A 141,894-nucleotide genomic window follows, 5' to 3' on the forward strand; every position below is an offset into this window, starting at 1 on the left:
CAGCACCCAGGGTAGGCAGCTCACAAGCTCCCATGGAATCCTAAAGCCTCTTCTATCCCAGGTGCACATACCTGCAGTCAGGGTTTTGTTTTGTTTAAGATTTATTTTTGTACATGTTTACGGTTCATAAGAAGAGTTAAGTTATTTTTTTAAAAAGACTCAGATTTCAATGTCTATGTCCGATGTGTTTATATACTAGAAAGAGAACAAAAATCCCTGAGAAACAAAGCTGGGGAAGAAGAAAAAAAAAATCCTTCCATGGGTGCTTTTGTGTGACTTTTGTGTGGAACGATTCAATGACTCTAAGTTCTGTTTCTACAAATTAAACTCTGCAACATCTTAATGAAAACCAGGACGACATCAGTTTCTGGTAAGTCTGCTTAACTCTAGGCTCAACTGACAGGCAAGGACTGAATGAACCAGCAGCACAATTATCTGGACACCTGTGAGTCAGGACAGGAGCGGGACCAGGATGGTAGATGTAACAGGAAGAGCCCTGACAACTGTCTCTACATAGAAGTACATTGTATTAGCAGGAAAACCAAAATGAAACCCTGCCTAGCAAAGTAGACAAACAAAGGATAAACATAAGTACTTTAAATATTTAGGGCATCTTTTAGGTGAACACTCATGTGACACTGGAAAGCATCAACAGGAAAGGGAAGCCCTGTCTCTAGAGAAGCTGTTATGGTATGATAATGGAATTTGGCCCCTTTAAAAATCAACAAATGAGTCGCACAATTGGGTGAGACTCTCTCATTAGGCTTTCCGCTGGAGCACTAATGTTGTTCTTGAAGACTTTGGGCCTTCTGCTTCAATACTTTGTTTTGCTTTGTTTTGTTTTGTTTTGTTTGATGACAACAATTTGAAAAAAAACCAACAAGATAAAATTTGGAATGTAACATGCAATGTCATAATTTAGTTGAGGAATAAAATATGCTAAAGGAACCAACTTGCTTTCACTAAAAAGAACTCAAAAGACCTCTTTAAGAACTACACTTGGACTACATACTCTACACACCACACCGTGTCACCCGATTAACAAACAGGATCCACCTGCCATGCCTAAACCAGAACTAGAGTTCACATCTTAAATGCTAGGGCTTCTGAAAGATGAAATGTAAAAAAAAAAAAAAAAAGAATAATTAGAAGCAGGCCCCATGATTTTCCCTCATTTCCTTTAGCTCCTGGAAACTGTCCCCAGCAAGAACCCGTGATTTACTGGTAATGTCAACATTCTGGAAAATTAGGTAATTAATAATTAAACACTGTGCAGGTCAACACGTAAAAAGAGATCAGAGTCACAAATCACAATGCAGCAGGATGAAAATTAAGTTCACAGACAGAAACTCCTAAAATTGTGAGTCTAGAACTACCACAGGACAGGAATCCATCCGATGATGCACCAGAACCCACCGACCTCAAGCTCTGACCTTCACCCAAAATGACCTCCCTCTGGTTCCAAAAACGAGTACACAATCTTAATGCACCCGACAGAAAACCACAATCATGGTTTTCCTTCATTTCCTCTGAGAATATGGGGGAAAGTTTCTCTCCCAAAAAAACTCTGCATTTCCAAATTCAATCAACCGGTTAACTTGGCAGCAACCCTAGACTAATTGCACAGCTCAGAAACAACCCTCTTTCCTATGCCTGTCAATTGCACTAGCTGAAGGCAAATCTGCATCACTGACTCCCCTGCTGCGTGGGACCGAATCCAGGGAAGGTTAGCGACCTAGGAACTTCATACCCACCTGTCCGTGATAGTAGACTGTGTGCCACTCATTGGGGCCCTTGGCGAGAGGTCTTCTTTTTATCCAACTTGCATTTTACAGTAACACCTCCACACCCCACCCCCAGTGCTCTGGGATCAGGCCCAATTTCGGCAGGGACACAAAAGTCCAACTCAAAACTCCATTCAGTCATCTAGAACATCCGATTGCAAGGGGTCAAGGAAAGGGGATGCGGGCTGAAGCAAAACAAGTTATCTCCCCAAACAAACCGATCAAGTCGGCCACAGGGCGAGCTCAAGAACTAAGAACGATCCTCAGCAAGGCACGGAGAGAAAACTTCGTCACAGAGGGAAGTCGCGAGCTGTAGGAACCGGGATCCCTCCGGAGCTGGGGCAGGATCGGCTCAGGGACGGGCGTCGGCTTCGGTGCCGAGTCGGCGGGGCCCGGCCCTCGGGTCCCCGCTCTATCTGGGGCTGCGGGCCACTCGTGGCCGCAGCCTCCGCCGCGTCTCACGCCGTCCCGCGCCGGGCTCGCGCCGCCCCATGTCCCCGGGCCGAGGGCCCTGAGCTGCTCCGCGCCGCCCCCACCCGGCTCCGGCCGCCGCGCTGACAGGGACCCTGTCTCAGCGCCCGGGGCAGCTCCCCATCCCTCGGAGGCCCCCGCGCTTCTTCCGCAGTGGCACGGCGGCTCCTCCCCGACGCTCTGGTAGGCGGCGGCTCCCGCGAGGAGCGGGAGGTCTCGGCCCGGCCCGGAAGCCCGGCCCCCGAGCAGCGGCGGCGGCGGTGGAGGCTCGGTGCGCAGGGCCGTTCGCCCGGTCTCAGGGGCACTCGCGGGAGCGCGCCCAGAGTGGAGGGGGCCGCCGGCGGTGACGAGCCTTGCGACCGCTGCGGGCGGGCGCGCGCGCGGGTTCCGGTTCCGGTTCTGTCCCCTCGGCCCGGCGCGACTGGAGCGCGCCGAGCCGTCCCCTCCCCCGCCGACTTTTTTGGGCCCTTCTCCCTGGGACTTCGGGAAGCCGCTTCACCCGGGATCCCTCCGCTTCCTGGACTCTCAAAACTTGAGCGGATACTTCCGCGCAGTGCTTTCGCGGGGGGGGGGGGGGGGGGGATAGAGGGAAGCGAAAAAGTAGTTCTGTGTGGCGAAACGGACACTGCTGCCTTTTTGGTCCTCGAATGCCCTCGAGGTGCAGCCCACAGTGTACATTCCACCCGGGACAGCAGAGGAGCCATTCCACAGTCTCGAGGAGTTCACGTTTAGAGGGTCTTCGGAACTCCCGGGCTGGAAACTTTTATTCTTTAAGAGAATGTATTCGTTCCCGGTGTCAAATGCTTTTGATGATTGCGTGCGAGCCCAGGTCCACGGGCCCTGGACAGTGTTAGGCAAACCTGCGCGCGCACACACACACACACAGGTTTTGGGGTGGGCCACTCACCTGGGGCACCTGCTGGCCTAGCCCCGCAGCACGGAGGGGTAAGGGGTGGGGGGGATGGCCAGAAGAGGCTGTGGAGAAAGGATCTGGGCCCACACTTGAGCCAGGAGTTCCTGATATAAATATTGCTTTTAGGCTGTTTTGCCTTGGCAAAATGAACTGTATTGTTTGCCAAATTGAGAACGCATGGTGCTTTCCACAGCAAGTTAATAAGCTTGTTGTGAAAAGAGATGGAAGAAGTAATACATCTGTCCGGTGAACAGCACAGCACTAGAGATCCCTTTGAAGAGTTCCCAAATGTTTTCTGGTTTCTCTTTCGATGGGGTAGAGACATTCAGCTAACCATGTAGTTTTATGATTGAATAAATCTGTCCCTGAGGAAATGAAGTACCACGACACAATATAGTTCTCCAGTTCTGCCTGTAAACATCAAGTGACTATTCCTTTTATACAATTATCTTCAGTCTCTTCTGAGCTTCAATCCGTGTAGGTGGGAAGAGACTTCGGCCATTTTGTGGAAATCAAATCTAATAAACAGTGGGTGTGGAAAGGAAACAATTACCTCTTAATAATGCTGTTTCTAAGTCATTCCACAACAGTTCGCGAAACGATCGGATCATCACCCCTGAATAGATGCATGAGCTCAAGGTGACGTTAGAATAGGGGGCAAGGGGGGAAAGATAAACAGAAGCCTGAAATGACTCTCTCGCTAGAATTTTTTTTAAGTTCGGGGCACAGCCAGCTAATTTTGTAATGTTTATTTTTGGAAAGAATAGAAGCAGATTGGAGTTCCAAGCCACTTTCCTAACGATCAGACCTGGACACGTTGCCATCTGCTGGTAAATCCCAACATGGCAATTTTAGCCTGAAGACTCCACTTGTTTCGACCTATCGTTGGAAAGAGTTCCAAAAATCCATATAATATAAACGAAATGTGAACCTTCTCCCCAAGCTTACTCGAGTTTTCTTAAGTGTGCTGTCCTCTTCTCCCTTGTCCTAATAATGTCACAATGCAAGTATCAAGCGAATGGGGGGGTCTGATGACTCATCAAATCATGAATTTTAAAAATAAGTTCCCGTCTTCCTTTCCAGCCTGCCTCAATGCTCGAGCTTCAGGGGTGAGACAAACTGGGAACACTTCCTAGTTCACCTTCTCTTCCTTGCATACAAAACCTTTTGGCAAGCTGTTTTCAACATCTTTCCAAATTTAACAGCCCCAACGTTCTAGCTGTGAGCAAAGAAGGCATTTTGCTGTGGGAAAGCTTTCAGAAGATGGTCAGCAGAGGATTGAATAACTACTGTTTCAATAGTGAAAATCTCTAATCACTCACAAGGCTCTGATTTTATTTTTTAATATCCTGATAAAAGGCTCATTATAACTTCACCACTAAGAGTCTACCTATGGAATGCCTTCAGTAGAGCCAAGCAAACCAAGGTCCCTTCCCTAGGTCACACATAACCCTTTATCTAGGAAAGTGGCACCAGTGACCCAATCCCTGGACATGCAGTTTCCAATGGGACACATTTAGGCAAACTATTTTCTGCGCTGATTGTGTGCTGATTGCTATCTTCCACATACAAAGTAGGAATGATTAATGCTAACGAGCAGATTACTGTCACCACGAAGTATGAATAGATGTCAACATTTCTACAAGCCAGGGGCTTTTCTCCCTTGGCAAAACCGCAACAAAGATACGAAGGCAGACTCTGGGTTTATAGAAAGTTATTTTATTTTTATAAAAGTTAGTACAAATCGTATTGAAATATAAATCCTTCTTGAGCAATATCAGGGATGATTACACAGTAATTCAAATGCAAATAAGTGTCCCCTTTTGTGTCTGGGGACACATCGCACACTAGTCTGCCCTTCATTTACCTGGGTTGTAAAAACAGGCAACCTCTTAACTGCTGAGTCATCTTCACGAGGTTTTTAATCTCTGAATTTCCTCATAGTTACTAGTTAGACCATCAAGAAGAGCTGAAATGAGGAATTCCTCCCCACTTACTCGTTCAGGTGCCTTGTTATCAAAAAATAAATAAATAAAAACCTTCAGGCATTTGCTTGAGTTTGCCTCAAACAGAAAGATCTACAGTCCTTTCCTTCTGAGGAGGGAGGGAGAAAGGAACCAGCATGAATTAGATTAAGCCTGCTCCCTTGTCTGGTCTGGAGCAGGTTACACGGGGCCAAAATACAAAAGCCAGTTTTGTTTTGTTTTTTTCTTTATCCCTGTGTGCCAAGCCACTCTTATTGACTCTGTTTTTGCTGAAGTCAGCATTCCCCAGTTTCCAGTTCTGCCCACAGTTTTGATGGAAAGGAACACACCACCACCACCAGGGATTGGGAATTTAGCTCAGTGGTAGAGTGCTTTGCTTGGGTTCGGTCCTCAGCTCTGGAAAAAAAAAAAAAAAAGACTTCTCAAAGGAACACACCAACATATCTATGACACAAATCAGAGAAAAGGAAGCATGGTGTTATCTATCCAGAAAACAAAAATGAAAGCCCAACAGCTAAAAGATACCTCTCTAGCTACTGTTAAAGGACCTTTCCATTTGCAAGAATGTCTATGTTTTCAACTTCCCTTGTGACTGGTTTTTGTAGGTAATACTGCTCACTGGGTTAGTGTCCCCAGTGACTATAGAATGGGTTGACATTTCTCTCTGACCTTGCTTCTTCAGTAGCACCATCTCCTGTACCTGAATTAACCAGTCACCATTGATCTAAATAATATAGGAACGATAACAAATACACAAACAGATAATACTTTTTTTTTCCCCATTAAAGCCCTACATTGGAGCCAGGCATGGTGGCACAGGATTGTAATCCTAGCCCTGAGGAAGCTTAACTGGAAGAATAGAGTTCAAGGCCAGCCTGAACTATACAAGCAAGACGGTGTCTCAGGAGAAGGGAAAAGGTGATTTAAAAGGGAGGGAGGACCTAAAACAAAGAAAAAGAAAGAAAAGAGGGAGGTAGAGGAAGAAGGAAGGAAGGGAAGAAGGGAGGAAGGGAGGGAGGGAGGAAGGAAGGAAGGAAGGAAGGAAGGAAGGAAGGAAGGAAGGAAGGAAGGAAGGAACCTGAGGCTATCACATACATTAAAATCTTTGGTTCTAGTTTGCAGTATGTACCAGGAGCTGAAACCTGAACTCCATCTCAAGTACAGTGGAATCCACATGGTAAATCCCCGTGGAATTTAGCCATGGCCTCTCATGCCTAGCAGATTAATTCACAAAAGCCCTGAGAACTGGCATACTCTTCCTGGTCGGGCAGAACCCGTACAACTGGACCAAGTAAATCTAAATCTACCCACATCTCACTCATCTTGCATCTGAAGCACTAGCTCTACAGTTTCTGTGCACACAGAGTTAACACAGGAACCCTGAGCTGCTATCCTTGCAAAGGCCTGCTTGTAACGTTGGTGAGGGCTCCCATCAGAAACTGTTAAGATTGCCTCACTGTTCCTAAACAGTTTCTGAAACACTATGGCTTATGCCAAATGACCGCTTTGGGGAATCTTGAATGTTGCCTCATGCTACTTAGAAGCACATGACCTACTGCCATCAAAGTTTGGGACACCAAGTGTTTGATGACTTTCATGTGTGTTGTTGTGAATCACTCCTGTATATCCAAGCAAGAGACTAGAAGCGAGTGCTTAGATCCCATGAGCTTTGACAAAGGTTCTTTTCCCTTTGCTGAGTCTTCTCCGTATCCTTTCATCATTGCAGATGAAAGCCCCGAGTCTTCTTGATGAATCATGGAAGCCAAGGGTGTCCTTGGTAACCTCTGACACAGTCAGTGAAGGGAGACGCAGTGAGAAGTTCCTGCCATTGCTAGCTTCACTCCCTCCTCTCTGTCCCTCTTGGCATAACAGCTCCCATTCACAGATACTTGAATGCCTGACCCATGCCCCTTCCTGAGAGTCCCTCCCTTTACATGAGATGAACATACTTAAAATGTCTCGTGGAAATCAGGAGTAAGTGTGGGGAAGGAGTTATTTCCAAAAGAACAAGAAACAGCACTGATTTGACTCAAGTTCTTTTCAGAGCTGTCTGAATATCAAGGTCTCCAATGAACATGGGGACCCAAAAAACAAGTGACAGTGGTCATCACTAAACAGTTCTGCCCACTTGTCAATCATCACTGAGGGTGTACAAGTGCCACTACAGGAGAAGGTGTTTCAAGACTGCATATGCTTAGCCTGGAAACTGACTGAAGTCATAACCATACCTTTAGCCCTTTTTTGAAACCTAAGTGCTCGCTTTCTAAGCCCTATAAGCTCAGCTCTGTTTCTGACCCTGGTCCTATGACCAATTCAATCCAATCCACTGACTGGGAACAAGCCTTGACTAGTGTGTCTTGAGATGCCCATTGTGTCTTAGCTGCCGCTCCTCATTCCGTCTGCTTCTCCACGCATGGTACTTCTTGATGCTTTTCTTCCACGCAAAGCGCCAGATGCTAACCATGAAGCACCAAGACACAGCATACATTGCCACACCCCCAACCTTCACAAACCACTTGGGGGTGGGTGAGACCATTTCGCAGAAAAGGAGATGAGCGCCCACACCAATCCTCACACCAGTGAACAGAGCCACAAAGAGGAAGTCCACCACATCCCCCGTGAAACTGTGGTAGTGGCCAGTTTCCCGGAGAAACCATCGCATCTGGAGCAGCGGGTTGGTGATCTCACTTCCAAAGAGTACAGCATTGACTTCTGTGCCTGACTCCCCAAGTGCTAGGGCCATGATGATCCCCAGGATGCTCAGTGTGTGATGAGCCAGCATCAGGGGACCCTCGGACTGGAAATAGATGCACCAGCCCAAGTCGAAGATGAAGTAGCCCAAGGTAAGACACAGAACATGAACTTGGAGAGGTGTGTTCGGTGAGCCTGAAACAGATCAAGACAGAAGACAACATGGCTGGGAACTGGGCCACCTGCATAGGGGTCCTCTGCCACTGTCTCTCAAATCTTTCTGAACCACTAAAGAACCCAAAAGCAGTGACAGACTTGGGCTTTTTAAAAATGGTAACATAGAACAAAACCTAAAATCTAGCCTTATGATCTCAGCACTTGGGTGGTGGAGGAAGGATCAGGACAAGGCCAGTTTGGGCTACACAGGGAGTCAGGGCCAGTCTGAGTTATAAGAGACCCCTTCTCCAAAAGACAAAGAAACAAACTTAGCATCTAAAATGGTGGCCTTTCTTGTTTTGCTTTTATTTTTGCTTTTTGAGATGGAGTCTTCCTGTTACTTAGGGCTGGCCTGGAACATTTAACAGTCTCCCTGGCTCATCCCCCCAAGGCTGTGGATTACAGACAGGCTCTACAGAGTAAACTCAATGCAAGCCTGGGCAGTAAGACCCAGTCTCAGAAGACCATCAGGTAAAGTAATAAAATAGTAATGAAACCTCAAAGACTTCAATGAATGATTTGATTGTCCAACCACAGTATCCTTCCAATGGAAGAACATAAAATACTTACTTTGTTATTTCAGTGACTATTCTAACTCCCTCCTTTTTAACCAGTTATGGGTCTGTTTCCAGACCCTTGGGCCACTCTGTCATACACGTCATATTCATTTATCAACCTAGAGAATTAGGTTATTGGACGGACACTGGCAGCTCTAACCCATCCTGAAAGTAGACTCCAGAGAGAACTTCCAAAGTAGAGTGTCCTCCTGTCCAAGAACATGCAGTACAAAGACCCGACATATTTGAAATCACTAAGAACACTCAAATAAAAGATAAAACTTAAGAATTTATTTCATTTCATTTTGATAGATTACAAATTTGAGGCCAGCTTGGGTAATAAAACAAGAACCTGTCTTAAAGGGGGAAAAAAATCAACAAAGTTGTACAAGCCTATGATCTGAGCTGCTCAGCAGGCTGAAGCAGGATTGTAAATTCAAGGCCAGCTTTGACTACAGAGTGGGTAACCAGGCCAGCCTAGTCAATTTAGTAAGACCCTCTCAAAAAACAAACAGCCAACCAAACATATAGATTGACAGATTAAAAAAAGAAGAAAGAAAGAAACAAAGAAACAAAGAAAGAAAAAAAGCAAGCAAGCAGAGAAGATCAGGTTCACAGCCCAGTCAGTGATAGAACATTTGCCTAACATGTTCATAGCCCTACATTCAATCCCCAGTAACAAAAACAGGCAAGAAAAGCAAAGAACTCCAGCAGCACAAAAGGGTTATGAAAAGCAGGACCTGAACCTACACAATCTCAAAGTTGACAATGAAGACTGCAGTACAAATTATTAGAATGGGAATTATTCTTTAACGTAACACAAATTTATCTTTTTTCAAGCCCCTAAATCATAAAACTCTTAGGAAATATCTCTAATGCCCCTTCTACCTACCTGGGTGGGTAAAAGGCCAAGGGCCATCGATGAAGCCTATATAAGCAGACAGACCTATGGAGAGGACTCCGTGGGTGAAGGTCACCAGCCGACAGCTCCACTCACAGCTTCGGTGCTTGTTCAGGCAGCAGAAAGATGTATAGAGTGAGAGCCAGCCACCCAGGCTGCACAGCACCTGCACACACAGACCTACTGCCATCCTATGACAGAGAGAACAAAACCAAGAGAACAAAGAATGTACCCCAAGAAACCAGAAGCGGCTCATTTTGTGCACATGCCCCAGTTGCTACTATAAAACAATATGAAGACAGGCTACTGAAACACTTCACTACATTCGAACCCAAGACTTTTCTATGTAAGTGTGGCTACTTCATTTATAACTCCAAGCCCAGTAGAGATTCGATGTTGGCACCTGATGAAAGCTGTGACCTGGAAACCAGCAACTCTCTTCTGAATCTTTAAGGGAACTCTATACTCAACTAAGGATGACCAAATATCTATCAATAATAACCTTTCAGAGATCACCTACTTCAGACAGTGATACACAGTCTATGAAGCCCATGTATCTGGTAATGTGGTCACACTTCACGTGTCCCATTGCTAGCCAGGCATAGTGGTATGTGCCTATAATCCCAGCTACTCAGGAGGCTGAGTTGAGAGGATGTAAAATTTAAAGTCAGTGTAGCCCACATAGCAGGTTCAAGACCACCAGCCTGGGCTTCTTACAGAATGAATGAGAAAGGTCTTGGGGTACAGCTCAGTGGTAGAGCACCTGCCTTTCACATGTGACACCTTAGGTCCAATCCCCACGATCTCTCTCTCTCTCTCTCTCTCTCTCTCTCTCTCTCTCTCTCTCTCACACACACACACACACACACACGCACACGCACACGCACAGGCACAGGGGAGTGAAGAAAGCTCAGTTGGGAAACTTGAGAACCAGAGTTCCAGCTCCAAATCCGTGTTAAAAAGCCAAGCCCAGCAGTGCATGCTAGAAACCCCAGTGCTGGGGAGATAGAGACGGATGAGTTCCTGTTGAGAAACTCTATCTCAAAAAAGCAAGGTAGACAGGGGCTGAGGAATACCACCAAAGGTTGACCTCTGGCCTCCGTGTGTGTGTGTGTGTGTGTGTGTGTGTGTGTGTGTGTGTGTGTGTAGCTGTGTGTGTGTGTAAACACACACTCACACACAAAGGCAAAGCTCTCATTTATAAATAAATAAATATCACTTTGGTTTCTGCTAGAAGTCACATGACACCAGACATTTTAATGTGGTTAAGCTGAAACTAAATTTGGCTGAGGTCTGGATTTGGGTCGTAGGTTTATCAGTCAAAATCAAAACTTGAGGCAAATGTAAACAGAGAGCCAAGCAAAGACTCCAGACATCTTGGAAGGCATCCCAACTCTATTATTTATCAACAAGGAAGCAAAAGGATTTTTAAGTAAACGTTGAGATACAAAAATATCCTTAAGGCATTTATTCAGTTAAAAGTGAAGCAAAGTGGCTGGCAAATGCCAGTAATCCCAGCACTGGAGCTGCAGAGGCAGGAGGATCACCTAGAGGAGCAGAGCAGCCTGGTCAACACAGAGAGTTCCAGGCCTGATAGGGCTACACAGTAGCCCTTGTTTCAAAATGATAGATAGCCAGGTAGATAACTGGTAAAGGCAGAAAACTTACATTGTAGAATTTTTGCTGATACATTTAAACAATAATCAACACTGAGTTTCTTTAGACATGCAGAAGAGACTCCAAAAAGGACCAATATGTCCTTGTTAATATACATTATTTAGCTCCTCTGTTGAAAGTACAAATAAGAAAAGAAATCTCAAACACGTCCAGGACGCTTCTCATCTCTGCAGGAATTATCTGCATGGCTGCACTTAACCGCTCACCCTTTTCTGACAAATGCAGACCAACACCCCTCAATACACAAGCCACTCCCAGGAATGTTATCCAGAGAGGGCTTGGGCAAAGGGCAAGTTTTTTCCAGCTTTCATGAGAAATCAGGTACCTATTCAAGAAAACAGTATCAGAAACCTGTAAGTGGGGAAATCTTTTTAACCTGAAGAATGTGTTTAAACTAGAACTAGGGAACAGGGGAAAAAAGGTCAGTTCGGTTCTAAGACACATTTTCTGAAACTTCTAGGCCAATCTTCAGAGTAAGCCAGACATACAAAGTACCCGAGTGAAAAGCGCTGTCCCTCTTACTTCCTTTCAAAGGCCAGGGTCACTGGCCAGTAAGGCGGATCAGCTGATTGGGACTCGGCGATTAGTATTTTTAGAGTCCTCTTCTCTGAATCCTAATTCCCTGGCCCAAGAGAGAAAACAGTAGCCCATTTACAAACACTCCAACAAAAAAAACAGGCATTTGTAAACGGCAGACACAGCTCTGTGACCTTGAGCCTTCGTGTCTGGTGTGGGGTCTGGGAGGTTCCCAGGCCCTCGAAGCTCCGTAACCGGGCTCCCCCATCCCAGAGAGCCGCGGCCCTGGGCGGGCGTCTGGCTCCGGGCCTCGGGAGAGCTGCAGCCGGGGGCTCCGAGCCAGCAGCAAGGTCGCATCCCGGAGGGTGGCGGGGGAGTGCCCAACTCCTCGACCACGCCCGACTTCTAACCCGGAACGTCCCATCCTGAACCGTTATCTAGGTATCCAGACGGGTGCCCAAAGCTTGGCGTAGAGAGGCCCCGGCGTCCCGGGGGCAGAGGAACCCACGCGCACCTGGCCGCCCGCCCGCTCCTTCCCCGCCTGCGCCAAGGGCAGACCAGTGTCCATCCCTCCGGCGAACGCTGTTACCTGGCGGAGCGCACCGGGAAGCCTCCGGCGCCCGGGCGCCCACAACCCAGGGCTCGGATCACGGCGACAGGAAGCTGTAGAGGGAGGGGGGAGACGAGTCTGTGACGGCGGCGGAGGAGGAGCCGGGGGTCTAGGGGCACCTGCTGGCTGGGAGGACAGAGCGCAGAATGGATGCTGGGCCATGGAAGGAAGCGGGATGGAAGGTCCTCCTTTGGATAGGGAAGAGAAGGATGATCTGCTGCGCTTGTTTGTTGTCTGTTTAAATCATTTGTAGGGCTATCTATGTAGAGAGTGTAGCTTTTTAGTGGTGGAACGTTAGTCTAAGGCATAAGGCCCTGGATTCAACCCCTGGTACTCTATCTCGATAAATCCTGATCTTCTCTGCAGTCTGTGAGATGGAACAGGCTCTTCACTAAGCATGTACTGCGCACCTACTAAGACCGTCTTTGATCTCCCACTTAAATCTCAATAGTGAAACAAGCACACTGAGTGTCAGAAAAGTACTTAGGCCTGGGAATTACGTTGATCTCTTTTTAGCACTGTCCTTAACTAGGCGTAAACATAAGGTTTAAAAGTAAGGGGTTGGAAAGATGGCGCAACAATTAAGAGCCTTGGCTGCTCTTACACGTGTCCTGAACCCATGCACACAACTGTCTTTAACGCTAGCTCTGAAGATCCGACGCCCTCTTCTAGACTCTAGCGACACCACACCCATGTGTGCACATACTTGCAGACCCACACATACACTTTTTTAAAGTTAATTCTGCTTAGTATGCAGCTGGGCAAGTTAAGTCTATGCCTACTTCCTCATCCACAGAATGGGGCGTGAAATACCTCTCTCATAGATTATTATCAAAATTCGAAAAGGTTACATTAATAAGTGCGTAGAACAATAAGCACGTGGAAGTCCATATAAATATCATCTATTATCTTTATTTAATTTTAAAATATTTCCCCCAATACTGGGATTAAACCAGAGACCCCTGGCAGGCTAGACAAATGCTCTACCACTAAGCAGTATTCCCAGGTCTTTATTTTACTTTTGGACAAATTGTTGATTCTCTCTCCGTCTGAGGACAGTGAGTTTGAAGTATGAGCATAATGTTGTGGTATATGCCTGTAATCTCAGCATCTGGGAGGCTGAGGTAGGATAATTGTAGATTAGAGGCTAGCCTGCATACTTTGTCTCAAAATTAAAACACATACAACCGGAGGTGGGGCTCAACTACAATAATGAGGTGGGTGATATGGGGAGCTTGTTGATCAAGGCTGACAATGATGGGGTGCTAAGGAGCCCAGAAGTGAAGCTCTTTAGAAGAGATGTGTTTAGACAATATGTAAGAGCCGGGCGTGGTGGCGCACACCTTTAATCCCAGAACTCAGGAGGCAGGCGGATTTCTGAGTTCGAGGCCAGCCTGGTCTCTATAGTGAGTTCCAGGACAGCCAGGGCTATACAGAGAAACCGTCTGGGGGGGGGGGGGGGGACTGCCAGGTGGTGGTGGAGCATGCCTTTAATCCCAGCACTTGGGAGGCAGAGGCAGGTGGATTTCTGAGTTCGAGGCCAGCCTGGTCTACCAAGTGAGTTCCAGGACAGCCAGGACAGCCAGAGAAACCCTGTTTCAAAAGGAAAAAAAAAAAAAAAAAGACAATGTGTAAGAACTGTAAATGTTCTCATTTTGGTCATTTATTGCGCTAACCCTTCAAAGGTAAGGATGACACTGTTTTCGCCTGCTTCCCTAGAACCTAGTATGGTAGCAGTATAGTGAAGGTTTGTTGGTGGAATTAATGAAGGAGGAACTCAGTTGGGAAGGTTTACACCTGTAACCGCAGCACTCAGGAGGTGGAAGCAGGAAGATTAGAAACTCAATGGCATTCTCCGCTACATAGCAAATTCAAACCATTCTGGGCTACAGGAAACCTCTCTCAAAAGGAAGAGAAACCAAAATTAATAGAAAAAAAATGCATTTGAAGCAGCACAGGTGACTTCCAAAGCACTATTGGAAGGTGATTTCAAAACGCCCGTGTACAGACTGCATCTTAAATAATGTGATTGGTAGGTCTGATGTGGGACAGGAAAAGTGTGTTTTAAAATCTGCCTGGGTTCATTCAGAGGATTAGTCACACTTAAGAGCCAGAGAATCTCAGCTGTCTTAATGGCAGTGTCAGGTATCTGGCCCAGGTTATCTCCTTCAGTGGCTAAGAGGAAGCCTGCAGTGTTCTGAGCAAGACAATCATATTGCTATGCTCTCCCAGTTTTCACAGTTCAGTGTGTGGTCTGGGACCAGAGGAAGATCACCAACAAAATCAACATCTCCCAGCTGTCTGCCAAACACACACAACCCCAGAACCTAACCCTGGATGTACTTTGAAATCTGCATTTTTTTAACAGTGATTCTCTGGCAGTGCTGAACATTGAACCTAGGGCTTGGACATACTAGGTGTGCCACTGAGCCACTATAGCCAAGCCTTGGGCAGTGATTCACGATCCCTCAAAATAGAACTATTTATAAATTGCTTTTTAAATAAATACCAGTGTCAAACACCCCAAAACAAGAAAATCCAAACGTCAGTGTGGACATCAATTGCTGGTAGCTCCCCAGGTGATTCTGGTTGGCTCCTAAAGTCAAGCACAGGTGCTCTGGAGGCATTCAGCTAAAATCAGTTAAAATCAGCGTGAGGGTGATTGGAGAAGACCTGTTAGAAGCATCCTGAGACAGGCCAGATAGCAGTGAGAGCCAAGACACAGAAGGACTGTAAGCAGCCCCAACTCTTTGTTTGGTTTTGCTTCAAAATTTTGTTTTCATTCCAGTCTGTTGAGCTGGGACTTTCTTCTTGCTGCCCCTGTGTTCCACAAAAGAATGGACTATCAAGGACTTAAGGAGTCTACAGGTTCCAGTCTGGAAGGTGTCTTTTCTTCTAAGAACAATGGACCTTTATGCAAAAGTGCTGGGGTTCTGAAATTATTTGAAGCTTCATTATTTGAAATGAAAAGGTACTGATTTGTCTTTTTAAAAGATTTCTTATGTTTACGCGGGTGTTTTGCCTGCAGGTATTTCTGTCCACTGCGTTCATTCCTTCAAAAAGCAGAGGGTGGAGTCAGGTCCTCTGGAACTGGAGTTACAGATAGTTCTGAGATGACATGTGGTATTAGAAATCAAACCTGGGGGCTGGAGAGATGGCTCAGCAGTGAAGAGCACTGACTGCTCTTCTGGAGGTCCTGAGTTCAAATCCCAGCAACCACATGGTGACTCACAACCATCTGTAACAGGGATCTGATGCCCTCTTCTTGTGTGTCTGAAGATAGTGACAGTGTACTCATATACATGAAATAAATAAATAAGAAAGAAAGAAAGAAAGAAAGAAAGAAAGAAACCAAACCAGGGTCCTCTACAAGAGCAGCCAGTGTTCTTAACCTACTGAGCCATCTCTCCAGCCCCCTAAAGTATGTTAATTTGTCTTTAGTCTACCTCTGCTCTTCCACCCTTAGGATAAACAGAGGACAGAGCTTTCCACTAAGATCATCACAAAGACAATAATGACTACAGATGACATTTGTAAAATGTTGTCATACTGCACAAGTTGTTGCAAGTCCTTTGACTATGATCGTTTATGTAAACTAGAGTCTACCTTACAGTCCCAATTTACAGTTGAGAAATTAAGGCACAAAGCTGTCCAAAGATTCCCAAGGTAACACACTTGGTAGAAAGGAGTTGGGCATGAACACAAACATGATGAGAGGGGATGTGCTGAAATATGGTACCTGGAGTCAGTGTGGTAGCACAGGAGTATCAGAAGTTCAAGGCCATTCTCAACTACACAGTGAGTTATTTCCAGCCTTAGACCAGCTGGACCAATTCATAAGATACAGTGTTTTTATTGTACATAGAAAGTTCTCTTGGGCTGGAGAGATGGCTCAGTGGCTAAGAGCACCGACAGCTTTTCCAGAGGTCCTGAGTTCAATTCCCATTAACCACATGATGGCTCATAACCATCTGTAATAGGATCAAGTGCCCTCTTCTGGTGTGTCTGAAGACAGTGACAGCATATTCACATACATATGATAAATAGAACTTAAGAAAGAAAGAAAGAAAGAAAGAAAGAAAGAAAGGAAGGAAGGAAGGAAGAAAGAAAGTTCTCTGATCTTATCCAGACCTCATCTCAAACAATCAAAAAGCAGCATTAATGACAACCATCAATACAAGAGAAAAAAAAGGAAGTCATCTCTGCTTGACTATTGCTCCCCACAGGTGTGTACTACATTTCTACATTCACAGTCACTTTCTCAGTGAAGGGCTTCCTAAACTGTCACACACACACATACACACGCACACATCTCCAGCCCCTGTTTATGTATTTTCTAACTGATGAAATTATATTTACAGCAAAGAATTGTCCTAAAATAAGTTTTTTTTTCTACCAGAAATGCTTGACTTATATACAATATATCAAATGCAGGGTGTCTTGTAAGAGTTTCTGCTGAAAGGGGGTTTTGAGTAAATAAGTTTACAGTTTCCTAGTTTAGATTCCTTGTGTGAAACAGTATTTGAGACAAGGTCTAACTCAAGCCCTTTGAGCTCACTATTATAGCCAAGACTGGCTTTGAACTCCTGAGTCCCATTGCTTCAGTCTCCCGAGTGCCATGATCACAGGCAAGTGCTGCCATGCCTGGCTTTAAAACTCTTACTCTATTATGTGCATGTATCAGTGATAGTCATTAGAGCCAGCAGAGAATAGAACAGTCCAGGGCAACAGAGGCATCCCAGAGCTATGCCAGAGTGTCCATGTCAGAGGTCATGTCAGAGTAGGCCATCTAAAGGCAAGACTCTTCTGTAAATGAACAGGCAGGCAAGCAGGCAAGGAGGCAGACAGACAGACAGACAGATAGTATGAAATGATGAGCACTCCCAATCTTTTCCTCCTTTCTTTGCACTTCCACCCTGGCTGATATTGCTCTTAGGTGCTGTCTCTTAGATGTTCCTAGATGAAACAGCTACACACACACACACACACACACAATCCCACCTTCCATTAAACTTCTTTGGAATTATGAATTTTTACAGAATCCTGCAGCTATGAATGCCAAGCCCATGCCCACCCGCAAGTTTGCTTCTGCTCAGCAAATGGGCAGTGAGTTAGGGCTAGACAAAGCTAGCTCTAACTCACAGTAATCCACCTATCTTTGACTCCCAAGTGCACCACCACGACTGTTTATTATTTTATACAAAATATGGACCAATGGGTGAAAGCCAGAGTTTTGGATGGTACAGGAAATGGTTTTCAATACCTACCAGGGCAGGATGCCAAGGGCAGGAAAGGGTCAGCTCTGACCTGTCAGCAGCATGCATGATGTACAGTGATAGGCACGGATATTTTTGTATTGGCAGTGTGTACTTTCATTAGACATTTACATCTCTGCTGAGAACCCTTCTGCTGTCTCTCTGCTGCCCCCAACATGCACTAGCCTGGAACTCCTAGGCTCAACCAACCTTCCTACCTCAGCCTCATGTATGATTGGTTGTCTGGTTGGTTGGTTGGTTTGCTTTGGTTTTTTGAGACACTGTTTCTTTGTCTGGATGTCCTAGAACTAGCTCTGAAGACCAGGATGGCCTGGAACTCGCAGAGATCAACCTGATTTTGCTTCCCAAGCACTGGGATTAAAGGCATTCACCACTACTGCCTGGCTCTGCTCATCTCTTTTCTTTCTAAAGTAACCACTATTAACAGGACACCCCACCCCCACCCCCTCCCATATTATGGCACAGAAGTCTAAGTATAAGCTGCATCCAACTGCCAACAACAGTAGACTCCTGGTGATTTGTGTGTGGGTTTCCCATGGGGGTGTTATTATTTGCAATAAATGTTTGATCCTATGATGGCTATTGATTTGCAAATTGATTGGATTTTGAGACATCCGGAGACACTGGCAAGGCACACCACTGTCTGTGGTAATGTTTCCAGACGATGTCATGAGGGCTGAGACCTAAGACATGAAATAATCTGATAGAATCATAAAGCGATGGCATTAGTAGGGGTTGGTGCTATACAAGGGAGGAAGGTCTTTGAGGCTATCTAGGTGTCTCTCCATCCTGCAAATCCTTTGTAGTTTCCTCTCTGCGGATGTTGAGAGTTTCCTCACTCTGACTTGCCCTTCCAGCTGTGATAGGCACCTTGGAACCATAAGCTAAAAGAAATCTTTCCTGCCTCAAGTTCTGTCAGGCATTTTGTTCACAGCTATGTGAAAGTAACACAAACCTGGACCCCCGTTTCTCCTCACCAGCAGCTATAGCTGTTTCTTTCCCCAACTAGTTTACTTTTTTTTTTTTTTCCAAGACAGGGTTTCTCTGTATAGTCCTGGCTGTCCTGGAACTCACTTTGTGGACCAGGCTGGCCTCGAACTCAGAAATCCACCTGCCTCTGCCTCCCAAGTGCTGGGATTAAAGGCGTGCGCCACCACACCCGGCTTAGTTTACTTTTTTAATTAAGCTGGGTGACTGGTGGTGGTAGCTTCCAGGACTGTGATTCTAGCATTTAAGAGGCTGAGGCAGGAGGATTGCAATGAGTTTAAGGTCAACTTGGCTAAATAATGAACTTGAGAACAACCTGGGATACAGAGTGAGACCCTACCTCAAACAACAACAAAAATCCTATCACCAACAAAAATTAACCTAGCAAAAAGCTCAACAATAGCTTCCCTACCCTTCAACTGTCTTGCTGTCTTGCCCCCTCAAGCCGATATATACATGGCTTTCCATGAAATTGTCCTTTGTTAAGCAGCTTTTGATTTCCATTGTAAAACATGACAGCAGAATAGTCAATATTTGGGATATGTGAGATAGATTAGCCTTGGCATCTTCAAGTGACATGACCTGAAATATTCACCACACTTCCCTCCTATAAAATGAGGAACCATCTTTCACCTACTCACTTCCCAAAGCAGGTCTGTCCCACAGGGTAGGAATGTGGAATTATTTGGGGCCATCCCGAGAACCCACTTCATGCCCCAAATGGAACTATTTCCCATCCATTCCCACCTTCACATCCTCCACTCCCCACCCCCCACACAAAGGCATAAAACACTCTTCTGAACATCTCTTATTAACAGTGGAATACTTTATGTTATTGCTGTACAAATATATTTAGAAACAGAGAGATTCCTTTGAGTCTCAACAGTTTCCTGGATATTCAGTCTTTAGGGGGAAAAAAAGGTACCATTTCTAGTATGGCTTTCATGTGACAGCTTTACACACAGATCCACAGAAGGAGACTCCACATATAAGGTCCCCCCCAAGTCAACAGAACCCCAGCTCATGGGGGAACCCTGTGGGGTATTACACACTTTGGTATCCCCCTTCCTTTTCTAATGGAAGATAAAATAATATAGAAACATCTTCAAAGTTCACACCTGAGTTAAACATCTTGCTGGAAATGACACATTAAGGAAAGGTCATGGTGCAGAATAGGAAAGGACTATGTACAAGAATGCAGCCATCACTTTTCTGTGGCCAGGAGAAAGGAGAGGGGACAGGACAAGGAGACTCACAGGGAGCAGAGAAAAGACAAGTGTCCTGGAACTTGGGTACATGTGGGTAACAGAGGAGTACCTGTGGATGGAGCGACATGGCCAGAGGGTAGCTCAGCCATTTGTAGAGAGGAAGGGACTTTGTAGGACCCAAGAACAGACAGATTTGGTTGTAGAAAAGGGAGTAAGGATTGAAAGAAAATTGGGCAAAAATGCAGATTCCATGGGAAAACTGTGCTAATTTAACAAGATAAGGCTTTGGTGGAGACGTGAGATTTCAGTCTTTCCATAGAATTTGGGATCTGTTCGGGATTGTGGCTGAGGTCAGAGTCAAAGCCATAATCTACCCCTCTTGCAGTTTGGCACACCGAGCAAAAGGCTGTCCCAGAAGCCCATGGGTAAGCTGAAAACTACCAATGGCAAAATGCCCTTTCTCCAAGAGGAGAAGCCACCAGGAGAGCATGGAGGGGGCCCCAAGGCAGGTGAGCACAGTAAACTCCCAGCGAGGTGACGAAGAGCCCAAGGCAAGAGTATGGCCTTTGGTCACAGTTAGGTTCTCCGGAAGCTCTGGATCCAGGAGAAGGCAAGACTATGGGTTTGCTCTTCAGCAGTGGCCATTGCTCCCATTCTTCTCAAAGTGTCTCTCCATATGTGGAAGGCACGACTCTCTTCCTCCTCTCAGGAACCAGGGGCCAGGTGGAAAGGGAGGAAGTTTTTGGTCTCAATGGAGGTAGGTAGGATGATTCCAACGGTACCATGATCTGGAAGGAAGAGAAAACCAGGCCAGACTGAGTTACAAACCTGACAGAAAGGAACAGGGAGATCACAGCTAAACAGGCAGGCAGGGAGATCCTTAATGGGTGAGGGAGACATCCTGGAAGAGAGTAATGGATACACAACCTTGTGAACTTTATGGTGTAGGAATCATATTTTCAATATGAAACTACTGAAATTATTTGGGTCTCTTCACCCCCAGAAATTCTGACTTTCTAGTTATCAAACATCTAGATAATAGAAGCTAGATGTCTTGCTGAACTGACTGGATTTGGACAAGTGGATTCATCTCAAGTGCATAATCTATCACTCAACTTGGTTTGTTTGTGTGTTTAAAAAAGTCTCACAGATCCAATGGTGGCACATACCTTGAATCTCAATACTTGGGAGGCAGAGGCAGGCAGATCTCTGAGTTAAGACCAGCCTGTTCTACAGAGTGAGTTTCAGGATAGCCAGGGCTACACAGAGAAACCCTGTCTCAGAAAATAACAGCAACAAAACAAAACAGACAGTGTGATGGTTTGTATATGCCCAGCCCAGGGAGTGGCACTATTAGAAGGTGTGGCCCTGTTGGAAGTGTGGCCTTGTTGGAGTAGGTGTATCACTGTGGGTGTGAGCTTTAAAACCCTCATCCTAGCTGCCTGAAAGTGAGTATTCTGCTAGCAGCCTTCAGATAAAGATGTAGCACTCTCGGCTCCTCCTGCACCAATGCCTGCCTGGATGCTGCCATGTTCCTGCCTTGATGATAATGGACCTTTGAGCCTGAAAACCAGCCCCAATTAAATATTGTGCTTATAAGAGTTGCCTTGGTCATGGTATCTGTTCACAGCAATAAAATCCTAAGACAGACAGCGTCTCATTATGTTTAAAGCAGGCTGCCTCCAAATTCATGGTCTTCCTGCCTCAGACTGCTTATATACTGGGATTACAAGTATGTACCACAATGACCAAATTTCTTTTTTTTAAAACAATGTATGTGTGTGCATCTGTGTGGCTGTTAGACTAGGTTTGGGCCCCCTTAGACTCATGTGTTTGAATACTTGGTTCATAGAGAGTGGCACTATTAGGAAATTTAGCCTTGTTAGAGTAGGTGTGGCCTTTGGAAGAAGCGTATTACTGTAGGACTGGGCTTTGAGCCCTCATACACGTTCAAACTATGCCCAGTGTGGTGCACAGTGTCTCTTTGCTGCCTTGGGTTGAAGATATAGAACTCTCAGCTCCTTCTCCAGCCCCATGCCTGCCTGGACGCTGCCGTGTTTCCCACCATTGATGATAATGAACTAAACCTCTGGAACTGTATGTAAGCCAGCCCCAGTGAAATGTTTTCCTTTATAAGCCTTGGTCTCTTCAAAGCAAAAAAAACCTTAAGATAATCTGTGTGCACACATATGGAGGCCAGAGGACAACCTTGGGTGTGATCTTTAAGGCATGCTGCCCACTTTATTGGAGACAGGCTCTCTCAGTGGCCAGGAACTCAGAGGCTTCTTGGCTGGCTCCTACCCCAGCACTGACACTGGGATCGCAAGCACACGGCCACACCTGGCTGTAGTGCTGGTGTTTAGACTCAGCCTTCATGCTTACAAGGCACCCACTTTGCCAACTGGACTGTGTGCCCAGCCCCCACACCTCTGCCTTCTTCTGCACCTGAGAAGGTTCTCATGGCATCACTTCTAAGGACACTTTTTCCAGTAGTCACCTAGGGAGCTAAGGCCCGTTATACCTGAAGACTCCCAGGTATAACTGGGAGACAGGACTTGACAGCACTACTTTGTCTCCCTGTTCCAGCCACACCTGAAGGCCAGAGTTGGTCAACTCCTGAGCTCCAGACTCAGGTCAGAATGTCCTGTGACCTGAGTTCCTGGTAGGGAGTGCTCCTGAGCCCAGCGAAGGACCTGATCATTTCTCACGTGAGCATTTGGAAATTTCCACCATCGAAGTGAGGATGGAAATTTTGGCTTTGTTGACATCAGCCCTTGCCAGGACTGCTCACTGGCTACAGCTTCTTTTTAAATCCTTGATCCCTGGGGGATGCAGTCCAGTCTCCCTCCTCCATCCATCTCCACTGCTACCCCACTTTCTGTTTCCAGTTCTCGCCTGTGGCACTGGCCCAGCTCCCCACATGCCCCTGAGCCTGCCAGATGCTTCCTCGCTGCCCTCTCCTTACCCCGAGGAGTTAAAGCTGGAGGAGGAGGAGGAGTTCATTGCTGCTTTGGAGTTATTTTGAGATGCTGTGGGGCTGCTGGCATGGAGTCCTGAGCCAGGAGACGAAGGCCTGCTGTTGTTCCCAGGGGAACAAGATGACGTTACTAAGGACAAAGAGAGACAAAAACAAGGCCAAAATAATGCTGCTGGGTCTGGGGACCTTCATGACACAGCCCTTCCAACACATGATTTCCTGATGGAATCCCCAAAGGGCATGCCACCCCCACCCATCTGCCCACCTTCCACCAAGGCCCACCCATCAGCCCATCCTTGGTGGGGCTCTCATTTCAAGTGCTCTCTGCAGCCCAGGCACTCAGAGTAGTGTGGCTGGTTCTGGCAGTCCAAGACTTGCCAAATGCAGAGGACAGATGCCAAAAATCATCCTACTGTGAGACACACCCTGGGCGGGAGGGGAAAAGACTATGAAGCTTAGGAAAGGAAGAGGCATGGGAGAAAGCTAACCTGAGAACAGAGGGACCTGCCAGAACCTCGCATTCTCTGACTACACAAAGAAAAGACATGTGGTTCCCTTCAAGGGGACCCAAGCCCCCTCTGGGCCTGCCCTGGCCCACCCCAAAGCTCATTTTTATCCTCTGTAAAATGCTGGCTTTGGATTAAGTAGATATTCCTTGACCTGAGAACCCCAACATGTGTTTCATGGATAGAGTGCCATATATTTTACTTGTCAATCTAAGATTTAAAAAAAAAAAAATAGGAGGGGGGCATATTGAGATGCACCCCACCATTTGAGGCAACTACTGGTGATTCTACAGAATAGCTGGGCATATGGCCACTTCACCAAGCTCTTTGAAACACTACAGGTGCTTATGGAAAAGTAGACCCCTGGAAACGTGTTTGAAAACCCAACTTCTGGGGCTGGAGAGATGGCTCAGTGGTGAAGAGCACTGACTGCTCTTCTGAAGGTCCTGAGTTCAACCACATGGTGGCTCAAAAACACCCATAATGAGATCTGATACCCTCTTCTGGTGGGTCTGAAGACAGCTACAGTGTACTTATTTATAATAATAAATAAACCTTTGGGCCAGAGCAAGTGAGGCTGACTGGAGTGAGCAGAGGTCCTAAATTCAATTCCCAGCAATCACATGAAACCTCACAACCATCTATCTGTAAAGCTACAATACTCATATACATAAAAATAAATATTTTTTAAAGATTCAGACACACACCAGAAGAGTGCATCGGACCCCATTACAGATGGTTGTGAGTTACCATGTGGTTGCTGGGAATTGAATTCAGAGCCCTGTTCTTTTCTATTCTGATTTCTAATGTCTTTTGAGATACACCGAGGGATTGCTGATTTAGGTTGAGTGACTTTGTTTCCTTTGAGACAGGGTTTCTCTAGGTAGCTCTGGCTGTCTTGGAACTCACTTTGTGTACCAGGCTGGCCTTGAACACCCACCTCTGTCTCCCAAGGGCTGGGATTAAAAGAGTGTCCACCACTCCCTGGTCCTTTCAGTTTTAATATGTTATTTAGATTAATTGTGGTGTCTGGAAACCTTATTTGAAAGCTCACCTGTTCCCGGCATGGTGCTGTGGACAGGAGGGACTGAGAGGGAGCCCAGAGACCCTGAGGGAGAGACCTGAAAAAACAAGAGAGGCTTGTGAGTGTCTGTGCGACACCTTGCTTCTTCTCTCAGGACACTGGGTTAAAGGCTGCAGAGAGCAGTCTGTCTTCCTTGATGACCTCCTACTCCAAAATTTTCACCTTGTACTTCATAGTACGATGTACCAGACCCACACTACTCCCTCTTCTGCTAAGGGCCCTGGCAAAGTTTCTCTGGTACTGCCAGGCTGAAGGCTTGCCCAGGTGCCCTGGTGGTAAGAGGAGCAAGCCTATGAGGCCCTTGTTCTCACAGATGCTGCTGGCTGCCTGCTCCATTTCCACTTTCAACACTTGGGAGACTGAGGCAGGGGATGGCTGTGAGTTCTGAGTCAGCTACTGCTGACTACCCTGTCTGAGGGAGGGGGGCGGAGGGAGGCAAAGAGGGGGAGAGGAGGGAGGAGAGGGAAGAAAAGAGGAAGGGGGGAGGCAGACAGGCAGGCAGGCAAGAGAGTTAAAGTGCTTGACTCTCAAGCCTGAGGGCCAGAGATCAAATGTCCAACACCCATGTAAAAGCTAGGTACAACAGTTATAGCCTGTAATCCCATGCTGGGAAGACAAAGACAAGAGGATCCAGTGTGGCTAAACCAGGGAGCACCAGGCTCAGGGAAGGAACCTATCTCAAAAAAAAAAAAAAAAAAACAGATGAAAAGCAATTGAAGAAGATATCCAACAACTCACACACACACATGTACACACACACACATGTACACACACACACACACACACACACACACACACACACACACACACACACACACACGGGAGATGCACAAAGTTTAATCTCCCTGTTTAGGAACCTACCCCTCACTATGATTATCCAAAACAGCCTAGCACAAGAATAACAAGGAACAGACAGACAGAGGTGTGAGACCTGGCTCTGCCATTCACCATCTGCGTGACTATGAGTAAGTTATCAACCCCAGGGAGGCTTGGTTCTCTCATCTGTGAAACAGCAGCCGCACCTCCCCGATATTTCTTTTAATTAAGATTTAATGAGATAATGTCTATAAAGCTTTCAACCCGGCAGCTGGCAAAGAGCACCAGCTTGTTCAATGCCGGCTCCCTCACTCCCGCGATGGACTCCTGCTTATCTCTAGATGTTCTTTTAGCTCCACTTTCGAGCCTAGTTTTGACCTTTCTCATGTTGCCCAGGAAGCTCCGAGCAGCATCTTCATAGGACACGGATGTAGAGACTCTACTTAGGGAGCTGCCATCTGCTAAGGTCCTCCCCTCCTCTGGAATAGCCCCTCCAACCGGATGTAGCACGTTCTCGGTTCCTAACTAATCAGTGACCCTCCTCCAGCTTCCACTAACCTTTTACCATGCGCTTGCTCAGTGGGCAAGGCTATGAGGCATGAGTGGGGCAGTTTGGGAGGAGCAGTAGAGTGGTGAGAGATGCTATCAGTCACCTCCTCTCCTCCCCTCCCAGATGCCACACCCAAGAAATTGGTTGTTTTCAAATAGATAATAAGGTAGGCAGTCACTGTCATTAGCTCCTTCCATTTCCAGGTAAAGACAGGCTATGCATATGTAAGCATGCATATGGAGGGTCACTTCCTTTAAACAAGATTTTCCTTTTTTTTTACATGAGGTAGCAAATGGTGCCAACCTGATCTGTGCAATCGTGTGTTGCCTGTGTGCTGCTGTGACAGAGCCTATTTTCTTATCAATGTTAAGCCGGTGTTATGCCACTGAGCTACGTACATCTCCCAAATCACTTTAAAACTTTGTTCATTTTTTTAAAAGTTTTTATTTTTTTTTATTTTTTTATTTTTTTTTATTTTTTTATTTTTTTTTTGGTTTTTCGAGACAGGGTTTCTCTGTAAATCCGCCTGCCTCTGCCTCCCGAGTGCTGGGATTAAAGGCGTGCGCCACCACGCCCGGCTAAAAAGTTTTTATTTTTAATCATGTGTATATGTGCGTGTGGGGGAGGGGAGGAGTGTGCATGTGACTACAACACCCATGGAGGCCAGAAGAGGGCACTGGATCCTCTGCAGCAGATAGCTGGGAGCAGAAGTGGGTGTTAGAAACTGAACCCAGGCCCTCTGGAAAAGCAGTATGAGCTCTAACCACTGAGCCATCTCTCCAGTGCCGGCCCTTATTATTTTTTCTAACGTAACTATCTTGGGATTGCTTTGTATCAGAAACAAAGGACACCAGTTTTTATTCCATCATAAGGATGGGAGCTGGAGAGATGGCTCAGCGGTTAAGAGCAGTGTCTGCTCTTCCAGAGATCATAAGTTCAATTCCCAGAAATCACCTGGTAGCTCAGAACCAGTCTATACTGGAATCTGATGTCCTCTTCGGGCATGCAGGTGTACATGCAGATACAGCACTTACATACATACATACATAAATGTTTTTTTTTTTTTTTAAGCTGGTTTTAAAAAAAAAGATATGAGAAAAAAGACAGGATCAGAAGATCTCACCCTCTTGTGATATCTAGTATGGAACTTTGTCTTCCAGACATGATGTGGTCATTTTTATGTTGAAATTCTTTGTTCTTTTCCAAAACGATTTATTTAGATTTCTGTGTACGGGTATTTTGCTTGCATGTATGTCTGCGCACCATGTGAATACCTGGTGCCTGCAGAGGCCAGAAGACAGCATAGGACGCCCTGGACAGTTTTAAGCTGCTATGTGGGTACTGGGGATCAAACCCAGATTTCCCTGGAAGCCAGCCAGCCAGTGCTGTTAACTGCTAAGCCCACCTCCGAAACCCCAGCCTGGGGCTAACAGCACGGCTGTTCCTTCTGCCTCTAGAACTCCTCTTGCTAACTCACCACGTCCTTCAAGCAAATCACGGGCTCCGCACTTGTGGCGGTCATGTTGACCTGAGTGCCTTTTATCTGCATCACCATGATGCTCATGTGCGCCTCCTGCCCAGCTCTCACACATGCTTGGTTCCACTTCCATGCCTTCTCAGGCTCTTCCTCCTCGGCTTCTTGCTTCCCATTGGCTGATGTCACCCAGCTTTGGAAGAGGCCCTTTCTCTTTCTTCACCCCATACAAATTCTGTAATGGAGCTTCTCCTCACTCAGGACTTCAACTGCCACCCATGTGCTTGTGACACCCCCAATCCATGTCTCTGTCCCGGCTTCTCTCCTGACCTCAGTATCCACCGTTCCAAGTCTCTAGGGGCAGTCCCACTTAGGTATCCTGCAGGCCTACATCATGATGATGTGAAGAAGTGAAGTATCCCTTTGCCCACTCCAAAACCAGCTGATCCTGTTTGCTCGGTCCACACATACGGCTACCATCTACCCAACCAGCCCAGCCTGAACACTGAGTCATCACAGGGATTCTCCCTCCATCACTCTCCCCGCGCTGAGCGGGCTTTCAGTTTACTAACCAAGGCCTCTCGTTTATAGTTTCATTCGTCTGTTTCTGAGACAGTCTCGTGGAGCTCAAATTGACCCATTATTTTCTAAGTCACTGAGGATAATCCTCCTGTTCCACCTCCCGAGTGGAGTGCCGAGACTATACCGTGGGGCTGAGGATGGAACCCAGGGCCTCAGGAGTAGTAGGCGAGCAGCACTCTACCATCAGTACACCCATAATAACCCTTGTTTATCTCTTGACTTTCTCCTCTATCACCCACCCAACCATCAGCCCAGTCTCACTTTACGACATTCCTCTGCATGGAACCACCTGCAGTTCTGTGAATGTGCTGCATACCCCCTCCCCCACCTCGCTGTCTTCACATCTCCCCTGGAGACAGCTCCACCCTACCCTCACCTGCCTCTGGCAGACTCAATTCAGGCATTAATGACCTCCTTGGGGGAGTCTTCTTAGCCACCCTCCCCAAGGTGTGTCAGCTGCTGCTCCTAAGTTGCTTAGAGACCCTATTGTTTACCCTTTGTTTACTTGTGTTGTGTCCTTTGTGAGACACAGAGGTCCTCCAGGGCTGGAAATAAAGGGTATTTATCCTTCTCTCTCCAGTGCTTGACAGAAACACCACCGTGAAGCTGGCCTGTGGCCGTTTGTGGGGGGATAGCAACAGTGCAGTGTTTTTTAAGTCACTGCTATGTCCTACCTGGCCTGCAGCCACCCTGGAATGCTAGACTAGAGGGCACCATTCTCTTCAACTCTTCTTCCACAACTATTCCTAAAGATGGAGACCGCCACATCGCTAATCAGGTCCCAGCTCTTTCTGGGTGGGACAGACACTTTCAAATACCTAAACTTCCATGTCTCCCTAGAACCCCAAGATATTTCCACTCGGCCTTGGCATTTCTCTGGAACACCAGAGGCTAAGATTTAACCCTAACTAGGCACTGCCTCTTGGGTGCACATCTAACATCTTGGCTGTCCTGTAACTCACCACATCCACCAGGCCAGTCTGGAACTCACAGAGATCAGCCTGCCTCTGCCTCCTGAGAGCTGGGATTAAAGATGTGTACCACTATGTCCAGTTCAATGGTTTTTTATAAAAGGGTAGTGCTGTAATATGCACGGTGGCTCGTGCTTATAATTCTAGTTCTCAGGTAGCTTGGCTGGTAAGTGTGCTTGCCTAGCATGCTGAAAGTCCTGGGTTCCATACCTAACACGAGAGAAACCATATGTAGTTTCTATATACCAGACTATAAACCTGGGGGGGGGGTAGAGGTCATTCTTGGCTATATATATAGTGAACTCAAGGCTAGCCTGGTCTACACAGGACCCTGTACCATAAAACAAACAAAACAAAATCAACAAAGCCACCTAGAAAAGAAATATGACAGTGCCTTCCTGCCTGCTCTCCTGCTTTTTGAATCTCAGCCTTCAGCACATCTTGTTGGCTTCACAGCTGAGGGATATACAGATCCAGCCACTTTACTCATATCACCATGGCTACCACCTCCAAGCCTCCTCTACTCTCAGCCTGATGGCTGTCTCCTGGCCAGTCTTCTGCTACCCACGTTATTCTCCGCCCAGCAGCCCATATCCCTGCACAGACTTATGCATCTAGGTTTCTCCAATACCTTCCTATTCCAGTCATTGAAGTCCTGGGTCCTCTCATTGAATTCCAATACCCTGGGGAATCTGCTCCTTGCTACTTCTCTGAAGTCACCCGCTTTTTGCCCCCTTTGCACAGACTTCCTTGCTGGTCCCTCCAGCTTGACTATCCTTCCCCTAGAGAGACCCATATTTGACCCCCATATGAAATTTAGACTTTTCATTCAAATGCCACCTAATCAAACAGGCTATCTCTAGTCTTGCTGTTAAAAAGGCACAAGTATCCCAGTCAAAATTGTGCACCTTTATGCATGTTTATAAAAATTACATTTTATTATTTTACATATATGTGTGGTTATGGGAGTGCCACGATAGCATGTTTGAAGGTAACATTACAACTTTTGGGAACTGATCCTCTCCTTCCACTGTGGGGATTCCAGAGATGGAAAATGGGTCATCAGGTTGGACAGCAAGGACCTTTATCGGCTACGCTATCTCAACAGCCCCCTTCCACCCATATTTAATCTTCTCTGTATTATGTATTTTTACATGTTGTATCCATCTGTTGATTCATGTACAGAGTCTCTCCTACCCAGGAACCACCCCTCTCTAGGATGGAAGACTCTCGGCCTCCAGGTACAGGTCCACCGAGTGTTTGACAGTCAGCCTGGCTCCAAGCCACTTACCAGCCGGGAGTTGTAGATGGGTGGTTTGACAGGGGTGGCCACAGGGCAGTTGATTCTCTTCTCCTTTTGGCGTCGATTGCAGAACCAGACTCTCACCACCTCCTTCTCCATCGACAACTGCTCCGCAATCATGGAGATCTCTTCCGAGCTGGGTTTCGGGTTCTTTAGGGGGAAAGAGGTAGGGTGTGGTCAGGAGACAGAAACAGGCTCAGGAATTGGAGGTGAGGGTCAGATGATCCAAACACAAAGGATTGAATATATGGGGTCAAGGGCCTTAGAATCAGACCAAAGGTGGAACACTGACTTTATCCGATGTGTACTGAGTGTCCTTAAAAATCCCCTTTACCTCTGCACCTCAGTCTTTCATATACGGAATGAGACAACTGGCCTAGCACATCAGAATATGGTAAGGGTTACAAGAGAAGGCATGTGTGTACCACCAAGCACAGGGCTGGTGCAAGAGAGAGGATACAAAAGATAGGTCTCTTCCTGTACTCCTTCCCTTGGGAGTACTTCCGCTGCATGGCCTCCACAGGTGAATTATGAAGGGCAGCTGGACTCCTTGGGAAAAATGCATCCCTCACAATCCTTCCTCATGTCTCCCTTCACATCTCTTAGAAAAAACAAGGAGGCTGGAACTCTCAGGTCTACCACGTCCCGTGGGGAGAGCTGCAGGCAATATGATGTCATCACTCTGTCCTTCTGACCTGCCACCCAGTCTGTGTCTTGAGCCCCTTTCCCTCAGCCCGGCATCCTTTTTTAACTGTACTAAGGAACCTAGAAAGATGGAAAACTCAACGCTAGTCATCCTGCTGGCAGGATGCAGCCATGGAATGGCGTTCCTGAGCCGGACTCGTTGGTGGACCTGCTCCAGGGCAGCCACTCTAGCAACCAGGACCTCCAAGGCTGGCTTGAGGATTTTTCGGTATCCAGGGAGGCTCTAGGGACTGCTCCCTGAGAGATCTCTATAGAGTCACCTGGAGCTCCACGAGGCTCACAGCTTGCATATACTCCCTCAAGGATATGTTTTTACTATTCTCGGGAGTGTTTGTTCAGAATCTATGGCTAGAAGATGTCATTTAGAACCTAGAAAGATTTGAAAACTTTTAATTAAAAAAAAAAAAGACACAAATGCCTGTTTTAAAAATAACTGTGGGGCTGGTGAGATGGCTCAGTGGGTAAGAGCACCCGACTGCTCTTCCGAAGGTCAGGAGTTCAAATCCCAGCAACCACATGGTGGCTCACAACCATCCATAATGAAATCTGACTCCCTCTTCTGGAGTGTCTGAAGACAGCTACTACAGTGTACTTACATATAATAAATAAATAAATCTTTAAAAAAAATAATAAAAATAACTGTAAGAAATAGAACATTTTCATTGGTGAGAGGTTAAAAAAACATAGTGCAGTGTGGCCACCAGTGTGGAAACGTGTGAGGAAAAAGGAAGAGAGGCAAATGCTTTCAGAAGGCACGGTAAATTGGGGGGTGGGGGTGGGGGGCAACCACCTATAGCTCTAACACTTGGGGATGAACTCAGGAGGAGGGCTATGAGCTTGAGGCTAACCTGGGCTACCTAGTGGGTTATATATAGGTTGGATGGGGTAAACTCCAGTGTGAGACTGTATCTTTAAACAGCAAAGGCAAACAAGACATAGACAGATAGATAGACAGACAAGAGGCCAAACAAAACAAAAGCCGATGGTTTGTTTTTCCTTTTTTCCTTCTCTCCCTGTGTTTTTCCACATTGTTGACAATGAGCATTTATTACATTATTTTTTTAAGTTGAAACCCTTTTTTAAAAACTTAGGGGGCGGCAAGATGGCTCAGTGGGTAAGAGCACACTGACTGCTCTTCCGAAGGTCCTGAATGCAAATCCTAGCAACCATAATGGTGGCTTACAACCACCCGTAATGAATCTGACATCCTCTTCTGGTGCATCTGAAGACAGCTACAGTGTACTCATTTATAATAATAAATAAAATCTTTGGGCCAGAGTGAGCAGGGTTGACCAGAGCAAGCAGAGGTCCTAAATCCAACACCCAACAACGACATGAAGGCTCACAACCATCTGTACAGCTACAGTGTACTCATATACATAAAATAAATTTTAAAAAATCATTAAAAAAATTAAAATAAAATTAAAAAAAAATTAGGACTGGAGAGATGGCTCAGCGGTTAAGAGCATTGACTGCTCTTCCAAAGATCCTGAGTTCAAATCCCAGCAACCACATGGTGGCTCACAACCATCCTAAGTGAGACCTTCTGATGTGTCTGAAGACAGCTACAGTGTGCTTACATATAATAATAAATAAATCTTTTAAAAAAATGAATGTATATGTGTTTAGGAGTAGGGTCATACACCATGGCGAAGGTGTGTGGAGATCAGAGGAACCTGATTCCTTGAGGGACCTGGTTCTCTCCTTCCACAGTGTGGATCCCAGGGATTGAATGTGGGTCATCAGTCTTGGTTACAAACACCTTTCCCCCTCACTAAAGCATCTTGCAAGCCCTTTATACTTTTAAATTGAAAAGTAAAATTTGCTTCAAAAAAGACAGAGACTTATTTAATGCTCTGGCTTTCTCCCATTACCTTAAATATATAGACCCCACCACACACCCCCACACACACACCCACACACCCCCCCCCACACACACACACACTGGAATGCTGTGTTCCATTCTTGAATCTTGCAATGAGAGGGACCATGAGCCTCAAATAAATGTCAGGAAGAGGAACTTTGGGAGGTCAGCATTTCTGGGCTCCCAGAGAAGAAGGTGACTTGGCTCCTTCCCAGGCAGGTGGGGGATGGGAGGGTTGTGCTTAGGGTCTTGCACTGAGCGCAGCTTCCTGCACAGGTGGGACCTGCTCACCCACCCATGTCAGGCCCACCCACCCGTCCCCACCCAAGGATGCTGCTCACATCTTGAAATCGCTTCTCCAAAGTCAGGCGTATGTTGGTCTCGATGCTGGTCCGTTTCTTCCTCTTCCTGCCAAACACTTCGCTGAGAGTGGGGTAGGAGCTGGGTGTGCTCGCTGAAGGGTCTGACGGGGAGGACTCTGGAGAGAGGAGCAAATGAAGCTCAGAGATGGAGATGGAGGTCTAGCCTGCCATTGTAAACCTGAGATTTATTAGTCCTTCCACGCATCCTGCCCTGACCCCAGCAGATAATCCAGAACAGACCGGGTGATGGTTTATATTTGCTTGATCCAGGGAATGGCACTATTAGGAGGTGTGGCCTTGTTGGAGTAGTTGTGTCACTGTGGGCATGGGCTTAAGACTCTCATCCTAGCTGCCTGGAAGTCAATCTTCTACTAGCAGCCCTCAGATAAAGATGTAGAACTCTCAGCTCTGCCTGCACCGTGCCTGCCTGGATGCTGCCATGCTCCCATCTTGATGATGATGGATGGAACCTCTAAGCCTGTAAGCCAGCCCCAATTAAATGTTGTCCTTATAAGAGTTGTTTGGTCATGGTGTCTGTTCACAGCAGTAAAACCCTAACTAAGACAGACCATATCCTGTTTCTCCAGGATGCTCTGGGCAAATGTCCCCGAGGGCACAGAGACTCTAGGTGTTCGAAGTCATGGTTCAGGGATGCCCGAACATCAGTGGCCCATGTGGGCGTAAGGGACTCAAGCAGGACTATGAGTCACACCACATGACCTATTTTAGAAGATGTGCCCATTTGTGAGTACTGAGTGAAATGGGTTTTCTCTGGCACTTAGGAACCTATACTAGCTCTGAGGCCATTTGTCCATGAGTATAAAGTGGGAGCCAAGGCTGCAAGGTAGGGGAGAACCTGTACTAAGAATACTGTAAAACCCTTCGCCAAAGACTCTAGGAACTTCCAATCAGTTCTTCCATTTGGATGTCCCAGTAAAAGTTGACTCCTGGGCAGTATGTTGAGGAGGGGGGTGACTCCCATGTACTCCTCTGAGTGAGGGGACTTACTTGAAGAGAACCATCCTGGCTACCCTCCTACCTTTACCAGTAGAATAGTAATCAATAACGCACACCTCCACTTAACAGAACCTGGCCCCGGAGAGAGGCCTGTTCCTTCCCTCTCCACATGGGCTAGACGTCTCAAGCAGGGACTAGCCTGCACCACCCACTTCCCTGGGCACACTTGACAATGTGTGGAGTCAACTGGGGAGATGAGGCATGCGCTATGGTCAATGCCTAGGTAGAGAGCCAGACCACTCACCTCCAGTGCCCTGTCCAGCCCCCAAAGACAAACAATTTTATTTGGTCCATATGTCAGAAGCCCCACCCCTACTTTTTCTGCTGCTGTGTTCTCCATTCACTGTTCCGAATCCTCCACCCCTTGGCTTCTGGCCCTGACCCCCTGGTAGGCCTGGATCCTGACAGAATCTACCTCCTGATCACCCTTCCTCCTGACAGGCTTGTCTGGCCAGTCCTGATCATGGCAATTGCCTGTACTCTGACACCTGCTCCAGAATAGCCAAATAAAGACCTGAGGCTGGGCCTGGGATTTCTTGCCTCAGTGGGACCCTGCAGGGCCCTCTTCCTGGTCTCCTGACTGAGGCTGATCCCATACAATTTGAGTAAGTAAATCGAATCTTGCCTCTAAACAGTCATCTTGAAATAGAAGTTAACTCTAGGGTAGGGAATAGACTAGACTAGACTAGACTAGACTAGACTAGACTAGACTAGACTAGACTAGACTAGAATAGGATAGAAGGCAAACTGTCCTGGCCATAGATGAGCCATATCTGCCAAAGGGCCCCCTCGGTTATAAAAATGACATTTTCATCTCTGTTTGCCAGTCTCCTAAGTCTCATTTCTTGGTTCGTGCCAGGCTGAAGAGGAGAAGTGATCCTATCTCTTACCTTGCTCAAGCCCATCACGCACAAACCCCCTAGAATGTCCCCTGTGGAATCTCCTGGGCCCCATTCTGTGCTTACTTCTCATTTCCCTGCTGCCCACCTGCATCATTCAGCCACTTCTCCAGCAGCGGCTTGAGTTTGCACATGTTCTTGAAGCTCAGGTTGAGGGCCTCAAATCGCGAGATGGTAGTCTGGCTGAAGTCATTGCCATACAGCTTTCCCATCGCCAGTCCCACATCTCCCTGGGGGAGGAGTCGAGAGGGAGGGAGGTGAGGGACAGATGTCCTTTTCTTGCCCGCATCCTCCACCATCCTAAAGCTACCACACAGTCAGAGCCCTGAGCATCTGCGCACAGCCTTGCATCTTCCCAGATCTTTTTCCTCTAGGACACAAGACCAGCTTATTTCTCCCTTGCTCTCGGCTGGGCCATGCCATTTCCTGGTCCTTATCTCGATCTCCCCAAGCAATGCCCTTGCTTTCCTTCCCACTAGCAACTCGTGCTCTATTCACAGGGAACAGGATGCAGTGTCAGGATGCTCCTGAAACCCACACTTGGGAAGACACAGCCTCTATCACACAACCCGGTTCTTCCAACTCCGGATCCCAGAGCAAACCTGTGTGAAGCCTAGCTTAATGCGTCTCTGCTTGAAGGTCTTGGCGAACTTCTCCAGCTCCTCCAGGTCAGTGGGCTCATCATTCCCTCCGGGGCCAGGCAGATGCTTGGGCCCTGGCAGGTGTTGAGGAGCGTCCAGGTGGGGCTCTAAAGAGGATCCTGACAGCCCAGGGCGCCCAACTGCCTGATAAGGAACACACACTATGGTAAGCTACAAAGACTCAACAGGACACACTGACGTGTCCACAGTTGTTACTGAAAGATTCACTTAGAAGGTGACAGGGCCTTGGGTTCACTGAGCCCTGTTGTTGCAGATGGGTGGGGATAGAGATTAGCATTTCTATGACCTGGAACAAAAACTGGGTACACAGAAAGAAGCAGGACAAGGAGGTGGGTCACTTTGGCTTTTGGTCTGTGACTCACTGACCCAGAGAAGGTGACTTCCTCTAGTCAGCTTTCCACCATAAAAGGAACTGGCAGGGTTGTTTACTGTGAGATCTGAGATCTCAGCTTGGGACAAATCTCAGCATGGGACAAGGGAAAGGTCATTTTGCTTGGCCTGTTCTTTTCCATAGAACAGAGTGATGGAGCACACAGAACAGTCACAGACTGAAGACAACAGGGGACATCTGGAAATCCAAGACATTAGTTATGAGTGTCACTTTACTGTTCTCTTTACTGAGGATGCCATCGTTGATTTTATGTATCTTGTTTTGTTTTGTTTTGTTTTGTTTTGTTTTGTTTTGTTTTGTTTTGTTTTGTTTTGTTTCAAGACAGGGTTTCTCTGTATAGCCTGGCTGTCCGGGAACTCACTTTGTAGACCAGGCTGACCTCGAACTCAGAAATCTGCCTGCCTCTGCTTCCCGAGTGCTGGGACTCTTACTTGTTTATGTGCATGGGTGCTTTCGCCTGCAGGTGTATAAGTGCACCAAGGTGTGTTCTTGGAGATCAGAAAAGGGAGTGTGACCCCTTAGAACTGGAGTTAGAGGTGTTTGTGAGCCACCCCATTAATCCTGCAAGTCACCAGGAAAACCAACTACACTATTCTGGGCCCAATTCAAAGCAAGCATTTATTGAATATTAAATACTGACCAAGTGATGGACTTAGATGACTCCCCGGAATTTCCCAGCTAGAATTGCCTCAAGCATGTTCAGCAGCTTATGGAAACAAACCTTTAGGCCACCTGTACTTTCTTTCCCATGAGGCTTTGTTATTTCTCAAGAACTACAGTTCCCAGCACCCCAGGAAGTTACCTGGTTCCTGGGCAGGTGAGGCTCACAGGTTAATTTTGGGTATTACACACCATTTGGATTCTGGAAACTGAACCTAGGTCCTCTTCAAGAATAGCAAGTGCTCTTAACACCTGAGCCATCTCTCCAGCTCCTTGAGATATCAATTATTCTACAAAGAAGAGGTGCAGTTCAGATCTTGGGGGCCAGGTACTGTGGTCCAGCACAGAGACTGCTCATTGCCTTTGAGGACAGTGGGTGTAAATCCTCTTGTCTCTTCTTTTTTGCTTAGAGAAAGTTAAATCCCTCTTCTGTTCTGGCTTACCAGAGACTGGCATCTTCGTGAAGAAGAGGATAAGGAGTCAGACTCAAGTTAAGAAGAGCTTGCCCCGTGGTTTTTAGAAGAGGACTCTCCTAGATCAGAATGGCTAGAAACATCACAGATGAGCCCTGCTTTGCAGGAAATGAGGGTCAGGGGTGGGGGATGGAGGGAGGCAGCCCAAACAGGTCCTCGGAGCAAAGTTTTAGGAGCCCCTAAACATTCCTTGTCATAAATTCACCTGCTATTTCATTTGACAAACTCATTGAACAGCACAGTTGCCTCCTCTTCCAACAACTGCCTAATTATATCAGTTTGACGTCCCAGAGTTCCTTCATATATCCGTCTTTGTTCTTGCTTCTGTGACTGTTGGTCAGCCCCGACGAGGACCTTTCTACTTATATATGCATAGACAAGGTCTCTTTGTGTTCCCCAAGCTGGTTTTCTTTTTTTTTTTTTTTTTTTTTTTTTTTTTTGATTATTTATTTATTTATGTATTTATTTATTATATGTAAGTACACTGTAGCTGTCTTCAGACAGCACCAGAAGAGGGCATCAGGTCTCATTATGGGTGGTTGTGAGCCACCATGTGGTTGCTGGGATTTGAACTTCGGACCTTCGGAAGAGCAGTCGGGTGCTCTTACCCACTGAGCCATCTCACCAGCCCCCCAAGCTGGTTTTCAACAAGCAGGTCTCATGCCTTAGCCTCTCTGGGAGCCAGGACTACAGACAAACCATAGCACCCTGAGAAGAAGGATCCTAATCACCTTCTAAACGGCTCTTCTGACAGTCTCTTTATGCTCTAATACTAGATGCCAGCGCTGGCCCTGAGTATGCTCTAGAACCTCATAGTCATAGACTGGGGTCATAGAACGATGCCATGCTTGGGGCACAGCCAGAAGGAAGAAAAGTGCATTCTCTAGCTTAGCTGCCCCCATTTCTATGAACCACTAGGTGGCGCTCCCCCTCTAGCTATCTTCTATGGACATTAGGCCTGAAAAACAGCCAGGGTTCTCCAGTGAGCCTTGGGGATTTTAGCCCAGAGAAAGAATATTAAAGTCTATGTGGTCATTTCTGGCCATCCCTTGTAGAAACAAATCATGCATCTATATGTGCAGGCAACTTGACAGGGGATCCCTGGCAAGAAACAGACTTTTATTTCCCAATTGATAATAGGTGTTCTGTGTATGATCCACATCAGGTCTGCAGAGGGCCCTCCTGCTAGATCTCAGCCTGCTTGCCCCCCAACCCCCCCCCCCCCCATTGCAGGATGTGGTCAGCTGAAGTGGTCCTAAGGTGAGGTACTGGCTTTGACACCCTGCCTTCCTTGGGACTTGAGAGAATCTGGGTAGAGCTGGGGAATATCCGCATCCCTGAGTAACTGGCTAAATCCTGAGAGAGGTAAAACCAGGGATTGTAGCTGCTGGCAGGCAGCTGGCCAGCTTGGGAGCTCCATTCTAGTGATAGGGAAAACTACCTCCTTAGGGATAGTTTGAGGTTTTCCCAGGTACTAACAGGGAGAACCCCCACAATGGGTGTCCTACTAAGGAGGGAAGACTGAGGAGTTGAAGTTTGCCCAGGGCTGAGACAATCTGAGAAGAATCAGGAGAGGTGGAGGGTAGCAGTTACCTGGGAGGCAAGGCCAGGCCCTGTCTGTGGGAGGAGTAGAGTGCTTTGTTGCTGTGGAAAGGAGAGAAGATTCGGCTGCAGACCTGAGTGACAGGGGCGGGACAAAGGGACAAAGGAACAAACAAACAAACAAAACAAAATCCAGGCCATTTGAAAGACGAGCTGAACATTAAAACCATGCTAACTGCCCCCTCCTCCTGCTAATCTAATCAGGTCCCATAACCCACCCTAAGCCTGCTTGAAAAGCCCTGTGGGCACTGCTAGCAATTGCCACATACTGGTGGAGGCCAACCAGATTCAGGGATAAACAGCTGTAAACAGCAGTCCCCAAACCTGTCCTGCCTGCCTGCCTGCCTGCCTGCCTGCCTGCCTGCCTGCCGATAGCCATAGCCGATAGCTGCAAAGGCATAGTAGGGTCAACTCACTCTCCCTGAGATCTGATTAGCAGGGTGAGAAACCCTGAGGGAAGAGGACACAGGAATGACTACAGGGCCCCAGGGGGAGCCGGGTGTTTGAATCTGCCTGCAAGGGAAAACAGCCGGGATGTTTAGGCCAGCCAGATCTGTAAGGACAGAGCAAGCAGATGGTACCATATTGCCGGGAAGGGTACTAGGTCATTGGTCAGAGGCTCCTGGAGACCAAGTCATTAAACTCATGGGAGGCAGGAGAGAGCAAGAGGAAGGCCAGATGCTGGGGCCTTCAAACCCCCTTGGGCAGTGCGGACTCATCTACAGGCTGCCTTGCCTAGGGTCTTCCCTCTCCTTTTGTCTTCAGGAAAAGTGCCAAGAGAAGGCCCTGCCTGTCTGGTGGCTGTGGTGTGTAGCTTCTGTCTTCTGGTGGCCAGAGTCAGCATTTCTCACTCATAGCAGGAGGGAACCACCTCCCTACCCCCACCCCGGATTACCAAAGCTGACAATAGGGGCAGATCTCAGACACTCAGCGTAAACAAGTTCCTTGGGATATCTGCCCTGCCCAGGCAGTTCTGGATAACTAATGTACCCCATTGCTAAAGTCAGCCCTTCCGCTCTTTAGTCTCCAAAGGTCAAAAAGGTAAGAGAGGTCTTGGGGGAGCCCTGGGCTGGGAACAAAAGGCTTGAGTAGTAATTTAGCTCACACTGCATTCTGGGATGTGCAGGGGACTTGTCACACGAACGGGACCAGGCGGCCATCAATGGCCTTGTAGTGTGCAGCTTTACATTTTTATTTTCATAGAAGGAAACGTAAACTTGCAGAACTTATGTAAATTTTCTACAGAAGTGCACCTAGTAATTTAGGGGAAAAAAAAAAGTTTCTCTGACTTCACATTTTAACCTGTTTTGTTGTCCCTTCTATTGCATTATGTGCCTATGCCCATGGGTTCTGGGCCTGGGTCGTGCTCACACCACACACACACACACACACAGAAACAAGCTGAACTAATGCTTATCTTTTCTTTCCTAGCCCAGCAGCACACATTCTAGTGCTATTCCCAGAGACCCCACTAGCTAAGGACAGGGCCTGTGTCTCAGGCAGGTGCTCAGAGTTGGGTGTAAGCTACCTGGATTTTCAAATACTCCTCTCGAGTATAAGCTATCCAGAGCTTGTACTTCCAAGAGCATCTTCAGCCCCGCTTGGCATAAGTGGGTGGAAAGGCAAGCAAAGCAGAGCAGTGTGATAATCTCAGAGCATTCTAGAACATTCTAGTAGGTCACCAGCATGCAGTAAGGCTATCTATAGCACAAGTGTGCTCTGAGGGACAAGTCAGGAAAACAACTCAACAGACTCGCGGGCGTGTTAAGCAATGATACCTGGTGTTAGTAATACTCAGATCTGTTTGCTCAGGGTTTCCTGCCAAAGACAACCTGAACCTATTTCTATAGCCTGTGGGAGGCACTACTGTTCCATCCGGACAGAATCAAAGCCAAGCCAATGGGAGGGAAAAGGCTCAAAGCAAGCAGACTTCCAAAGAATCCGACTCATCCATCGGACTCATTTCCCAGGGAGCTTCGACTTCCTCGTGTTACCTCCACCCATGTCCCCACCATTCCGAACCTTTAGACTCAGATTCTATGAAAATGTAGTTCCAGCAAGAGCCTGGGCAGGAAGGAGAAACAGGAACACTGAATGGTCTGGAGGGGCCCCACAGGGACCCCTCCCTATGTCTCAGGCACAGAAACTGGTCTTTTTCAGATAGAATTTCTATACATAGCCCAGGCTGACTTTGAACTTGCTCCTCCTGCCTCCGCCTACAAGTGTGCTAGGTTTAAAGATGGCACTGTGCCTGGTTTTGTGTAATGCCGGGAATCAAACCCAGGGCTTTCCACAGGCTAGGCAAGCTTCCTATCAGCTGAGAGCTATTCCCAGCCCCTAGCTGGTTTTCATACCAGAGGGGTGAGTAGTATCTGTGACACCCTCATGCCCAGTAAGAAACAACAGCTTTTTCTAGACTCTGGTAATGACTGTACAAAGCCCAGGGTGCTTACCTTGCTGCCCAGGTGGGGTCTGAGAAAGCAGGAACTGGGATACAGACTGCAAGTGGCCAGGGACCAGCACAAGCTGCTGGAGTGGATGGAGAGAAGCCATGTCCTACATGTGGGGAAATGCACAGATGTTATACCGTCTACAACTGGAGGGCCTGAAGCCTGCTGGGCTACGACTCTATAGTCCCTGGGGCTGCAAACTCTGGAGGTTGTGGGCAGTATCCTTGCTTCATGTTGCTGGGTGTTTTCGACCATCCATTTCCTTAAACTATCCTGTCACTTGAGTATGCTAAAAGCCACTCTTCAGTTATTTCCTGTACCTGAATCTTTCTAGAAGGTACTAGGGGATGGGGCAAACTATCAGTTATTTTTAAAAAACTATTTATTTATTTCATGTATGTGAGTACACTATCGCTGTCTTCAGATGCACCAGAAGAGGAAGAGGGCATCAGATCCCCATTACAGATGGTTGTAAGCCATCATTTGGTTGCTGGGATTTGAACTCAGGACCTCTGGAAGAGCAGTCAGTGCTCTTAGCAATCTCTCCAGCCCGCTATCAGTTATTTTTGTTGTTTTGTTTGAGACGTTCTCACTCCATAGCCATGAGAGTTGCAGGCCTTGGATTTATAGTAATCCCTTCTGCTTGGGCTTCAGGACGACTGGGATTACAGGCATGCTCCTCCGTGCCTGGCTCTGTGGTTTTGTTTTGAGACACAGTTTCTTATTATGTAACCTAGAGTTTGCTCTGTAGAGCAGGCTGGCCTCGGGTTCACAGAGATCCACCTGCCTCTGCCTCCTGAGTTCTAGGATCAAAGGCATGCGCTGCCACCAAGCTCTATCCCAGGCTTACATTTTAATACAATCCATCCCTCCGAACCTCTCTCACCTGCTCAAGACAGAGAAACGACAATCCCAGCATCTGGAGGCTCCAGACCCCACAGACCGGGGCCCTGTGCACATACAGTTGACAAACCTCATGGAATGAGGGAGGTGAAGGGGTCACTACATATGTTGCTTTCAAGTATGGTTGGGAACGTAGATCTTTCTCTCCTAGGTGGCCCACAAGATCTCCTTGGAGGCTTTCATCCTAATGGTCCAGGTGACCACTGCTCTCCCAACACCAGTCTCCATTTCAGTTTAGTTTTATCATATACTCTTTAAAGGACACAGAGAAGGCCACTGTCTGTCCCTGAAGGCCCACAGCATAGCTATTGGAAGCTTTTGTTTTTTTCAAGACTGGCTTTTGTTCCTGAAAAAGCAGTGATATGTCCTTTGTCTCTCACCAGACTTCATTTCTACAAGGACTGCTTTTGGAACCCCACATACATAACCCTGGGCCTCCTTTGTTTGCAATGGGGGATCTTTGGATGGATTCACAGCGTGTGCCAAGAGGAGAAGCCCAGGATTTTGTAGAAGAGCTGGACTGAGCTCATCAGCCCAGTACACACCAGGGGTCAATGGACCAGGCTGGCACCTACCCCAGACATTTGGTTTCCAGGCATCATGGTAGGTCCTTGGCTCAGGTGACATGGCCTGTGGGAAAGGGTCTGCTGTAGAGAGTCACCCAGATCCTCCGTCTTAATCTGCAAGTAGAGGGGTAGGGAGAGGGTGAGTTCTGGGCCTCCTGAGGCAGATAGAAGCAGAACGGTGAAGAACAAAGTGGGAGATGAGCGGCAAGTCTGGAGAGAAAGTGGAGCCAAGCATTCCCCGGGCTGAAGGGATGGCTGGGTTCTAAGAGGTCTCTATAGGACCGGTCTGCAAGACAGAGCCATCTACCAGCACCAACACCTTTCTTGGGCTGTGCTAGCACGCACTTGGAATTCACTTGGAATGAGAAAACCAGAATAGCATAGTGACTTTTAAAAATAAAGAAAACTGCCGGGCAGTGGTGGTGCACACCTTTAATCCCAGCACTTGGGAGGCAGAGGCAGGTGGATTTCTGAGTTCAAGGCCAGCCTGGTCTACAAAGTGAGTTCCAGGACAGCCAGGGCTATACAGAGAAACCCTGTCTCGAAAAAACACAAAAAAAGAAAAAAGAAAAAAAAGAAAGAAAGGAAGGAAGGAAGGAAGAAGGAAAGGAAAGGAAAGGAAAGGAAAGGAAAGGAAAGGAAAGGAAAGGAAAGGAAAGGAAAGGAAAGGAAAGGAAAGGAAAGGAAAGGAAAGGAAAGGAAAGGAAAGGAAAGGAAAGGAAAGGAAAGAGAAAAAAATAAAGAAAACTTAGGCTTGCTCATACTTTTGCTATGATGACCTTTAGCAAGTAAAGCTCTTGCCACCAAGCCTGATGACCTGACCTCCATATGTGTGCTACAACACATGTCTACACACACACACACACACACACACACACATGAATGAATGAATGAATGAATGAATGAAGAGAAATAAGTATAATTTTAAATTCTGTAATGAGAAAGCTGAGCCAGGAACTCCAGTATATTCTTGTGATGTCAGTGCTTAGGAGGCTGAGACCAGAGGACTGCTATAAGTTCAAGGCCAGCCTGGGATGCATGGTGAGTTTCAGGGCTAGTGAAAATTCATGCCTTAGGAAGATATCACAAAAGTCTGTCCTCTCCTTATAAAGCCACAATGACAAAATCTGAATCCACCAAAGTATGCTCCGGGGAAACAGTGGGTTTAACGACAGGCTTCCTTATGGAGCAGGTGCAGGGGCACGGGCACATACAGGAGCATGGGGGACCTCAGAGCAGCCATCCTAGAGTCTTCTTTCAGCATCGATGATGGCTTTCCCATGGCTGCATAGAATACCCACTCCAGTTAATATCTGTGGTACACACACACACACACACACACACACACACACAGAGATCAGAATCACATACGACTGGCGGGAAGGAACAGAGAGGATGCTATGAACCTCAGATAAGCCTCTGACAGCCCTCCTCATCCTCCCAGGTGGGGATTTCATCAGTCAACAGGCCTGATCTGGTGGCTGCGGGTGGGGTGGGGGGATCTCTTACAAACAGTCTCAGCTGCTCTGATGACAATAATGGCTATTGTGATTGAAGGATAGCTTGGAGGATAACATGACCCTGTCACAAACAAACAAAAGCAAAGCATACAAAAACCCAAACCACTGAAAATACTCTTCAGTGGCTAGTCTGATCAGGGTGACCATGCACTCTGATCACAGCCATTGGGAAGGTGAGGTAGGGGGATCATATCTGAACTCAGCCTGGGCTGCACACAAAACCAACCAACCAACCAACCAGACGAAAGAACGCTTACTAGGATAAATGTTTGTAGATCCTTTGCTTTTCTACTACACTGGGCTATCAGAATTTCCTTTCTGAGGTGACTGTGTGTCTAAATAGTATCTTTAAAACTCTCTAAATGTATGGATTGCCATCAAGGAAGCTTGCCAGCCTGGAAACTGCCTGTCAGGGGACTCTGTCCATTCATCTCTTTCTCTGTCCATTCATCTCTTTTGTCTACCTTCTTAGCGCTAAGCTACATCTGCTGAAGCCCTCTGGGTCAGCATGATTTTGGCGACAGGGTGGCAGTCTCTCTACAAGCAGAGGAATGCCTTCCTTACAAGAGCCTGAGGGACCCTTGGTGGTTTCCAGTTCTTCCATCTCTACCACCCTTTCACGAAGCACACAAGAACCGCCCACTTCTGGGTTTCCCAGGAATACCTAGGGAAGACAAGAAGTGCTGCCTGTGCCCATCCCTCTCCTATGCCAGAACAACTGTTCTTTCACAAAAACTTAGGAAGTCCACAGGGAGGGGAGCCAAGTGACTTTGAAAGCATACAATATATCAAGGAATACAGTGTCCACACCACCCCTTAAGAAAGACTTTGGGGGCTGGAGAGATGGCTCAGCAGTTAAGAGCACTGGCTGCTCTTCCAGAGGTCCTGAGTTCAAATCCCAGAAACCACGTAGTGGCTCACAACCATCTGTAATGGGATCTGATGCCCTCTTCTGGTGTGTCTGAAGACAGCTAAAGTGTACTCATATAAATAAATAAATAAATAAATAAATAAATAAATAAATAAGAGAGAGAGAGAGAGAGAGAGAGAGAGACTTTGGTGGGACCTTCTGAAATAGACCAGCTGATGAGCTGAGGGCTGGTTGTTTTCTGAACCATGAAGACTCTGGCATAAACCATTGTCTTGGTCTATACAGGGAATATCACTGGTAACTTGGAATCCTTCCTGTTTGGTATTTGCCTGACCCAAGCAAAAGAGTTGAGAGTATGAGCTAGACAAGGTGGTGCATGCTGCTGCTAGAGGACCAGGCAGGAAGGAAGGTCTCCAGTATATGGACTGCCTGGGCCACATTGGGGAGACCTGCTCCCCAAAAACAAACCACAAAGCTAGATAAACAAACAAACAAGCAAACTGAGATTAACATCTGAACCTGTGCTGAATCCCTGTGGAAAATGAACGTTGATCACCAGGGAAGGGATTCTCATTGGCGAAAGGAAGGAGCTAAATAGTGGGAACCTGAAGAATATTAATTGATTAAAAGACAACAATGGGGTTGGAGGGATAAGTCATTGATTAGCAGCATTTGCTGTTCTTCCTGATAACCAGGACCCACATCAGGTGGCTCACAACAGCCTGCAACTCCAGCTACAGGGGACTCAATGCCTTCCTCTGACCTACAAGATCTGATGAGGCAGTTAGGAAAACACAGGACAGTGAGCAAGGCGGACCCCGTTTCTCATCCTAACTCAGTCTCTAACTTTCCATGTGATTTTGATGGATAGGCCACCTGTTAGGTGTTCTTATGTGGTTCTTATCCCTCTGGCTCTAAAGCAGAAAAAGCCAACTCTAGTCGCATGCACAGATGGTAGATGTGGTAGGCCAGTGACTACCAAGAGATTCCCCCAGAGAAGCCATGGACAGATGGATTGGTAAGAGGCTGGCTTTCCCAGCATACTTTGCAAGTCACTGCCCACACACAGAGAGATCATTCTAGAAGCTTGAAGCAAAACGAAGTAAGGAAAAGAAATGGTAGCACTAATGGTAACAGAGAGAACTCTAAGAATTCAAAAGACACAGCAGATGGGTTGGTCTCTAGAGTTCCCTCCCTAGGCCCCCTTAGCTCTGCCCATCTGTCTCAGGAATGCTGATACCTGGCTTCAGTCCACAACCCTTAGAGTCTAAACAACCTAGATTCCACTGAGACACTTGTTAGCAGGTTTTAAAAAACTAGATAATCAATGGCTTCCTCTTCCAAAACCACCTCCACCAAAACAAATCTGCTCCAAAAGCCATTTTGACCATCTTTCTGCCATACCTCTGGGTTCTTGGCTTTCTGCTCTTTTTCTGCCCTCAGGCATCCCCATCCTAGAGAGGCTCAGGGAGGCAGGAGGGAAGGAGAGGGACAGAGGAGAGCATGCGAACATGGAGGTTGGGGAGAAATCACACTGGTAGAACCATCCCAAGCAGCCTGGCATAGTTCCAGCTCCAAGGCAAGTGTTGGGTTCCTTTCCAGGCTCATTATGCTCCACGGAGAGAGATAAGGGGGTGTAGCTATGACAGAGCTCGGAAGCATGCGCTCTGCCTCCAACCTGGGTGCTATCTGTTAGGATCGCTGCCAGGTCTTCCTGCCGTGCTGAAGTTCAGAAACCAGTACCACCATAAAAGAAAATGCACCCTTTCATCTGCCTCAAAGATCGATGCCCCGACACTCTTCTGGAGGGGGCCACACCCACCCCCCCCAGTTCAGCAAATGGAATGCCTGATAGTAGAGACCTCCTTAAGGTGCAGGCTGGAGCGTCTTGGTAACTTATGTTTCTCTTCGGAGATTAATTTGTCTCGTTTTCCACTCATCAGTCTTTTTATTCATTCATTTTCTCACAATTCCCTTCCCCCTCCCCCAACCCCTTGGGTAAGAAGTGCTGAGAGTAACCCCCAAAGAAGGCAGCCTGAACAAAGAAAAAGACGCAGGAGGCCAGGTGATGGTGTGCAAGACTTTAGTCCCAGTAGGGAGGCAGAGACAGTCATGACGGCCTGGTCTCCAGGAGAGCCAGGGCTACACTGAGAAACCCTGTCCTGAAAAACAAACAAAGAAACAAACAAAAACAGGAACACTTCTTCCAGAGCCTCAGCTTGTGGGCCAAGATGTCCCTTGGTTTAAAAAAACAAAAACAAGCATTGCAGGGCACAGGAAGAAGGTGCACTCCAATGTACTGCCTCCAGCGTGGTTTTTGGGACACTCTCAGGTGCTGAGAAAGCTACGAAATTAAGAAATAAAGCCCTCACTAATCCAAAAAAAAAAAAAAAAAAAAAATCCCTTTTCACAGCTGTCGAGTGGAAAAGGCTGGAACCTTTCCAAGCAACTGGGTGTTGGCTGTGGGTCTGCGAGATGAGATAGAGAAACCTGTGCCGGGTCCCGTTGACTTCTGAGAACCGCAGGCAAATTGGACGAAAACCCAGTTTCCCCCTCATACTTGTGAAAACATAACTGAACCCACAGCCTGCTTAGCACCGTGAAGATGGTCTTCAAGGCCTTGTTGACAGTTCCTGTCACCTGAGTGGAAAGGCCTCTCTCTGCGCTCAAGCTGGGATGGCTAATCGCCGGGGACAGGGGCCATAGTACGCACTTGCCCTGGTGCAGGCACAGAACATCTCATCTACCTAGCAGATGGTTTGATGGTGTAGGCTCTCCTCCACCCACGGCTCTGTGCAAAGATATTGTAATGAGTCTTGGGCAGTGACCAGAGAGGTAAAGAGCTATTGTGAGTGATTATCTTTTCTAATCCAAGTGAACTCCCTGACTTTACTATTTTGGAAGGCAGTAGTCTTTTTCTAGAAGGTGCCCTCCTAAGGAGCTAGAAGCCCCTTCCTGCCCTCATTGGTGTCTTCCTTGGCCTGGAGAACGTGGAGACTTCTCACCCACAGAAACCAGGAGAGCTTCAGATGTGGATACAAAGATACAAAGCCAGACACCCCCAAATCTCAAGGCCGTGCTCGCTTGACCCTGCTTATCACCCCTTCTATTAGAAAACATTAGAAATAGAAACATCCCAGAAGTAGTAGATCAGGAGAGATGGGCAAAGTGGTGCTTGTGCCTTGTGCCTCCTCCTCAGTTGGACAGGTGCATGGTGGGGCTGGGGTCCTTCTCTTTAGCTCCTCGACACAGGACACAGTCACATGACCCTCTCTGGGGGGGAAAACAGTCCAGCACTAATGACTCCATCACTGGCGAGGAGAAGGATCAAAGCTGTTGTTCTGGTTGCATAACTCGTTTGTGGAAAGTGTTTCATAAAACATTTCACAAGAAGGCGCGTTTCAAAGCAGAACAACTCCCAACCTGCCTTCAATTACAGGCAAGGTGGTGCTTCTCTCTCTCTCTCTCTCTCTCTCTCTCTCTCTCTCTCTCTCTCTCTCTTTCTCTCCTCCTCCTATGTTTCTCCTGAGCAGTGAGGCAGAGTTCTATAGCTTATCTATTAAGAGCTGGCAAAGGTGCATCTCAAGAAAACAATCTAAAAATATATTCCAAGTAAAGGCATAGGGCAGGCAGGTAACACATCTCCAGTGAATAGGGTTTAAAGCACCCCATTCAGGTGGGTTGAGGTTGAGCTTTAGTAACCCCTCTATTTTTTTTTTTTTTTATGTTACTGGGACTGAACCACAAACACTCCATGAAAATGTTCTAGCATGAACCATACCCTCAACAAGGCTGATTCTACTGGGAAGACCTTTTCACTCCAGAGTTCCTGGCTTCTCCCTCAGAATCTAAGTCTCCTGTCCACTTAGACACCTCCGGGAAGTACATGCAGAAACAGCCTTATCCAGTCCTTGGTCTCACCTACAACAGACTGGCTTGATCGCGCCGCTTCTTCTCTTGTGCAAATGGGGGTCAACTATCTGAGAAAATCAAGCTTCTACACAACAAAGCAATGGACAAGTGTGGTCAATGATTCTTCATTTCTGTTTTTGATTGCTGTTTGAAGTCAGTGTCTCACATATCCCCAGGATGACCTCAAACTAGGTAGGTAATGGAGGATGGCTTTGAATTTCTGATTCTCCTACTTGTGCCTCCTAAGTGCTGGAGTTGCAAGTGTGGACCACCTTGTCAAATGTATGTGGTGGCCGGGCAGTGGTGGCGCACGCCTTTAATCCCAGCACTTGGGAGGCAGAGGCAGGCGGATTTCTGAGTTCGAGGCCAGCCTGGTCTACAGAGTGAGTTCCAGGACAGCCAGGGCTACACAGAGAAACCCTGTCTTGAAAAATCAAAAAAACAAAAACCACACAAATATATGTGGTGTTCGGGATGGCACTCAGGGATTCCTGACTGCTAAGCAAACACTCTATCAACCAAGTGAGAGCCTCATCCTCTGCCCTAGAACCTCGGATGAACAGATGTGGCATCCCATGTTCTACCCCCCTCCCCTCTCCCATCCTCCATCACCATCATCATCATCACCACCACCACCAAGTAGCTTTCGGATAGGAGACTCTGGTGTTTCCTGATTGTCCTGCCTGCATCTCCTCAAGAAAGGCAAGAGACTTTTCTTTCATGTTCCTGAATCTTTGGCAGCAGGACACAGGAAGGACCCTGCAGTGCTGGTGCTAAACGGAATGGGGGCTGTGCCCTCAGAGAAGCCCTGTTCTAGCTGGTGTTTCTTGTGGTCCAGGACATGGACAACTGTGAGCAGGGTGCTGCTGTATAGCCAACTGGGACACCACTGTCGGAAACTGTATCCATGGATGCTGTCCCTGGTTTTCTGATCCTCTTTTCGCTAGTGTCTCCTGGTTCTCTTAGTATAGATAGACCCTGATAGACCAGAGGGCAGTGGCTGCTCCACATCTTTAGTCAAGGAGAAGTACCACAGGGGGCTTTTGGAAGTCTCTGGAGTCTAGAGGGCTGTTTGCCCCTAGATGAGGCAAGAGGTGAGCTGGCGGGAATAGATGAACACAATACTATGAGAACTATTTCTTAGCTCCGTGGGACTTCCTAGGAGAGTCAGTGTAGAGAGTGCAGCATGTCGTCACGGTGCCCAGGCTGCTTATCATGGAAGGAATTCGCTGTTCCAATCAGAACTGGGAAGATGGGAAACAAGTGCAGTGACCACTCCTGGCTGGGCTTCCAGCATCTACTACTAAGTTCTTCCTCTCAATCTTCCTTCTCCCTTTTAAGACAAGATCTCTTTATGTAGATCAGGCTAACCTGGAATTTGAAGCAATTGTCCTGCCGAGGCCTTCCAGGTGCATAAGCAACCACAAGCAGCTTTTTGCTTTCATTTTTCTTCTCTTCTTCTCTCCTTTGCTCCCTTCCTTCCTCTTGATACAGGGTCTCATTATGTAGCTCAGGCTACCTCTAACTCAGTCCTGCTGCCTCAGTCTCTGCAGTGCTAGGATTACAGGTGTAAACCACCTCCAGCCTCCATGTTTATTCAGACCAAGATTATTCCTCCATAAAAGAAGGGAAAGATGCTAGATGTAAACTACTTAAGAAGTTTATCACATGTAAAAGAGAGCAAGAGTAGGCTTGCAAGGGTGTTTTCGTTATTACTGGACCCATTTAACAAATGAAAAGACTGAGGCTTGGTGCCCTTAAAAAACTTGTTTAAAGTCACATCGCAGGCAGATAATGGCGTTGCAACTTCAGCCCAAGCCTGTCTGACTCCGAAGCCCTTCTCCATAATCCTGACTCACTGTGTGTGATGGAGTCACTGGGTCACAGACTCTTTAAGACATAGGGGTGCAGTGTACCAGGTGCATGGAGGGTATTTGGGAAGTATGGCTTCTCTTCCTTCTTCATCAGAGCTGGAAGGACAAGCTGGAAGGACAAGCTGGAAGGACAAGCTGGAAGGGTTTACTTTACAGATAGAACTCCAGACAGTAGAAGTGACCTGCTATGAGAAGTGCTCTGTGGCTCTGCTGCCTATATTTCTGCCATTCATACTGCTGCCTCACTTGGCTCCAATAATAACTGAAAGGAGCCTGACTCAGCTCTGTTGCCCTGCTGAGATTTAGCATCAAGAAAAGACCCGACTGAGTTCTGGATTAGAACTCAGGGTGAGGTTCAGCACAGATGAGAGGACGAGCGGTCTGCATCCTTGACTCTCGTATACACATTTAAGCTTTTGGAGCATAGTATTTATTTTTCCCTCTTGCATTATGAGGAGGAAATGAAGAAGGAGGAGGGGGGAGATGAAGAAGAAGAAGGAGAAGGAGGAGGAAGAGGAGGAGGAGGAGGAGGAAGAGGAGGAGGAGGAGGAGGAGGAGGAGAAGGAGAAGGAGAAGGAGAAGGAGAAGGAGAAGGAGAAGGAGAAGGAGAAGGAGAAGGAGAAGGAGAAGAAGAAGAAGAAGAAGAAGAAGAAGAAGAAGAAGAAGAAGAAGAAGAAGAAGAAGAAGAAGAAGAAGAGAGAGTTGCTCAGACCGGCCACCTCTTCATCTTACTGTGGATCTGTGGATGTTGCTAGCTGGGGTGGGGTGGGGTGGATAGGGTGAGGTGGGTTCCATATGAAATTGATGGGGGTGGGGTCAGGTATCCTGCCTTCTGGGTACATGCATGTGAGCAGCACCAATGTATGAATATGAAGCACTCCACAGGATAGCTATCTCTGCTGGGGAAAGACAGACAATATTTTTCAAGCACCTTGAAGACTAATAGCATTTTCAAGAATAAACAAAAGAAGTTTAACAAGGAGTCTCATCAAAAACAATTAATGAGAAAAGTAAGTTTAATTTTCTCAAAATTGTTTGTTTAGTGTGTGTGTGTGTGTGTGTGTGTGTGTGTGTACGAGCATGCATGTGCAGGCATGCACACGTGCTAGTTAGTATCATGGAGTGCGTTTGTCAGAAAGCAGCTTACAGGAGTTGGTTCTCTCTTCTCACCACATGGGATCCAGGAGTTAAACTCAGCTCATCACTCTCAACAGCAATGCCCTTACCTCTGAAACCATCTTCTCATATGTTTACAGCTTTGGTAACTAAAGCTCAGAGAGCATAGACAACATGCCCAATGTCACACAGCTAGGCAGGGCACAGTCACACTGACCGCTTGGACCCTTCACCTCCACACCACCCTCCCCATCCTTTCTCTGTACTACGCGGTGAGCTGCTCCATCATATTTCCCCTGCACAGTCTTGGGAGCCTTGAACCACCATAGGTATATGTGGCTGCGTTACGAAAGTGAAAGCCAAGCGAGGGGGTTCTGTGTCCACAGTCCATCTGGGAGACCACTATCACAAGTTCCAAGGTAACCCGGCTTGAGCGGTAAAAGTCTGTTTCAAAATAAGTTCCAAAAAAATCTGAATGGGATTTTCTCTGGTATTTTGTAGTAACTTCAAAGCTTGTCCTAAAAAAAGTCAGAGCACTGAATGAAATAAGTGGCTTTTCCTGGGTGATTTTCATCCTTTAGAATAGCCCTATAGTAAAGGTGAGGGTCTTGTCTTCCATTTGAGGTTAGGTCTCACTATGTAGTCCCTGCTGGCCTCAAATTCATGACTGCCTCATTTTCCCAAGTTCTGGGTTAACAGGCTTGTACCACCATACCCAGACTTCTCTGATAATGCCTGTGGCATCAAAATAAAGTGTGATGTCGCCAGGTCTGCTCCAGTAGCAGTGCAGCAGGGTGGTCTTCCATGGGACAGGAGTATAACACAGAGCAGCCCTGCTCCATCAGGGGCCCTTCCTGGTACAATTTAATTCACACATCTATAAAGCACTTACTGTATGCTAACAGGAACACAGATGCACAGGGAACTCTGAGATTAGTCAGCCGGAAAGTCAATGACCACAATCAAAAATAGGTCCGGAGTCACTTGGAAAGGGCGGCAGCTCAGGGAGGAAGACAGCTTGACAAAAGGGAAGGAAGGAAACTGGGTGTGGTGGTTGTACACCTGCGATCCCAGCACTAGAGGCAGAGGTCAGATGGAGGAGAGTTTGAGGCCAGCCTCAGCTACATAGTGAGATATTAGCACATCCCTCTCCCCCTAATAAGATATAAAGGAAGAGAAGAAGAAAAGAAGTGATGGAGGGAAAGAAGAAAAGGAGGAAGGGAAAGAGAAGGAATGAAGGAAGCAGGAGAGAAGAAATGGGGGGAGGGGCAGGAGCATGGAATGGGAGATGAGACAGGGGTGGCTTTCAGAAACTCCTTCGTAGCCCTGAAGTATAAAAGGGGTTAATAAGCCGAGATGTCAAGAAGGACTTTGAGGGAGTGGAAGCAGCTGGCCTAGAGTAAGGGGAAAATGGGTGCTCCTTGCCATCCCATTCAGGTGCCTTATGGGCTGGAAGCGGGTAGGGGCCCCATTGAAGACTGGTGGTGTGTGAACAAGCTCATGCTGGACTCTGAAAGAGAGCATGCATACAGGAAGGAAGGTGAGGCAGCAGATGGGTCTGAGGAGCGCATAGGTGTCCGAACAGGCAGCTGGTACCCTGCTCCTTATTGCACAGGTCTAGGGTAAGACCCACTGGGGTCTGGAAAAGGCCAAGCAGCAGGCACAAATGGAAGAGACAGGACAGCGAGTAGCAAGTCTTTAATGTATTTGTGATGTAAATGGGTCGAAGCACAGCTCAGACCGCAGAGTGCTTGCCCGGCATGCACAAAAGTTCTAGGTCCAGTCCTGGCACTAAGCATGTGGACAAGTAGTGTGTGTAGATAATGCACACACTCGCAGACACATTTAAAGCAACAACTGCCACCTTGTCCCTCCACATCCGGGGTCCATCACCTCCCAGCAGCCAACATCTGAGGCATGACCTGCAGACCTGCTTGTATGTTTCCACCAAGTTCCACAGTTTATACCACACCCTCAAATCTTATCATATCTGCTGCCTTTCAATATCTTCCAAGGAGACGGAAAAGGCTGCCAGGGATTGATTCTGACTTTACCGTTGAGCGAACAACATTCAGGAGGGGGAGGGATTTGCCCAAAATATGAGGCTGCTGACTAGCAGGAAGGCTGTGTTCATCATCTGACTTAGAAATCAGCCACCTTGTAGATGTCCAGGCTTTTCCAGGGAAATCTTCCTTAACAAGGGGACTTTTCAAAGTTACTGAAATTTATCCCTTGAAGCCCCAAAAGCCTGGTTCAGTCTGGGAGCGATTTATTGGTTTCTGTTTGAATAGAGATCTTGCTAAGAGAAATTATACACATTCCCACATTCCCTTGAAGAGCACCTGAAAGCTAATTTAGCTAATGACTCAGAGTCATAATTCCAACTCATTTGGAAAGCAAGCACCCCCTCAGGGGTACTGAGGGCTCCGGTCAGTATTGGCCAATGTGCCATGTAGCCAGACACTGCCTGTTCCCTGCAGCTTGGATCTCGGTTTTTTCTGGGACCTTTGCTTCTTTCCTCTTAACTATGTTTTTCTCTAATATTGTTTGTATGTTTGCTTCTAGCATCTCCCTCTTCCAGCTGTTATTTTTGCCAAGGGCTGAAAACACGGAAACATTCACTTCAAACCAGATTGGCTATTAACAGTTCAGAGACAAGGAGCTCACGATGAAGCTAAGGCTGGTCTCCAACTCAAGATCTCCCTATTTTTGTCTCACTAATTCTGAGATTACAGACAGATGCTCCCCCACACACCTGGGCTTTATCACTGTGTATACAACTGTGTATAAGTTTGAGATTCTTAGAAGCACCTAGCCTGGGGTTCTATTCCGTCACTGCTCTCGCCTGTGTGTTGAGTGACATGACTACTTACGTTCCCCCTTGGGTACTGGGTCTCTCTCTGGCCTGGAGCTTTCCAGGTGGGCTAACCCTGGAAATCTTCCTTCCTCCCCTTCCTCAGGAGGGGGATCACAAGTGCATGCCATACACCTCGCTTTTTCTTGTTGGGGTTTTGTTTTGTTTTGTTTTGTGTTTCTTTTTTCATGTGTCCTGGGGAATCAAATGGAAGTTTTCATACTCGGTAAGCAAATGCTTAACTGGCAAAGCTATTACCTAAGCCCACCACTGACAAGCTTTGTTTTGTTTTGTTTTGTTTTGTGTTTCGAGACAGGGTTTCTCTGTATAGCCCTGGCTGTCCTGGAGCTCACTTTGTAGACCAGGCTAGCCTCAAACTCAGAAATCTGCCTGTCTCTGCCTCCCGAGTGCGTGTGCCACCAAGCCCGGCTCCACCACTGACATTTTAAGTTAAATCCCCCAAGGCTGGCTGGACTCCAAGACTAGTGCCCTTAGTCTCAACACTCCGGAAGCAGAGGCAGGCAGATCTCTGTGAGTATGATCCAGCCAGGTCTACGAAGCAAGTTCCAGGATAGCCAGGGTTGTAACACAAAGAAACCCTCTCTCAGAACAACAACAGTAAATTTCTCCAAGGCTGTGGAACAGCCACCCAACTCCTTACCAAAAAGCGAATGAACACGAGTCAGCAAACACTCTCTCCAGAGCACGCAGGTTGAGTGAGTATCTTTTCTACAAAATGCTTGGGACTAGATTCAGAACCTTTTCAGACTTGGAATATTTGCATATAAATAATGAGATGTTCTCAGGAGTGGGATCCAAGTTTCATTATAACATCCGTTTGTTTTATATATACTTTATACACACAGACTGAAGACAATCTGATATGTCTTAGTGCACCTGTGAGGTGTCTGTAAGCAATCATATAAGGTCAAGTGTGGAACCTCCCATTTACAGGCGACAATATGACACTCAAAAAGGAACTCTGTCTTGAAGCATTTTGAATTTCTTAGGGCTAAAGTGGCAACAAGGTCAACGCCCCTGTCCTCAGTAGATTCACAGAGCTGCCTGTGCTGGCATGGGGGCTTTCTTCTCCCTGCCTTTCATCCTGTGCCTAGAAGAAATCCTCAACTTCCTTTCTGGCCTAGAATGTATGATAATCCTTCTGTCTCTATCTCCTGAGCACTAAGCTTACAGATGTAAGGTACCACACCCAACAAGATACCCAACTTGCATATTAGTTTTTTTGTTTGTTTATGAAGGGAGATAATCTGGGCCTTTTCCTCAAGGGTTAGGGCTATGAGTCTATAAAACCTATTCTACCTAAATCTATTGCCACAAAAACTGTATACATGTAGATTGGGTTGCACACTGCCTACACAGGTGACCCATCTTCATTACAAATGACTTCCCAAATAGTCATGGAATGGGTATCTAAGTACTTTCTTAATCCTTCTTACTCTGCCCCAAGGATTCAACTAAGAGCTTCTTGCATGCTAGGCAAGTGTTCTACCACTGGGCTACATTTCCAGTCCCTAAATACTTTCAATGATTCTCAAATACAAGAAACCAGATCTCGGAGGCTAAGTGATTTCTCCAAGCCTAGAAAGTGGCAGGACCAGAATTTGAATCTGCATTTATGAGATCACACTTATGAGATTGCATGACTCAAAATTCATGCCATGTCAGTCATCCTATGTAGGGGGTCCCATGTGAGGAAACAGATAGATATTGGAGGTCAGGAGAGAGTTGTCAAGATTAACAATGGGTGGATAAACTGAGTGTGGGGGTGGTGGCACATGCTTGTAATCCCAGCCCTTGGAAAGCCAAGCAAGGAGCAATGCTGTAAGTTGGAGGCACAGTGACTATCAGGCCAGTCATGGCTAAACAGCGAGATCCTCTCTCAAAACTAAAACCAAAGCTTAATGGGTCACTGCCACCCAAGATGGTATCCAGTGACACTCAACGAATGTTCATAGTTTTGTGGTTGATGATAAAACAAGGATACACTGAAGCCATATCAAGATCCAATAGTGTTTTGCACAAAGACATTCAGACAAAGAAAATGTGAAAGCTTGAACACACTTAGGATGGAAAGAAATTAACCACTAGACACCATACAGAAGCAGACATTGATGCCCTTTATTTAGATTATGGAGATTAACTGTCCATATTAAGACAATAGTTTGTAGTTAAATAAGATAACTGAGAGGCAGTAGCTGACTTTAATGGATGTCATATTAATGATTCAATCTGATTAACACAAGAGATGCTGCGGGGTCCAGGATATATGAGGAAATACTAAGGCAGGTAAATGTCTGTGAGTTTGAGGCCAGCCTGGTTTATATAGCAAATTCCAAGCCAACCACAGTGAGACCCTGTCTCATAAACAAACAAACAAACAAACAAACAATATTTATAAGAGGCTATGGTAACCACAGAGTTGCTGAATCAAGAGATTCTGAGTGGTTCAGGTGATTCTTCAAGGACAGAGCCTGCTGCTGGCTTGTTATGGACAGAAACCTTACCTCTTGGTAAAAAGGGTCTGAATGAGTCACTAGGCTGATGGGTGATCAGCGGTCACAGTGCGCTCTGACCTCGCTGGGCCTCCTCTGAGCACACTGTTTTTTGTTTTTTGTTTAAATATTTATTTATTTATTTTTATTATATGTAAGTACACTGTAGCTGTCTTCAGACACTCCAGGAGTCAGATCTCATTACAGATGGTTGTGAGCCACCATGTGGTTGCTGGGATTTGAACTTCGGACCTTCGGAAGAGCAGTCGGGTGCTCTTACCCACTGAGCCATCTCACCAGCCCTGAGCACACTGTTTTATACGCTGTGGATGACAGACTTCAGGAACAACTGGCGAATAAAGCCTATGTACATGAAGACAGCTAGACATGAAGGAGGCCAGAGAAGTTCAAACCTCAACTCTGCATGGTTACCAAAAAAATGAAACAAACTCTTTGTGGAGGTTGACTTAACAATTATTAATAGGGGAAACAGAAAAGGTAAAATTATATTAGAACAATTAGAATATTACATAGTCATTAACAAAAGTCACAACTCAACTACAGATTGGTAAGAAACAATCTATCAGTCATATTTTTAAATTTAAAAGGAAAGGCACAAAAGAACACAGACCTTGTCATTTTTTACATAAATATTTTTAAGTGCCAAAAAAAAAAAAAAAACCCGCATTTTCCTTTCAACTGCATTAAGAGAGAAAGTCTCCTAAATGCTCAGCGCACTGGTCAGAGGAATGACTGCCAGCATTCAGCTCAGGACTAAATTCTCTTTCTCTCATGGGAAAGGACATGATGCTCTAGGGAAGGCGGCAGGAAGCAGGATTCATGGAATGGATTGCAGAATTCAGGGTGTTTGTACAGGAAGGATATGGGGTGTTGATTCCTCAAATACTGATGAGCTAGCTACCCACTGGGTTCCAGGCCAGCCTGGTCTACAGAGTTAGTTCCAAGACTGCCAGGGTACCCAGAGAAACCCTGTCTCAAAGAACACCAAAGGAAGGAAGGAAGGAAGGAAGGAAGGAAGGAAGGAAGGAAGGAAGGAAGGAAGGAAGAGACCCACTTCGTCCTGTAGCATTGATATTTGCTGCCTTTTTTATGCAGTGAGCTGAAAATACCTAGAATTGCTGCGGCAGAGACACAGTTGATGTGGTTCTGTGTGTTGAGCTAGTCTGGAGTCCCCCCAGTCCTAGGCCTTTTTGTTTTTGTTTTTGTTTGTTTTTTGTTTTGTTTTGTTTTGTTTTGAGACAGGGTTTCTATGCCCGGCCAGTCCTAGGCCTTTAAGGTTCATGACTAGCAATGCTAATTTTCTCTTGGGGAATTTGGGTAGGGTTATTTTGCCAAACATCCCTGTTAATTAGCTGTGGAGACAGCCTATAAAGTGCTGCCCGCGGAAGCATGAAGACCTGACGGTAAGCCCCAGAACCCATAGTAAAAGCTTGGCATCTGCTTGTAACCCTGGTGCTGGGGAGGTAGAGGCAGGAGGATCCCAGGGCCCAATGGCCAACCAGCCAAGCTTTGGTGAACTTCAAGCCAAAGAGACCGTGTTTCAAATAATAAATAAATAAATAAATAAATAAATAAATAAATAAATAAACAAATAGATAAAAGTGGGTAAAGAATGAGGAATGAGGCCCATATTTGACCTCTGGCCTCTACCCACATAAGCATATAAATGCACCTATCCCCTTGCACCTGCACTTGTGTATGTGTGTGTACACACACAGGAGAGATGCTAAAGTAGTGCAGTCTGCTTTCACCCCTGTTTCACTACATAACACACATATTTTAGCGCCCGGACAAGCAAAATCTTGACCTAAGGATGGAACGTGTCCAGTTTCACCAAACTATTTTCTCCTGCTTGACTTTCATTGTTGAGAGCATAAACTGGGCCGTGAGATCTTAGACTGGGGATAGTAAACAGGACAAGGCACAGGATGAAAGGCAGGGAGAAGAAAGCCCCCGTGCCAGCACAGGCAGCTCTGTGAATCTCTACTGAGGACAGGGGCGTCAACCTTGTTCCCACTTTAGCCCTAAGAATCAGGGTGGCCCTGTGACCTAGAGTTGGAGTGTCAATCCAAATTTGTATCCATAGTTTATAAAAAGTCAAAAGACCATGGTACCAGATGTCAAGGATGACCCGACGGTCCCATTCTCTGAACAGCACCATCATGTTCTTTCCATTAAAATGGCTAGGACAGCAGGAGGGGACAAAGGGCTCCGTTTTGACTTGGGATAGGTAGCTGAAGGACAAAGCTAGCTCATACCATGTTGGCAGAGTCCTATCCACACCTAGGGGCTCCTAGAGGTAGGCCCCAGCACTCAGCACCCACTTGGCCAGGAGCTGGGGTGCCTCCGCAAACAGCTCCGGGGACTAGAAGCAAGTGGTGGAGTTGGGAAATCATTACCAGGGCTGACTGGAGTGTCTGTTGACATAAACCCGACAAGCTCACCTTCCTGGGAAAAGGAATGAGTTTTCGGATCTGAAGGAGAAAAGACTCTTGACAACAGACAGCAAAGCGGCAGAAGGAGAGGGCAGCCATTCATTCGAAACAGAGGTTGGAGTAGGTAGTGGATGGGCGCGCATACAAGCACACATAGACAAACACACACATTTACACAAATACACAGTAAGGAAAAGTGAGATTAATATGTAACTCACATTCAGCAAATCCTATGAATGTTTTGATTCCAACTGGGCCCTACCTCCCCCCATCAAAGAAAGCATTATTTTCTGAGAAGAATCAACCTAGCATTTTAAACAAATGCATTACATGTATCTATATCGTGAGAGTTTCGGTTTCTTTGAAAATCACAGAAACATAGGGGGATAGGTCTTTGTTTTCCTATCAGCTGTGGGTGTAGGGAGGCTTCAGACGTCCACAGCAGCAGACTATGATTTGTCTTGTGCTTTAGCGGGGCGTGATTTTGCCAGCTGCTGATTGTTTCTGTGATTATGTGATTCTGGGAACTTTTCATCTAAGCCCTAGGACTCCCTAGAAGTGGACTTGGTCGATGGTTGACGTTGATTGCTGTCAGTCAAGGTTTGTTAAGGAATCGTGTGCAAAGAAGAAACAAGAAGAAATAAGATATCCTAACAGGGAAGATCAAACTTGCTCCAATGAATGCCCCTAATCAGCAGGAAGTCTCTCTCTCTCTCTCTTTGAGGTAGTCTCTCCTACTATGTAACTTTGGCCTTGAACTCGGAGATAGGCCTGCTCTGTCTCCTGAGTGCTGGAATCAAAGGTGTTTGTCAATGTACCTGGCCACTTATTTTTGTTACTCCACAGCCTAGGCTGGCCTCTCAGCAATTCTCCTGCCTCAGCCTCCAGCTCTGGGTTTTGCCACCATATCTGACTTTTGCACGGTCTGTCCTCTGTAAATCACCAAGCAGAGGGACACACAATGTAAGGTGATCTTGATGGAACTCAGTAGCGAATTACGACAAAATCACACCGTGCAACAGGTTTCACGTAGGACGATTATATCAAAAGGAAGGGGTGCAAAAGCTGGCTCTGGGTGGAGGAAGAGAAAGGGGTGCGGCTTTTTATCGGGGTCTTGGTACATGCACAGAAGGACATGCCACAGACGCGACAATGGCAATGTATTGCTGCTGAGCAGCTAGTAAGGATGTATCTTGCTGCCTGGTCCCTCGGGGCTGGCTGTGGAGGTGACTGATTGCCAACAGAACGGGTGGAGCAAACACTGGAGGCCAGCAGATGGTCCCAAAGCCACACACATCACAGGGTGTTATAGGGGATGGTGGAAATAGGAATACTTTCAGTTGAAGCCATAATTCCTAGAGAATTTCTCTAAGAGATGCTAGGACTGCCTTCCCAGGAAGCCCTCTGCCCCAGGGCAGAGAGAAAAACCAGGCCCTGCCCCTGGCCTGTGGGCACAACATGCAAACGTGGCTCCCCTCCCTGCGCCCTTCTCACGCACAGCCCAGGGAGGTGGTAGCTCCCAGGGCCAGGGGAACCCTCACTGGGTGGGAATGCTTCTGCACCCCGCCCTTTACCTGGCAACCCTCCACAAGCCGAAGATACAATCTCTGCCTTCCCCACTGGCAAGCCCCAGGCAGGAGAGGTCTGCAGGAGTTGGTAGGAGTGAGAAGGCTCTGTAAGCATGGAAAAGTACAGGCCAGCAAGTGAGGGGCTCTGGGTAAGATCCAATCAATCAGGTATCAATCGGGAGCCTCCTTTCTCGCTTGCTCTCCCCTGCTTCTCTCTCTCTCAAACCAGCCTAGCATAGTGAGAAGTCAGACAAGCCTGTCTGACACCCGAAGTCCTCCACAGGTAAATTACCGAACCTCTCTGAGCTGTAGTTTCCCCAGCTCTATAATGGGAATAACAATGCTTACCTCACTGCCTGTTGTAACAATGAAGCAATCTCAAACAAGGTAGAACCCAGAAAGTGCCGGGTACACATACCTGGGCTAGAACTCAGGCTCTAAGCGAGTCACTCACTTTTCCTCTTCCACACTCACTTTCCCCACTCTTGAAATGGGAATCAGTATGAAAATGTAATCTACCTCTCTGGGTGGCTACAGATGTTTATGTATGGTTTTGTGATGATGGGGCCTCGAGTTTTGTGCACACAAGGCAAGGCCAGCATTTCTGCCGTTGAGCTATGACCCTAGCCCAGTGTGAGGTTTTTTTTTTTTTTTTTTTTTTTTTGGTTTTGTTTTTATGTTTTGATTTTTGTTTGTTTCGAGACAGGGTTTCTCTGTGTAGCACTGGCTGTCCTGGAACTCACTCTGTAGACCAAGCTGCTAGCCTTGAACTCAAGAGATTAGCCTGCCTCTGTCCAAGTACTGGGATTAAACATGTGTGCTACCACGCCTGACCCAGTGTGAGGTTTTAATGAGCTACAGTACACAGCTCATTGACTGCCAGGAACTAAAGACTTTTCCTGTAATTTAGAACAGAATCCAGTTCTCTTTCAAGACCTCTGCTCCAAAAAAAGTCTATACAGGAAGCAAGTTAGTTGGTCCCACTTGTAGTCTTACCAGCAGCATCTATACAGAAAGGGCCATTTACATCTCCAAGAGAGCCTTTTTTTTTTTTTTTTAATGCCTTGAGAGTAAGGGGAAGGACCTGATCACTTTCCTCCTTGCCTTCATCCTTAATGCTATCCACTCAACAACCTGGGTTGAGAGAATGCTCCAGAATGAATCCACAAGTTAACAGCAGTACTGGTCTGAGCCACTAAACCCAACCTCTCTGCAGAAAGACTTTCTGGTGGTGCCTGTGACTGTCCGGAGAAAATGGAGAATTCAGACAGGGCCTCCAGTTCTTGTCTGCTGTTCACTACCCCAGCCACCAATTTTAAGAGGAAGGTTTTACTCGGTCTACCCAGCAGTGAGGGAGCTGTCTAGGCTGTAAATATGAAACAGCTGTTACCAGCCTTAGACCAAAGCATCAAGTATGGATGGCAAAGGGGGGCAAACAGTCAGCTCTGCAAAAGCACATGCATTTATTGTTACTTCCCTGTCCAAGCCTGGGGAGGCTGAGACCAGGAGATGACAGATCCCGGGGAGGGGAGAGGCATGACTTTTCTAGAAGCACCTGTGGCCTGACCTACCTGGAAGCCATACACAGAAGGAGACACTAGCTTCCTGTTCATCAGAACATACTGAAGGGCAGGTGACTATTGGAAGAGTCCTGTATGCCCGACTCTTGAATACTGTATAAATCAGCATCCATTCTGAAGACTGGAAGGCAACCTGGTTCCTGTTCTCAGCTTTGGGTGACAAAGTTAAGGTATATAGGAGTCAGCCAATGGGGTAACCAACTCTGCCTCTCTGTCAAACCACCCTATGCAAGACAGGCAGAGCAGCATCAGGGTGATAGAACCACGGACCAGAAGACAGGCAGAGCATCGGGGTGACAGAACCAGGGACCAGGAGACAGGCAGAGCATCGGGGTGACAGAACCACGGACCGGGAGACAGGCAGAGCATCAGGGTGACAGAACCAGGGACCGGGAGACAGGCAGAACATGGGGGGGGTCACAGAACCACGGACCAGGAGAGTCGCTGGCCAAGCTTTTAACCTGTGGCTATTGTGGGTGGGAATGCATGGGAAGTCTCTCAGCCCCTCACTGCCTCAGTGTGCTCATCTATAGGCTGGGCATGATGCCAACCCCTTAACAGGGTTTCTAAACACAGTAAAAGAAATGTTTTACAAACATTTCTTATTCGGTGCCTGGAATAGAGTCAAATGCCGATGAATGTTAGGTTATCGTACACACGATGGCTGTGGTGAAGAAATCACTACAGTCATCTGATCTCGTCAATTATCTTCTTCCTGAAAATTCTACTCCACCCGTCCCTCATCACCCAGTCAAGCCAGCTTATTCTCTGCGGAGGTGGCCCTGGCGTGCATGCTCTCCATTCAATGTTTTTTGTCTCTTTGTTTCTTTTTTTTTTTCCTTGACGGAGGATCTGAGATGGGATCTCATGGAGCCCAGGCTAGCCATCATTTTGCTATTTTGCTGAGGGTGACCTTGAACTTCGGATCTTCCTGCCTCTAGTTCCCAAGTCGTGGGAGCTGAGGCCCAGAACGGATGGAAAAGCACCCATTCATACTTTGAGGGTGAAGATTTGCCCTTTTGCCAGCCATGCTTGGCATTTGGCCTGAGGCTGGGTATTCGCTGCTCCCTGTCTGTGGCCTTGGCACCAGCCTCAGTACTAAGTGACTAAGTGTTGCAGACAGTGGCGTAGTGAGGGGCAAGAAGGAGCAGAAGTGACTCTCTAGTTCCTCTGGTGTTATCCCTCTGACATTTTTTAGGCTGGAGAGAAAGCTGAGTTCTAGGGAAAAATAGAGGCTGTGTTTTCTTTCTGGGGAGCCTGACTCCAGGGCAAGGGTGAGCCCCCATGACTTACTTCCTGTATCTCTATGTCAAAGGATAACAGCCAGAGGTCCATCTGGCTCTGCCTCTTGGTGCAACATGGCAAGCCGAGATCAGCTCCCTTGCTGAAGTCCAAGGGGTGATTTTTCTGGCTGTCTTAAGGATAGGAGGCTCCACTCAACTTTATTGGGCAGAGTCCACTTTCTAGCTGTGTGGTGCCGCAGGCCACAGAGTCAAACAAGAAACATTTGTTCGTGTTACAAACAGCTTTAGTACTATCTTCAAACCCCCCACTGGACATTTGTGTTGACAAACAGCTTGTCTTTAATCACAAGATTCACACCCCAGTTCTATCTTGCATGCAATCACATGTGTGTGTGTGAGCCTACATGTGTGCACGCATGTGCTTGTATGCATGTGCATGGAAATGAATGCAATGTGGTGGGCTACATCAGGTGTCTTCCCCAATCACTCTCTACCTTATCTTTTGAGACAGGCTCTCTCACTGAGCCCAGTGTTCAACAGCTGGCTTAGCTACTAGGCCAGAGAGTTCTGCTTCTGTGTTAGGTTACATATGAGAGCGACCATGCCCAGATGTTTTTCATGGGTGCTGGGATCCGAACTCAGGTCCTTGTGTTTATTCAGTAGACTGCTCTGACTAGCCCTGTCTTTTTTTTTTTTTAAGATTTATTTATTTATTTATTTATTTAATGTAAGTACACTGTAGCTGTCTTCAGACACTCCAGAAGAGGAAGTCAGATTTCATTACAGATGGTTGGGAGCCACCATGTGGTTGCTGGGATTTGAACTCAGGACCTTCGGAAGAACAGTCAGTGCTCTGAACGGCTGAGCCATCTCACCTGCCCCCTTTCTGGTCCTTTTGCACTCAGTGTGTACCTTACTCAGATATCCTGCCTTCTGTGTTTCTATTTTAATTTTCTTTTTATTGGTGGTATACAACCAATCAGGGCTTCACACAAGCCAAACAGATGCTTCGCCACTGAACTACACTCTCAGGCCCGATTTCCTTTTTTTTTTTTTTAAAGATTTATTTATTTATTATATGTAAGTACACTGTAGCTGTCTTCAGACACTCCAGAAGAGGGAGTCAGATCTCGTTACGGATGGTTGTGAGCCACCATGTGGTTGCTGGGATTTGAACTCTGGACCTTCGGAAGAGCAGTCGGGTGCTCTTACCCACTGAGCCATCTCACCAGCCCCCGATTTCCTTTTTAATTAAAACCTTATTTTTGAAACAGGATCTTATTTTGTAGCCTAAGCTGACTTTGAGCTCACCATCCAAACTTGCCTCAATCTGAGATGATCGCCTGAGAGTTTGGATTACATTGGAGCATACAATGCCACACATTCATGGAATACAGTTCCACGTTGAGGAGGACATTTTTGGTTTGCTTGAGCCTTCCCAGATCTTAACACTTTCTGGAAACCATGGCTTTTGAACTGCCAATGGATGGAACCAAATCCTGTCCGCATTTGAGCCCATCAGGGTCAGAGAGGCATAAGCACGCTACCGACTCCTTAATCCTTTGAGGGGTGTGCCCACGGAGTTGTTTGCAGGCAGCAAATTGTTTTAATTGTAAAGTTCGTAGCTTTCTCCTTTTTAGTAAAATTAGAAATTTATTTTATTTTTTTAAATAGAAGGTCTCACTAGGTTGTCCTGGATGTTCTGGAACTTACCATGTAGACCAGGCTGACCTTGAACTCAGAGATCCACCTGCCTCTGCCTCCCCAGTGCTGGGACTACAGAGGTAAGCCATCATGTCTGGAAATTTTTAAAACAGTTTTATTTTAAGATTTTAAAATTTTTCTTTTTTTAAATTAGTGTATTTATTTCTAGACAGGATTTCTCTATTAGCCCTGGCTGTCCTGGAACTCACTCTTTAGACCAGGCTGGCCTTGAACTCAGAGATCCGCCTGTTGCTGAGATTAAAGGTGTGCACCATCAACCACCAGGGCATTTTAAGTTTTAAGGGAGCTTTTCGGAATCCTGTCATGCTGTGTCTGGTTTAGAAAGGAGTGTGAGAGGGTATGAGGCTTGGCTTCTTTGGGTATCCTCTTTTCAGCCCTGCCTGTTGACTAAGACAGAAGTCTCTAGTTCTTTCTCTATCAAAGTCTTTGTGTCTGGCGTGTGTGTGTGTGTGTGTGTGTGTGTGTGTGTGTGTGTACGCGTGTGCATGTGTGCGTGTATGTAATTGTAGGGTCACAGCCATTCATCAAAGCCCTATTTCTAAACCGGGAGTGGTGGTGCACACCTTTAATCCCAGCACTCGGGAGGCAGAGGCAGGTGGATTTCTGAGTTCAAGGCCAGCCTGGTCTACAAAGTGAGTTCCAGGACAGCCAAGGCTCCACAGAGAAACTTTCTCTCAAAAAAGCAAACAAACAAAAAAAAAAGCCCTATTTCTAATATAGCCCTGCCAGACTCCTCTATTCCCGATTGCTTTGTAGCCATGAAGCAGGGAGGGATGTTATAATGATTCCCTAGCTCCAACTCTGCTTCATAGAGGTATCAAATTGTGGCTTAGTGGCTCTCCTCCCCTCCTTTATTCCCAGTGCCATGAACTGAATTTGAAGCCTTGTGCATACTAGGTAAGTACTCTACCACTCAGGTACAGCCCTGGCTCTCTTCCTTTTTTTTTTTTTTTTTTTTTTTTCTTGAGACAGACCTTTGCTAAGCTGTCCAGGCTAGTGTTGAACTCTCTCTGTAGCCCAGGGAGGCTTACATGTGCCATTCTTCTAACTTGGTCTCTTGAGTAGCTGGACTACTTTTTTCTTTTATCCAGACCCCCCATCTTGGATGTTGCTCTCATTCTTTGCAATCCCACCAAAGCTCGGACCCCCTGCCAGAAACCAACCTGTTGGCCTAACACTCCTGGTCCTATCTCAAGAGGGACTCTCTCCAGTCAGGGTCTCTTCATATCCAGTAATGCACTCGTTGCAGAAAATGAAATGGTTTACGTGTTCAGGGGCTCATGTAAGGAACGCACACTCATGTTTACCTTTGATCTTCACAACCACCGCGAACAACAGATATCCTTATTCTCTGAATCTTACAGATGAAACCAAGCCACATGGAGATAGAAGAACATGCCCAGGGTCACACAGTCATGGATCACAGACTCAGTATTGGAACCCAGGGAAAGTGGCCCTGATGACACACTCAGCGTCTTTATTTCCATCCCTGTCTAACCCACTTGTGTTCATTACACCATCCCAGTTGTCATTTCCTACAGCAGTTCTCCATCCGCCTTGCCTTCCTCACCCCCACGCCCTGTCAGTGTTCTGCCCTTGACTGATGTCAGTTACATTTGAAATGTCACATGACCCCCTGTTTCCTACAGGAGAAGCTCTGAGCATCATGGCCAGCTGCTCAGAGACCTTCCTAATTTGGCCCAACCCACAGCTCCGGCTTCACGTTCTGCCAACTCATCTCCTGATCCTCTGATCTTCTCCAGTTCCTGCCAAACTGAGCCCTCTCTCTGCATAAAGTCTGGCTTCACCCTGTCTTCTATGCTTGGGACACGCTCAACACTTGATGCCAGCCAGAGTCCCACTGTTCCTCAACCAGCCACTTCCAGGACTGTCTTTACAGAGAGATTCTCAGGCAGTGTCACAGCGTTCAGCACCCTCATTCCTCACAGAAATCTCAGCTCAGACTGTAATTTCTCTTCTTACAAGGAACACCCTCTGACTCACATATAAGAACTAATATCCAAGGAATCAGCAGAGGGTCCCAGCTATGACTTGATGGGTCTTTCTGCCTTTGCCCCAACATTACAAAGGATTATTTTCACTGCATACATAACCCAAGATCAAAAAGTCTAGAAAGGCCTGCTGGAACCTACTTCCCCTGCATTCTATGGCTTGACTCCTTGACCCCGTTTCTTTTATAAGAAGACACATAATGCCAGCTGTGGTAGCCACTTGGAAGTCAGAGGCAGGAGGATCAAAGGTTCAAGGTCATCACCGGCTACTCATCAGCGCATCGGCTACATGTTGAGCTTGGGGACAGCCCGAGCCACTTTCTCAACAAGCAGAGGAACAAAAAGTGGAAGCCTGACTCCAACCCATTAGTCAGACTGTAGTAGGTGATAGTGAGAGAAAAAACGGCAGTTCTTTAGCACACAGACTATAAGAGTCTTGGAGACCATCATATCCAAACTTCTTCATTTCATCCATGAGGACATTGAGACCCAGAAGGAAGAAACATGTGAAAGGCCAGCAACTAGCAAAGGGCAGGCAACACTAGAGGCCAGGGCTTGCCTCCATCGGGCAGAAGCCAGATGCCTTTCAACCCCATTGTACCTGCCCTGGGACAAAGAGGCAGGCAACTCTGCTTCTAAAGATCTCCTGAAGATCACTGGCTCAGCATGGCCATGCTTCATGTACAGTGAGTGAGCCAACAACCCTGGTTCATTCAACATCAAGCCTGAAGTCCATCCAGCCCCAGGCTGCAACCCTAAGTTGTAGCAGCTAGCTTAGGGCTTGGCACAGAGGCTCCAAGGGTAGCATGCTCTTTTGCTCTGGGAAGTCCAACACCACCTTGTTTGTGTCTGAGCACAACCACGCTTTCCTCCTGTCTTCTCCCCACTCCCTCTGCCTCCCATTTAGTCATAATGAGGTCATAGTCTCTGCTCCCAGGCCTCTCCCCAAGGACGGTGTGTTTAGATGGAGAGATGCAGAGGAGGATTCGACAAAGGACATGGGGGAAAATTGAGCTCTAGAGTCAGAGGCATGTTTTCAAATCCTGCCCCAGCCAGTTGACCAATTGTATGACCTTTGTCAACTTGCTTAATCTCACAGGTCCTTGATTGAAAAGTGGTGGGACTGCCTGGAAGGCAGTTTCCTCACTAGCAGAGTAGCAACTCATAATTATCTCCTGGGCTAAGGTAGGAATGGATGAGATAGAGTCTGCAGCATTGGTGGGCAGTGGCTGTGGGCTGCTTTCCCTTCATGTGAAAGACAGAGGAAATAGACATGGCTGCCAGGCAGGGATCTGTACACACACACACACACACACACACACACACACACACACACACACTTCATCCAACTGAGGTGGGATGAAGGTCTGGGCCTGTGGATGTTGAGATCTGATGTCCTTGGAGGGTCAGGTTCAGAGAAGAGGAACCTTCCAGAGGCTGCGAATATGCCTCTGAGCAAAGCCCCAGGGAAGTGTGCAATGCCTGGGCTGCAGACCCACCTCAGGTCCCTAAGAAAAGTCTGTCCCATTTGTTCCTGTCAGTGTTGAGAAACCAGAAGCCCATCAGTGGCAAGACCACTGGATGTGGAAAGGGCCAACAAGACCTCCATGTGGACACCTGGGCTGTCTAGCACAAGCTACATCCCACAGGAGGCCAAACACATTGCCTGGCAGCTGGCATGGCCACCTTTTAGTGTAAGTTCACCTCCTGGATGACCAAGTAGAGCCTGAAGGTAGTGAGAAGCCGGCCCAGGCTTAGGGTCCCAAGGACTCAACCCACTCAGTACACCTTCAGAGTTACAAAAGCTTTGGATGTTTATCTTTCTACAATTCAATTTGCCTGGTTGAATGTCCCACCCCTCCTTTTTTTTTTTTTGAGGGTTGGGGGAGGGAGTTGAGAAAGGGTCTAACTCTGTACCCTCACCCAGGCTGGGCTCAAATTCATGGTAAGCCTCCTGCCTCCCACAGCACTGACTGTACCAGATGGGGAGGGACTCCCTCCCATGTCTGCCTGGCTGGAATTTTCTCTCTGATAAGAATCAGTCTCCCATCTAAGGACATTGTGCAAGAAGCTGATTCTGTAGCCTTCCTTTCTAGTTATTGCAGAATTTATTATACTGCATAGATTGGTAGTCCTTCCTCATAGCTAACCCAGATCTCTCTTTAATGGGGCCCATGGCCCTTGGTCTCCAGGGCAGACAGAGAGCAGTTGTTTTTCATTTGTTAGCAAAAATCCTCAGGCTCCTTGATGAACAAAACTGGATTACTTGCCTGAGAGATTTTGGTTTAGGGCTCTAGATTTTCTTCTTTTTAACCATGAAGGATGCTTCTAGCATGAACAGCCTTTTAAGAAAATGTTGGTAGTAACTTTTGATTCCTTCTTTGGATACAAGAATCCATACCCCAAACTTAACCACCTAAAGGCTGGCAGAAGCAGGAGCAGACACCTCTCCCTCCCCGACTTCACATCGTCAGCAGCCCAGCCTTCTCCCCATCACAGCCTACCTTACCGCCCACCTCCTATGATCCCTCCATCTTGTCACCTAGAGGGACATGCCATTTTAACCTTCTTTCTAGCCATTCCCATTGATTTCTCTTCTATCTTCCAACTCCATCTAGCTCTGGGCAAAGCCCTTCCAAACCAAGTGTAACTTCATCTACTTTGGGTGACTTCCAAAGCCCTAAGCTAGTGCCTCCATTTCTCAAACCTGGCTACACACTCCTTTTCTGAGACAGAGTTGAGCTTGCTAGGTAGCAAAGGATGACCTTGTATTTCTGATCTTCATTTGTCCTTCTAACTGCTGGGATTTCAGGCTCACAACACCCTGGCCCAGTCCCCACGTTGCTATGGAGGAAATCGAAGCTTCCTCCCTGCTAGGTAAGCACCCTGCTCCCTGAGCTGCTACCCCAGGCCACAAGTACTCCTGCTGAATGATTCTTCTTCTCCTACCGTGGCCTCTCTATCAACTTGCTTTTGATCAAGAGTTTCTTATAGAGAAGAACGGGCCACTCTGTCCCTTGGGGATCTATGAGTTCCTCTCCATCATCAGCAGGTCACATCATAAATCCACTGAGGCTCAGTCAATAGCTGGGGAGCTGAAGCCCTATGATAGTTATGCCAACTGTGCACAAATGTGAGCATTGTACTCTAGAAGGGAGACCCCAGGTCTGGAGTATGGTGGTGGCTGGGAGGACAGTCAGGGTTCTTTTATCCTGAAAGCTAGATGATGGAGAAGAATCACCAACAAGTGTTATATTTGTCGGACACCCCCCCCCTGAACTTACAGGATAAATGTTTTCCAACCCAAGTTCTTACCTGTCTGTTGAAATCTAGGCCATTTCGATCATTTCCTAGGAAGAAATAACATAAATACGTATCAATCCCGTGCAATCAGGACAGAGGGAAAAAGGATGATGGGAGAGAGGCCGACTTCTCCTATAGCCAGGATCTCATTGTTCATCCCATTTTCTGGAAACATAAGGGGATGCATGAGCAGCCACGGAAAGAGTCACCTTGGAGGGCAGGCCGACTTGCCCATGGTCAACACAGGAAGAGCCAGAGCCCCTGTTCTCTCATATAAAGCCTATGCGTACCAGGTGTTCTGTCCTTCACTGATCAGCAAGAGGGGGCTGGTCAGAGAAACCAAAGGAGCCACCCAAAGCCAACTGAGACTTCCTACCAGCCCTGCCCTCTGGTACCATAACCTCTCATATGTAGGCATCTGTCTTGTCCCTCCAGCTGCCAGCCTTGTGTTTCTTGTTTTGTTGATCCTGTTTCCTTTCATTGTTGCTGTCTTAGTATGGCTGGGTGTGGTGCCACATGCCTTAAATCCTAGCATTCAAGGGTCTCCAATACAACAACAACTCAACAACAACAACAACAAAAACAGTGGTCAGGTACAGTCCCAGCTGGTCTCTTTCCTGGGGATGGCTTTGAACTCCCGATCTCCCTACCTTCCTTCTCCTAAGTGCTGGGACAGTTCTGTGCCACCACACCCAGCCTTTTTTTTTCCCTTGACAAATATTACACTGAAAAAGCAAATATGTGCCTAAAAGAAAAGCTGCTCTGTGCAAAGAAGCCTAAGATGACAAGAACATTGCTCTGTAGAGACATAACCAACAATTCATATTTGGGGGTATTTTGTAGGCTCCCCCTCTTTTGAGGCAGGGCCTCATGTAGACTAGACTGTCCTCAAACTTGCTATATAGCTAAGGATGGCACTGACTCCTGATCCTCCTGCCTCAGCTTCCTATGTGCTGGGATTGCAGGCGTGCACCACCATGCTGGGTTTATACTGTGTGACTGGAACCCAGAGCCTGCGCATGCTATGCAACCACTCTACCAAGATCGCCTGCTCACTCTACAGCCTTTCATTCTAGTTTTTACTTTGTGGATGTTTATCATCGGTCCAGACTCTTAGCCTTTTTCCAGGGAGTATCATAAATGTGCTTTTGTATGCTTTTTGAATTATGCCTACTTCTCCTATATTAGTAAACTTCATTTTAATTGACAAATAATATTCTATTACATAGACACATACTTATTGCTAGATAAACTGAAGGAGAAAAACATCTTCTGCCAGCTGTCCTCTGAGGGCGTGGAAAGATGGCTCGGTTGTTCAGAGCCCTTGCTGCTTGCTCTTCTGGAAGACCCAAGCTCCCGACATCCACACTGAGCAGCTCACAGCCTGCCTATCACTCCAACGCCAGAACATCTGACACCCATTTAGGGCCAATGCCAGCAGCACACACAAACACACACATATGTACACTCACATACACACACAGTCACACACACAAATAAAAATAAATCTTAAAAAGTAACTCATTACCTGACCTTCACAGAGTGCCCAGGATGGCACTTGCACACAACCCACAAATAAATAAATGTAATCAAACTGTATTAAAAGCACTGTTCACTCATAACCTGGCACTAGACTTGGAATATAATAGAATCTGAATATACTGATTGAACGAATGGCTAAATTCATGGGTGAGTTGAGTCAGAACTTTGGTCCAACTTAGCATAGCATCTAACTCCAACTTTGCCTCCTTTCTGCAGGCTTTTTGCGCTTTTTGTCTTCTGGGTTTTCTCCCTTAGGCATCCTGAGTTCTGTCCAAACAGAACCTTCAGACAGATCCACAATGTCACTACACCCCCTCAATACTGTTACCCTGTGCAGCCTTGGTCCCTCTCCTCTTGGGAACATAGAATCCTCCCCACTGATGGCAGGAGGACACGCACTGTTTTCTGTGAATTTCTTAAGAACTTAGCACAAATCAGAGGCTTGAAAATGCCTGAGACTTGGCCGGTTGGACCATAAATGACTTCCCCAGCTCCTTAACTACAATGCCCTCAGCCTAGGGGGCAGCACCTTCCTGCACATTTGTCAGCCATCTCTAAGGGTACCCAGGCTATCAGGACAGAGTAGAGAATGAAGAGCCCCAGGGCTCAGGGAGAGGGAGTAAGGTGAGATACAAGGTAACCCATAGCAGAAGCTGCGAGTAGCTAGGACCATGGGGAGCTAAAATCAGAAGGGCCACACACTAATCACTGTGCTTGTGAATATAGACTAAAGGGGAAAATTACTTTTTTTTAATCCTTTAGTCACACTTTAAAGTTCGCCTAAAGAGTTTTTTTGGTTTAGATTTGGCAAAAGAGAGGGCTAGAGAGATGGCTCAGCACTTATTGCTTTTGTAGAGGGCCAGAGTTCTATCCCCAGTTACCACAAGGTAGCTCACAACCATCTTTAACCCCTAGGCCAGAGGTTTTCAACCTGTGGATCGTGACCCCCTTTTGGGAGTCCAGTGATTCTTTCACAGGGGTTGCCTCAGGCCATTGTAAAACACAGGTATTTACATTACATTTCCTAACAGGAGCAAAATGACACTTAGGAAGAAACAGCAACAAAATAATTTTATGGTGGGGGGCGGTCACCACAACATGGGAAACTGTAGGAAAGAGTTGCCGAGTTAGGAAGGTGGAGAAGCACTGCCCTAGGCACTCTTGTGGTCTACATTCATATACCTAGGATTTAACAAATATAGACGAGGAAGAGGAGGAAGAAGAGGAAGCGGATGATGAGTTGGCAGAAGAGAACCTAAGAGGTAGCTCATTAGGTAAAAGCCTGGTGCCCATGTGCCTACACACATACACACATACACACATAAAGAAGGATATGGCAAAAGAACACACTGGCCAATCCAACCAATGTTACTGAACACAGTGCAGGTGCCAGGCACTAATCTGGGCCTAAACTATCATGATGAAGAGACCTTATGTTGAGATTTCTGTCTAGTTCCCCTGATCACCAGAGCTGAGTATACAGCTAGTTTGGAGGTTTGGGACCAGACATGGTCTCCCTTGAGACAGGCTCCTGGCCCTGGATGCTCCAGGGTAGAAGTAGATGTAGCAAAGCTTGTAGGTACTAAGTAAGGGCTCAGCTGCTCTGTGTGAGTATCAGTTCGGTCTCTGTTCTTACTCTGATTCACAGGGAAGCACGTGCTTGGGATGCAGGGCTTCCTGCCTGGCTTCCGGTCTGGGAGAAGGTGTTGGGAGCATGTGGAGGTTTAGGTTAAAACAAGATGCTGTGGCTTAGCAGAGGTGTGAGATACACCCTGATGGCCATCAGGACCCACCCCTCCAGATCTGGACACTGACGCTGCCTCATCCTTCACGTTGCTTCTGCACAAGTCCCAGCATCCCTCCCAGAGTTCCCTGGACTTGTTCCATCTGGCTGCTCCCCACTCCCAGCCTTCAGGAAGGCCTGGGAAGTGACATCTGTGAAGTTCAGGCTGTGACCTGGCTCGCTGGGGCTCACTGCTGCCCCAGTGCTCCAGATTAGGAGGCGTGAAGGGTTGGTTATTCCTGGCTCCCTTTCATGCAGAGGAGAGGGGAGGAGAGGAGAGGAGAGGGGAGGGGAGGGGAGGGGAAGGGAAGAGGGGAGAAGAGAGGATGATGTGCCAAGTACAGTCACCAGAATCTTTTTTTTTTTTTTCCTTTTTTTCGAGACAGGGTTTCTCTGTGTAGCCCTGGCTGTCCTGGAACTCACTTTGTAGACCAGGCTGGCCTCAAACTCAGAAATCTGCCTGCCTCTGCCTCCCAAGTGCCACCACCGCCCGGACCACCAGAATCTTCATAGGACGATAGCCATCCCTTTCAGGTATGGGGCGCAGCAGGGCATACTTAGAAGAAATTCTAGACTTTTAAAGAACTGTGGTCGAGGCACCAAGCCCTGTCAACTCCCTCTTCGAAACAGGGACCAGCTGAAGCCTCGGGCTTCTTAATGTTAAACAGGGATTCCTAGGGACACAAGGGCCTGAGTGAGACACAGTTGGAGACTACGCTTTTTCCTTTAGAAAGTATTGGTCTGTACTAGGCCATGTCCCCACTGGTGACATCTGTGTTAGAGACTTTGCCTATGCTGGCTGGGACACCCTTCTCTACCTAGAAGAAAGCATTATCCTGCAGGATCCAATCAAGTGTCACTTCCTCATTGAGGCAGTCTCAGAACAAATGATTAGTCCTCCTGCATTTCCTGGCCTTCTGTTTGTGTTTTGAATGGCACAGGCTAAATTGTTCATTTTAATTTTCTTCTTGTCTCCTAGGGTGGCCTTGAACTTGGTATATAGCTGAAGATGACCTAGAACTTCTCATCTTCCTGCCTGGTTTATACCGTGCTAGGGATGGAACCCAGGACTTCCTGCATGCCACGTGAGTGTAGCCCTGCTCAATGAGCTACAGCCTCAGCCCTGTTTACTTATTTATAGTCTGTCTGTTTAGTTTTTTGAGGAAGGTCTTACTTTGTAGTCTAGGCTGCCCTTAAACTCATGATCCTCCTGCCTGAGTCTCCTGTGTGCTAGGACTTTGGGTATGTGTAACACCATGCCTGGCTCTACCATAGTTTTTAGAGGCAATGGTTTGTGCTTTAGTTTTCATCATGGACACACATGTTCCCAGAGTCCGGATTTATTATAATCTTCATCTCTAGGCCTTGGCTGCCTAACACGGAACCTGGCATGTATTGGATGTCTGTGCTAAAACTAGCCTCTTCAGACATAGATTCTCCAGACACCACACCTGCAGCTACCTGAGCAAGTATATGATCGTACACGCACGCACGCACGCACGCACGCGCACAAGTCCTGTGTCTGATAAAACGGAAGCAGCCATTAGACTTTAATAAACATCTTAGGCAAGTAAACAGGATAGATATCGGTTGACTCTGGAAGTGATTCAAACGGAAGACAATGCAAAATAGTAGGCGAAGGCATTGGTGTTAGGAAAAGCTTTGGTAGGCTCTAATAGAAAGCCAAAACAAACACAGCAAATAGATGGGAGACAGTGCATGTGTTTCCACAGTTTAATGACATAACTCCCAGACAGAAATGGTTTAATGTTCTCTCTCTCTCTCTCTCTCTCTCTCTCTCTCTCTCTCTCTCTCTCTCTGGCTGGGAATGGCTCAGTGATGAGTAAAAGCGCTTGACAACTTGAGTTCAAACCCCTATACCTAAGATAAGAAGCCGGGTGTGTGGTGGCAAGCATCTGCTGTCCCAGCATTCCCGGAGGGATGAGAGGTGGAGGCAGGAGAATTGCTGGGAAGTTTGGGGGCCCGCAAGCCCGGAAGTGCAGAGGCAGAAACAATAGAGACTGCCTCAACAAGATGGAAAGTGGGATCTACTCCAGAAACTTGATGCGGGGTGTGAGTCTCCCTTCCCCAACCCCCACCCCCGCCCCCGTAACCAATAAGTCAATTATTTTTAAAATTAGTTAATCAAGGGTTTGTTCTCATTAGGAAATTATTTTAACAATCCAACAGGAAATCTGCTTTTGTATTCATAGTGGACAGTCACTTTTACAGTTGCTGCGACAACGCAGAGTCTGATAGAGGCTTTTGTCAACAACACTAATTGACAAAGTCAAACTGGAACTAAGAACGGAGATAATCACAGCCGGCCGATACACCTGGCAATTAAAAACCCAAGTGGCATCTTTAAGACACTTGACCATCAGAACTGCCCTGAGAATTAAACCAGGGCATTAGTTTTGGTAAATGCAGTAATGATAATTGTGATTAAAAAGGGAAATGTCTTTATGTTTTAGAGATGCACACACCCACACACAGAGCTGAGAGTTCTGATGTCTATAATTTACAAGAAAATATCCCAGCCACAGGAGGGGCAGAAATTTGGCGGCAGCTCAGAGTGAGGGATGATTATTGGGTGGAAAGGGGTCTGATTGCACTAACCTCTACTTTTTGTGTTGTTGAAAGGGTACACAATAAAAAAAAAAGTTTTTACAAAAATAAATACAACTAAATCAAACAAGGCAGAGACAAGTGGCTGAAGCAGCTGTGGCAGAGTCCTGGGCTGGTCCCCTCCCACTGAGCAACAGGCCCAGTGTTCTCGCCCCAGATTTCTTGGCTGAAATTTTTCTTGATGTGTCCATCTGGGGTATGGGTTGTAGTCAGACTCTAATCAAAGAGCTTTTATAAACTATCCCTGCTACAGACAGGACATCTCTGATAACAACAGATCGGAAGGTCTAATACCAGTATCTTTAGAACACAGATTCAAATCTCAAGTATAGAAGTACAAAGTATGTGGATCAGCCTGGCCTCAAATCTATGGTGACCCTCCTGCCTCTGGCCCCAAATGCTGGTATTACAGGTGTGTGTCACCAAGCCTTGCTCAGAGCTGCGTGATGAACCACTATCTCCATTTTGGACAATTGGGGACTTTGCATGGTTAAAAAGCAAAACAAAACAAAACAAGCAAGGCAGTGGTGGTGCACAACTTTAATCCCAGCACTCGGGAGGCAGAGGCAGGTGAATTTCTGAGTTCTAGGCCAGCCTGGTCTACAGCGTGAATTCCAGGACAGACAGGGCTACACAAAGAAACCCTGTCTCAAAACAACAACAACAAAAAAACCCCAAAAAAATATAGAAACGATGAGTTTTTAGGAACCAAAGTAAAAATACATTTTAAAATAATAATAATAATAATAATAATAAAATTCAGACAACCCAGGTATGGGATAAAGCCTGAAGTTGCAGCACTGCAGAGGTGAAAACATGAGGGCCAGGAATTTAAGGCCATCCTCAGCTACTTAGCAACTCTGATACCAGCTTGTGCTACATGAGACCACTTCAATCAAACACAAACACACACACACACACACTCACCAGAGACAGACAGACAGACAGACAGACAGAGAGACATGAGATCATTCTTAAACTATTTTTTTTTTCTTGTCAACATGACTAAAATTTTGTTTGGTTGTTTGTTTGGTTGTTTGTTTGGTTTGTTTTTTGTTTTTTTTTTTTTTTTTGAAACAGGGTTTCTCTGTGTAGCCCTGGCTGTCCTGGAGCTCACTCTGTAGACCAGGCTGGCCTCGAACTCAGAAATCCGCCTGCCTCTGCCTCATGACTAAAATGTTTTAAAGTAAAATTTGAAACGGAATCAACGAGGGGTAAATGTGGAAGTTGCTGCAGCAACTTGTATACAGCAAAAGGTGAGATTGGCTGTCTTTTTCTACCCTTCCCAAAGTCTGGTGTGGAAAAGAAGCAAGCTTAGCTAGATCCATTCAAAGAGGGGCTCTAGGGCTACTGGGAAAGCAGGCTTCATCTTGGGGTAAAGGGGAGTTCTGCTGGAATTGCCCACCAGGGGAGCCTGCAGTTGCTGTGGGCCTGGGACCACTCAAGCAGATGCAGATGATTTATCAAATGATCTCAAAAAAATCCCTCCATCTCTAAAGTACCACGATTCGATGAAGTTCATTAGAAGACATCAAGGCCATTTCTCCCTTCTGCCTGGTCCTCCCTATGCCTCTGCAGATGCAGTAAGTAAGTCTTGCTTGCCTCGAGGGAGGATAGAGAGAGGCAGGGCAGAGAGCACTTCTAAAGCTTATTCAGAATCTCCTACTTGGGACCTTAGTGATGAGTGGGTGACATCTAGATTAAGCTGGAAGAGCCACCTTCTGGGATCTCTGCAAGCTTCTTTTAGCTTTCATGGGTCTCTATGAATCCCTGGGCCAGATGGTCTCCTTGGAGAGAAAGCAAGGGGCGAGGCAAACTCCTTGGAACCTTGGCTCTTGGGCCTGCCAGGATCTCGGGGGATTACCCAGGTAGATTTTCAGCTTTAGGGAAGATGACGTTGATTATCTATTTTACTTCCCAAATGGAGAAGCTGAGTCTCAAGCATCCATGAAGCATTCTTCCAACTCTGAAGTCCCCAAATAAATCTAGGCTTGACAGCGAGCTGATCATAGGTGGACTGACCGCTCAGGATGCTCAGGAGACAGTCTATTCTCCCAACAGAAGTCTGCTGTACTGACTGATGGGTTTTAAAGTGTTGGTGTATGTTGAGAAATGATTCCCAAGGGAAGAAAACCAAAGCTCTAGGTCTCCAACGCTAATGTAGTATGGCTTCCCACGCTAGCACAGTTCCATTGTCAACAGCACAAATTCACAGAATGTCCACACATTCATCCAAGGCGCAGCTTAGCTACCCAACTCTAGCATCACCTTGGTCCTACCCAAGACCTCATCTCTACCAAGAAGCTCTCAACAGAGTAAGAGGGCAGAGGCTATAGGCGAAAGCACTGGAGTTGAACAAGATGATAGCATCCTAGCCTGGTCAAAGCAGGGCAAAAGACATATTGGATCTTGAGTCCTAGGATTCTAGGTAGACTCCCCTTAGGCCAGGGTGGTCATAATACCCAACATATGAGAAGAAACCAAAGGCTCAGAATGCAGGAGGTTTGAGTCCTAGGGAAGTCCCTGCTTTCAGCTCTCGTCTTCTTAGCAGCTGATGAACACTAGACCAGCAGGTGAGCTCTGATGCCTGGCCAGGCCTCCCCAACACCATGAGCTGGGCCCTGAAGAAGGCCCTGCTCTCCCACCCCTGAACCAAGACGCTGACACCCAGACTGGTAAGCCTCCTGCTTTGCATGGCTTTGGCAGCGATGGGATGTGATTTTGCCTGGGGAACAATTCTCTGGGGGAGGGAGGTGGAAGCCCAAACCAAGAACTGTTCCAGCAGGATTTTTCACTTCTACCTGGTAAACAATACTCGGGGCACGCAGCTATGAGACTGGGCCTCTCCCATTTCTGAATGGTTCTCAGCAGCTCTACTCCCAGGATAACCCAGTAGGACTTCCTGAGATGACACTTTTAGGGACAATTTGACAACTGGCTAGTACTTCTTAAGCTGCACATCTGAAGGTAGGCCCTTGCAAAGTTATCCCGAAACACACAGGCACACACACACACACACACACAGGCACACACACACACACACACACACACACACACACACTACAAAATGATGATGGTGGTGGTGGTGATAATGATAAAGATTCTGTTAGTAAACTGGGAAGAATGGACTTTAGGGTTATTTTCAAGACTGCTTTACACTGGATTTACTGCAAATGTCAATCATCCTAGCCTTCAATCTCCCTCTGCTATGAAAACGAAAAGTTCCTAGAGGCTAACGAGATGGCTCAAAACTTAAGAGCACTCCTCAAGCCTCTAGAGGACCAGAGTTCAATTCTCAGGACCACATCAGGTAGTTCACAACCACCTGTGACTCCACTTCCAGGGACGATGATCTGACAGCCTTCAGCCTCTGAGGGTCCCTGCACTGACATGCATACACACACACACACACACACACACACACACACACACACACACGTAGACAGAGAGAGAGAGAGAGAGAGAGAGAATTAAGAATAATAAAAACAGGGCTGGAGAGATGGCTCAGTGGTTAAGAGCACTGACTGCTCTTCCAAAGGTCCTGAGTTCAAATCCCAGCAACCACAAGGTGGCTCACAACCATCTGACACCCTCTTCTGAAGTGTCTGAAGGCTACAGTGTACTTACATATAATAAATAAATTAATCAATGTTAAAAAAAAAAAGAATAGCCGGGCATGGTGGTGCACGCCTTTAATCCCAGCACTCAGGAGGCAGAGGCAGGCGGATTTCTGAGTTCGAGGCCAGCCTGGTCTACAGAGTGAGTTCCAGGACAGCCAAGGCTACACAGAGAAACCCTGCCTCGAAAAACCAAAAAAAAAAAAAAATAATAATAATAATAATAATAATAATAATGATAAAGATAAAGATAATAAAAACACACGTTTCTAGTCACGTTCCTGCCGCCTTTTTCAGGAAGAAGAGCCTAGAAGGAATCTAAGGACAACTTCTGTAGATGCTTGCTAAGAAGGACCTGGGAGGGCCTGAGATAAACTTGAGAAGAACACTGTCTTAGGAGTTAGGAGGTCTCATTTCCTACAAGCTGAGTATCCCTGGTCCAGGGGATCCAGTGCAGGGGTCCTGAGTATCCAGTCAGAGCATAGATGATGAAGAAACATTCTACACATGCCCATAGCCATGCACACTGTGCCCTGGGAAGACCTCACTAATGAATTTTAACATCCTATCTGTTTCCCTAAACTCAGTACCATGCAACAGCGCTGATGGTCAGGGCCCACACTTCTAAAAGGAGCTACCCACTACCGTAGGACTAGATGGCCTCTCGAGTTCCCTCCAGACTCTCAGTGTGCGGACTCCTAATGTAAAACACTCATTTCTCTAGTCCAAGGACATGAAGAGTAGAAGTCACAGACACATGGCCCTATTGAGCTATCTGATGTGCATTCACCATCTCATATGTTGAGTGTTCAGAAGGGCAAGCCTGGAGCCCGCTGGACAGGCCTTGTGATGCGAGCCTAATTAACATCTTAGCACTTTGAAGGACCAGATGTTCAAGGCCAGCCTTGACTACACAGAGAGATCAAGGCCAGCCTGGACTTTGTAAGACCCTATCTCAAAACTCAAAAGACAAACTGGAAGTCTATTCACAGTTGCCTTCCCACAGAAGTCAGGAGCCTGAGGCGATGCCCTGGGCACGAAGCATCTTTTCTGCATCAACTCTGCGGGAGGAAGCACGGCTTCTCCTGGCTCCCAGTCCAACTTCTCATGTTAGTCTTTGATAAACTCCACCTCACCATGGTCTTCAGATACCTTGGGAAATATAATCCCCATCCCTTCTCCATCTGAGCTATGGATTGAGCCTTTAGAAATCCCATGCACTGCCTCTGCATCTCCTCTTGGTGAAACATTTACATGAAAATCATTAGCAGAGGGAGCCCAACTAGGCAACATGGTCAAGGGCCAAGATAAAGGAGCACCCGGGGCTTAGAAAAGGTCCAGGGTCTCAGTTCACTGATGCAAGGAAGTAGGACCCCAGCAATGTAAGATTTCACCTCAAAAATCTCCACTCCAGAGTGTTCTGACCCTGGAAAAATACTACAATATGCCCTATGAAATAAGAGCTCTATCATTATTATTTATTATTATTATTCCATAGAGGGGGCCGTAGAGGTGTAATATCTGTCCTCTGTGTGTTCATGAAGTCAAACTTGAAACCCGCTGGGCAGCACATGCCTGCAGTCCCAGCACTCTGGGCGGAAAGGTAAAAAGATCAAGAGTTCAAGGCGAGCCTTGGATACTGAGCAAGCTCCGAGAGACAGACTCTAAATGCCAGGCTTGCAATTTATAGGTAAGGATTCTAAGTTCTAGAGAGGCAAGTGACTGGCTGCCCAAATGGCACCATCTTACTGCCAACTGAAACTTTATTTGGAGCAGCCAAAGTAACTCAAGTAGGCAAAGGAGAACAGCCTTCGATTTTCTAGAATTTTACATAGTATTTAGTTTTGCTGACTCTCTCCTACCTCTCAGCGCTAGGTGGGAGAGGGCTCTTTCCTCAGATCCCTCCCTTTTTCTTGCTTCCTGAGAGATGGAGTCACACAAGCTGGGGCGAACACAGTCATCCAAGGTGTGGCGATGTGTATGTGCGTGTGTGAGTGCATGTGTGTGTGTGTGTGTGTGCGTGCGTGCGTGCGCGTGCACGCGCGCGCGCGTGCGCCTGTGCCTATTTCACCTTCACTGGAGCTTGGTTCTAGGCCTGGAGTCCTGGACTACAGACCAGCCTGACCAGGAGACAGAATCTTCTAATTGAAGTTACCGGGGTTGACTATTAGGTCACTGTGCAGGGACACTTTGTCCTCCAGGGATGAATACTAACCAGTGACATTATTAACTGGCAGGCATGGTTCTGGGTGTTTGACGAACAAACTTTGATCCTCACAGAAGCCCTATGAGGCAGATACTGCTATTAACCCCATTTTATAGATGAGAAAAATGAGCAGAAAGCCTTTAAATAATGAGCAATGAGTAGTAAGCTTTTAACTAATGACCGTGAGGTCAGAGTAGGCTGGGGGAGCGAGCAGCCCTTCCCAAGCCTTTCACATCAGCCAAGAGCTCCGAAAACACGGGCGTGTGCACCAAGCGAGCGAGCAGACCATGGCTAGAGAGACTTCAATTTCACCATTCACCTGAGGCACAAATGCAGCCTCAAAGAGGGGCATTGCCTGCTTAGGTGGGGTAATGGGAAAGACCAAAGTCCAGAGTTCAGCCATCCTCTCATCTCCTTGGGCAAACAAACTGCAGAGACTGTTTCCCCAACAATAAAAACTCAGACAGGATCAGTCCTGAAGGTCAGAACCTAGAGCTACAATTCAGTGGTCCTGACCCAGGAGCTCAAATTATCATCAGGCCACTAAGAGGGTGCAGGAGGGGAGAGACAGGCCCATCTTCCACAGGCAGGTCCCCAGGGTCTGGGGAGATGGGCAGCCAGGAAGTTTGCTAACATTTCGGACACCTCCCTTTGATAACTTTGAGCCCTTGAGCCAACATTTGCCAGCCAGCTTAACCCCTTTTGTCCACGCTTCCCTCCTCAAGAAAACCTTAATCAGCCTCATTTGAATTTCAAATGACCTCTATCTTCTCCCTCTCCCCATCCCAACAGGCTTTGAGGCAGGAATATGGAAATTCACCCAGCAGTATGGAAATCATCACCCTATGCAAATGATGAGCGGGACCCCATTGTCATAGCAACCACTGGTTTCCTCTCCTCTCTGTACCCCTTTTGGGCTCCCAGGTTTGACTCTTCCTATTCTCTTCACAGCTTGAACAAGGTTGGGGAGTGGACAAGCTCCACTGCTGGGGGGCCTTATTGGAACTGACATTGACAGGAGGGACATCCAGTACTTGAGGTCACCTGCCGGGTCAGACCTGCCAGGCCACCTGCTCTAGAGCAAGCCTAGGCCAGGCACACCCAGGCAAGGCCAACCACTGTGGAACAGCCAAGGATGGGGCAGGTGATTGAGTGTGTGTATGGGGTGTGGGGAGGTTCTAGATTCTAGGGGACACAGTGGAAACCCCCAAATGGACTCAAGAGAGAGGGGGGTGGGGGGGGGCGCTCCGGTGTTACAGTGGAAGGAGATGAAAGACCTGCATGGAACCTGTATGTAAAATACGATGCAAATGAGCGCCTATTATTGTTTGACTCAGCTCAAAGTTTCACTGGTGCTTTTTGAGAGATGCCCACAGCGCTGTTTCCCAGGCGCCTGACTTGGCACAAAGACCTCCCCTCCCTGCCCTTACCCATGACCATATCCCCCACCCCCCACTAGTGAGCTCACCGTTCCCCAGAGAACTCAGGAAGGCACGCTGAACTGCTGGTGGCTGAGGTCTGGCCATCTGGCCACCTTAGAGGATCTCAGTCATAGCCCTGCCCTGCTCTGCCCTGTACACCTCTCACAGGGGAAGTCAGATGATTCCATGGTTCTTAATGGACCTCAGATCTCAGTCTGTCCCCGTGCCCTCAATCCAGAAGCTGTTGGGGAAGGGACTGAGAGAGACGCTGGACCTCCTCGTCCCTTTCTGTTCTTTGCCTCCGCGGCGGTGCCCCTTTCCACAACAAATGGCTCAGAAGTGGGACTCCTTAGCAGGTGTTGGCCTGAAACTCCAGGCCTTCCACCTCCGGGCCTCATTTTCATTTGTTTCTTTTTCTTTTTTTTTTTTTGGTTTTTCGAGACAGGGTTCTCTGTGTAGTCCTGGCTGTCTGGAACTCACTCTGTAGACCAGGCTGGCCTCGAACTCAGAAATCCGCCTGCCTCTGCCTCCCAAGTGCTGGGATTAAAGGCGTGCGCCACCACTGCCCGGCTTCATTTGTTTCTTGAGGAGGAGAGTTTGGGTCAAGGATGAAGGCTCGGGATGCTGCAATAGCCTAGGGTCCTGACACTGCTCAGCACCCAATCTGCTTGTGTGCTGGAGGCAAGGTGCCAATGCATTTCATGAATATACTGGGGCCTGTCTCCTAGCAGAGCCTCATCACCCCACCCTACACTATCTCTTTATCAAGGTCGCAAGAAGATGGTGCCCAAGTTCCTGTATACCCACTGCTCCAAGAAGTCAAAGACAAAACACGAAGTGCTCCTATACAGTGCACCTCCAAGTGTGGCCAAGGGTGGTCCGCAGACCTGCATTAAGGTCTCTGATCAGGTACAAACTGCAGGAGTAAGACCTTAAAGGCGCCTGTAGAACACCAAGGGTCTTCCTGTTGGCTGGAGTGCAGAGCTGTTTGACTATTGCTGAAAGTGGTCTTAGGTCAGACCTTAGTATTCAATGCCATCACACACAGCAGGATTGGATATTGATCTGGGACAGACTGGAAAAACAAATGGTCCTCCACTTGGGATTGTTTGGGGAACAGGAATGTACTCAGAGACAAGGAAGGGAAGCCAGGTGGTAAAGACAGCTCACACATCCCTGCCTCTGTCCCCCTCAGTCTGCCCGGTTAGGCTGGAAAGAAAGGAAGTCATTTCCTTAAGTAGACCTCCACAAGGAAGAGACAGTGGTATAGAGAGGGCCAACAGGTACTCATGGCTTGTCCAAGCCTTGGCTATCCTACAGGGTGGGCTGTGAACCCACGGAGGAGCCCTGCTATAGCTGGAAGTCATGGGGGCATAGTTGTCAACTACCACCGAGGCTGTTCTATTTGCTACAGTTCTCCAAGGGCTGGGGACAGATAGGCAGTTCCAGGCACTGTAGGCCACTCCCTGAGACCGTCAGCACTTACAGCTACAGTTGCAAGCCTGGGTGGTGAGTTGTTACCTTCTAATTTCCCTGTCACAGAAACCAGAAATAAGAGGAGATGGAAACCACACTGAAGTTAGCTAAGGGCTGTAGGTGAGGGATATTAAGGCCGTCCAGACAGTGGGGTATTGATTCCTATATGAACAAGGAGCCAAGAGAAAGTATAGGTTTGGATTTCTCTCTGTGTGTCTCTTTCTGTGTATCTCTCTCTGCCTCTGTCTGTCTGTGTCTGTCTGTCTGTCTGTCTCTCTCTCTCTCTCTCTCTCTCTCTCTCTGTGTGTCTCTGTCTCTCTCTCTCTCTCTCTTTCTCTCTCTGGTGTTTTTCTGAGGCAGGGTTTCTCTGTGTAACCCTGACTGTCCTGGAACTCACTCTGCAGACCAGGCTGGCCTCGAACTCAGAGATCATCCATCCTGCTTCTTCTGCCTCTTCAGTACTGGGACTAAGGTGCGCACCCTCGCCAACCAGTGGGTTTGGCTTCTGAGGGATGAAAAACAAGGGCGATTGGTACTCTCATTATTGGAGGCTCTCCTTTTCCAAGGATGGTTTTGAACGTTCACAAAGGCACAGATAAGAACATCAGAATCCCATTACCAGAATCTGTCCTGGTTTTGTAGTAACTTGAGGTGGTAGTGGCACATCCACAGAGGTGAGGGACCGAGCTGGGACAGACTGAGGCTCAAACCTTGAGAGCAGCACTTCTTCTCCTTGCTTTATTTTTGCAGATCCCCACCCACAATCCCCCCCACCCCCCACTCCACCCGCTGCCACCATCACCATCTGAAAAAAATCTGAAGTCCCAGGCACTTTCCTCATGCCTCTCCATTACAGCACGTTTCCTAATTACCTTCCTATGATGGATGGTCTTTTCTCAGTGGTGTGTCCTTTTCAAGATGCCTTCACACCCACTCTCATTTAGTCATAAGTGCCCAGGACGTGTGTGTGCACACACACTCGCTCACATACAAGTCTCATTAGAACAGGTGTCCAGAGGAGCCTCTTTATACATCATCAGAGAGTCTCACCTGATCTTCGAGTACCTCTGGGTTTCTCTCCAGTCCTATCAGCCTTTGAAAGACCACTTTATTAGCATCTATTAACATCAGAACTGAAAGCTACCCTCTTCTCTCACCGCCTTCATATATTCCCAGAACCTTCCTTCCTGGTTGCAATCCCCAGCTTAGCTCCCAAGTAACTTGAGGGTGGAGTCCAAGGAAGGAGCAGACCCTTACCCAAGAGAGGGAGGTAGTCCTGGGTCATCACTACCAGTCTTCAAAAGCCTGAGGAGACCACTGGTTTGTTTATGTTGCCCTGGTCCTCTCCTGGACAGACATACCCATCATATTTAAAGCCCTGTTGGAAGTTCTTCTGTCCAACTGAGTCTCCTGGGTGGTTCTAGACTGCAGACAGATGTTAGTCATTTAGTCTCAGAGATAAGACAAGGATGTCTCAACTTGGAGGAATGGATGAGAAAGCTATCCTCCCTCCCCTCTAGTGAGATGAATAGTGGTTCCCAAAGAAGGGGAAGAACATTCTTACCCAGGCTAGACCCTACACTGTGCACCAGCAGGAGCAGCCGGCCCTGCTCTTTCCTTCTAGTACCCATTTGTGCTGGCTGGTCTTATATCAACTTGAAACAAGCTAGAGTTATCTGAAAGGAGGTAACCTCAATGAAGAAATGTCTCCACAAGATCCAACCGTAGGGCATTTTCTTAGTGATTGATAGGATAGGGCCCAGCCCATTATAGGTGGTGCCATCCCTGGTCTGGTGGTCCTGCGTTCTATAAGAAAGCAGGTTGAGCAAGCCATGAGCAAGCCAGTAATCATCCTTCCTTGGCCTCTCCTTCAGCTCCTGCCTCCAGGTTCCTGACCAGTTTGAGTTCCTGCCCTGACATCCTTCAATGATGAACAGTGATGTGGAAGTGTAAGCCAAATAAAACCTTTCCTTCCCAACTTTCCCTTTGGTCAGTGTTTTATCATGGTAATAAAAACCCTGATTAAGACACCCAAGCAAACACTCTGGCCCCAGACAGGCCTTTCTGTCTTAGACTGGATCAATCTTCTTTCTAGTCCTGCAAGACCACCCTTCCTGATTTAGGCATCTGCTGTGATGACGTCACTTTCTTATGTCCCCTCTCTCTCTGGTTTTCCAAAATGGGCAGCCCTCGGTCTTCCCACTAACATCAATGGGTAGAGACACTAGAAAAGTTCACCCTGCAGCTTGTCGTGTTCTGGGTAAGGGACCTCGGGAACCTTGGCTAACACTCTCATCACCAGCCTCAACTTCCCCTACCTGTAGCTCACACACACACACACACACACACACACACACACACACACACACCCTATCCTTGGAGGAAAGTTTCATGGGGACAGAAACTCCAGAGCCCAGCACAGGCTGCAAAGTGGAGGTCCTAGACATTGCCATGGGACTGCCAGCTAAGCCAGGGTAGGATGGGAGCCACTGAAAGAAAAGCAGGGCTGTCTTGGGAGGAAGGGAGCGGTGAGCCGGCACTCAACTCCCTGGAAAACCTACACGCACTTAAGAGATATTCAAACAGATGGGAGGGCGAGAGCGTACAGAAAGCAGACCTTACAAGCCAGCCCTCCCAGATAATCTAGTACAAAGCCTTCCTTTGTAAAGAAGAAACTAACGATCTACATTGGAATAGACAATAACCTGATGACTTCTAAACAAGCTACATTTTTCCTCTCAGCCACAATGTTCTCCATGGAGAGAACAGAGCTAACTAATCAGGTCTCTGTTTACTGTGCGTGTTAAATGAGATGATGTCCAAAAAGCTTTTACATGGGGCTGGAGGGCAGGAGGGGGATGTGACCCAATGGGTTTTCCCTTTGTCCCTTCCTTCCTTCCTTCCTTCCTTCCTTCCTTCCTTCCTTCCTTCCTTCCTTCCTTCCTTCCTCCCTCCCTCCCTCCCTCCCTCCCTCCCTCCCTCCCTCCCTTCCTTCTGAAACATTGGTTTTTGTCTTTTCTCTAGTGTTTGAGGCCACAAGTGATCAGCACAGCCTAAAACCCCCAAGGTCAGCTGCTTTGGTGTTGGGAGCTGTCAGTTACAGCCTGGGGACTTTTAATGCATGAAAAAAGTTATATTTTTATCCAACTGCTTGGTTGAGAAGAGAAAAGGAGGGCTGAAGAGATGGCCTCAGCGGTTAAGAGCACTGACTGCTCTATCAGAGGTCCTGAGTTCAGTTTCCAGCAATCACATCATGGTGGCTCACGACCATCTGTAATGAGATCCAGCTGAGCTCCATGAGTTTCTCAAGAACAGACAGACAGACAGACAGACAGATAGACGGCTTGGTACAGTGCTCTTGCTACATAAGCATAAGGGCCCGAATTCAACCCCTGGAACCTCTGCAATAAACACTGTAGCGTGCTCTTGTAATCCCAGAGCTGGAGGAGGGATGGAGACTGGGGGATCCTAGGGGCGCTAGCCTGGCCCACTAAGCAAAACAGTGAGAGTCCCTGTGTGAAAACAAGGTGACTGAGGAGAGAGGTGTCCTCTGGCTCCTTGTGCGTGCGTTTGCACGTGCGCACACAGCTGGGGGTATAGTTCAGGGGCAGAATCCTTGCTTAGGATGCCTGAGACTCTGGGTTCAATCCCCAGTACTGAAAATAAACCCTGCGGGAAGGAATGTGGCAACTGGTGGGAGGTAAGAGGAATTCACAAAAAGCAAGTAGCTGCCACAGGAGGAGGAAGGGGGTTTGAGGGGACGTGCAGACAGGATTTCCAGAGTCTTGAGAGAGAGAGAGAGAGAGAGAGAGAGAGAGAGAGAGAGAGAGAGACTCTGAGCTCCAGAGCATTTTGTTCTCGGCTGAGGGGTGGGGGTGAGGGAAGGTGTGAATTGCCCTGCAGGTCTGAGAAAGATCTCCAAGGACTTCCCCGCCAACTCAGAGTGGACCAGAGCGACTCCCCTTTCCCAGCTCCCAGCCCTAACGCCCTAGGGGTTTTCACACAATACTTCGATGCTTTCCAGTACACAGGGGTTTTCTGGGTCATCTTTGCTTATAGTTCCCTTTAAAACTCAGACACAAGCCGGGCGTGGTGGCGCACGCCTTTAATCCCAGCACTCGGGAGGCAGAGGCAGGCGGATTTCTGAGTTCGAGGCCAGCCTGGTCTACAAAGTGAGTGCCAGGACAGCCAGGGCTACACAGAGAAACCCTGTCTCGGAAAAATCAAAAAAAAAAAAAAAAAAAAAAAAAAAAAAACTCAGACACAAACCACCTATTAACTCATGCCCTGCTGGGGAGGTGAATGTGTCTTTTAAAAATTCAAAGGAAACCATTAAACTAAGTCGGTAACCATTGTAACTGGTAATGAGCTTTCCTCTCTTAAAAAAAAAAAAAAATCAGAACACTTTCCAGGAAGTTTGTTTTCTTTAATTAGCGACTTCTTTTTTTTTCTCTTGCCCTTAATTTAGGACCACCTAAATATTAATCCTACCACTGAGCAAAAGCCTGAAGGGGAAGACATGAAAACTTCAGAGGTCAAAGACATCACTGTCTCCCGGGGATCTACCTCAAGGACCCACACACAACCTTTTCTTGATTGTTAAACAGAGCAAAACCAACTTCTGGAGCTGACCCACTTGCTCAGGTGAAGGGAAAGAGAGCAGCCCAGGCAGGCACCTGTAGTCTTTGCACAGTACTACCCAGAGTTATAGAATCACAGCAGTGATAGGCTGGAGAACAGGCACAGAGGTTAAGTACCCTGGCTCTTATAGAGGAGCGAGCTTTGATTCCCAGCACCCACAACATAGATTACAACCTTCCAAGTAACTCCAGCTCCAGGGGATTTGACACACTCTTCTTTCTGAGCTCCACAGACACCGGGTACTTTGAGTGGTAGTAGCTAGGTGTGGTGCTGCACACCTTTGATCCCAACCTCAGTAGACAGAGACAGAGAGGTCTCTGTGAGTTCAAGGTCAGCCTGGGCTACACATCAAGTTACAGAACAGCCAGAGCTACTTAGTGGGACCTTGTCTCAAACAAACAAAACCAAACCAACATGACAGCAGTGCTGGCCCTTACATAGCTCAACTCCTTGTCAATTTACCCTCATTTTCTCAGGTCACTTTGTGAAAAGGATAAATGAAAAAAATCAGGTCCTGTTCGTAGGCTTTTTCTTGACATTGTGAAGGGAGAGGCAGGGACTCACTGTGTAGCCCAGGCTGGCCCAGAACTCCTTCTAGCCAGGACTGGATTTGAACTCCTCAACTGTTGTCTGTTTATTGGTTTTTTTTTTTTTTTTTTTCAAGGCAGGGTTTCTCTGTGTAGTCCTGGCTGTCCTGGGACTCACTCTGTAGACCAGGCTGGCCTTGAACTCAGAAATCCGCCTGCCTCTGCCTCCCGAGTGCTGGGATTAAAGGTGTATGCCACTACTTCCCGGCTCTCCAACTGTTGTCAGTCCTTTTGTCTCAGCCTGAGTGTTGCTTACAGGAGGGCAGCATCCTGCCTGGCTTGTTTGCCAGCTTTTAGCCCAGGTCTGTTTGACTTGAAACCATGCCCTTCAAAGGTCTACCTCCTGAAGAGGTTGGCAGCATGTCAGGATGGATTCTGACAGCCCTAGTTCATCTCTGGATTCTCTCACCCTTAATTCTCTTGGTACACAGCTTCCACAGTCCCCTATAGGAGACTAGAATTTGTCCAGGCAACACATAACACATTGGACTTCCTGGTCTCCTCCTACTGTTGAAGCTCCACCTTCCTTGGCTCATTCTTGAGGGGTTCAGGGTGGTTTATTCTGACTCCTCACACCAATCCCCAACTGGATCTGGATAACTTATTTTTTATTTTATTTATATGAGTACACTGTAGCTGTCTTCAGACACACCAGAAGAGGGCATCGGATCCCATTGCAGATGGTTGTGAGCCCCCTTTGAATTCAGGACCTCTGGAAGAGCAGAGAGTGCTCTTAACCACTGAGCCATCATCTCTCCAGCCCGGGTTAGGATAACTTATAGCAAAGCCCTGGTTGCAGCAATGAGGGTGATCGTTTCCATATGGACACTGCTCAGCTGTGTCTGGCTCATGGGGTCTGGGGAAGCAGAGTTGGTTCCAGGAGAAGGACAGTTTCTCTAGAGTCACAGCTCTACTCTGGGAAGGCCATCAGCACAGGCAGAGCCTCTGGCACTTTTCATCTGAGCTCATCTCAGCTTCTTGAGATCGAAAGAAATTAGCCATTACCTTTCTCCATCAACCTTAGTAACACATGCCACCAGCAAACTGGCTAAAGTCACAGGCCTGTGATCTCAGCTGAGGCTGAGACAGGGGGATTGCAAGTTGGAGGCCAACCTGGGCTACAGAGCAAGTTTAAGGACAACTCAGTAAAATACTGTGTCAAAACAAATGAATGAATGAATGAACGAATGCAGTAGAAAAGGTTCAGTGGTAGAGTGCTTGGTCACCATGCACAAGTACTTAAGTTCAATAACCAATAAGGTTGAGTGAACAACACCCTGGAAAATGGGGGTGCCTGGAGAACGTAAAGACTGTAGCTCTACCTGCATTGCCACCCAAGCAAGTAGACCCTGCCACAATGTTAAACTGAAGAGCAGAGTCCTGGAGCAGCACGTGGATCCTGAAGACAAGCCCTCGCCACAGTGCCCCCTCAACCACATGCCTCTCTCTTAGCTTTAAGAGCTAGAATGTTTCAGAACTGTCGAAAGAGCTTTTAGTTTGAGAGGACATCGCCTCTTTTCCTCTTCTCACTTCTGTCTGTAATGATCCAGAGGAAACACTAATCAGGGCCTTGTTGGGAGGCCACTAAAGTTATCTTTCTTCAAACTCTTTTTTTTTTTTTTTTTTTTTTGAATTACACTCCTTTTCAAACCAAGGCTCTGGCTATGGTAGAAACAAGAGAGAAGAAAGAAATGAGACTCAGTTCTTTCCTGTCTCCGTTCTTTTTTTCACAAGATAAAGTTCTATGTCCAGGGCTGGTGAGATGGCTCAGTGGGTAAGAGCACCCGACTGCTCTTCTGAAGGTCCAGAGTTCAAATCCCAGCAACCACATGGTGGCTCACAACCATCCGCAATGAGATCTGGCGCCCTCTTCTGGAGTGTCTGAAGACAGCTACAGTGTACTTACATATAATAAATAAATAAATCTTTAAAAAAAAAAAAAAAGTTCTATGTCCAGACATCGATCCCTTCTTCTCTGAGCCATCCATACACCGTACCAGCTATCTATACGCTATCAGAACACTAACACTTAGACACAGGCCTGTTTGCTGAATTCCTTAAGAAAGACTGTTAAGAACCTTAGAACTGGGCGGTGGTGGCACACGCCTTTAATCCCAGCACTTGGGAGGCAGAGGCAGGCAGATTTCTGAGTCCAGCCTGGTCTACAAAGTGAGTTCCAGGAAGCCAGGACTACACAGAGAAACCCTGTTTCCAAAAAAACAAAAACAAACAAACAAAAAGAACCTTGGATGGCAATGGTGGCACACATGGGAGGCAGAGGCAGGCAGATTTTTGAGTTTGAGGCTAGTCTGGTCTACAGAGTGAGTTCCAGGGCATCCAGGGCTACATAGAGAAACCCAGTCTCAAACAAACACAGAACCTGGTCCTCATCTACCAAAGACAGGTCCTCTCAGGAGCTGACAATACAGTGTGTTGCTTCTGTGTTAGAGTGGAGCTTCCAGGTGTGACTCATAATCTAACAAAATGGGGTAGGAGTGAGGTCAGTGGTGCTGGCTGTGCATGCTGTGAGACCAGAGTTCCATCCCCAGAGCCCACAGAAAGACAAAGGAAACTCTGAAAAGTTGTCTTCTGATCTCCACTTATGCACACGCCACATGCGCATCCATGCACATAAACACATAAACACACACTAACAGTAAAACAGAAAATAAAGTCTTTTTTTTTTTTTTAAATGAAACATGTGCTTATAGCAGCTTCCCAGGAGGCTAGGGCGGGGAGATCTCAAGTTTGAGGCCAGCCTGAGTTACATGGTGAGTTTAAGACCAGCCTGGGCCATTTAGGAAACCTTGTCTCAAAATTAAAGACTTTGAATATGGCTCACTGGTAGAACATCTGCCTACCACATGGCAAAGCTCTAGGTTTAACCTCTCTCTCTCTCTCTCTATCTCTCTCTCTCTCTCTCTCTCTCTCACACACACACACACACACACACACACACACACACGTCACGGAATACAGTGGAAGAACACTGGTCTAGCACGTGCACAGCCCCTAGGTTTGATGTCCAGCAATGAGAGAGTGGTTGTGCTCCCTAACTTCTGTCCTTTGTTCCTAAGGATCTGGCTCCTTCCTGACCTGGTTCCAGAGGTTTGTTCTATCAAGGTCAATATTTCTTATTGCAAGGCTCCAGAGTCATGCCCTGCTATCTCTTGAGAAGTCACTCAGGACTCACCATCCAGCTTTTGGATTTGAAATACTGAGCAAGAAGAGACACCACATTGCTGGACAGTTTCCCCTAACCACTCAGGCCCAGAAGACAACACCTTCCTTACCTGACTCCACTTGACCGAAAGTGCTGCGGGTGTCCGTGGAATCAGCAACATCCCCACTCATCTTGATCTCTGCAGGGAAAACACGCCTGGCTTTAATAACAGGTCACCATTTTTCTCGCCGTGACATACGTGGCTTTAGCTAAACAGCAAAGATGAATGTGTAATTACAACAACCATCAGACTTTCAAATTCCTGATTCCTGAACACATAGCCATTAGAATATTCATAAGCTTGGAGGCACAGACCCCCTCCTTCTGGGCGAGCTTCCTAGCCTAGCCTTCCCCCCAATTTTCCACAACTACTGGAGGGCCTCTCACCTTCTGCAAGATTCATCACCACCCTCCCATCGCTCAGACACAAGGATATGGAATAGAAGCAGGGTGGAGGGGGGGGGGAAAATCCCTGCCCACCCCCCACCCTCAATTTCTTTGGAATTTGGGGAATGTGTCTTCTTAAAGTTGCATAAAAATCCAGGTGTATCTGGGCGATGGTGGTGCACACCTTTAATCCCAGCACTCAGGAGGCAGAGGCAGAAGGATTTCTTGAGTTCATGGCCAGTCAGTCTGTTCTACAGAAGGAGTTCCAGGACAGCCAGAGATACACAGAGAAACCCTGTCTCACAAAACTTAAGTAAAATAAAATAAAATAGCTTCATAGAAAACCAGGTGTGGTGGGACATGCCTATAAACTCAGCATTCAGGAGTCTTAATCAGGAAGAAGGACCATAACTTGAGGCCAGCCTTGAACTTAGAGAGGAAGACTTTGATACATGCAAATCAAGCAGCACTCTTTTGCTCCCCATGGGATTTAACACAGCTACCCTCGGAGGCAAGCGTACTTTAACCAAAGTTTGCATTTGCTCTTCTTACCTGTCTGTTCCCAGGTCTGCTGCTGTCTGTCTGGTGCTCAGAGGTCAATGCGCTGTCTGGGGAATCAAGCCCTAGCTCCTTGACACCCTTCTCAGAGATCTCGCCCTTTAAGGCTGCTTCCCTTCTCTCTTATTCCTCCAAATTGCTCAGTGAGAAATGGATGCTCCGCTGAGAGAGCAGACCTGCGCAGGGTCCCGTGTCAGCCCCCAAGCGCTGCTGCTCTGGCCTCTCCACTCTGCTTCTTTGCAATAAAGGAAACATTTACCCATAACAGCAAGCTGCCACCACCTGAGAGGCTCTAAACCTCCTCCTTAGTCTGCGGAGGGAAAGAAAGAGGCCACTCTGAGCTCACTCTCCCAGCTCCTCTCCTTATTGAACCATCCAGATCCTAATGTTTAAGACAGAGAATATTTTATTCAAATTGTGTCAAACACCCCTCAACCCCCACTCCACCCTTTTCTCTGGGGCAGCACTTTAACTCTTTCAAACTAGATAAAGTCTTGGTGAGTTCATTTGCATACGAAGCTCCTCAGCCAATCCCAGTCAAGGAGGCAGCCTTAATTTGCATCAGGTAATCAGGCAGTTGGCAGAGTAGACATCTGAGGTCTGGAGATGATCAGGATGAGGGAAAAGGGTGGACCTCCGCCCCAGGAAAAGAGAGAAAGCGCCGCCCCCTTTCTTTTTGGTAAGGTGCTAATGTGTGTAGCTCTTAAATGTATTTACAGCTCTGTAATGAAGTGACCGTGGTGCCAGGCAAAGCAGAGATGCAGAGATCAGCAAATGCACCAGAAGTAGGGGAAGAAATAAGGCCACCCTAGGAGTCTCTGAATTTTGAGGACGCCCGGGTATATAGTGAGAGCTCTGTAGGACCTTCCTAGACTGCCATGCTGGACTCCAGGGTTGTGGCAGTCTCAGGGACACCCCCACCGCTGCTCTGCCTTTGGGAGGCCTTTGTTGAACCAAACCCAAGGCCTTCCTTCGGCACTTGCTAATTTTCCATACAGTTAGCCCTGCATACACATATGCATGCATATACAGAACTAGCAGGGGCCTCTGCCGCTGCTCAATTGCTACCGCAGAAACACCGGGCTTCTCACTTTGTCCCAGCATGGATCTGGAAAATGTCCAACATCCATCCGTATCCCACACTTGAATGTGAAGGAAAAAGCTCCAAGCCAGAACCTGCTGGGAAGACACTGGAGGGACATCCTCTCCCTCTGCTACTTTTGACCTGTTTTAGCAGAGGTAGAATTCAGGACTTCAGAGCATGGGTTTTGGCAGCAGAAAAGCCAGAAGGTAAACAATGCCATCACTAAATGGCCAGGGGATCTGAGGTACAAAGGACAATGTGAATTTTCTCATGCAGACCCGGGATGATCAGCACACCTCCCAGAAGCATGGGCAAGATGAAAGAGAATGTGTGCCTACTAACTGGCTTAGACATGAGTCTCGGTCCCCTTCTGCATTCTGGTTATGTCCTCTCCTTAGCCTCTCCTGATTCCCAAGGACAGCTGTGGCTTTCAGTCTTGCACCTCTGTAACTTACCGAGGAAGCTGTTAGAATTCTCCTGATTCCACCTACAGAGGAAAACTGCTCATGAGAACAGAAAAGGCTTGGGGGACTGTCTGTGAGGCCACTACGTCCGTCAGAGTTTCCAGTTCAACTTATTTCAAACCCTGCATTTAGATAGATAACTCTGTGTGTGTGTGTGTGTGTGTGTGTGTGTGTGTGTGCATGTGTGTTTCCGAGAATAGAATCATGGTCTTGTTTCTACTACCACTGAGACATAGCCCAGGCCTCTCCTTCTTTTGAGGCAAGGTCTCAACAAGTTGCCAAGGCTAGCCTCGAACCCACTCTAACTCATGCAGGATTTGAACTTGTGATCTTCTTGTTTCAGCCTCCCAGGAGTATCTGGGACTACATGCCTACACCATAAGGACTGACTTACGAGTGTAGCCTTTTGAGCCAAGACTCATTTTGTTGCACATCACCCCAACTTTCCTTTTACACCGTTCCTTCTATCGCTTTCCACTAAGACAGCCTCTTGTTTGTCCTTTGAAAAAACTTAAAGCTTAGTCTTAATCATGCCTGAAGTTAGTTCCAAAGACATCCAAGGCCCCTCATGTTGCCATGACCTGGTGACAGCCCAACTCTTCGGGCAGGGAGTGGAGCTTCATGAGGGATAGGATGAGATAGCCTGGAAACCTCTTTCAGTCCCCGGCATCTGATGCTCTAAGAACCTGTTCTTGTTGGGTAGGAGGCTGATGCTGATGGGTGGGACGAACCCTTGGGTCTCAGCCTAAAAATGGGCCAACACCGAAACTCCCTGAGACGCTGGCAGTAACCCTTCACCCGTCGGACAGCACTGCCGGGGGTGAGGGAGAGAGGTGTGGGGTGGGGCCAGCTCCACTGTGTTCTTATCTCCGTCTGTCTGAGTCGGCTCTCTGCCATGCTCCCTTCCCTGAGGAGGCTCAGGTGCTCAGTGTGAGCGCCCAGATACTTCAGGTAGACCACAACCTGCCTCGCCTAGTGCCATCATAGCATGAAGTTGCCTCGGCCTTCCCGTGGCATGGTCAGAAGTAGTTCCCCCATAGATACCTGGAAACACAGGCACCTCAAGGCAGTGCTCAATGCAAGCAGCAGGCTGAGTGCCCTCCTGGGTTTAGGCTGTTCTGGGCAAACAAGAGCTTCACCTCGCTCTCCTGTTGTCCCTGTTCCTGGTCTAGGAAGGGACTAGCTAGACCAGCATCTAGGTTCCTTACTCAAATACTTGCTTTTTGTGGGTCCCTCTACAGGGAGGACTTCCTGAAGCCATCCAGTGCCATTTCTGAGCCAGCCAAGGCTCCAACTCTTCTTCTAGTGTAGACTTTTCTTCTCCCTCCTTCCCTCTGACAGGCCTTTTGGCTCAAATGCATTCCTGAACACCAACTGGCACAGGTCTGGGGTGTCTAGACCTCCCTCCCTCCCTGCGCTGACAGTGAGATACATAGAAAGACACCCACGGCCAGACACTGCTACCCTCTGGTTGACTGTGTACCACTTTTCTCTCTTCTCCCATCCTGACTGACTGGCTCTTGTCTGTCCCTTTAGGCCTGAGCACAGGAAGTCCCTCTCAGTCTGAGAACTCCCCTGCTACTTGCTATGATCACCAGGCTCCACAGTGAAAGATGTTCGATGAGAACACGGAGAGGAGACTGTGGCAAACCTGAATCAGCATTTGTATCCAGGCCGTCAAGGACCACATAGCTATGGTGCCCTCTGAATGGGCACCCAGAAGCAAGTCTATGTCCAGGTTTATGGACCCCCCATCACACTGATACTACTCAGGAAACCATCGGAGGCATCCCTAAGTGCATGGTGGTGGGAATTCCAGGGGAAGTGGAGCAGCAGAAAATGGGTTAATTATAGAGGGACTAAAATACACAAGGTTTCCAAAATAAAGACGAGTGTCCCTTCTTTTGTACACGGCAGGCCCACTCTGAAAGACCCTACAAAAACCTCAAAGCCTACAGTGACTTATGCCTGTAATCCAAGAATTGGAGATGCTGAGACAGGAGGATTAATTTGAGTTTGATATAAGCTTTAAGCTACGAACGAACGGAAGAAGACTGTCTCAAATGACAACAAAGACCTTGAATGGAGAAAGCAGGGACAGCACAGAAGGCTCCAAGCCCAGTGAGCCTTTGGATGGGCCACTGAATGGTGAGCACACAGCACAGAGGGACCAAGATTTTGTGAGTGACACGGAGGAAGATCAATAACTCTGGGGGGACTGGTGGGGTGGGGGCGGGGAGCTAGTTAAAGAGTGTAGCAGGGAGGCCTTCAAGGCAATTGGAGAGGGAAATCAGGCGAAGTACACAGAGGCAGATCAAGCCCCATCCTGAGGGATCACCCACTTTGGGTTCAGCACACTCCATCCGGAGCCCTGTAGAGCAGAGATGCTGGGCAGACCTCTGAGGAGCATCGACTGGGGGCTTGCATGGGGGAGGGGCCTGGGCTTCTCTCCCAGCTTCTCTCCTCTCTTGCTCTCTACCAGACCCTCCCAGTTCCCAAGCTGCTAGGATCCAGCTGTTCTACCTCCTCCCACTTCCTTAGGGAGAAGCCTCCAGTAGGCAGGGAGGTGGAAAACCCCCCAGGAAGTCCCTGATTTTGGTTCTAGAGAACTCCCTACTTTCTATTGAGCTACCTTTGGACAGAGCTGCATTTGAAGCCTGGCTTTCCTGGTAGGAAATGGGGGGGGGGGGCGGTGAAATGCCTGCCCAGAGGACCTGTCCCCAGGACCTTCCCAGCCCACAGTATTGCTTTGGATCTGAAGACTCTCCTCAGACACTGGAGTACACCCAATTGGATGGTTCCTTCAGCCTCACCTAGTCCTTCCTGGCAAATCCTGGGGCACCAGCCACTGAGTGCCAACATCTCTCCGTTTGTACTCAGCCCTGCTGAGAAACAGCATTAGTGAAACCAGGCATCAGGGCCCTCCTGGACCCCAACTAATGTCTGCTTCCAGGAGTGATGGGAGACAGGAAGACCTAGCCTGTTCTGTTTCTTGGGGGTGGGTCAGAAGATCTACTTTCTCCCCCCTTCCCCTTTTCTCCTCTTCCTCCTTTCCTCCCACCCTGTTCTTCTAGAGCAATCCATACAATTTCTACAGCAACCCTCAAGTCCTAAGGAAAAATTACTAGGCCCTTGCACTGTGTGCAAGAGGTAAGGTACTAGGCTGTAAGTGGTCAAATTAGGTACAGCTTTTTGCATTTTGATTCTGTTACTTGCCCAACGCCTCAGGTAGCCAATGAGAAGATCGTCCCTTCCCCCACCTCAACCCATCAGCAAGTTTAACTCTCTAGCTTGGTAGCATCCTTAGCCTAGCAGTGCTCAGAGGATCTGAGTGATTGACAGGGCTGGGTCTCTCCACACCCATCTCCCATTTGTAAGCTACCGGGTAACTGACTCCGGGTCATTCCATCTCCTGGTTTCCTCAGGAAAGGAGGTCATGCAATATCGTACTCAGATGTGCCTGTTGTCATCCCCTCAGGCATATAAACCCATTATACACTGAGCCCATAACACAGATGACCAATGGATAATGAGTGGACACACCTCCAACACAACCGGAACACGTGTGGTCCAAGACTCATCAGGTTCTTTGGCGTTTACTTCACCCATCCTCTCAACACACACGGGGGGACAGGCAGACACTCATGACACACATACACACAAACACATGCTTGCACAAGTCCTAATCAATGAACGATCCCGTGGCATGGCATCTGCCCCAGGTGCGCCTTTGGATTTGCTCCACCCTACCCAATTCCCCTAGGCATCCCCCATGCCCACTTTGCCTGCATTTCACACAGGTGCCCGGACACCAAACACGCAGCATGTGGATACACGTATGCACTCCCAGGTCCACACCCTAGCTGAGTGATTGAACCACCCAACTCCTGCAACCTCCTGGGACTCCAGTGCTTCAGCACACCCAAGTCCCACGCACTGTCTAACTCCCCAGATCTGGGGCTTCAGGAACTTCATGCCCCTCTCCACTGTTCTCCAAGGTTTCATATTCCAAAGTTGCTCCTTTTAACCCCTCTCCCCATACCTACCTATCCACGCCGACCGGAAAGGACCCGCTATCCGCATCGCCCTCTCCTGGCCGCCGAGGAGTTAACGCCACCCCCAACCCCCAGCCCCTCGCGTGGTGCAATGTTGTCCCTGTCCTTGGTCCCTTCCCACGCGCAGTGACACCTGTCGGAGCTCACTCCCTCTTCCCCTTACCTGTGTGCATGGGCTCCAGATTCACCATCCTGCCCCAGGCGGGGCCAAAGCCAGCGCCCCCCCAGGTCCCTCGCTGCTGCCCCAGCCTGGCCCCCGGGGAAGCCAGGGTCTCCCTCCTCCCGCCCTCTGCCGCCGCAGCTGCAGCCACTACAGGAGCGGCTGCCACCTCGGTCGCGTACTCCGCTGCTCCGGCCCGGGCAGCACTCCGCGGACAGGCTTAGCACACTCCCCAGGTGAGCACGCGGCGCGGGGCGGGGGCCTCGGCCACGCCCCCTGGCAGGGCCCCCGCGCTTGGCCCCGGGCCCATGCAAAACAGGGATTTGCATACGTGGAACTGGGGGCCGGGAGAGGGGTGTCAAGGTGCTGCCGGGGCGGGTCCCGACCCTAAGGAACACCTGTCCGTCGAGACCCCGCCTGGCAGTCCTTCCCCATCACGCCCTCAGCGGCTCCTACTCCTGGGGCAGTTTTGCTCTTTCGGGGAACCCCAGGCTTCTACCTGGTCGGGCTCCAGAAAAGTAAGCAGTGCTGCTCAGAACCTGCGAGTGTTTGGAGAAGACAAGGGGGTGCTGAGAATGGTCTTGCCTCCAACCGCTTACCACCGCCGTGGCTTGGGTCAGGCTGTTCACCTCTCTGACCCCATTTTACGCATCTATACAACGGGGCCTGTGTTAATAACTGCTATCTATGAGAGCTAAGCAGGTGACTAAACCGGGCTGATTTCCTGTGGTTTGCCCTTGTCGCTTGCAGCAGCTTCTTCTGACTCTTTCCAGGGCTCTTTCCAGAGAGACACGGCTGCCCCTTTCCTGCCGGTTCCCACCATCAATCACCTCTGGTCCCAAGTTAGGAGGGAGAAGGGTGTGGAGAATATTCGCCAATGTCAGCAGTTGTGATGAAGTTCACTTTCCAAGGACTGGAGTGACTTATCCAAACTCTGCAATTTGCCAGTGATGGAGCCTGCAAGGGCAAAAATCTCCTAACTCTTCAGGGGCCAGCGAGTGACTCTGTGCCTCAGAGGGACACATCCAGCCAGCTCAGAAAGCCGTGTGCTGACAGGAGGGCAGAGCCTCCCTTTTCATCTCCTTTCGAGATAGGATCCCCATTAATCTTCCACCCCCAGCTCCAGCCCAAGTCATTTTCGAGGATGGTCTTGGGCTTTTCTGCCTTAAAAGGAAGGAAGGAAGGAAGGAAGGAAGGAAGGAAGGAAGGAAGGAAGGAAGGAAGGAAGGAAGGAAGGAAGGAGGAACTGGAGAGATGGCTCAGCAATTAAGAGCACTGACTGCTCTTCCGAAGGTTCTGAGTTCAAATCCCAGCAACCACATGGTGGCTCACAACCATCTGTAATGAGATCTGACTCCCTCTTCTGGAGTGTCTGAAGACAGCTACAGTGTACTTACATATAATAAATAAATACATTTTTTTTAAGTATACTTTTCTCCTGAGATTTCCATTCATAATACCCCAAGCTTACTGTGCTTCCACTCTGGACTTAGCACGGTGCTGAAAACTTTAAGGGTGTCTTTAAAATTATTATTGTTGTTGTTATTATTATTATTACTGAAGTGCTGTAAGTTCAGAATCAAGATGCTCACACATGCTAAGCGGCTCCAAAGCTGTATTCCCAGTCTGTTCCGATTTTGAGACAGGGTCCCCTTATAGCGTCTAAGACATTCTCCAAAACTTAGTGCACATTAAATAAACCCTGTAGGGGCTGAGGAGATGGCTCCGTGGTTAAGAGCACTGACTGCTCTTCCAGAGGTTCTGAGTTCAATACCCAGCAACCACATGGTGGGTCATAACCATTTGTAATGGGATCCGGTGCCCTCTTCTGGTGTGTTCTGAAGAGAGTGTACTCACATAATAAATAAGTAAATAAATATTTAGGCAGGCGGTGGTGGCGCACGCCTTTAATCCCAGCACTTGGGAGGCGGAGGCAGAGGCAGAGGCAGAGGCAGAGGCAGAGGCAGAGGCAGAGGCAGAGGCAGAGGCAGAGGCAGAGGCAGAGGCAGAGGCAGAGGCAGAGGCAGAGGCAGAGGCAGAGGCAGAGGCAGAGGCAGAGGCAGAGGCAGAGGCAGAGGCAGAGGCAGAGGCAGAGGCAGAGGCAGAGGCAGAGGCAGAGGCAGAGGCAGAGGCAGAGGCAGAGGCAAAGGCAGGTGGATTTCTGAGTTCGAGGCCAGCCTGGTCTCCAAAGTAAGTTCCAGGGCAGCCAGGGTTATACAGAGAAACCCTGTCTCAAAAAACAAATGAACAAACAACTCAATACACAAACAAACAAACAACCCCTGTAATAGTAGCATAGTGTCTATTTCACAGATGGGAACACTGGGGCTTAGGGAGTTTAACTTGCCATACAACACAGCCCATAAACACCAAGAACAGAATCTCCTCGGGGTTCACAGCACTACTCTCTTTGCTGTAGTGAACCATTTAAATGCCCTCTTTTTTTGAAGCTGGAACTGATCTGGTACTGGGGAAATGGAGAGGTTGTCCTCTCTATTTTCCCCTTAGCACTGGGGATTGAACTCCGAGCATCCTGCATGCAAGGTGCTGGACGTGATTGGAACTTTGCAGCCTATGTGGAGGGTTATGCGGGCTCTTCTTAGCTCACTCCCCCACCCAGCCCCCCTTTTCTTTTACTGACTTGATGTTTTGTTCTGTTGCCCTCGGGTCCTGGAACAATAGTGGGCACAGCAGACATCAGAAAGTTTAAGTGCCAAGTGGAGGGGCAGGGATGGCCTAAGTGAGTCTTCAGGGCTGGGCAAACTGCCTGGCCCAGTCATACCCACCTGCCCCTCCTGGCTAGAAGGAAGGGACTTTCTTTTCCTTTCTTTTGGAGATCAGGTAAGGGCTTTGGGAGGTACATGTGGCTCTGGGAGTCCCACTTCGGGATATTCTCAGCCTGTCCCTTCATTCCACATAACCTATCCTTTCCTTGCTGGGCTCTTTCCCTGGGCTCAGTGTCTGATCTACAGCTGGGCTCACAGGCCACCCTCCCAGAAAAGTGCCTGCACCAATTCTGTAGAACCCATCTGTGATTTCCGTATCTCTATTTGCATACATTTGCATGGCCTTGTGCACTCAGGGTCTGGTCCTTCGAGCACTTTAGGGCCTGGTGCAGCTTTCTCCACATGGAATCTCCCTGTTTTCCCTCTGAGCCTCAGTATTCTAGAAGCCAGAGAAGTTTATATCTGATGATGTCCAAGAGCTAACTACCTAGGACTCTGGGGTTGGAGTGTGTGTAGGCAAGGGTATAGAGTTTTCAGGGAGGGAAGCACTGAGAGAGACAGAATCTTGGGAGTTCACAGTTGAAAGCAAAGCTTAAGGGTTCCAAAGACTGGGGCTGGGGTGGGATGGGATCTGGAGGAGGGGAGAGGTTGGCAAATATTGTCTTAGCTATTGTTCATCTCTTCATTCATCCATTAGGAGTACGTACTCCACTAGTATGGAGAACGGTGCTCCATACTAACTATACAACGTCTTTGGGTTTGGGTGTTCCTGGGTGAGCACGGGGGTGGGGTGGGGCAGTGTGGGGGAGTACAGAGCAACCTCAAGGGTCATTCATCAAGTACTAGCCCCCTTCTATCTAGAGACAGGGCCTATTTTTGCCCTGGAACACACCCAGTAGGATAGGCTGGCCCCAGTGCAGGTGCAGGACCCAAGGGACGGAATTTGGGTCCTCTTGCTTGCAAAGTAAGCATTTCTCCAAGTGATCTCTCTAAGCCCCACAGGACATCTTTGGGTTGTTTGTTTGTTTGTTTTTGTTTTGTTTTGTTTTTTGCTTTACTTTAACACTCATTTATTTAGTTGAAAAGTAAAGTCACAGGCTGGAGAGATGGCTCAGAGGTTAAGGGCACTGACTGCTCTTCCAAAGGTACATGATGGTTCATGTACAGTGCACTCATATACACAAAAATAAATAAATAAATAAATCTTTTTAAAAAAGAAAGAAAAGTAAAGTCAGTAGCCCCCACTTATAGATGGGGAAACCAAGGGAGACTAAGACAGTCAGGAGATGATGAAATTAGAGTTTAAATCCAGTCTGGCACTGGCATCTCTCTCTCTCTCTCTCTCTCTCTCTCTCTCTCTCTCTCTCTCTCTCTCTGTGTGTGTGTGTGTGTGTGTGTGTGTGTGTGAGAGAGAGAGAGAGAGAGAGAGAGAGAGAGAGAGAGAGAGAGAGAGAGAGAGAGAGAGAGGAGTGAAGAGAAGAGATGCTGTCTGGAGCGAGAAGAGCTAGCTTGGTGAGCTCAGTTCCTTAGGCTTAATCCTCCTGCCTCTGTTAGCAAGAGAGAAACCAGACAAAAGAGTGAGATAGGAGGCAGCCTGGAGGTTTAAAGGGGGCAGAGGGGGAAAAAAAGGGAGAAAGAAGGAAGGGCAGGAGATTTCAATGCCTTCGGACATCAAAAGAGTTACATGCAAATAAATGTAAATAAAATGCAAATTGTCTCCCCTCCCTCGCTCGACTCTCTTTGTAGAGCTGGAGGATTCATTCAGAGAGTAGCCCAAGTTGAATGACTTGGTTGTGAAGCCTTGATCACTCTGACCCCTCCCTGGGTCCTTGTGGTGTGACCTCTGACCCCTCCTCCCCTGCAGCTCTCCGAGCAGCTGAAGCTTCCCCGAGCTCCGTTTGTACTCCATCAGCTTCTCTTGCTTCAAGGCCGAAGTCTGGAGTCTAGCTTTTTCCAACGCCTGCGCTGGAAGTGTTCTGAGACTCCTGCGAGGGGGTGGGGTGGGGGTGAAGGTGGCCGTCTCCAGCCTGGTTTTCTCCCCAGAGGGAAAAGTGGCCTTCTTGGCAGCTGGCCTGCAGAGCACTCCCGCTTCCTGTCTTGTCAGCTGGATTGAGTTGTCAGGGCTGGGAGAAGGGTGGAGAGCAAAGCGTCCTGGAAGGCCACCAAGCAACAAGTTCCTTCTAGCTCTTTCCCTCTGCCAGATGGGCTGCAGGGCCCTGTGCATGGTGCTGTGGAATGGGGGATGGGGGCGGGGAGGGTGTCCTTTCTCTCTGTCTTAAGTTCATAAAAGCCATTGAGTCCAAGTTCAGCTCCCCCACCTCAAAGAGAAACAGAAGGAAGGAAGGTAGAGGCGAAGGAGGACTCCCGAGTCTGTTTTGAATAACACCTCTGACTAAATCGGATGGCATCACTGCCAAGAGGCATATTGCAGAAGACAGAGCAGGACAGCGCCAGGGTGACAGAGCCAGAGGTGTCTTGGGAACCAGGATAAAAGCAGCTGCATCTGGGGAGTGGAAAGGAAAGGACACGGGACACACAGTGCTGTGCTCTGTGCTGATGTCCCCAATGCTGACTGTCCTATGCCACTCTCTCAGCCTGCTCTCCAACTTCCTGCCGCATCCAGCCCTCACCCTCATCACTGAAAGTCATAGCTCATTTTGTCCTCGATGGCTTAGAATAGTCGATTAAAAAAAAAGTCTTTAATTTAAAAATAGCAACACAAGATTTTTTTTTTTCTTCCCCAATCAGCTTTTTGACCTTGTGCCCTGCCCCAGGTCAGCCAATCCTTTCTTGGCTCTTGAAGACCAGGACACTTACACTCTCCGGGCAAGCCTAGGCTTAGCGCGCCCTCTTGTGGAAGTTTGGAGTGTAACCTTTGCCTATAAAATTCCAGAACCCTTCTGTGGACAGGGCAACCACAGGTCAGGACCTGAGTTCCAGACAAACGGAGATATTGATGCAGTGTGGTCTTCAAGTCTTTGATTCCCATTAAGTACTGGACCTCTCTGTGAATCTCAGGTTTATCAAAACAGTGAAGAAGCTCTGGGCTTTGGGAGGTGTCTCTTCCCACTGCCTTCAAAGGTGCTGCAATTACCCTGAACTCAGTGGAATTAGAGGCCATAGCCATATCAAGTAGCCACCACAGCCACCTGCTGGCTTAGGAACTAGAGATGTCTCAGGTATTGTCCTTCTCCTCTGCAAGCTCTCAGTGTCTGAAAGCTTATAGATCATGAACAGATGAGTCCTTCCTGTGGTGGAGATCCTAACGGGGAAGTGTAGGTTTGTCACGAGGCTCCAGGGGGCGTACCCTGCTGAAATCCGGTGGTAGACCTCGAGAAGAAGTGGCCGAGGAATAGACAGCACTGAAAGATAGGGAACCATGAGCCACACACAGTGGGGCAGGAGACAAAGGTTCGAGGGAGCAGGGTGACGGCAGCCCTGCTGGGGGACAATCAATCAGCCTCGCCTGGACAGAGGAGATGGCTTCTCTGATGGCCCAGATGACTACAGCTCAGACCAATGGGGGCATTTCTGGGGTGGAAACTTCTGGGGTGGAGAGAGTTCTGGTAAAAAGTCTGGTAAGTAACTCCAGAACTTGAGAATGTAAGGCAGCTGGGTTGCTTTGGATTTGACGCTAACCTGGTGGGATGGTTTGTATATGAGTGGCCCAGGAAATAGCACTATTAGGAGGTGTGGCTTTGGAGTAGGTGTGTCACTGTGGGAGTGGGCTTTAAGACCCAATTCCTAGCTGCCTAGAAGTCAACCTTCTCTTAGAGGCTGGCAGATAAAGATGTAGACCTCCCATGCCTGCCTAGATGCTGCCATGCTCCCGCCTTGACGATACTGGACTGAACTTATGAACCTGCAAGCCAACCCCAATTAAATGTCCTTATAGGAACTGCCTTGGTCACGGTGTCTGTGCACAGCAGTAAAACCCTGACTAAGACACCTGGGCTACCTACTGAGTTGTGGCTCAACCTTGGCTGCAGGGCAAGACCCTGTCTAAAAAATAAGTCTGGAAGCAGAGGCAGGCGGTCCTTTGTGAGGAAAGAGAAGCGGAGGTAAAGAGAGTGAGAGATCTGCCCACACAGGGAGGCTTCCGAGGAAGCTTCTAGAGTTTATTCTCCCCCCAATAGCACAAAGACCCCAGGATCAATTGAGTTGGATGTTCCCCTCCACCCTCCTTGTTCTTTGAAGGCCCCAGAAGGCTGGTTCCTGGGTGCATAGCACCTGCCCACTTCATCCTCAGGCCTCAGCCAATGGAAGTGTCCATGGCCAATGAGGGCAGGACACATATAGAGTCAGGGCCTGTAGCCCCAGCTCCTCACTGCTGCAGTGTCACACATCTGATGTTAGCTTCTACTCTTCCCGGACCCTGGGGTTTAAACAGCCTTTGCCTATATTGCTTCGTCAGCCTGGCCCACCAGTGACCTGTTTCCCCCTGGTCAGGGTCCCCTTTGACCTGCTGCCACCCTGTAAATAAACCACAGTGTCACAAAAGGCAAGCCCAGTTCATTCTGCTGACAATCCCACCTGGGGACCTTGGAGGATGGCCACAGCCACCACGGGAGGGAAGACAGAGTGGGTGGAGACAGGGTCACATGGTAGGGACCCCATGGAGACCTGTCCCAGACCTCATGAGCGTCCAGCTGACAAGACTGTGTAGTGGGTCACGAGCCACCAAGCCACCCCAGAACCTAGGCTCAGCAGCAAGACTGAGCATTGTTTTCCAGGAGTGCCGTGGTGTCTTTGTCTTATGGAGTGTGGGTTCATTGTCTGGCTCTGGCGTCTGCTGCATATTACATACCAGGCCTTGAAAGGCAGGGAGAGAAAGACAGACATTCCGCTCCTGCTGCCTTCCCTCTCTGGAAACAGAAGCCCCCAGTTCCAATCTCTTCTCTCTCCTCTCTCTCTTCTCTCTCTTCTCTCTCTTCTCTCTCTTCTCTCTCTTCTCTCTCCTCTCTCTCCTCTCTCTCATCTCTCTCCTCTCTCTTCTCTCTCTTGGTTTTTTGAGACAGGGTTTCTCTGTGTAGCCCTGGCTGTCCTGGAATTCTCTTTGTAGACCAGGCTGGCCTCGAACTCAGAAATCTGCCTGCCTCTTCTCTCTCTCTCTCTCTCTCTCTCTCTCTCTCTCTCTCTCTCTCTCTCTCTCTCTCTCTCTCTCTCTCTCTCTCTCTCCTGCCTTCCCTCTCTTCTTATAGGAAAGAGAAGCCCCCAGTTCCAATCTCTCTCTCCTCTCTCTCCCCTCTGTCCCCTCTGTCCCCTCTGTCCCCTCTGTCCCCTCTCTCTCCCCTCTCTCCCCTCTGTCCCCTCTGTCCCCTCTGTCCCCTCTCTCTCCCCTCTCTCCCCTCTGTCCCCTCTCTTTCCCCTCTCTCCCCTCTCTCTCCCCTGTCTCTCCCCTCTCTCCCCTCTCTCTCCCCTCTCTCCCCTCTCTCTCCCCTCTGTCCTCTCTGTCCCCTCTCTCCCCTCTCTCTCCTCTCTCTCTTGGTTTTTTGAGACAGGGTTTCTCTGTGTTCTCTGTGTAGCCCTGGCTGTCCTGGAATTCTCTTTGTAGACCAGGCTGGCCTCGAACTCAGAAATCCGCCTGCCTCTTCTCTGTCTCTCTCTGTCTCTCTCTGTCTCTCTGTCTCTCTCTCTCTCTCTCTCTCTCTCTGTCTTTCTCTCTTAAAGACTTTTTGAGACAATGTTTCTCTGTGTAGCCTTGACTATCCTGGAACCCAGGCTGTCCTCAAACTGTCTTTACCTTCAAAGTTCTGGGATTAATGGCTTGCACCACCACCGCCCAGCCCCAAACCTACTTTTCCTGCACTGGGAAAAATATACTTTTCCTCCCCATCCTCTGGATCTCAACCCCTCCCCAATTCCTCAGAAGCCTCCCCATGTGGGCAGGTCTCCCCCTCTCTTTATCTTCACTTCCCTTTCCTACCCATTAGCCTTTTAGCCCTGAAACTATTCAACTCTTTCCCTCCTAAAAGAAAAACTGAAAACTGCAAAGATGCATTGGTTTTTGCCGCCCAGCCCTACATCTCCTGCTGCTTCAGCAAGCTCGCACATTTATTTTTTGTCTTTTGATTGATTGATTGATTTTGGTTTTTGTTTATTTTGTTTTCATTAGTTAGTTAGTTTGTTTATGACAAGATCTCTCAATGTATTCCTGACTGTCTTGGGACTCTCTGTGTAGACCACTCTGGCCTTGAACTCACAAAGGACCACCTACTTCTGCTTCCTGAATGGTAGAATTAAAGGTGTACACCACCACGCCAAACTTGTAGTTTAGACAGTAGTCAAGGCTGAACCACAACTCAGTAGGTAGCCCAGGTTAGCTTCAAATCCAAAGCAACCCCCCTGCCTTAGACTCTCGAGTGCTGGGATTATGGGACAGACTTCTTATGAGCTCTCTCCCTACTCCAAAGTTTCCACCCCAGGAACGTTCAGGTTAGGCTGGGCTGCAGTCAGCTGGGCCATCAGTGAAGCCAGCCAGGCACCTCCTCTGTCGAGGTAAGGCTGACTGACTGTACTCCAGCAGTGACTTTATGGTAACACCAAGAGCTAGCAGGCATGGTAGGGTTTGGGTGCTTTCTGGAGCCCAGCTCTTTGGTCAGACATCAGACTAGGATGTTATACAAAATACACTTATGGTCTTTAAGGCAATTGTGCTTAAGATGGGAGCAGGCCTCATCCAATCCAGTGAAGGCCCACGAGAGACTGTTGAAGAAGGATGGCGACCTAGAGCTTCTGCCTGAGAGTGGGGCCCTCGGGCTGCCTGGCACATCGTAGCCTCTCTTCTGCAGCGTCGTCACCCCTCCAGGACTTACAGATTTGCTAATTCCTTAGGGGAATTGTCTCTCTTCTTCTGAGTATATTTATCCTAGGGCTTCTGCCTCTCTGCGGAGCCCTGGCAATGTGGGGAAATGGGAGCGTCCATGTGCTATCGGTGAGAGGGTACGTGGGAGCATCCACCGCAATTCCCTTGCCTAAGGCCCAAACACTTCCTTACCACTTGGTCCTTATGATCTCCAGTCTGGCTTGTAAGAGGGACTGAGAGCAATCCAGCTGTCCAGCTGGAGCCAAGCAGCTAGGATCTGATGGGCCATGAGTGGGGAGGGTGGGGTGGGAGTGGGAAAGAAGGGGTGGGATGTGAGGTACATTTTAGGGGTGTCCAAAAGAGGGAAGAAGAGGGCTTGTGAGTTGTGATAGATGGATATCGGGGGAGTATCTCCATGAGGCGACCTCAAATTTGTGATTTTTCCTCAGCTTCCCAAGGGTTGGTATTACAGGTGAAAGCCCCCGTGCCAGGCTATGCTTTGGTTCCTTTTCTCTCTTCCCTTCTCCTTTCTGAGATAGGACCAGACTGGAACTCACAATGCAGCCTCTGAATGCTGAGGTCACAGCTGCACCTTTGGTTTGTTTTGAGACAAGTTGTCACTCTCACTCCGTAGTCCGGGCTATCCTGGAAGTCACTTTGTAGCCCAGGATGACCCAGGATGCCTCAGCCTTCCAAATGCTGAGATTATGGCACGTACCACCATCCTTGGCACTTAGTAAAGCTTTAGCTATTGAGACAAAAGTTAGTCTTGAACATCTTATCTTCCTGCCTCTACTTTTACAAATAGATTAGAGGTGTGTGATTACTGCTGGGATTACAGGTGTGTGACCCCATGGTGCCTCAGCTGTGTTCCCACTAGTCACTGGCCTTGGGCAGGTGTCTTAGTTAGGGTTTCATTGCTGTGAAGAGACACCATGACCATGGCAACTCTTATAAAGAAAAACATCGAGCCGGGCGTGGTGGCGCACGCCTTTAATCCCAGCACTCGGGAGGCAGAGGCAGGCGGATTTCTGAGTTCGAGGCCAGCCTGGTCTACAAAGTGAGTTCCAGGACAGCCAGGACTACACAGAGAAACCCTGTCTCGAAAAACCAAAAAAAAAAAAAAAAGAAAAAAAAAAAGAAAAACATCTTTAATTGGGGCTGGCTTACAGTTTCAGAGATCCCCAGAGTCTATCACAGTCTCAACAATGTTTAAAAGCCCAAAGTTCAAAGTCTTTTCTGAGATCCATGCAATCTCTTTTTTTTTAAAATATTTTTTATTACATCTTTTCCTCAATTACATTTCCAATGCTATCCCAAAAGTCCCCCATATCCTCCCCCCCACTTCCCTACCCACCCATTCCCATTTTTTGGCCCTGGTGTTCCCCTGTACTGGGGCATATAAAGTTTGCATGTCCAATGGGTCTCTCTTTCCAGTGATGGTCGACTAGGCCATCTTTTGATACATATGCAGCTAGAGTCAAGAGCTCCAGGGTACTGGTTAGTTCATAATGTTGTTCCACCTATAGGGTTGCAGATCCCTTTAGCTCCTTGGGTACTTTCTCTAGCTCCTCCATTGGGAGCCCTGTGATCCATCCAATAGCTGACTGTGAGCATCCACTTCTGTGTTTGCTAGGCCCCGGCATAGTCTCACAAGAGACAGCTATATCTGGGTCCTTTCAGCAAAATCTTGCTAGTGTATAAATATGCAATGGTGTCAGCGTTTGGAAGCTGATTATGGGATGGATCCCTGGATATGGCAGTCTCTAGATGGTCCATCCTTTCGTCACAGCTCCAAACTTTGTCTCTGTAACTCCTTCCATGGGTGTTTTGTTCCCAATTCTAAGGAGGGGCATAGTGTCCACACTTCAGTCTTCATTCTTCTTGAGTTTCATGTGTTTAGCAAAATGTATCTTATATCTTGGGTATCCTAAGTTTTGGGCTAATATCCACTTATCAGTGAGTACATATTGTGCGAGTTCCTTTGTGATTGGGTTACCTCACTCAGGATGATGCCCTCCAGGTCCATCCATTTGGCTAGGAATTTCATAAATTCATTCTTTTTAATAGCTGAGTAGTACTCCATTGTGTAAATGTACCACATTTTCTGTATCCATTCCTCTGCCATGCAATCTCTTAATCATGTAACCGAAAAGCAAAAGCAAAAAAGCAGATCACAGAGTTCCAACATCACAGGGTATACATTAGCATTTCAAAGCATCATACCAAGGAAACGCTGGACCAAAGCTAGACAGTTGTTTGCTGCTTTCCTGGCAGGTTACCATGGCTCTCATATCTCTAACATCTTGTGGGGGGTTCCAAGGCAACTTCAACTTTACAGCATCTTGTTCCAATGTCTGGGACCCACACATGATCTTCTGGGCTCCTCCAAAGGGCTTGGGTCATTTTCCCAGCTCTCTCTTCTGTGGCACTCTAGGCTCTGGCTGACTCCACTCCACTGGTGCTGCTGTTCTTGATGGTCCTCCCATGGTACTGGCATCTCCAATACACTGGGGTCTTCCACTGCAACTAGACTTCACCAATAGCTTCTCATAGTCTTCCTTCATGGTGCCAGCCTCAAGTTCTTTGCATGACCCATTCAGCCCTTCACCATCAACTGTTGAGGCCACACCTTCCAACAATGGCCTTTCCTAGCCTTTCACAGTGACAAGCTTCAGCTGCTCTCCATAACTCCTTCATGCCTTCAAAACCATTACTACCTGGGTGATTCTTACAGATTAGCAAATCCGGCTCTCAGCATGATGGCTATCTCTGGAACACAGCTTCTTTGTGCTCCCAGAAAACACTTCTCAGAAGATTTCACCTCAGAGATGCTGGTCTCTTCTTAATCACTGCTAATTTCTTAGCTCCAGTTAACCATCATCAGTTGTTTCAGTAACCCCTTTTAGTCTTGACTCTAAAGCCTGAGCCACATAGCCAAAGCTACCGAGTTCTGCTGCTTGCTGGGGCTGGAACATGGCCCCCCTGTTCTATTGCACCATCACCAGCTTTCTGTTTTCCAATTCCTTCATTGCTTAAGATTGGCTGTCCAGGAACTTGCTCTGTAGACTCACCTTGAACTTAGATCTACAAGCCTGTATCTCTTGAGTCCTAGGATTAAAGGTGTGTACCATCATGCCTGCATCTGAGCCTTTCTTTACCTTTTCCCAAGGTTTTTATGAGTATGGCCACTATGCTTCAAGACCTGGATCCCAGGTGGACTCTTCATCTCATTCCGGATTAAAAGTTCAAATGAAAACAATAACCAGGTAATAATAACATGATATTACTATTCCTTGCTCAACTGCAAATGCATAAACAATAAGCTTAGCTCAGTGGGATCTTGCCCCAAGCTTACCACTCCCTTAATTCCATTTAATATCCTTGAATACAGGATTTAACTCCAATGCACTTCCTGGCGCCCTTCTAATGCTTGAACCATACATTTTGCATTTTTTCCTTTCTAAGCTTGCTTCACTTGATCAAAATGCTCTTCATCAGAGTGAACACAGACTCTTTCCTTTTGAGGCCATTGCTGGATCGAAGCCACCAAAATGAAATTCAATCCCTTTGTGATTTCTGACCGAAGCAAGATCAGCAAACGGCATTTCAGTGTACCGTCCCACATTTGGAGGAAGATCATGTCTTCCCCTCTTTCCAAAGAACTGAGAGAAAAGTATAATGTTCTGTCTATGCCCATTCAAAAGGATGATGAAATTCAGGTTGTTCGAGGACACTACAAGGTCAGCAGATTGGCAAAGTGGTCCAAGTGTACAGGAAGAAATATGTCATCTATATTGAACAAGTCCAGTGAGAGAAAGCTAATGGCACAACTGAACATGTGGGCATACACCCCAGCAAGGTGGGCATCACCAGGCTAAAGCTGGACTCGGACCATAAGAAGATCCTGGAGAGGAAAGCCATGTCCCAACAAGTAGGAAAGGAGAAGGGCAAATATAAGGAAGAGACGATTGAGAAGATGCAGGAGTAGAGACATCTCATGATCTCATGTATGGCTTTCATCAAAGACTGCTTAAGTAAAAAAAAAAAAAAAAAAAAAAGTGAACCATAGTGCAGAGTCTATCCTAGGTTTTTTGATATATCCCTCATCAGTGCAACCAATCTGAATATCTTTACCTTAGCCCCAGGCAGCTTCTCAAGAAAAGGGCAAAAAGCAGCTGAATTCTTCAATAAAACATCATAAAAGTTATATCCAGGCAACATATTAAAATTCCTCTCCTTTGAAACCTCTTGAGCCAGTTTACCACAGTTCACACACTCTCAGCACCAACGTCTTCCATATTCCTATTAGGATGGCCCATGGAGCTCCATTCAAAGCATTCCACTGCTTTCCAAATCCACATTTCTCCAAACAAAAATCCAGTCAGGCCTATCACAGCAATACCCCACTCCTGGTACCAACTACCAACTTCTGTCTTCATTTGGCATTTATTGCTGTAAAGAGACATCATGACCAAGGCAACTCTTTTGTTGTTGTTGTTTTGTTTTTTTGTTTTTTGAGATAGGGTTTCTCTGTATAGCCCTGGTGTCCTGGAACTCACTTTGTAGACCAGGCTGGCCTTGAACTCAGAAATCCGCCTGCCTCTGCCTCCCAAGTGCTGGGATTAAAGGCATGAGCCACCACACCCGGCTCCAAGGCAACTCTTGAGGACAACATTTAATTGGGGTTGACTTACAGTTTCAGAGGTTCAGTCCATTATAATCATGGCAGAAAGCATGGCAGTCAGTGTGCAGCAGACATGGTCCTGGAGAAGGAGCTGAGAGTTCTACATCTACAGACAGGAGAGAACTATTTTCCACAGATAGCCAGGAGGAAACTTGAGCATAGGACCTCAAAGCCTAGCCCCATAGTGACACACTTCTTCCAATAAGGCCACACCTACTCTAACCAGGCCACACTTTCTAATAGTGCCACTTTCTATGGGCCAAGCATATTCAAACAACCATAATCATCATGGCAGGAAGCATGGCGGCAAGCAGGCAGACATGGTGCTGAAGAAGGAGTCGAGAGTTCTATATCTTGATCCACAGGCAGCAGATGGAGACTTCATGCAATACTCGGTGTAGCTTAAACATATAAGACCTCAAAGCCTACCTACAGAGTGATGTACTTCCTCCAACAAGGCCATACCTTCCAATAGTGCCACTCCCTGTGACTAAACATTCAAACAAATGAATCTGTGGGAGCCATTCCCAGTCAAACCACTGCAGCAGGCCACTCAATTTTACATGAGTGTTGTAACTCTATAAAATGTTACCTGATCCCCACAAAGATCCAGTGGAATATTTGACACGGAGACACCTTCGTTAATGTTTTGTTTTATAAGACTATATCTTGCTCTGCCGATTAGGCTAGCTTCAAACTCTCAATTATTTGGACTGGGTCTTGAAGGGTTATGACCATAGGCCTGAGCCTCTACACTTGGTTAGAAAGGTACTTTGTAAACCTTGAAGTGTCACAGAGGAATGACGACTGATAAAATGGCCTCTCGAAGGGGCTTTCACCCGACCTCTAAGACCGTGTGGTGGTTTGAATAAAGTTGACTCCCATGGGCTCATATATTTGATTTCTTGGTTTCCAGTTGGCTGACTGTTGGGAAGGATTAGGAAGTGTAGCCTCCTTGGAGGAGGCGCGTTGCTGAAGGTGGGCTTTGACACACTAGAGCCAGTGTCTCCCACTGCCTGCAGCCTGCAGATCAGGATGTATAAAGCTCTCAGCTCTGGCTCAAACACCATGCCTTTCTGCTTCCTGCTATGATGATCATGAAACTCTAAGCAAGTCCCCAATTAAATGCCTTCTTTAATATAAGAGTTGCTGTGGTCATGGTGTCTCTTCACAGCAATACAACAGTGACTAAGGCAGACAGTAAGCAAAGCCTTCTCTGCCATAGCTGACCTGCCATCGCTGACGACCTATAGCTACCTAAAGGCCTCTGAGTTACAGTGATGACTTGATCCCACTCACCCCACTGACTGCTGTGGTGGAGCTTGGGGCACCGTGGCAGAGGCAGGGATAAGGCTGGGTGGAATTTACCATTGTGGTCTGTGACTCAGACCTTGGAATATCAGTATTAGGTAAGGCCAACCCCCAGCTCTTAGGAAGCTTTACATTTTACCCCACCCCTTGATGCCCAGCAAGGGGCCCTAGGCAGAGAAGCCTGGACAGACAGCCTTCGGAGCTCCAGCTCCGTCAGTGCAGGGAGCAGGCAAGCTTGGAGCTCTCCAGCCAGGAAGTTGAGAAAAACACTCCAGGTCTTGAAACATTCATTTTACTTATTGTTTTTGAGACAGTCTTGCTATGGCTGGCCTGGGATTTGATATGTAGCCCAGGATGACCTGGACCTCTAAGCAATCTCCCTGCCTTGACCTCCTGAATACTGAGATTATAGATGTGTGTCACCACACCCAACTGGAACATTTTTTATTGTTTGTTGAGTCAGAGTCTCACGGAGCCCAGGTTGGCCTCAGACTTGCTATGTAGCCCAAGCTAGCCTTGAAGTCTTGATCCTTCTCCCTCTGCCTCTCACGCACCTGGATTAAAGGCATGTGCCACCATGCCTCGCTTAAACCCTAGTTTAAAATATTCCTGATGTCTTTTTCTGTTTTGTTTGTTGTGTTATGTTTTCCAGAGATTGATTTTTATTTTTATTTATTTTTGTGCAGTGTATGTGGGAACCCTTGGGGCCAGAAGAGGGCATTGGATCCCCTGAAACTGGAATTGTGAGCCTCCCAAAATGGGCGCTCTGCTGGAAGAGCAGCAAGAACTCTTAATGGCTGAGCCATCTCTCCAGCCCCTGTTGTTTTAAGACAGGATCTCAAGTAGCACAGGTTGGCTAGCCTTGAACTTGCTTTGTAGCTCAGGCTGGCCTTGAACTCTTGATCAACCCATCCCTGCATCCCAAAGTGCCACCATACCTGGTTTGAAGCATTACTATTATTATTATTATTTACAATAAGTTCTCATTTTGTAGCCCTAGCCTAGGACTATGTTTGGCAAAACATGCATTTTGAAACGTGTTACTTCTGGACATTTGGAAGCCAAATGGGGGAGGGAAAGAAGGAAGGGACTCCACAGAAGAAGAGGGTGCCTTCTCCAAGGTCCCATCTTCCACCCAGAGCAGATGTTTGGGATCATGACAGATACATGCATTAGGCAGGAGGGAGAAAACAAAAAGGACAGACAGGCCTCCTTCCTTGTCTGCCAACTAGGTTGCAGCAGGCCCTTACAGATGCACTTAGAAGAAAGGCTCAGGAACCTGAGAAGGCTGCATGGACCTTGGTTCAGCAAACCCAGTCTCAGCAGACCCTCTGGCCTATAGGCAGTCTTTTTCTGGAGGCATTGGATAGATGGAACTGTTCTGCACTCTGCGGCTTCCTTCCCTAAAGCCTTTGAAGAGGGCCTCTTCTCCCCTGAGGAGCTCTGTGGAGTCAGAGGCTTTGCTACCCATAAACCTCTGCGGCCTTCACCTTGCTGCACTCACTGTTCTTGAGCCTCAGCCCACACTCGGCCTCTTCCTTGAAGCCTTTCCAAATATCACAGCCTGCAATTTGCTATGCAGCTTGGCTGGCCTTTAATTTGCATAGAACCTTCTGCCTCTGCCTCCTGGGTGTAGGAACTACCGGTGAGCACCATGACTTCCGGTGAGGGCCCAGATGTGGATGCTGGATGTCTGGTTCTAAGATGGCTTTTGCCTTTGTTTTGGCAGTTATTCACTGGCTTCTCTGTTCTCTTTTTTGTTCTGTTGTGCAGGACATTAGGACCATGGCCTTGCCCATCCTGAGCAAATTCGCTATAAATGAGCTATATCTTCGGTCCTTGCCTCATCATTTATATAACTTATTTGTGTTTCCACTGGTGTTTTGCTTGCATGTATGAGCTCCACGTGCAAGGTCTCTTGCAAGCCAGAAGAGGGCATCAGATTTACCATGTGGGTCTTGGGCATGGAACATGGGACCTCTGGAAGAGCAGCCAGTGTTCTTAATCACCGAGCCATCCTGAAGCCCCTAGATTTTAATTTTATTTTATTTTATTTTATTTTATTTTATTTTATTTTATTTTATTTTATTTTATTTTATTATATGTGTTAGAGCACTTGGAGGCCATAAAAGGTGGCCGATCTCCACTATGTTGATGTTACAGGTGTCCGTGACACTCCCCACGCTCGAAGTGGATGTAAGGAATCGAACTTGGGTCCTCTGTAAAAAGCAGCACGTGCTCTTAACAACTGAGTCCTTCCCAGCTCCCTTGTCCCATCATCTTAAGCACAGAGCCTCTCACAGATCACACAATAGAAGCTTTAGAAGTTGCTTTGCCCAGACTGGCACTAACTGTGTAAGGCACATTTCTGACACTAGGTGGCAGCATGGGACAAAATTCTCTCAGAAAGCCTAAGCTGGCGCCATAGGGTGAGTGAAAACTTAAAGACTTTTATTTCTGGTACAAATGATAAATATTTTGCATTAAAAATCTGGAATTCAAGTTTTCCTTGTACTTCATGCTCCCTCCCTGCCCCAGAACCTGGCCAAAGTACATCAGTTCAGGGGCAGGAAGAATCGGTGCCCGCTGAAGTATCCAAATCGGGTCTCAGGAAAGGCACACGCGGTGGTCTTGGAGGCAGCATCCCTACTCCCCGTTGCCCCCAGGGTAGAGAGAAGGCACTGTAACCAGACACAGGAGCTGGGGCATGAGTCCCCAGCTGTCCCTCTCTGGTTCCCTTGCTGGTGAGAGAGTGTGCTACAGGGCCATGCCTCCGGAACAAGTTCCACAAAAGCAGCCTAGGCTGGTGCATTTTGATTCCACGTTCGCGGGACATTTCAGGTGAAAGGAAGAGGGGAGGGTATCAGTCTGGAGAACTGCCCCCCGCCCCCCATGCCTCAAGATGGGCACAGGTGGGCATCCGGGCTGCCTCAAGGTTGCGGTGACACCCTTTCACAGTCATGCAGATGAGGTTGTGGCTTCAGGGCCCGAGGCTCAGGAAGAGACCTAAGGCCCGATTGGGTTGCCACGCTCTCTGGTGGTCAGCGATGAATTTGCAGACCCAAGTATCCGTCCTTGGTCCTCTGTCTCCTGTAGTTAGGGGTCCTCATCCCAGAGGCATAGTTGCTTCTGAGGTACATAGAAGTCAAAGGTGTAGCTTTTCCTGCAGCTTCGGATGCCACACTTGTAGGGTGCTGGCCGATCACGACTGTGGCAGTACTTGAGCATGCATGGGTACCAGGCCAGGCTCAGACTGTAGTGGCAAGTACAGGGCTTTCCTCGGTCCGCAACTCGTCCACAACGAGGTAATTCCGCCTGTTCTAATGCCTTGGGCAGAGCCTCGAACACAGAACTGTCCACACCTGGGGGGAAAGGCAAGCATGAAGAAGGCAGGAGTCCCTTAGCCCAGGATAGCCTTCTCTCCTGCCACCCCTCTCATGGCTGCCCTGGGGATGAACATGGGTGAGTCCCGGGCCTGAGGCTAGGCTGATGGGCTACATTAAATCACAGTCAACCTCATCCACTGAGTCTCTACTGTGTACCAGGGACTCAGAATTGGTGGAGAGTTTACTGATGTGGTTGGGATTGTACAGTGAAAGGGGAGTCAGGACCCAAACCTGACCTGACTTCCTAGCCTGCAAAGGTGGGCGGGGCCCTGAGGGCTCTGGGAGAGATGCTGGCACTAGGGATGGCCAGATGCTGAGTTCTGAGAGGTACCCAGTAGGCATACCTACAGGAACATGTGTGTCCTCAGTACATGTAGTAATAGGAATGGTGAAGAGTCTTAGGACCAGGCTGGTGAGATGACTCAGCGGTTAAGAGCACTGACTGCTCTTCCAAAGGTCCTGAGTTCAAATCCCAGCAACCACATGGTGGCTCACAATCATCTGTAGTGAGATCTGATGCCCTTTTATGGTACTGTCTGAAGAAAACTACAGTGTATTTCCATATAACAGTAAATAAATCTTTGGGCTGGAGAGAGCGGGGCCCGAGTGGGCAGAGGTCCTGAGTTCAATTCCCAGCAACCACAGGATGGCTCACAACCATCTGTATAGCTACAGTGTACTCATATACATAAAATAAATAAATATAAAAAAAAAGAGTCTTAGGACCTAGCAGGTTGTCTTTTGTGTGTCCTTTTATTCTAGCTGCAGAGACAGCACCTCCTTTAGGAAGCCTTTCTGACATATCACAGTCTACCTTGGGGGTTCCACCCTCCCCCCCAGAATGCCCGTCCCTCATGACTGCACACTCCCATTTACTCTTGCCATTCAGCTCTACCCACTACCAGCTACAGCAACTGGGGCATCCATGTGGCCCATCCCAGAAGTGACTCAGTAGCTCTCTCTTGAATACAACAGTCACTCAGCAAGGCCCTCCCCCCCCCCCCCATGCTTCCCCTTCTACCCACCAAGGGCAGTTCCCAGCTGACCTCGCTCCGTCCAGAACTGGACATCCTCCTGGCGGGTGTAGATGGCATCTGTGGCTTCAGCACATACGTTGTGGAGATGGGGACTCAGCAGCCCCCCCTGGCTGAAGTTAACAGCGATATCCATATGTAGCTGTTCCAGACCCCTCACTTCCTCAGCCTGCCGCACTGCACGGGGGTTTTTCTGTAGGCACAAGGTGGGAACACATACTTTGTCTTCCTTTTCCTCAGGCTGTGGAGGGGAACGGAGCCCAACCCGAGAAGCCCATACCCTAGAGGCAGTTAAAGCCTTTCTTGTTTTGCTTCTTGGATTTCTGGGGCTCTTTGGCAAGTTCAAGGTGGTTCTGGGAGACAGGGTAGGTAGGCTAGGCAGACTGTTCTAGGGAACATGACAGTGTGGGTCGCCTGCTTTCTGAATCCAGGGGATGCCTCAGAGGGAAAGAAGTCACAAGGCAGGCCTGCAGCAGCACAGCTCAGTTTAGATAAGCTATGAAAACCAGAACTCCAGGGAGGGATCCCATGCAGGCCAGTGGGCCAAAGAGCAGCGGCAAACAGTACATCCCGATACACTTTCCCGGATGAGTTCTGATTCTAACCTATGTCCTTAATGTGGAGACCAAGGCATTATAGGCAAAGCCATTTGACCAGTGTCACTAATGAGGGACAGGGGACAGGTGATGTTCAATCCTAATTCACAGTCTACACCTCTATCTCCACCCAGAAAAGAGTGGGACCTGGATTAGTAGCTCGGGGTGACCTGAGAGTTGGGCCAAGGTACAGAGTAGAGATCTGGGGCTCTGTAGTCAGTTTGATCGGGAACAAAATTGGGGAATCAGGACCCTCCATGGTGAGTGAATGCTAAGAGAAGGTGGGGAGGAAGAGTGGGGGAGGGGGCTGCCTGAATGAGGACAGGGTGACTGCAGGGTTGGGGCTCTGGGGTGGGCACTCACCTGCCGGAGCTTGGCCATGGCCTCACTGGGGATGATGTCATTGTGGTGCAGCCTTGTGACAAAGCAAAGTGCCTGGAACTGACTCTGCCCCTTCTCCAGCTCCCCGAGGATCAGGGCTCTGAAGATCTTCACGTCCTGAAAGGGAGGGGTAGGAGGATGGAGACCAGCCCTGGAGAGGACAGGCCTGAACACTGTACTAGGGCCTGCCCCTCCAGACACCTCCTTCCTCAGATAACCAAGAAACCGCTTATCTTTTCCATTCACACCCGTGACTTCAGAGATCACACCTCCAGGGTTTCCACAGCTTTCTGGAAAACTGACAAAGTCAACCATCCACCGGGAGAGGTTTTCCAAAGAACCCTTTGACCGGACAGACCTTAATCTCAAAGAAGCCTGCACCTGTTTTTGGTTCTTGTCTATCACCAAGGCCTCCCCTCAGTGGGGACCCCAGTGTCCTTAGCCAGAGCACTGTGGGGAGAGGAGGGACTACATACATGTTTACAAGTACACATTCCAGAGCTTTCTCTGACTTTGTTACTCTGTAGCTCTTGGGGGGAGGGGGGGGCTCAGAAAACCCCTGGGCATTCTGCAGTCAGCCTGGCCCCTAGTCCCCCACCTCCATTAGGGACTGTGGGGACAAAGGCAGCCGGCTGCAGCTGTTGCTGCCTTCCAAGACTGGAATGGCTCACCTTTCCCCTTCCCTCTCCATTTCCCCTTTCCCTATGGGGATAACTCATGGTGTGACCAACAGGCCAATGGTTCCTTCCTATTCTGAATCACAGTATGCATGAGAAAGGCTGGGGCAGGAAGAGGGGGCAGAGCCTCAGGCACCTTTTGCTGTCTGATGGCAGTGAGAACCCTCAGCTACATCTGCCTGCTTACCCCAACCCCAATCTCTATCTCACCAACCACAGTGCCTGCCTAACTCTCCTGGGAGAAGGAAGTTAGTAAGTCTCAGAAAGGGTCTCAATCTGGGAAGAGCCCTTCTGCAGGGCGGGGGCGGGGGGGGGGACCTGGGCTCAGCAAGTATGGCTGGGAACCTTCCTGGTCCCTATGCCCACAGCTCTACCCTGACACTAGACAATGTAATCCTAGGATTTTCATGGCCCTGCACTTGTACCCTGGGCTGTCTCGCCAGCAGCCCCCTTCATCCAGGCCTTACTGAACAATGGCTAGGGTCCAAGTGTTTGGAGAACGGGGTCAGAGTGTTCCCCAGGGTTCTAGATACAGGGAGGTGCTGATGGTTCCACCTTTAGGCCACATGTATTAGCCGCCCCAGGCTTTCTCAAGCTTCCCTGTGACAGGGGACAGACAGCTCATGTACCTGGCACACTTGGGTGGAGCTTATGACCCGGAGGGGATGTGAGGACTCAGCACTGTAAGCAGAGGTTACTGTCACTGCTGTCGTGACCAGCAAATGTCAGGGATGATCCGTGACAAGAGCCCATTTTCTTATTGTTTTCATTTTGTTTGAGACAAGGTTTTTCTGTGTAGCCCTGGCTGTCCTGGAACTCACTATGTAGACCAGGCTGGCCTCAAACGCAGAGATCTGCTGCCTCTGCCTCCTGAGTGGTGGGATTAAAGGCGTGAGCCACCACTGCCCTGTTAATAATCTTCTAACAGATTTCACCAATACTGTAACTCTACAAGGGATCTCCCTGACTGCCTTTACTAGAGACGGGTTTATATAATGACTTACTTTAAATGCAACAACTGGGGATGGGCATGTGAAGGGCAATATCCTAGAAAAGAGGAATTGAGGCCTAGCTGGGGAGAAAAGTTCCCTGAGGCTCCTCATCCCAGAGCCTTGGAAGGAAGGTGAGTCAGCTCGGCTTAACACCACTTCCTCTAGACAGGAAATCCCTTCTTGGGTCACCGTGCTGGCATCTCCTTATCCTGCCAGCCTAGGCCATCTGATCCTCCATCAACTTGGGTCGGCCGAGGGGACACTGGAGGGTGACCTGCTGCTGGTGGCTGATCCCATTCTAGCTAGGCACAGTTCTGTCAGGTGGGTTCCACATAAGATCTCCCACTCCAGGAGTCTGAGTCAGGCAGTACCTGGGAGGAGCCTCAGGCAAGATCCAAAGTCCACCTCACTGGTATCTGCAGCTGTGAGCCTTGTGGGAATCCTATCTGGAGACTGCTGTCTTCTCAGTGACACATGAACTAAGTAAGTACCCAGTGTTCTCAGGGCTGCCAAGGGGCTCAGTGAATGGGGATACCCTCTGCCCACCCCAAAGAGTGGAAGGCATTAAACATTTAGAACCAGACGAGGCTGGAAGAGCTCTGCTTGAGGAGTTGAAGAGATGGTTCTGTGGATAAAGTGCTTGTCACACAAGCATGAGGACCTGAGTCCAATTACCAGCACCCAGGTTAAAACAACAACAACAACAGTTGTGGTGGAACATGCTTGTGATACCGGCATTGGGGATGCAGAGGCAGGAAGATCCCCAGAACTTACTGGCTAGCCAGGTTAGTCTAATCCATGGACACCAGGTCCCAGTGAGAGACTATCTCAAAATACGTGGTGAGCAATGATACCTGAGGATGACCACTGGCCTCCTCCACACATGCAGATGCACGTATGTTCCCATGCACTCGAATGCTCAAGTGCATCTGCACATACACCTACTTGTGTGCACACACAGAGACACAGACAGACAGACAGACAGAGACAGACAGACAAGACCCGCTTTATAGTTCCTTCCCTGTTTTTCAATGAGATACTAATAGCAATGACAACTACCAGATGCCACCAACACTGAGAAACTGCTGCCTGGGCACGGAAGGAAGTCCTCTGTCACTGTGTGCGGCAAAGAGTCACTGAAGTCGATAACTGGGAAAGAGAAACTGCCAGTTCCTATGCCTCCAATGGATTGCCTCACGGGCTCAGAGGTCGTCTCCACAACAGAGGCAGGGCTCTGTGACAGCTTGGGTTGGGTAACCTGCTCAAGGCCATGGACTTAGGGGAAATGTAGCCGGGGTTTTAACCAGGTAGTCCAGGCTGTCTCACAGCTGAGCCCTTTCCCCAGAGAGTACAGTTACCTCCTGGATCAACTAGCCTAATTTCCCTGATGTGCAAGGATAGAAACAGGCTGAGTTGGTGCAGTGTACGCCTAGCACTTGGGAAGTGGAGGCAGAAGGACAGGACAGCCAGCTAGAAGGCAGTTTAAAAGAAACACTTTGTTTTGAGGGTAAAATGGAAGGAGAGAGGAGAAAGGCAGTGAGGCTGAGAGGAATGAATGAATGAATGAATGAACTGAAGCTCAGGCCCACAGAACCAGTGAATGGCAGACATAGGACTAGAACCTGGGTTCCTTCACAACATCCTCACTTGACCACTATACCTAAATCCTTGGTTGATTGCCTAGGAACATGACAGTCCCTCCTCTCACTCTGTGCGCCTAACCAAATAAAATGGTTACAAATAAAATGCCTGATACAAATAAAACAGCAGGCAGGAATACCTGCTAGCCACTGTCCCCTATGAAAAACCCCTTTATACCCGAGTTCTCTGATCTTGTTTTTTTTTTTTAAAGATTTATTTATTTTATGTATGTGAGTACACTGTAGCTATCTTCAGATACACCAGAAGAGGGCATCACATCCCATTACAGATGGTTGTGAGCCACCATATGGTTGCTGGGAATTGAACTCAGGACCTTCAGAAGAGCAGTCAGTGCTCTTAACCACTGAGCCATCTCTCCAGCCCGAGTTCTCTGATCTTGATCATGTTTCCACCCCAAAGCCACATGTCCTTTGCTGGCTCCAGGAAAGGAGCCGGCATCATATCCTGACTGTGGCCTTCCCGCCTGACCCAGTAGCAAGGCTCCAGAACACACAGGACAGTGTGAAAGAGCTCCCCTGCTTTGAGAACATCTGTCCAGATGTTAAGATCTGGTGGAATCCAAGCCAGATGAAAACCTGGCTCCCAGTCCCTCTCCTTGCCTGGAGTCCACTAAGACGGTTCACTCAGATGCTGTCAAAAGCCCAAGACAGATGGCGCAACTGGACAAAAGCTTTCGGCATGGGATAGAGGCTTAGGGTCTGGGCTGGGATTCCCAAACTGGGAGTCCTCCATACAGTCCTTTCTCCCAGAGACCTTTATCCCATAAGGAAATGCTGGGGCATACGGCAAGAAGAGGCCAGGCAGGGTCAAGGAGGGTTGCTGAAGTCCTGCGTATGACTGAGGCACAGGTAGGCTTGGACATATAGCTAAGATGGAATGCTAAGAACCAGAACTCCCTGCATCAGACCCTGGCCTTGCTGCTTCTGGCCAGTAACCATGTGTAACGGCCAATGAATCTGTGAAGTCTCTGAGTCTCGGTTTCTACACTTGCCAACGAGTCCATCAACAGTACTGCCTTGTGGGACCACCATAAGCAATGAAAAGACCTGACCAAGCTCAGAACATACACTAGGACTCCAAGTTTCTCCCAACACTATAATCCCTTGTTCCCAGTGTCATATACTCTAGGCATGGGATGTGGTAAAGATTGTTCTGTAGATGGTCTGGAGGGCCAGGCAGGTTAGATGACCCCCGTGAGGCCACAAACATCAGCAGGAGATCACTGAGTGGCGATCCCCGAGGCAAGGCTTCAAGGGAATGGCCAAGTCCAAGGGCCCTGTCATTAAAGGACTCCTGAGGTAAGGAAGGCTGACTTCACACAATCAGCTTCAGTCCCAGGGTGAAAGGCCTCGAGTTCAAGTTTGTGCTGACTGTCGTGGAAGCGAAGGATGGATAAGGGAATAGGCTGGGGCTTGAGGGATGGTGGGAAGGCTCTCCACAGGGAGGCCACTGAGTCAGTGTGAAGAATGCAGGTGTTTCCAGCCATCCAACCATCCCCCGACTCTACCGTCATCCGAGCATTTAATGCCCTCTAAGAATTATCACTGTCTTCCCTATAAAGCCTCTAGAGGCTGCCATCCCATGCCATACTTAAACACAGTTTCCGGAATGAGCAGTGCTGGGTCACTTCCTGGACCTTCCTGCAAGCCCATTACTCTGTGGGGATGCCCCACCCCCATCTGTCTGCCCTCCATAGGCCTCAGCTCCTAGGCACCACCTGCTCTGACATGGTCAGGACCCGTATTAGGACCTCCAGCTCTGCAGAACCACCTTTCCAGTGCCCTGCCCGCCTCATTTACTTTCCCTCCCAGACTCATGCTCCAAGCCCGGGATACATCTCATGGCAGTGCACCCCTGCCCACTAGAAGACAGCGGATGCTCCAGAAATGCCTAAACATGCATGCACAGACAACCGAGCAAGAAGAGTATGAAGGAGGTTTAAGAGCAGCAAGGGGTGTGTGGGGGGGGGATGTACTATGACTCAGTGAGATGGAGAGGGAATTGGGGTGAGCGTGTGGAGGGTGGCTGAAGAGGCAGATAGCAAGAGGGGCAGGATTTGGGGTCTAGGAACCAGCTAAGGAGTCAGGTATGAAGTTGGCTTGACACTTGACTCTACCCCGGAGAGTATTCACTGACTCTAAAGCCACTCACTGTCCTTAACACTGGTTCACCTGGGCAAAGACTCATTCAGGCCCTCTGGTGTCAAAGGCAAGTGGCTCCAGCCTGCTTCTGTGGTAGCCAGGAGCTAGCACAGGGCAGCTGAGTAAATGGATTCTACCTCCTCTATCTCCAAACCTTATCTTCTCAGACTTATCTACAGGGGAGGGGATGAGGGGTGCACGATTGCAGGCCCACTAGCCCAACACCTACTATTATTTTGTGTTCTAAGAGGGGACCCAGAGGTCAGGGACATCACGAGTTACACAGCAGTAAGGCCAGCAGTAGAAACTCAGACCTCCCAACCCTTAGGCCGGTGCTCTGCATCACTTCGTGGGGATGGATATTCCACCCCGTCTGTGCTTTCCCCACACCGGTCCACCTTCTGTGAGACCCACTGTGTTTCCCAGAGAGAGAGAGGAGCTTCTCTGGCTCAGCCTTGCTGGGGTTCCACAGGAACAAGGAAGTGATGGCAGACAGCTGTCCTGGAAAAACACCCGTGACAGGAGACACACTGTGTGGGCCCCCCAGACTGCTTTCCCTGAGAGGCCCAGGGAGCATTTCCTGCTGGGGGAGGGAAAGAACCCTGGGGAGGGAGGCCTGGACCTGTGATGGGCCAAGACAGAGCAGCGTGGCTTTCCATAACTTCCTTTCAGACTGAGTCAGGGGAGACAGTAACCCACTGGCTGCGCTGCCTGGGACACTGTTATTGGGATCTTTCTTTATTCTCAAATCAAATCTGGCCTCGGCAGATGCACCCAGATTTATCCCGCTTTCCCTACCCGCAGGCCACAGGCTGCCACCTTCCACAGAGATCTGTTGTTCTTCAAACTCCTCTTCGCACAGAAAGGCTCCCATTACATACGCTCAAACACACACAGCAGCTGAGTTCTCGTCCTCAGTTTTTCTATCTCAGCCACAGTCCCTTGGTCTCCAGTGTCCTCTTCCCTCTGTGAGTCTCCTGCCCAGCAGACTCTGGCTCACACAGTCTCGCCCACAGCCCAGCCACTCTCCTCTCGTAGGCCCTGCAGCCACACATCTCAGCTCCCCTTACCCTCCCAGGCTCGTAGCTTTCAGGGCTCCCGAGATGATGCCCTGCTGTGGTACATGTTCTGGAAGGTTCCTGGGGCATCAGGCAGCTTAGGTGCTTAGCCTCAGCCCCTGCTGCTATCACACTTTCCACTGCAGAGCAGACGAAAACCGAGGAAGCTCAGGGACGCAGAGCTGCCTTTCCGGGGTGTGTGTGTGTGTGTGTGTGTGTGTGTGTGTACATGCGTGTATGTGTGGCACAGCCCAGGCCAGAGGCCAATGGCCGCTCACTGCTCCAGGGCCTCCACAAGCAGTACCTACCCTCTGCTAGCCCCAGCTCCCTTGCTACTGGACAGTGGGGGCTCACTGCCTCCTGGGAGTGTGCTCTGCCATCTCTGTCTCCTTCTCATCACCAGACCGCGTGACTCTGGGGCCCAGGCTGGGCCAATCTAAATATTTATTCCTCTGCTCCTGGCTGGGACTGCTTCATGACTAGACAGGGGCCAACTTCACTAGGGTGGGGCTGGGGACTACAGAGCTAGAGCCTTCCTTGCCCAGGCTGCCCAAGGGCAGATTCAGGAGCCCCTCTGCAGTTCTGCCTGGCTTTCCCAGGATTAGGACTGGATGCACTCAACCCAGAGGCAGGATGCTCCAGGAGACTTAATGCATCGTCTGCTGTATACACAGACCTCACCCAGGCCTGGACAGAGGCTTCTTGTTATAGGGTTAGTGTGACTATTAACCAGGATCAGTAGCCCTCACTGCCAGTGCCCAGCCCTCCCGACAGCCCCTCCGTCAGCCAAATCCCAAAGGTCACCACCATCCCGACTACCCCAGGGGAACAATGAGAGGCTTTATGTGGATCAACTGTTCCCCCCTGTCTAGCTGACTCAGGGCTCCTGACACGGGGTGTCATACTTCCCTCTCACTTAGATTCCAGCCTCCCTCATCCCCTGCCCTTCATCTGAATCCCCAGTGACAAGTAGGTAAACATTTGTCAGTTTAAGGGACAGAAGCTTCTAGTGATGGACTAGCTCCCAGTGCAGTGAAAAAAAAAAGTTGTAATTACTTGTGGGGATGGAGAGATACAGCGGAGGGGCCCACTTGGCTGCCTGCAATGGAACTACACTTCTGGTGGGTCCCTTCTTCTAAAAAGTCCCCCTCGGTCACTCTGCCTAGGAAATGGAGCCTAAGCATGGAGCCCAGGCTCAGAGACACTAAGTGACCTGTTGCATCACACAGCTGGGAAATAGCACATAAATAAAATAAGATAAAATTAAAATAATGCAGAGAATAACTGGAAGTATCCGGGATCTATTTTCAAAGCTAGCCTGGCCTTTCACCCTCCAGGACCACCCACAGCACTGCAGAGGACTCAAACCTGGAGCCCCTGGCAATTATGGGTCTGGGAGACAGGGCTCATTCCAACTGCAGATAAATAAGTGTTTATAGATTCTTGTACACTAGGGTTCTCCTGCCTCTCCACGGTGTGTTTCATCTTTTTGGAAAGAAATTACTCAGAGAACTAGAGTAGCCCAGTTAAGCCAGAATGCGGTACAAAGATCTCTGGGAGCTAATCCTGGGTCACCACACAGCTGTCAGACCTTGTCACCAAGGTCACTACCAAGCTCAGTCTGTACATCTGCAGGACAGAGGCAAATGTGCTTCGTGGCGCAGCAAGTCAGACCACTGAGCCATGTGTGATTTTGGAGTGATTGCTCAATTCAGGATGCCATATTCCTATGTAGTCTGCATCTCCAGGTTGGGTCCCCTGCCTGCCTGTCTGTGGAGGAAGGGTGAGCTTACCCACTACTCATCTATAGTTTGAGGAGTCCAAGTATGAACTCTACCCCTTCTTCTTTCAGCAGTCTCTCCAGCAGCCTACAACATTGGCTCTGGGTGGTAGTTTTCACCAAGAGTCAGGATAGGTCTATACCTGGACATAGCATCTCTATTAGGGGGGAGGAGATGCTAGCCAGAGGTCAGGGAGCACACTTGAACCACAGGCAAAGCTTTATACCCTGACCCAAGGAGGACTTCATCAGATATGGAGGGAGAACTAGAACTGAATCCAAGAGCCCCACATACACAGCCTGGTATCTTTACTTCCTGCAAACTTCAGATAAAATGCTCTGTGCTCCAGAAGTTCTCCTTCCTCAGAGGCACTTCCGGGGGTTGGGTGATGGTTCAGTTAGGAAATTGCCTGCTATGCATGAGGGCCTGAGTTCAGATCCCCAATACCCATGTAAAGAACAGGGCACCCTTGCACATACCTGTAATGTTAGCGCTGGGTAGGAAGAGAAACAAGAGAGTTCCTAAAACTACACTGGTCAGCCAGCCTTGCTGAATCCATAAGCTCCAGGTTCAGTAAGAGACCCTGACTTAAAACTAATAAGGTTGAAAGGAAGACACCTGATGGCAACCCTGGCCTCCAGCATGCAAGTGTACACACACGAACATGTACACGTACATATGTACCCCTGCAACGTGTGTGCACACACAGACACACAGACACACACACACAGACACACACACACACTTTTACTACCCTCTGCCTTCCAACCCATTACATCTCTTCCATGTCACAAACCATAGGCAGCTGGACACAGACAGAGTAGGATTTAGGACCTTAAAGGATTCTCTTCTTGTCCTACCCCTATGACATTCTCTTGGGACAGTGTCCTTGTGAATACTGCAGGTCATCACTGGACGTCGGGAATCCGATGTTTTCTGGCTGTTTTTTTTCCTCTGGCTTCCACCATTAGAAGCAAGTTTCTAATCTCCCTGGATCCTTGTCCCCTCGGAGTAACCCTGAGCTGAGCCATAGCACTAGGTGGCTCTTGATGTTGGCGTTCCCTCAGCTTCCAGCCCATCGGTCTCCAGGATCCCTTTCCTCTTCACTGTTTCCCCTCTTCTGCTATATTTCCTTCACCCCGATGCAGTCACACTTTACCGTCTTCATATCTTACAGCACCACCTTCTCCTTGAGGCCATGCCCAAACCAGGCGGCTTGCGAAGTGACTCATTCCTTCCCCTACTTTTGGACATTCAGACAGGGGGACAGAGAGCTTTGTCAGAGATACCAGTGTGGAGGAGGGAACTCAGAGGACTGTCAGATAAGCAGCCAGAGCAGGGACGGTGGCATGCCTGCTATCACTGTGTTCATATATGTGCTATATGACTATATATGTGCAGGTCAGATTACATATATAGGGCCCGGATGATAACGTGTGTGAAGAGTGTTGCTTACTGTATTTATTTAGGAGTTAGAGTTCCTATGTGGAGGGCATATTGATTTAGACCCAGGGTATAATGGCTGCTTATAGTGCATTCGTGGCTGGAGAGGGTAGGATATGAGGCTCAGCGGCAGCATGCATGAGGCCCTGGGTTCAATACCTAGAACCAACACTAACACATTAGAGTCGGTGTGTGTGTGTGTGTGTATCTCATTTATCCCAGAGTGGTCCTACACTCACTATATAGCTAAGTATGACTTTGAGCAGCTAATCATCCTGCCTCTACTTCCCACGTGCTAGATTACAGATATGCACAACCATGCTCCATTTATGTGGTGCTAAGGGTCAAACCCAGGATTTCCTGCATGATAGACAAATACTGTCCAATGAGCCCCATCCACATCCCCCCACCCCCTTTTAGTGAATCTCGTGTAGCCCAGACTGGCATTCAATTTCCTGCCTCTACCTTTACCTAACATTCCTTAATGAACCCCATTTGCCGGGCTCTCCTGTTCAGATGTCCCGATTCAGTGAGGTGGGGTTCTGGACTGGTGTTGAAAACCTGCAAACTCCTCAGGTGACTGCAAAGCCACCAAGCCATGGCGTGCTGGCATTCTTTCAGTTTTAGTTCGGTGAGCCTGGTATTAGCCCGAGGAAGGGCTCCAGGTGACACAGGACAACCATGTGACACAGGACATTCCATGCTGCTCATGGGCTCTGCCAGCCAGGTCCAGGTTCTAATGTCCCATGGATGACTGCTTGCTTTACCAGCCTCGGGGCCAGGATGCAGGCGAAGTGAGGAGCAGTCTATCAGTCTTGGATACTCATCCGGGAAGAAGGCAGGGCTGAGGTTGTGGACCAGCTAAGACCACTGCTGCTCAAGGGTGTCTCTGAAGCCCTTAGGTTTACTTAGTCCAAAGTTGACTGCTGTCCCGGAGGGGCTGACTAGCCTTTGATTCAGCAGCTTCCACAAGGGTGGTTGTTAGTGGAGGCTCTCGCACCTGCGTTCCTACCACTTGAGACGGAGTCAGGTAAGAGGTCCAGGCTAGACTTGTGTAACAGTTTCTTGGGAAGATTGAAACATTCTATCCTGCAGGGAAGTTCCTGATGCAGGAAGTTAAGCAACTCAAAAGAGCTTCGGGAAGTCCCTGAAACTGACCTGATTCACTAGGCTTCTCCTTTCCGAGTAAATACTAAAAGCTAGGTTTCAAAGGTGCTCAGACCAAGCCTAGCTTTGTGAAAGATACAAAATCCAGACAAACTGCCTGAAAGAGGCTTAGAACAATTGAGGCACCCTGAAAGGACACTCTCCAACCTCATGAGCTGCCTTCAGGCTGGGAGGATGCTCCAGGTTCCCAGCTTTTGTGAGTGGTCACCAAGGCAGGGGTGGGCCTTGGTGATGGATGCATCTGCTTTGAGTCATTTCTGCTCCTGTAAGTAACAGCTCATTCATATGCCTGTAAGTAACCCCAAGAAAACTCACTGGTTTGCCAAGCTGGACTTTGGTGCTATTGGTATGTTGGTCTGTCACAGGCTCCCTATTTGGGGTGAGTAGACCTCTGTGGAGCATCTCCTCAGGAAAAGTCTTGTCACATTACATAGTGAGACTGTGTAAAAATATTGACGATAAAACATGTTTCAGACTAACCTGGACCACACAGGGAGTTTAAGGCCAAGGTCAGTCTGGGCTTTATTTGGAGGCCTTGCCTCTAAGTCAGGGAGAAGACAAGAGGCAGTGAGGGACTCTAGTCTTCCGTAGATTCTAAGTGGACTTTCTTTGTGATCTCTTGTTTACCCTTCAACCTTATTAATCCAAACTGACCAAGAAGGAGGCTGGCTGAGAAGTGGGGTGAGCCAGAGCTAGCTAAGGGCTTCTTCCTTTCCTGAGCACTTGACAAAGCACCAGCAGCAGAGCGGGCATACCTATGCGCTTCGCTCTATGTTCAGCTCTGCCCAAGGCCTCTGGGTAGGTGCCAATGCTAACCCATTTTACAGATGAAGAAATGAAGGCCTAGAGAGATTAAACAGCTGGATAGACCAGCTCACGGGCGGTCAACCAGACTTGCCTCCCTCGCTTTGTACTGTGTTCCTCAGTGGTGATCAGATTGCAAGCATCCACAGTCCTAAGAAGATTCAGGATTTTTTTTCCCCTAAAGCAGTCCCTAATGGGTGTGGTGCACAAAACACAACTTCTGGGCTGTTTTCTATAGGAAATACCATTACTTCTATACAGAACTAACCAAGGCTTTGAGTGAGGGTAGAGACCTTGACAAATGAGCAATGGGAAGCATGTGGGAAGGACAGGCACAGAGTGGCTCTGGCCAATAGAGGCGACATGGTGGCGTAGACTAAACATTGTCCTCCTAGTCTCTGTTTATCCCATTCCACCCTGGCCAGGGCCAAAGAAGTCTCTGACAGCTGGCTTTCTACTTTCTGTGCCTTTACTGCACCCCCCCCCCCATGAAATTGGAGATGCCAGGGGTAGATGTGAAATGCCAGTTCTGGGTCAAAGGCTAACCTGCAAACCCGACTTTGGAAAACTGGGTGAAAAAGGTTTGAGTCACCATGGGGATTAAAGAGAGCACTTGCCATTGACTCTGAATGTCCCCTCCATCTGAGCAACCAGATGTCCCCCTCCCTATACTCAGTCCAATCCCCAGTCTCCCACCTCCATGGCAGGCCACCACCCCCATCGCAGCCTCTGGTGCTTTCTTTCCTGGTCACCTATCAGAGCAGAGCAATCACAACCCTTTGTAGCCAGAGGCTAGAAAAACTCTGCTCCACTCCTAGCCTTTCATGCCCCACCCAGCTTGGCTATCAGACTTGGAGCCTAGGGATGGATAAATCTTTTTTTAAGGCTCCAGGGTGGTCACAGCACAGGGCTACTGGGCAGGTGGGTGGGACACTAATGGCACATTCTGTGACTGGCTTTTAGATCAGAGGCTTAGAGGGGAGATTAGATACCCACTCCTGATTGACTCTGTCCAGAACACCACACATAAAATGTCCCTAAAGTTCGGCTGGGCAAGCAGGGGACTTGCTGAGTGACCAGTTTCCCCTTCTCCACACACTGGCTCATTGGCCCTATTTGCATCTAAGAACCCAGCTTGGGCCTGTGTGGCAAGCATGGGCTACCATTCTGCTAAGTCCTTGGTCAGGATGACTCCCTGGGCCTGGGCTAGAACGTCAGTCTAGGTTCACCTCTACTCTACCCAACACTGGATCTCCCTGGTACCTCTGATGCCCATGACAGTCTCACAGGATCCCTAGCTGGCTGCCCAAATTCTGCCCCCTCTCCCCCCAAGATCTCCAAATAACTCCCAGTTTTGAAATGAAGGGGAGAGGAGAGGAGGGGAGAGAAGGGGAGAGGAGGGATGGCTATTTAGTCCTGGATATTCGTCACTTCTGTTCCTCTCCCAAAGACAGAGGGGTGCAATGCATCCTTTTAGGGGGAAGAGCTGAGAGTGGATGATTAGAAGACTCTCCTCCCCCCAACCATGAGATAAGGTCTCACTCTGTAGCTCTGGATAGCCTTGAACTTGTGTTCCTCCTGTCTTAGGCTCCTGAGATGACTGGGGTGGCATTCACTCTTCCAGAGTTTTCTGTTGTTGGGTGACCGTCACTCAGTACCCTGGAGTTCCATTTCTGGATAACTCTAACATCTCTTCTTCTCTCCATACCACCACACCCACACAGAGACAGAGAGGGAGGGAGGGAGGGAGGGAGGGAGGGAGGGAGGGAGGGAGGGAGGGAGACAGACAGACAGACACGGGCAGCTAAACTGTGGACTTCACCAGCCCCTGTCAGGCATGGGCGAAGACACCGACCACCCTTTCCAACTGAGGGGAACCTCCCCTTTTCTCTCCTCCCTTCCCCCAACTCTTCCTAGGTCTTCTGGCTCCCAAGTGGTTCAGCCTTTCAGGTTACAGAGGAGAGAGAGCTGCTACCAGACTTGGGAGGGTCCAAGGGCAGACAGCTTTGCAGGGAAAGCGATCCCGAAATGGTGCTCCAGGCTGGAGGTCTTGAAACCGCTTCCTTGCCAAATAACAGCCGGAGGAAGGGAAACTAACTTCACACCAACACAACAGGGAGAGCCCAAGGTCCCTCTTGCCACCTGTGGATTTCCCCTTTAGTCACAGAGGCAGTGGCAAGAAAAGAGGCCTTGTTAACAAGAACTTTTGTCGGAGTGTCAGCTGGGAGTGCTGAGGGAGCGGGCTCTGAAGCCGGTCAGTGCGTGAGAAGGGCCTTGGTTACTCAGAGCCAAGCAACAAAAAAGCTAGAGGAGTTCACGAAAGAGAATAAAGACCGGGATCTGGGTGCCAGAGAGTGGGCAGCGAGTTAGAGAGGTGACCTTGGGCATGTCACGTCCCCCTTTCGGCACTGCGTTTCTCTTCGGCGGGCTTGAGGGTTCCTGGGACGCCCGACAGCTTGCCCGCCCTCCGTGGTGGGTGGGACAGGACCCTTGATGGTACCTCACCTTCTTGAAATCCGCGATGAAGGAGATGAGAGTGCCGTCGGGTTTGCGCAGATCAAGGCTGATGCTGTCCGCGTCGCTGTCCGCCTGCAGACTCTCCTCGATCACCTGGCTGTCGGGCAGCCTCACTCGAACCCGCAGCTCGGCCGGAGCGCCGCTGCCCGCGCCCACGCCGTGCAGCGCCCCAAGCAGCAGCGGCGACAGCAGCAGCAGCAGCGGCAGCGCGGGGCGCGCCGAGGGGACGTCGCGGCAGCCAGGGGGCCGCATCCCCGGGGCCCCCGGCGCGCCGCGTGGGGGAGGGGAGACGCGCCTACAAAGTTTGCCCGAAGTTGGGGGTCCGGTTCGGGGATTCCCGGCAGTCCCCCCCTTCTAGAGGGGAGACTCAACCCGGAGGTTCCCCACGACGTGCAGCGAATTCACGTGGGCCGCGTACAGCCACGCACCCCGAGTCCCGGACGGCGCCCCCTGTGCGTGTCCCCCAGCCGCCCCGATTCCTGAGCTCCGGACTCCGTTCAGCACTTTTCATTCAATCCCACCCCCCGTCACTTCCTTCAGAAAACAGAAACCACCAGGACCTGCCTTAAAGAGACCGCGCACCTCTTGGCCCTTAAAGGGACCGCAGTGGCCCAGAGAGGGGCGGGGATTGGGGACCGCGGGGCTCAGCCGCTTTGTGGTCTAGGCTGGCTTTCCCTGGATCCCTCCCTCCCGCCGCGCCCCGTCACCGGCCGGGCCTTGTCCAGAGTTTGTGCTCCGGGCAAATCCCTTCCTCCCATTAAGGGCGGGACGGGTGACTCTTCCCCCCGCCCCCAATACCCCTCTGGCTTGTTCTAGTGCCACGTGGATGAAATAATCGGGCTTGGGTTTTCAGAGGTTTTGCTTAGTTTTTTAGTTTCTCTGACACAGCGAATTTCTCAAATGCGGCTGGGGGGAAAATATCAGGCCTCACCTAGCATTCTGGTCTTTTCCTAGGTCGGGGAGTGCTATTAGGGGTTGAGGGCCATCTGTGAGTCCATCAGGTGTGAGCTGTTTTTGTAAGTGAGGCGGCCAATCTGGATGCGGCCATCAAGGAGCCTAACACTTTATGAGCCGTTATTCAGTTTTCTCTCCTGTTTTCAGTCAGCCTTTCTCCAGTCCAGCCCACCTCCCAGGGCCTCTGCTCTTTCCGGTAAGGGAAGCACCAATCAAGGGCCACTAAAAGACACTCGTGCTGTGCCAGAGACTCCAATAAACTGAGTGAAGACTTGGGGAGCAGGATTCCCCTCTGGTTGGTGATTCACAAGCATACTTTGAAAATTGTTTGAGCCTAACTGTCTGCTACTGAACACAGAGGGTTGGGCGTCCCTGGAGATAAGGCCCCCTGGGCATGGTCAGGACCGTTGTTTCTCCTGTCCATTGCCACTTGTGTTTGTTCCAGGTGCCCTGTGGACTCTAGGGTCTTGATGACAGATGGTTGAAATTGTGCCTCCCCCCCCCCCACCCCCGTGTCTTTCTTTCCTAGGGGATCCCTAGCACATGATCCACCCCCCCACTAGCATGAGCCCTTCCTTTGGAACACATATAGGACTGAAGGAGACTTAAGAAGTCCTCTATCTCACTCAGGGCTTCCTAAATTTGCCTTACTTCAACTGTCACTTTGATATTCATTCAGACACAGCTTCCAGGATCCTTAAGCCTATAGGTTCAGACTTTCTGGGAGAGGACAGGGAGGCAGCCCTGGCAACAAGGTCCAGTGTGGGGCTTGATGAGCCAGAGGTTGGTAGACACTTGGTACTTGACAGCATCTTTATGGGGAAGCACCTGGCTCGAGGAGGATCTTTTCCTCACTCTGGGGAGTTGGGGCAGGCTGCCAGACAATAACTGGACTGTTTCTTTGGGGTCTTAGAGCCTGAGCTGGCAGCACCGAGTTGCCTGGGGTCTCAGAGCTGGCCTCTTGCCTGACAGGATGCTAGATCTCAAAGAGGCCTTCGAGCTGGGACTGCCCTCATGAGTCAGTTTCATAGTCATTAGGGGCCTCACCCAAATTTCCTAACTTCCTCTGTTTCGGGTCCTGTCCTATCCATCATCACTGGTTCTGTCCCAGGCCCTGGACCCTCCCCCAAGTCCAAAGATACCCACCTCCCCCACCCCCCAGTCCCCAACAAGAACCAAGAAGAGTCTTTAATTCTCTCTTCAGACTTTGTGGTTTGGAAACACAGATGGAAGATGCATCTTCCCTGTGAACAGTCCTTCTCCATTTCAACCTAATCGCTCTTCTTGTTTGTTTGGTTTTGTTCTGTTTTTCGAGACAGGGTTCCTCTATGTAGCCCTGGTTAGACCTCTCAAACTGCGCCGGCCACAGAGACCTATCTGCCTCTGCCTCCCGAGGGCTGGGATCAACGGTGTGTGCCTCTACTGTCCAGCCTGCTCTGTCTTTTAAAACAATAGAGAACACGCAGCCTCTTCCACGAGCCACAACCATGGCCCTAGTCTTTCTGGTGACTGTACCAGGTCTTCAAGATTGGAGAAAAAAAAAAAATCCAGGTTTCTCAGCAAGAGTTTCTGAGTCACCTACCGACTTGTATATGCCCTGTTCTCCTCAGCCTCTGGACTACAGCAAGAATAATCACACAGCTACCATTCATTTTAGGGATTTGGCTTTGTCTTTGAGATAAGGTCTCACTGTGTATGTAGCCCAGGCTGTCTTTAAACTCGTGAGCTCCCTGTTTAGCCTTCCAATAGCATGAGGAGTATAAGCATACGTTACCAACCCAGCTTCACTGTAGCAGCAGGTCCAGGGTCTGTGGAGCACTTTACACATATGATCTTATTAATTTCAGAACAACTCTCCCAAGTGCATTCTCTTCTTAGCCTCTTCTTATTGGCTAAAAAGCCCAGATTTAGAGAGGTACGGTACCTCGGGTCTTGAGCCAGCAGCGGCTGAAGCAAGGCTGCCTAACCACAAACCCTTTGCTCTTAACCGCAGAAGCATCTGCCTGTCTGAGACCTTCACTTTCTTCCAGTCCTGAATGAGCACACACCCCATGCTATCTTTTCCTGCTATCTAACGGTTTATGTGGGCAAGAGGCTGTCAGTTTAAACAGGCCAGCCCCAAGCTGGGAATCGCCTGCCTTCCATAAGTCATCCAAGTATAGAGGTATCCATTCATCTTGGACTCAAAAAGCCTTGGAAGGAGAAGTTCTCACAACCCTAATTACCCTGACTGCAACCAAACAGCCCTCGACATCAGGGAGTCCATTATGTCTTATCTTTATGTGTCGTGCCATACTTGGCTTTCTGGCCCCTACTTCATCACTAGCCCGAGGGAAGCAAGCTCTGAGTTCCCAATAGTGGCTCAGAAAGGGTATCCGGATCTCAGAGCTAGTGCCTGGCCAGGGTGAGCTGTGGGATTCCCTGAGTCTCTTCCTTCAGCTGGGAAATGGGTGCATATGTGCTTAGCTCGCTTAAAGATTTACTTTTCATGTTTTTAATTATGTGTATGTGTGTGGTCTGTGCACGGGTACACACCCATACACACGTGATGTGAATGCCCTTATGGAGAGTAGTGTACTGATTCCCTTGTAGCTGAAGTTACAGGGGGTTATGAACCATCTACATAAAGGCTCTTAATCACTGAGCCATCTCTCCAGCCTCTTCTAGGGTCGTTTTAAGAATTAAATGTAGGGCTGGAGAGATGGCTCAATGGTTAAGAGCACTGACTGCTCTTCCAGAGGTCCTGAGTTCAAATCCCAGCAACCACACGGTGGCTCATACTCATCCATAATGAGATCTGACGTCCTCTTCTGGTGTGTCTGAAGACAGCTACAGTGTACTTACATACAGTAATAATAAATCTTTGGGTTGGAGCAAGGGGGGCTCATGGAAGGGAAGTTATTATAATTTATGATCAACGTATTAAGTGCTAAATCTGACTACATATGACTTCCTGCCTTATGACCATACAGCTACATCAGCGCTCAACAGTAGTTTTTCTCCACAGCAGGATCGAGTCTTTTGGGTTGTAACTGTCTGTGAATCCTGATAGCAGACCTGGACAGCAAAACTCCAGGAGGCAATGTTCTTTGCTTATGGACTGACTGAGTGGATCTCTACTTAGTCTGTCAAGAAGGAAGTGTCATCCTGCTGTCTCTGTCTTCACCAGTAAACAAGTGCCCACAGTTCAGAAGAGAGAGAAACTCAACCAGTGACCTGTGTGGAGAGAGGGGCAAGCTGGCAAGGCAGCTTGTCCATGGGTCAGGAGACAGGGAGGTTGTTTCTCCTTGCTGGCTCCCTGCAGTGGCTGTGTTTGGGTTGCATTAAAACCCTGTTCCTGAGGCAGGCGGATTTCTGAGTTCGAGGCCAGCCTGGTCTACAAAGTGAGTGCCAGGACAGCCAGGGCTACACAGAGAAACCCTGTCTCGAAAAACCAAAAAAAAAAAAAAAAAAAAAAAAAAAAAAAAAAAAAAAAAAAAAAAAAAAAAAACCCTGTTCCTGGGCCCGTGAAGATAGGACAAGCCACCTGAGCCTTGAGTCTGAGGGAGAATCCAGAAGGAAGTGGGTCAGTCCTTTCTCTGTCTCAAGATCTTCTACAAAGCTCCAATGACCTCACTGCCTCAGCAGAAGCACAAACTAGGTTTATGGTGTCACCGGATTATACTTCTGTCCACTGAGGGTATGGTGGGAAAATAGGCTGGAGCAATGGTAGCCATTGCAGAAGGAAGAAAACAGAAATAACTGGATGTCAAGGACAGCCATTCATTCTCAGGTGGGAAACCAGACAGAGGGGAGCCAGCCTGATTTGGTGACTTTCAGGCTTGAATGATCTGAGCTATACAGAAAGGCAGATCTCTCAGCTTATAGACCGGAAGCCTGAGGACTCCTGAAGGTCCTGCCCACCCTGTAAGCTAGTTTCTCCATGAACTGCTTCCCTCAGGCAGGCAACTGGTGTCCAGGAGAGCTCGTCCCTGTGCTATGAAGTGCTACAAGCAGGTGATAGGTCACAGCGAGTGCAGAAGCTCCTTGGCTCAAGAAAGAACCAGAGCCATCTAAAAAGTTACAGTGGGCTTATGGGTAAAGGCACTAAGTTCTAAGCCTGAGTTCTATCCTAGCACTTACACAAAGGAAGGAGAGAATAAATTACTGTAAGCTGTTATCTGACCTCTACAGGAACACTGTGGGACTCTCTCTCTCTCTCTCTCTCTCTGTCTCTCTCTCTCGCACTTGTGCAAGTATGTACGCACACACTCACTCGAACATACAGAGTAAAATTATGTAAAAAAAAATTTTCAGCAAAACCAAAACTCTGTAATTGTTACAACTGGTACCATAAACCAGAGGAGACTGGCCTGGACCAGAAAGTCTGTTTGGAAAGTTCTGCTGGATCTTGCTTAGACTTAAAAAACCCATAAATCAGGGTTGATGGGGATAGGGGATACCCCGGTCACAAAGTGAGCAATTCAACTTATGTACTAGTGCTGAGTCTGGTAGGCTTCCAGGAGCTTCACCAGGTAGCTGAGGCATGACGGGGGAGGGCAGCTGCCCCAAATCATTCAGTAGAATGTTTCAGGGGCCAAGAAATGCTGGGCCTTGTGGGAAATGCCAGTACCCATGGTTGGTGTTTGCTTCCCCCCTAAGAACAGTGGGCGGCCACAGAAAAGTGTTGTTCAAGGGGTGACATGATCAGACTTGTGATTTAGATACCTGGGGAGGTGGACTGTAGCCATCCAATGGGAGGTGATAATGGGTTGGACCGAGGTAGTGGCAGCGGGGGTGGGGG

The 141,894-nt window shown here is 48.3% G+C and overlaps 4 protein-coding genes and 1 pseudogene across 10 annotated transcripts in view; 1 reads left to right on the plus strand and 4 right to left on the minus strand.

Annotated features, from left to right (window-relative positions):
• The window catches only part of Arhgef12 (Rho guanine nucleotide exchange factor 12), a 142,414-nt gene extending 139,818 nt beyond the window's left edge, over window positions 1-2,596 (minus strand). For all 5 annotated transcript variants that reach the window (XM_029481424.2, XM_029481425.2, XM_029481423.2 and 2 more), the window contains exon 1: window positions 1,755-2,596. In XM_029481424.2, the coding sequence (XP_029337284.1) occupies window positions 1,755-1,786 (32 nt within the window). In that variant the 5' untranslated portion in view covers window positions 1,787-2,596. The remainder of the gene's footprint in view (window positions 1-1,754) is intronic.
• A 2,240-nt stretch (window positions 2,597-4,836) lies between these two features.
• Window positions 4,837-12,372, minus strand: Tlcd5 (TLC domain containing 5). 2 transcript variants are annotated; one of them, XM_021173264.3, is made up of 3 exons: window positions 12,301-12,372; window positions 9,510-9,709; window positions 4,837-8,039 (listed from the first exon to the last, which is right to left on the minus strand). In XM_021173264.3, the coding sequence occupies exons 2-3, from the start codon at window positions 9,706-9,708 to the stop codon at window positions 7,501-7,503; spliced, it is 738 nt and encodes a 245-aa protein (XP_021028923.1). In that variant the 5' UTR covers window position 9,709; window positions 12,301-12,372; the 3' UTR covers window positions 4,837-7,500. The 2 variants fall into 2 exon arrangements, with proteins under 2 accessions (XP_021028923.1, XP_021028922.1); XM_021173263.3 differs by lacking the exon at window positions 12,301-12,372 and having other exon boundaries at window positions 9,510-10,588.
• A 7,343-nt stretch (window positions 12,373-19,715) lies between these two features.
• On the minus strand, window positions 19,716-101,020 carry Pou2f3 (POU class 2 homeobox 3). Its single transcript, XM_021172894.2, has 13 exons — window positions 100,993-101,020; window positions 94,352-94,420; window positions 71,170-71,204; window positions 42,619-42,723; window positions 41,144-41,246; window positions 38,682-38,764; window positions 35,505-35,687; window positions 34,991-35,132; window positions 32,966-33,102; window positions 30,044-30,205; window positions 24,330-24,396; window positions 22,758-22,899; window positions 19,716-20,580 (listed from the first exon to the last, which is right to left on the minus strand). The coding sequence occupies exons 1-13, from the start codon at window positions 101,018-101,020 to the stop codon at window positions 20,541-20,543; spliced, it is 1,296 nt and encodes a 431-aa protein (XP_021028553.1). The 3' UTR covers window positions 19,716-20,540.
• Window positions 101,021-114,074: 13,054 nt separating this feature from the next.
• Window positions 114,075-114,511, plus strand: LOC110302207 (large ribosomal subunit protein uL24 pseudogene; annotated as a pseudogene).
• A 4,437-nt stretch (window positions 114,512-118,948) lies between these two features.
• On the minus strand, window positions 118,949-136,766 carry Oaf (out at first homolog). 2 transcript variants are annotated; one of them, XM_021171688.3, is made up of 4 exons: window positions 136,146-136,766; window positions 121,898-122,032; window positions 120,930-121,131; window positions 118,949-119,880 (listed from the first exon to the last, which is right to left on the minus strand). In XM_021171688.3, exons 1-4 carry the CDS (start codon window positions 136,407-136,409, stop codon window positions 119,615-119,617), a joined length of 867 nt encoding a protein of 288 aa, XP_021027347.1. In that variant the 5' UTR covers window positions 136,410-136,766; the 3' UTR covers window positions 118,949-119,614. The 2 variants fall into 2 exon arrangements, with proteins under 2 accessions (XP_021027347.1, XP_021027348.1); XM_021171689.3 differs by having other exon boundaries at window positions 120,951-121,131; window positions 136,146-136,740.
• Between the last annotated feature and the right edge of the window lie 5,128 nt (window positions 136,767-141,894).

Source organism: Mus caroli, unplaced genomic scaffold (assembly GCF_978045245.1).
Source record: "Mus caroli unplaced genomic scaffold, Mus_caroli_1 scaffold_11, whole genome shotgun sequence".
In the NCBI taxonomy this organism is placed as follows: domain Eukaryota; kingdom Metazoa; phylum Chordata; class Mammalia; order Rodentia; family Muridae; genus Mus; species Mus caroli.

What these genes read in the sequence shown, in the direction of transcription:
- Tlcd5 (XM_021173263.3), bottom strand. Translation starts at nt 9,774, where the DNA reads ATGAGCCGCTTCTGGTTTCTTGGGGTACATTCTTTGTTCTCTTGGTTT. An exon ending in TTGGCCTTTTACCCACCCAG is followed by an intron (nt 8,040 to 9,509) that starts GTAGGTAGAAGG and finishes GATCTGTTTCAG; the next exon opens with GCTCACCGAACACACCTCTC.
- Pou2f3 (XM_021172894.2), bottom strand. Translation starts at nt 101,020, where the DNA reads ATGGTGAATCTGGAGCCCATGCACACAG. An exon ending in CAGCACCATGCCGGGAACAG is followed by an intron (nt 22,900 to 24,329) that starts GTGAGCTTTCAA and finishes CTTTGTCCTTAG; the next exon opens with TAACGTCATCTTGTTCCCCT. An exon ending in TCCAGCTTTAACTCCTCGGG is followed by an intron (nt 20,581 to 22,757) that starts GTAAGGAGAGGG and finishes TCTTCCTTCCAG; the next exon opens with ATCATGGTACCGTTGGAATC.
- Oaf (XM_021171688.3), bottom strand. Translation starts at nt 136,409, where the DNA reads ATGCGGCCCCCTGGCTGCCGCGACGTCCCCTCGGCGCGCCCCGCGCTG. An exon ending in CCATGGCCAAGCTCCGGCAG is followed by an intron (nt 121,132 to 121,897) that starts GTGAGTGCCCAC and finishes TTGTGCCTACAG; the next exon opens with AAAAACCCCCGTGCAGTGCG. An exon ending in TCAGCTGGGAACTGCCCTTG is followed by an intron (nt 119,881 to 120,929) that starts GTGGGTAGAAGG and finishes CTTTCCCCCCAG; the next exon opens with GTGTGGACAGTTCTGTGTTC.